The sequence below is a fragment of the Corvus kubaryi genome, unplaced genomic scaffold (genome assembly GCF_017639235.1).
Source record: "Corvus kubaryi isolate FWS band 111438036 unplaced genomic scaffold, C.kubaryi_AGA036_p1.0 37398, whole genome shotgun sequence".
Classification (NCBI taxonomy): Eukaryota; Metazoa; Chordata; class Aves; order Passeriformes; family Corvidae; genus Corvus; species Corvus kubaryi.
This window is the reverse complement of record NW_024581137.1, coordinates 16,494,247-16,622,342: the sequence shown is the minus strand read 5'-3', so window position 1 is coordinate 16,622,342 and position 128,096 is coordinate 16,494,247. Positions and strand designations below refer to the sequence as shown.

The 128,096-nt window shown below is 42.6% G+C and overlaps 2 protein-coding genes across 2 annotated transcripts in view; both read right to left on the bottom strand.

Moving 5' to 3' along the window:
• Positions 1–7,389: 7,389 nt before the first annotated feature.
• On the bottom strand, positions 7,390–67,530 carry ZNRF2 (zinc and ring finger 2). The gene is made up of 5 exons (XM_042043286.1): positions 66,657–67,530; positions 35,577–35,672; positions 15,169–15,274; positions 14,372–14,449; positions 7,390–13,244 (listed from the first exon to the last, which is right to left on the bottom strand). The coding sequence occupies exons 1-4, from the start codon at positions 67,126–67,128 to the stop codon at positions 14,392–14,394; spliced, it is 732 nt and encodes a 243-aa protein (XP_041899220.1). The 5' UTR covers positions 67,129–67,530; the 3' UTR covers positions 7,390–13,244; positions 14,372–14,391.
• Positions 67,531–127,380: 59,850 nt separating this feature from the next.
• The window catches only part of MTURN (maturin, neural progenitor differentiation regulator homolog), a 12,972-nt gene continuing 12,256 nt past the window's right edge, over positions 127,381–128,096 (bottom strand). Inside the window, exon 3 of the mRNA XM_042043331.1 lies at positions 127,381–128,018. Within this exon, the coding sequence (XP_041899265.1) occupies positions 127,908–128,018 (111 nt within the window). The 3' untranslated portion in view covers positions 127,381–127,907. The remainder of the gene's footprint in view (positions 128,019–128,096) is intronic.

Genomic DNA, 128,096 nt, shown 5'->3' with positions numbered 1-128,096 from the left:
CATTCTCCCATGTTAACCCCCCCCCCCCCCCCCCCCCCCCCCCCCAAAAAAAAAAACTTTGAGAAACAATTCTCCATTTGCTGACTAACCCACAAAACCTTGGTAGGCTGGAAGAAGAATCTCCAGTTAAAATGCCAAACCAGTAAACCCTCACTTTCCCATCTCCCAAATCTGCCCCGTGAAGCAAAGAAAATGCTTGCTTTGCAGGTCAGAACTTCTCCATTTCCTGTGTGGTAGCAGGCCTTTCCCAGCTTTCAATTCTGTCTATTCCCCTCAGCTCCCTAACACATTTTAAAGTACTCACAGGGCTTCTGACAAAACACATTTAAAAATACTCATAGGGCTTCTCACAAAACCTGAAGTTATAAAGAAAAAAAAGGGAAGAAAACCAACTTAGTTATTTTTCCATGGCTTTTCCTCCATGCCTGTGGTTTCAACACTGATTTTTCGCAGGGAGACAGATGAGGTTTTTCAACCATGACAGAGGGAACTCAGCTAACTTGAATGATTTCTGCACCTGAGCCATTTGTTTACTGAAGCAAAAGAGCACACAGTTACAGATGAGCTGGATTTCAATTGCCAAAACATCTGCCAAAGCAAAGCCTTTAAAGACTTCTCAGTGACTTTTACAAATCAGAGACTCATGCACCTTGTCAAAGTGTGTTTTGCCAGCCTGCTCTGATGGAAGGGAGAAGATACTGGTGTAAGGAAGGGCCTTCACCAGAGGTATCATGTGTCTGTGTTTGAGGAAGTGTGCTCCTACTTTGCCCTAATCATGGAATTATTTGCTCATTTACCAGGTAGAAAATGTGTTTAAAGCTACAGTTCCTGTCCTCATTTCACTAATTGACTAAATTAGCTCCCCCCAAGCTTTCCAGTGCAGTCAAATCTGCCCCTTTTTTGGGCTAGAGCAGCCTTTGGTGTTGTTTGTAGTGACAAGCTCAGCAAATCTTGTTCCATACCTGGCTTTTACAAGCTGGGCATCCAGGGGGTGTTTTCAGGGACAGCAGCATTTATGGGGCTGAAGCAGCTACATGCAGCCTCAGGGTAAGTGGTGGCAGCATCAAGCCCAGCTCCATGTAGGACAGGGTTTGGCACTGATGACAGTGCCAGAGACAGAGCCAGTCACAGCCACTCCTTTCAGAGGTGATTTTGGGCAGCAAACACTTGTTTGGACTGGGCTGACGGTCTGAGCACAGCTCATTCTGGGTTTGTCCAACCTGAGGGGTTTCATAGCATCCTGCTGCTCCCAGCTCACCCAGAGCAGGGGGTCTGCATCACAGAGCACATCACAGCTCTGGGAGTCATGCTGAGCTAACTGGTTGCTGCTCTGGGAGCAGCCAGACGTCCCTTGTTCATCAGCACAGCATTTCTGGCTGAAGCTCTTCGTAGTCTTAGCAGCCTGTTTGCAAGGGGCATTGGAGCAACGCTTCTGCAGCTTGCAGTGAGAGCCTTGTTTACTCAGAGACAACTGTAACTTTTTTAAGACTTGTTTGTAATTTGCTGAAGCCTTCTCTGTACACTGCGTCATGTTTTTCCACTCGTCCACTGTGATAATAAACAGCTTTTTAAAGAACAAGCTGCCTGCAAGTGCTTGGGCTCTGCTGAAGCCCTGTCAAGCAGACAGGAACTTTTTGGTTTTTTTGAGGCTGGATCAAGATGGGACAGTGACAGCCCAACTAATACTGTCTGCAGATAAGAGAGAGGAGCTGCCACAGCTGGAGAAGGCCTTTCACAGCTGCATCTGCCCGTGAGGGGCCCTTCCAGCAGTAGGTGCCAATCCAGTTAGGGGCAGCAAGGGAAAGCCCATTGGTGCCTCCAGGATGTGCTGCAGCCATGCTGTGCCCCTGTAGTCCTCCTGCCACACTGACTGCAGGAGCTCTTTGCATTTCCACCTGCTGTTGCTGGGGGCAGAGACTTGCTGGTTTGAGGTGTTACCACTTGTATTTGGCTGGTGCAAGCTGTGTGTGTTTACTGGTGCCAGATGACACTGCAGCCTCCAAGGGAGCCCTGCCACAATGCAGTGCAGTCCTGTCACACACTGCCAGGTCTTCAGGAAAGGGTGTTTGTCTGAGCCTGAAGTGGCTCACGTGGTGTCAGACATGTCTCCAGGTGCCAGACCCCAGTTTATGACTTACAGGGTGGTGCAAAGCCATGCAGCCTTTGCTCTTCAACCACAGCCAGCACAGGATCCCAATCCCACCATCCCATGCCAAGGGAGCAGTACTGATGCCAAAACACAGCAAGTGCCTGCTTTTCTGTAGCTTCATTCTGCTCCCTTACCTCAGTTCACAAAAACTCTGCTCAGTACCTCAGTTCACAAAAACAGGAGCCCACTGCAAAGCTGTACAAATGGCTGCAGTCAGGAGCAAAGGCATCAGAGCTGGGTGAACAGTAGTGAGGGATGGGTTTGCCATGAGGAAGGCGAGGTCACTGCAGAGTTTTCAGCTGATGGAACAAGTAATCTCGGCAGGAAAAAGCTGCAGCTGTACACAAAGGCCTTAACTGCTGCTTTAGTAGGTAGAAACAAAACAGCAGTATTGTGCTAGATGAAAATGGAGGCCAGGCTGGGCGCTGGCAGCTGCACTCAGGGATTCCAAATTTACTCACGGGAAGAGGTTTCTCCTTGCTTGCTGGGGGCTCTCAGTTGCTCCGTGGGATAGGTCAGCCTTCTGAAAGCACAGCATAGCAACAGTGGCAAGTCCTTCCTCATTTGCCGAAGTGGGGACAAAGGGTGAGAGGATGCAGGGAGTGCCACAGGTGCCAGGGGAGTCCTCTCTTTCATCCTGGGAAATTGTTCATCGAATCCCTTGTGAATCTCAACAGGGCCAAGGTCAGCCAGTGTTCATTCTTCACTCCCAGAGGCAGACGAGAGCTGACGGCTCGAGCTGCAGACGTTTGAAATAGCTGCCCTCAAGAGCACAGGGGGATGTGAAAGCAGGGATGATGTTTCAGAGAAAACAGCAGCTTCAGCTTCAGGAGCATCAAGGCATGAGAGGTCATGGCAGGTGGGTTAAGGAATAAAAACTGGTCTTACTCAGCCAGGGGCAAAAACTACAGTCATTGCTTTATACTGGGAAAGCAGGAAATGTCCTGTGCCCTTTGTAGGTGGAGAGTCCCTGGGTGATGCACTGGAAAACAGCAGGTTTTGGGCAGTGCTGATGCCACCTCACCCACTCAAGGTCAGCACCTGCAGGGCTCAAGCAACCCTTTAGGGTGGCAATACATACATTCCTGCCACACACAGGGCCTGCAGCTGCTGCTGGTACCAGGGCTGCTGGCAGGGGCACTCCCAGCAGTCCCAGGAGGCTGCACATTGCGCAGTGCCAGTCTAAGAAAGGTGCCGTGCTTGCCCATCCCAGCCGCCACACAGGCAGCTGGCTCAGGAGGTGGCCGCTGGTGACAGGGCTGGTGATGGGTCACTTCCATCACTGCAGTGAGCGGCTGTGCCCGAGAGCAACGCAGCCCTGGGTGCGGGAGCGTCTCCCTTGCTCCCGTGGGGCAGAGCCAGAGCTCCAGCTCCAGCTCCAGCAAACCCCTTGCAAACAACTACATTAGGCCCAGCCTCTCCCGTCTGGGGACTCCTCTTATGCTCTGCAGGCAGCAACTTAATTAGCTGCTAAAGTCTCGAAGGCCTGACCTGGGCGTCACAGACTGGAGCAAACGAAGCTGTCAAGCTTTCGTGCTCCCATTACCTGCCAGACACTTTAATCTCGAGTTTAGCAGATGTTATTCCTGGCCCGGGTGATTTGGGAAGAGGAAAGCCGCTCTGTGGAGAAGTCACCCGGGTCTGCAGGGGGAGGGAGGCGGTGAGGAGAGCCCAGCGCCAGGCGGGGTGGGACAGCCCCACGGTGCTCGTTCTCCTCGGTGGCAGAGCCCGGTGGGGCTTGGGGAGAGGCCTGGCAGCTTCCTCTTCCTTCTGTTTGAGGCCGGCTTAAAGAAACAACTAGGAGGGGAAGGGGGGGGAGGTTTTGTTAAAATGTAAACGCATGTTCAAACAAAGCAGTCTGTAAACAGGATGAAACGAAAGTAGGGCAGAAGCTCGACACAAAACATGACTCCAAAGATAACGGGCCAAATGCGGAGAGGCACCGAGCACCTGCAACTTGCAGCGGGCCCGGCTGAGGACGTGTCCCTGCGCCTGAGATCTGCCTCCTCTATGCTCCTGCTTTTACAAGCAGTGAGTCATCTTGCGTCAACTGAGGATGGGCTTTTTGCAATTATTTATTTATGTCAAACCCTCCTCCCTGCCACCATGCATCCCTGATCTCATCCTCCTCAGAAAACAGATGCTTTATTACACAAGAGCTGGAAAACTCCATCTCACTTGGCTTTTGCTGAGGCTCCTTGTTGCCTGTTGGCTGGCTGGCAAGGAGACAGCAGGAATGAGCTGCACAGCACCTCACAGGCAGTGTGCTCTGTGGCCTTGTTTGGCTTTTGGGACACCAGCACCTCTCTCCCTGCAGGAGCTGGGAGCCTCCTCTAACTGAACAAACACACCGGGGGATGTTTGCAGACACCAGCAGGCTCCAGCCTGCACCCCTCCAAGCACAGACATTGTTCAGGTGTTGTAGCCTCAGAAGGAGAATGAGACCTTACAGAACTGGGCACTCAGAAGCCAGGGGAGCAACTTCCCTGTTTAGCTCCTGCTGCTGCTGCAGGGGACTCTTCCCACCTTCCTGCTCTCTTTGCTGCAGGCTGTGTGTTGTGTTTCCCTCTTTCTGCTAGAAACAGCACAGCATGCAGAAGTGGACACGGAGCACTGGCTGTACCAAACTGGCGTGTGGTAGCGGGGCCAGGCACACATACATGTGTACAACATCACCATCTATTGCTCACAGCTCCCAGGAATACCTTGGGGCCAGCACAGCATCCCAGTTCATGCTGCAGGACAAGCAGCTTGGGGCAGAGGTGGCATGTCCCATGTCCCAGCCATAGAAAGGAGGGTAGGATGTGATACCAATAGATGCCACTGTTGGGGTTTTAGGAGTTCTCCGGGTTTTTTTTTTTTCTGTTAAAGGAATTTTCCCCATACATGTTGCCAGGGGGACAAACTACTGAGAGCTTAAGGAAAACAAAAGAGCTGGCTATGGGGATGGGGTGCATCTGGCTACTCTTTTGTTTCACCTGGGTGCGTGGACAGTCGGTCCCCAGCCTTTGGACGGAGAGAGAGGCTGTTTCATCGGCTGCTTTTCCTTCTGCCAGACAAACCCCGGGATCCCAAGCCCGCCTTCCCTGCCCTGCTGGGAGCCGGGCTGTGGCCGCCCTGCCCCGCTGCTGCTTCGAGCCTTCGCTGCGTTGTAGCCCTGCTCACCCTGCCTGCCCAGACCTCCGGGGAGTTCCCACCGCAGCTCCGCAGTTTGGATACATCTCGTCTGCCACCCGGGATTTGTGCTCGTCCCTGCCGTTCCAGCCTGCTGTTCCTGAGGGTCCAGCCGGACACCGGGATCGGCTGCCCAGGGGTTTGTGAAGCCTTTGTTCCATCCCTTCCCGGGATCCCAGGGCACCGGTGCCGCGTGCTCCCCGAGCTCGCTCCGGAGCGCCCCCTGCAGCCGCGGGGGAGCCATCGCACCTGCCCTGCTCACCGGGAGCCGCCAGCGCCCCTGCCGGCTGCGAGCGGAACTGCACCCGAGGGGAAAGGGCCCGACAGCCGAGAAGGCTGGCACTGGGTTTGTGATTGTTTGCTGTTACTGCCACAGTTATTGTTGTTTGTTTGACTGGTCATGCACATATAGATATATAATAGTAAAGAACTGTTATTCCTATTTTCCACATCTTTGCCTAAAGGCCCCTTGATTTCAAAGTTATAATAACTCGGAGGGAAGGGGGGTTGCATCTGCCATTCCAAGGGAGGCTTCTGCCTTCCTTAGCAGACACCTGTCTTTCAAACCAAGACAGCCACCAATTTAAATTTCACACATGAAATCCTGTACCTACTGAACTGGAATGAATTCCAGCAGATTTTTCTGATGCAGAGCCAAACTCGGCTCTAACTAGTTTGCTTCCATAACACAGCTCAAGACTGAGGAGGAAAACACAGAAATAACTAGCAGTGAAGGAAGTCAGGCTTTCCAGAAGGTGGCTGGGGAGAGCAGCTGGGGAAGTGGGGAGGGGTGGTGGAAAAAAAGTTACTCTAACAAAAGATAGGAACATGTTGCTGCGTAATTACATCCAACTGTTTCTGGGTGCAGACTTGAATAATTCATGCATTACGACTATCATCTCCCACAGAGAGAATTGTGATGGCCCAATTGTCACTGTGCTTTAGCAGCGGGTTCAGCTACCCCCAGGCACACCAAAAGGCTTATCTCAAAAGTGGAGCAAGCAAGGATGGACACCCAGCTGTGGGGGAACCTGTGCCATAAATCCGTGCATCACATTCCATCAGCAGGTACTACCAGCCTGCACAAGTCGCCCTGGCTGGGACCAGCACCCTGTTGAGTTGAGATGCAATACACCTACGCAAGGAGCATCTCCTGCCTGGAGAGTGAACTCCTTTCATTTTCCCCCACATCCTCCACATAACCTTGGTGAAATGCACTTGTTTTTACTCAGAGCACCCACAGCTCCACTCCCCAACTAGCGTAGGGGGAGAGGTGTAAAATCACACTTTCCCCACAGCAGACTTACCCCGTACACTATCCAAAACCACATGGCTCATCTGTACTCCTGTCCTCATCTCACTTTACATTTAGCACAAGGGCTGCAGCTGCCCAGCTGCCACCAGTCCAGGCAGGAATATTTGGAGTGGCAATGCAGCCAGCCAGGTGTCTCACACCCACAGCTACCTGCTGCAGGTGACCTGACTCGGAGAGCTGCAGCCATTCTCCCAGGAGAAAGTTTCCAGGTGGTTGGCATCACAGTAGGTGATGAGAAAGGACTGTTTGCCCGCTGCCATCTTTGCCCCATGTTCCTTTTCTTTTTTTCCTTCTGAAACCACCCATGAGTGTCCCTACCTCCTGACCTGGCAGCTCTAACTTCGGCTAACCTTGAAGGCCATCATGTCTGCTGAAGATCAACAGAGGCTGCACTAACCTCTAGCGACCCCTGCAAAACAACAGCTACATCAGTTCTCTTCTACTGAGACCTTCCCTGGCCAGATGGATACAAGCCTGTCACATCACTGCCTGTGGGACAGGTGAAGAGTGAGAGGGACTCAGAGGAGCCAGAGGGTGGCCCAGAGGGTCTGCATTCCCACCTGCAGGACTGCAGACAGGTGAGATGCCAAGCTGCTTTTCTGGCTGTGACTCTATACCATGCATTGCTTTTCCATCCTCTGCTCCAGCTCGGACTGCAGCACAGAGATACAGAAGCTCTGTCCCACAGCAATGCCTCTTTCACCAATACTTAAAAAAAAAAAAAAAAATCACCTGGAAGTGTGAGGAAAACTGTGCTTCAAAAGATTTATTACATATATTTGTACATATTTTACATGAATGGAATGTTAAACATACAACCTAAAAATCAATAAAAAAATATTTTCATTCGTGATTATGTACTGGCAAACCACTGAAAAGAGTACCTTAGAACAACTTAAGTCAACTTGCAATCATACTGCTCAATTACAAAAAAAGAAAAAACCAACAAAACAAAAAAAGGTGTTCCATTTACATTAGACATTGCAAATTACATTCCGATTTCTGCTCCGGGTTATGAAGGAAGGTATCTTGGCCATTACCACTGCACATACAGGTGGCATTTCAGAAGCTAGCATGGACTTCCCTCTAACTCACTGTGGGCAATGTTAGCTCTGTAGGAAGAGGCATATAAAAAAAGAGAGTACACATTCTGCTCTCTACCAGCAGGTATCTGCCAAAGAATAGGAAGAGGCAGAATGAGATTTGTAATCAAGGGATAAGGTTAACACTGGATCACCACTCATTCAGTGCCACACTGCAGCTCTTAAAATTTGTTACAAGTAGTTTTTAAGTAGTTCATTAAAGCATCCCCTCTACAGCTAGGCTACCTCCCTTCTTCCTTGAACATTATAGTGCTTTGGCAAAATCAGCTAAGGGAGAATTCTTCACTGTATGGTAATGAATATTCCAGCTTCATCTTAATATATACATGAGCACAGAATGAAGCTTTGATGTCTCTTCCTCCTAGAATTTCACACCTTGAGAGCTTGTGACCAGTCATGTTGAGAAGTGTTTACTATGAAATACAACAAATCAGCAATAAAAGGGACAGATTTGAAGGAAAACAAGAGGAACAGGATTCAGCAACAGATTATGTTCTTGCAACGTCAGGTTACTTACACTTGAAACTCTGCCAAAATCAAGCAAATCCTATTTATCGTTGCAAAATCTTTGCCAAAGCACACCCAAGGGCAAAAGTCTCTCAAACAAACACACAGATTAAAAGCTGCCAGAAAGATCAGTGAGTGGCCTGGCTGCCTTCTTCCTCTTGTACACTGGCAACTTATTAGATCCAAGACAGAATCAAGTCCAGCCTTTTTCAGATGCAGGATATTCCTACAGTGGTTTACCTCAGCAAGTCTTCAACAACTAATAATGCCCCACAGTGAGGTCATTTTACAGCTTATCCTATCATCAGCTCTGATGTACTAATTGAGACATGACTTTACGGAACACAAGTAGGCTGGGAAGCCAGCCTACAATTGTGGAGTAAGATAATCAAATGTAATTTGAGAATATGGACTGGGTTGGTTTTTTTAACCCCCAAGAGGCTAAAACATCTCCAACTTGAGTTTAGAAGCAGGTTAACTTGTGTAGAGAAACAGAAACATCACAAATTGTCCATTCAGGAAACAAATCCTGGACATAGTTCTGTCGTGAATTTCTCACTCAGAGTGTTTTGAATGACAAAAAGTTAAGTGGTAGGAGCTGCATAAAAAAACCCCACGTTTGGCTAGATTGTAGGAAACCCATAACTAGCCTTCTCTTCCAGTTACAACTTCTTACATCACTTTTGGTGATGCCCATGGAAAGTGTATCTATATGGGAATATGGCCTAACATATATCACATCTTCAGCTAGGAGGAGAAGAAATTGATACTAAAATGACTTTTAAGCTTGGAAGGGTGGAAAGTGAATCATCAAATATAGCACTCATCAAAAAAAGAGATAATCCTCCACTGGCAAAGGTGAGCTGGAAGATCCCATAGTAGTACTCCTGCACTCCCAGGCATGTGGTAGTCTCTCAGCAGGAAACTCCCAACTGCATAGCAGAAATTAGTAGGTACAACACAACAATACCAAATTTGCACACAAATACTCTCTTTCAATACGGGAAAGTGGCTAAAAGCCACAGAAACTCAAGAGAGATCCCTGCCTGTATCATACCCAACATGTTTTGCCATCATTTACAAAGAGAATAGTAACATTCAAGTGCCAAGTTCCTTGCTTTTGGTGGAGCACAGAAGAAATGGAGCAAGTTTCTAAAGCCCTCAATCAGAAAAGGCAGCACACTAAAAGCATTCTTAAGCACATCTCATGTATTAGATATATCCCTCCAGAAACACCAAAGATCCACATTTCTGAATAAAAATGATTTTTCCTATATTTGCTGAGATTTCAGTCTCCTGAGAGTCCATTTAACCAGCTCTCCAGCCTTCCAGCAAGGCTTAATTAAAAAGCCAGTGCTCCTAAAACTAAGAAGTAGGATAAATGTATAAATCTTGAGATTCAGTCATAAACCCACTTTACATCATAAGGGGGGAAGCAGGGAAAAAACCAAGGTCACAGGTATCCACCCACGTTTTTGTACATTGCCTACATGTCTTCCATTCCAAAATACCCCAATACACTTACCCTTGATTATGACAGCTAATTTGACTACAAATAAGACCTGTTTTCGGCTTTATCCCTCCCAAAAATAAAATACCAATAATTTGTGGTGTGCTTCATATTTTTGCTTTTACATCCCACTGAACTCTTTGTGGAATGTACACACTGAAAGAAAATGAGCTACCTCCTTGCAACGGGAAGCATTATTATAGATATACTGATTTATAAGAGCCAGGACAAAGGGTGCCCTGTGCTGACAGCAGTGTTGACTCTCTTGTTATTGTACAGGGTATGGTTGTATACAATCCAACTCACAGCCGCCTCCACTATGAACTTCAAAACACGAGTTGCTACTGAAGAGACATGGGTATGTTACAAGTTCAGAAAAATCACACATTTCAAGACAGTGCCAAATGTACTCTTCCCCTGCTGGCAAGCAGCATGTTTATGGCAGACCTGAGTATGGGAATTATTTCACACCCTTACATACTTAGGGAAGATATAGGCCAGATGACAGAAAATACTCTGAAACAGCACAGAACTGGCAATCTCAAGGTATTTACAGGCAAAGAAGCATATCGCACCAAAATTGAAGTTATTGCTTCTTGTGGACAAGTGTGGTGTTCCTTGTTCGAGACACGGGACTTGTTTGGTGTTTATTTTTCCCTTCTGAAGCACAATGAGTCGCCACCCCTGTGAGGACATTTTCAAAATGAAGGTGTTGTCTGTGACTAGAGCTGTGCCTACAGCATGGTCATTAACAGCTGATGGTGACAGAAAGCTTACCTAGGCGAGTTTCCACAGGTGTTCTCAAACCCAAGCATCACTCTCATGCTTCCAAGGGTCATTCCAGGCTTAGTCTATGTTACAGATTTTGATACAAAAAAACCTCCTGTAGTCTTTCAGAAGAGATTTATGGGTACCAAGAAGGTCAAACTGACCTTGTACCAGTTCCTCAAATAGTCCAAGGCATTGCTACTCTACTGTGCTGATGGAAGCAGCGATGGACTCTTGCCTGCAAAAGCATCACCAGTGTGATGGCTGGTGATCTGCTTTTCCAACACTGTTCCTAAATGTGGGGTAACAGTCCTAACTGCTGGGTCTTTAAATCAGCTACTTCCATCTGAATACAGAAAATTAAGGTTTGTGAGGAAACAGTAAGTGTACTAGAAGTATGAACTACCAAAACTGAGCTCAAGTCATAAACAGATTTATGTTTGCAGTATGTACCTGCTTAACCCCCAAGCCAAAGGCTATCTATGACCTCAGAGCACAGGACATCAAAACACTGACCTACCCCCTTTACATGACTACAGGTGAGTTTCTGTAGGCATGAAGCCAACAGTAACCATTAAATCAATGCAAATGGAAAAGTTTTACTTTCAGAAGATATCAGGAGTTTAAAACATTGGGAAAATGGGCCTGCAGGCAACACCACTATTTGAGTATTACAGGTGCTGTAATTCCTCATCCCCTCCCTCCCTCCCCCAAGATAATACAAGGCAACACAAATATTCTCATTGAAAAAGGACTCTGTACAGGGAATGACTGTACATCTAATGTGACTACAGAATCGAATGCGTGACAAAATGATTCTGCTCCCACTGAAAAAGAGAATTCAACAGGGCTCCAGAGTTACAGGTTCAGCTGAAACCAGTTGATGCAAGCCCAAAAGAGTAGAAACTGCACTGGCAATTACAACAATTATCTGGTTTGGACTCCTTTAGATTTGCAGCGTAACAAAGGCATTTTACAGAGCAACATTCAGGAGAAAATGTTATCCAGGGAAGAGCTGCTCTTCAAGCAAGATGGGAGAGTTTAGGAACATGAACTGCATTTGTTCTCCAGATAGCAGCAGTTGCTCCTGTTCTTTGCCCTTTTTGATATTAATCACAGCAGCAACAGAGACAAATGTGTCTTTAAAAAAAAAAAAAACAGAATTATTTATGTACAAGAAAATCATCTGAAGTGTTGTGCAACTTATTTTAACTATTGAAACTCACTAAGAATGCTGTTGCTAATAAATATTCATAAACTCTTCCCTGTGTTGTGAAATTCAGAAACTACTACGCTTAATTCTCAATATAAAAAGTATGCCTCTAAACCCTGATATCTGTTCCAGTTTACTGTCTTTTTATTCCCCCCTATCTTTTAAAAAAAAACCTATTTATTCTAACTGTGATACTTTGAGGGAACTAATATTTATCCACAGTTTTACTCGGTGTACCCACCCAGAGACATCCTGTGTTTTGTGGAGCTCTGGTTATACCAATATAATACAGTAAAATAATAATAAATTAAACAAATGTAGATGCATTAAAAAAAAAAAAAAAGGAAAGAAAAAACCCAAACAAAACAAAAACCCACACTGTCAAATGCTGGTCTCCACATGAAGACACCAAGGGTTTAGATGCAAAGTACTACAGATCCTGCCACCAAAAAAACATTTAAACAAGGAAACATGAACTTGCGCACGTTCAAAAAATTAAACACAAATCCCACCTTGATGTTATCTTGCCCATGCCTATAAAAAGCTCTCACTGTTCCTACATTTGCAGTTATTCATTTACACCTCAGGAGGCAGCCTGGAGATGAGAGTAGTACAATAAAATAATTACCTGAAACATCTTTAAAAAAATACCCGTTAAACAAATTACCTTAACTGGCAGCACTTAAAATTGGTAATTCTTTTCTTTTCTTTTTCCTATTTTAAAAAAAGTTGCATAGCTGTAAGATTTTGCTTTGCTGCATTTCTTTCTGTCGATTTTACTCACAAGCAGTAAAAGAGACATTTTAGTTACTTAAATAGCAATACAATGTGCAGATTTCAACTATCTCTATAGCTTGATCAATATAAATTAGTTACCTGTCTTGGTTTTACTCTTTGGACTGCATTGTGACAAAGGTTTAGTTACAAAACTTTGAAATACAGTATTCCTACGCAGAGCGGTTTATGTTTTCTGTTCTTGAAAAAAGTGAAGAACATAAAACAGGGTGTGAATTCAGTAAATTAAGGTCACACTGTTAGATTTTATTTAGTTTGCCATTTACTGTTCTTCAGCCAATGAGAAGGTGAAAACGCTCCCACTCAAATCTGGGGCCGTCCTCCTGCAAGGATCTCAGATAGCACGTATCGAACGTCTCCGCTTCCTCTGGAGGCAGTAGGAAACATGTCCAATAACTCGCTTCTTCACAGAACCAGAAGTTAGGCTGAAATTAGGAACTTTGGCCTTCGATACAAAATAGTGTCAGTAATGTCTGTGGGGAGTCGATTGTTACAGGATGTGCAGCATTTTCAAAATCCCTGTGTGTCCTTTGCATGAGTGTTTGGTATACCGAGCACTACTGGCAAGTAACGGTGTCTGCAATGCTTTCTCTATGTCACTGTCCATCTTTGCCTTTTTCAGCCACAAAGAACTCTAAGTCTCAAGCCAGGCACGCTGTGTTCAGCACGGGAACCTCACATCTCCTATGTTTTCTGATCAGTGGAAGCAGCTGTTGGAAAAGCAGAAGACAAAACACCATCATTTCAGCACAGAAACCACTCAAACAGCATGAGCACAACCACTGTGTTTTCCTTCCCCTTTTTCCTAAGCCCCCAGTCATCACCATCCCTGCTGTGAAAAAGGCAAATAGAATTTAACATGAGGCTGGACAGCCATGAGCATGTACAGAGACAGAGGTGCTCATGAACAGCATGCAGGCTTTCTGCCACAACCAGAGATTGGGGGCACTATAGGGCATGTGTTTGTTTATTCACTTTGGGTAACTCTGCCCCGAGGTTAAAACAATTATCCCCATAGCAGGATATCTTCCTTGAGGGTTTCGTTGCTACCCCTACAACACAGACACATGAAGCAATGTGAAACAAATGCACAAATAAATGCTAGTGATGAATACTTCAGATTTTTTTTTTTTAATTTCCCTCTGAACAACAAACCCAAACTCTTAGCTACCAGACAGAATTTCAGATATCTCTATTTCTCTAAAAAATATGATGATTGTTGATATGCTTTGCAATGCTTAGGGGCAGTAGTTTAATGTAAGATAAAGTTTCTGAGTTAGTCAACTAAAGAATAAAACTATCCTTTAGCTTTTAACACAGACTGCAGATCTGCAATCATTAACATACAACATAAGCTGGAAAAATGTGAACTTCTGTGAGATGGGATGGATAGAAACATGTCAATATTTTTTATTTATTTATATGCTTTAAACATTCTGGAATGCATTAACATGAAAGCAGTTTTGAAAATACCTAGCTTCAACTTTCTCATATGATTCCAAAAGCTTTCTGTCAGAAATACATGCCAGTACTCATGGAACAATCCAAAATTACACAATTGTATTATTTTAATTTTCTTTCATTTCTATGGAAAAATGCTCTTAAAAAGTTAGTGCTAAAGCTTTCTTGTCACTGACCTGCCACTTTCCAGTTTTAGTACTGGAAAGACCATGCCATGTAAGGATGTAGAAACCTTTTGCCTACATTGCAATATGTATCAATGCTTACTGATTAATATTGTAGTTCTGAGACACAGTAGCAAATTCACAAATAAAAAAATAGTATGGTTATTTCAGATAATCAAGATATTTATTGTTGTGACATATATAAACATTACCTAAAAATATGAATCTTGTCTTAATCTGATGGATGCTCAGGGCAAGATCTATTTACTTCAAACCATTCATCTATGCAGCTGTTGGATACAAGACAAAAAATGAAAACAATTGACATGAATATCAGTAGCATTTAGCAGTAGGATACGAATATAAATTAGTTTCTCAATTTCAACGACTAGTAGAATTTTATATTATACAAAGAAGTGTTTGCATACACACACATCACTGGAAAAATTAATAACCCTAAACCACAGTAATACTTAGGTATTAAACACTGTTGAAACCCCGAATTTCTTAAGTGTTAAAATTTTCTAAGGAAGCATTTTACAAATTACAGATTTTATACACAAGTTAATTCACTACTAACATTTTCATCTTGATTATATCATTCATTGACATTTTACTTTCTGTAAAGTACAGACACTTACGAAAACAAAATATGAAACAGGTTTAAAAAGCATTGCCCCCTCTCCCTGCCCAACTCTATTAGCATTTGAGAAAACTTGAGCCCACATGACCTAAGCTCCTCAGCCATAATGCACACTCCTTCCCCATCCAGGTGAATTTGCAAGAATGAGAAGATCGTAGCAGGGAAAATTAACTTCAAATACATTTGGGGGAGATGCAGAAAGATGTCATCTAAAAAATATCTTCCAAGTTGCTGCTGCTGTTTCTTCGTTGTTTGTTTTTAAATGCAAAAAGCAACTAAGTTTAAGCACTTCTTTAATCACCCCTTAAGAAGAGTTACCCCGTAAATGCAACCTGAAATTGTATATCCATCCTACGGAATACTTGCCCTTTATGATATATGCAGAGGCAAGGCAGCCGTGCTATAGTATCTCCTTGCTGCAGCTCTTCCAGGCATATTGCACACTCCCCAGCATCTTTACTCAGCACATCCTCTGAGGAAAGAGCACAAAGTGAAATGGTTAAAAATCAGACTACTACAAGCAAAAGGTTCTTTATTCAGAACATCAAGGGCAGCTACAGAAGAAGGTATTTTTTGTTCTGCAGAACGGTGAGGATCAGTGACACACCAGCTGACTTAAGATTCATGATGAACCCATGCTCAGTCTTCAATATGGAAATTAAGTTCAAGCCTGAATGTAACATTTCTCTGGACAAGGCACTGTAAGTAACAAGGTAAAGTTCTTCCTAACGTCTAAACACTAGGCCGGCATTTGCTTTTTCTACTCTCCTACTCATTTCTCTTCTATACATCTGGCTTCATTTGACCAGCACTGCTGGTACTCATATTTCACACCTTCAACCTCTTCTCACCATGCTAGCATGTTCTACATCCCATCCATGTTTTTCTCAGTGTAAAGTATGCAACTGTTTACTGTAGGAATGTGAGATTTCCATGAAGGAAAGATCATTGCTGTATGGCTCCAATGACTCCTGGAGACACTGGATTTTTTGCAGTATTACCAAGTCCCAGAACAAAGGAGGAAAAAGTAAGTTACTAGGAATGCAAAAGAATTGGCCTTCACTAAGAAGTTTCTGGGAAAACATATTATTTTTAATAAAAACCTTCTCTCTTGGACACTTCTCTTAGCCAGAATGTGGGATGCAGAATTCAGTCTTAGCATGAAGCAAAACAGAAGATCACATAAGTCCCTGTTTGCCAGATGCAGATTAGAAGTTCCAGTTAGACACAACCTCACAGAGACCACAGGGCACTCCCAACAAGAGACCATGTAGCAATCAAACTGGCAGATCAGAAAGGTGCACACTTGGCAAAGTGAAGCCCACGTGCTCAAGTTTCCATGGTTTCATGGGAAAAGCTTCCCTTTCTTTGCCAAAAGGCACCTGAAGTGATTGCTTATGGAGAGTACCTTTTGCAGCTCTACGCAAAACCAGCAGCTCTATGCTGTTCTCTCCAGTGGCTCCAATACTCAACCCACTGGCATTCCAAACACAGAGAATGACAGACAACTACAAAGCTACCATGGCAGCAAAAAAGTAAAAGGAAATCAGGTCTACATTGTTTCCACTGAATGACAGCCAGCTCTCTTGCAGGTGCCTGAGTTTCTAAAGCAGTGCTTATTTCAGTCTCCACTATATCCATTGGTTATACTAAAAATACTGTGTAATGCCACATGTGGAGCAGCTTCATGAAGATGTGAAAAATATCTAACATGAAGTGTACTCCTATAAAGAAAAATACTCAAAACAAAATAATAAACTACATCCACCACAACAAAGAAAATTTTAAAAATGTATTTTACACACGGTAACATTATTGGGGGGGGGGGGGTGTCATATTAAAAAACTCCTGTTGTTCTATCAGAAGCTGTAAGCTTCTCAGAACATTAGACAGACTAAAGAGACAAGGTAATTTAAAACAATACAAAAGATTCTAAGAATTCTTACCTGTCAACTTGCCCAGAAGAGAGTGCTAAGGATAAATACTTCCTTGAGGTTGGATTTGTTGTTTGGGTTTTTTTTAAATAAAAAGTGATTCTAATATCTGACACCAGGAGGCAAACACTCTCCAGACATTGTCCCGCTACAGAGATATCAATCTTTGCCTGACACTCTCAGACTTTACCCTCCTAGACCACCTCTCTGCACAACTTTACAAGAACTCCTGTGAGCAGTTGTCCTGGGTTGCAGTGTATTCTATTACCATCCCCATCAGCTGTTAAAATCAGGTGGGGCAGTGTTTCCTTGCCTCCTTCCCCCCAGACTATCTTGCTGTTAATTGCCCATCATTGTCCTGCCGCCTGACTCAGAGATAACTCCCTCCGGACTATCTTCTGTTAATGAGCCTAATCAACACTCTGCCTCATGACTCGTTACCCCATTGTGAGATGCTCCACCCAGAGGGAGGAACCAAGCATCCCATCGTGGATATAAGCTGAGGCTGAACACCAGAGACACCGGGCTTCCCACTGGATTTCCAGAGGACAGGAGCTACACAGCCACCACTGGACTTCCAGAGGAAGAGCAGACTGTTTCACTACAGGATCACTGCTTCAGAGGACTGCAGCCACCATTCTACCAGACTGCTACCACCACCCTGCCTAACAGGGTGTCAGGTTGTACCTTGACTCTGTCAGTTTGACAGTGTTTTCTTTTACCTTTTTTTCCTCCTTTTCTTTAATTTCCATTAAATTGTTATTCTGACTTGGTGCCTCCCACTGGTTTGTTTTCAAACTAGCACAGCAGTTTTCTTCTCACAGTTAGGCTGTAGGAAGTAGCACCATTAATAATTCGAGCATGTATCATACATACATATGGAGCATACTTAATAAAAGTAATTTTTTCCATGGTTTCCCTTTATCAGATCTGTAACTGCTACCCAAACCAAAATGGAACTAAGATATCTCTAGTGAATTAAATCCCAGTCTCACTCCCTCAAGCACTCTCAAGAGGGAAGCATTTAGTCAAGCTTTGATAAGAGAAATTAAAAAGCTGTCCGATAAAAATACAGTTTATAAAAGAAAGCATTCCTGTGAACGGCTTTCCCATCATTCTCTATTGTACATGTCTGGCTTATCCTGCACACCCCAGACTGCACAATGCTTGGGTCTGAACTCCCACTGAGCAATTTAACAAGGTTCTGCACCTTTTGGCTAATGTTAGGGCATGATGCCAATTTAAACATTTGTATCTCCCACCAGCCCTGGCATGTCTGACACTCCTTTTATTTCCCCTCCGGTATTCCTGTACTCTTCCTCTTGCCACTACTGGCCCTACTACACAAGTCCCCAGCAAACAGCTTGCTGCCTCCCTGGCTTCACCCCAGGTTTTCCAACTGGGATGAGCCACCAGGCACACAATGGGCTTTGCCTAGTCATGCCAGAGGGAGCTGGTGCGAATGACGGCTGGCACAGCCTGGACCTTAGAAACATGGTGCAGTTCTGCCACCCCTGCAGAAGAGGTTATGTTAACAGGTCTCAATGCTCCTCTTCCTCTGGAATACTGAGGAATCAGCATTCCCTACTTGTGTTAACCTCATGAATCTTACCTAAGGCTCTTAGATGTAAATACTGAAGGAATGAGTACAAAAAAAAACAACTGCTGTAAATGCCCATGTGTAATTTGCACATTAACATACTCCAAGCCCGTATAATTAAGCTCATAATTAATTACACATGTAGAGCGATGACAGAAAAACCAAATCTTCCACAGACTTATGACACCTTGGATCCAACTACCTTTTGACCATTTTAGGTGATTCAGATCATCAGACTCAGACAAAGAAAAAGGGGTCAATAATCCCGTTAGACCGGGATCCGGTCAGAATTTGTTCTGTACTTGTTTTATACAGCACTCAGCTACACCAACACTGGCTTGTATCAGATGGAAGTCAGTTTAAGGGCCATTTAACAATGACTTTTAAACATATCTGTTACAGAAAAATCTGTGTATCATTTTGCACAGAACCACTGCAGTCTGAAGAGGTTTTTTGTTTCCATCTTTTCCTGCAGCAGTGATTCAGCAGATACATTTTTTATAATTTTTCCCTTAAAAAATGCAAACAAGCAACAAAACACACAAACCAAAAGAAAGAGTAAAGCAGCTTAAAACTTCATCCATGTTATGATTAAGACATTTATGTCAGTCTATTACCTAAATGAAAGTGGGAAGAGGAAATAGACCACATTTTTCCATTTCACCCACATGTGGGTACATACACAAATACCACGCCCCCACATCCACGTGCACTGCACCAAACAGGACGTAAATACTCCTCCACCTTCCCAGCTACTTGAACAAATACTCACTAGCCAAAGATTGGTGTCAAAGATGAAATCTTGCAAAAGAGCATAGTATATCCCTCTTGAGTCTGCTCAAGTACTTTTTCCTCTTCTCCTCTATCCCTGGTTACTACTGTTTTAGCTTCTGGTTGTCAGTAATTTTTCCTCCTAAACTTCTGCTTTTATCTTTACTGGAAAATAAATTCTAATCCATTTCTGCATTTATAGCAAAATAGGTAGTAGAAGATTAAAAACAGGCACCCTCGCAATCTTGCACATACTTTACCATTTAAAAGCTTTTCCTAGAACTTTCAAAAATACATCCAATAATTATGAAAGCCACTAACTCAGCCATGATTAGGATTATAGGCAATATCCGTGATTAAAGTGCCTTTAAACTGAGGACTGCAAAAGCACATGCACTGCATACCTTCTGGATAAGGTAATTAAAATCTGTGCTGCTACTTTTTGGTTTTCCTTTTAAAACACAGGCAGATATAGCCCTAGGCTCAAGAAACCAGAAATCACGAATCATGGAGATGTCAATGTATTTTGGGAGATACCACTTTATAGCTGCAGTATTTTACTTTTCTCTGGGCGTTCACTGGAAACAGAGCACCAAGTTAGAAACACCTTGACCCAATTCAGTATGACAACTTTCCAAAATGTCTGTATTTTTTCTAAAATTTAAGACCTTAAATGTCTGTCGAAGCTGCCACCACAACTAGCTTACTAGTGAAGGACACCACAAAGGTCAACCCTTTTGGGAACACAATTGAAACTTAATTGAAACATACCTTTTGAACAGTATCGTATCAGCACTAAAATTGGTAAAAAGACAGCCATTAAAAAATATTAATTTAATTTTATTAAATAGTACATAATTATCATGTATCTGCTACACATCCATTTAATTTTGAAGCTGATGGCTAAAAACTGCCTTAGTAAAGTACTAGAGACTGTCTTTGCTTGTTTTCACATGGAGTATGTAGAGTTCTAGACATCTAGAAGCCAATACATTTGTTCACATGTATAGCATTAATTCATCCATATTGCAGAATTTATTCTATATTTTTACTGCTATCACCTTAGCTGACACCACAAGGAGTCAAGAAGGAGCTACATGTTTCCACCGGTATCTTACTATTCAGCAGCCAGCAAGCATGTGGGTATGCGATCACACACTTATTAAATGCTACTGACTTGATTTACTAAATCTTCGTGGCTTCTGTCACATCCGTTTTTCTCCCCCTCCATTTCTTTCTGGTTGTTTCTTACTATGCTTTCTTCCTCTTCACACTTATTTTCCCTAAAATGTGTTCTCTCTAGACCTGTATTTTCTACCCCTCCTCCCGCCCTCCATCATCTCATTTAGTTTTCTGTTGCAAAACAGGCACTAGAGGAAGGATGGAGAGAAATATTATTAACTACCTGATACAAATAATATGGACAGCCTTCTTATATGGGGTTAATATCCTTGGGAGAAGCAGACACTAGAATGGAAGGAAAACCATCATGCAGGATGTGCTTCTCTTATGCAGCTCAGCGATTATCTTTGCAAACTGGTATTGACTGCAAGCAAAACCTGTCTTTCCCAGTCCACCCTAAGCACTAGGAGAGCCAGCAGTTTCTTCGACCTTCCAGCTGTTTTTCAGTACTCTGGCTGCCACAAGAGGAATACCCTTGATTCTCTACAGATCATTCCTGGATGACCAGGTCAGCCATCTGCTGCTGCTCAAAAGTTGAGGCAGAAAGGCACTCTGAAGGAGAGCTGATTCTTTAGTGCTCAGAGCTCTCAACAGCAGGAGGAACATCATTCAGTTGTCACTGCAGATGCTTATTGTTCCACTCAGCTTGCACAGCTACAGGGTCAGTCAGCAGATTGAGAAAGGCACAGCTGAAGCCATTAGCTTAGCTCCCCTATGAAGATTGCACCTTCACAGCCAGAAGTGAAACTTCCACTGCCCTCAGCAGGGAACCTTCTGAAGAAGCAGTGGGTTCCTGATTAGAAACATTTCATGTTGCTCTAATATAAGCCACCTCCTCTGGATCAGATGTAAAAGGGAAGATATTTAACATCCAATGTTCTAACTTGTACCACAGCTAAGCAGTTTTCAGGACTCACAACACCATAACGTTGAGCAGGTGGGAATTCAGTATTTAGCTCCCCTGAATAACTTCAATCCAAATTCCCTTTTATGCTGCTGAAAAAAAACAATATCGCTGTGCTAATCAAACAAGCACAGGTTGCAACTTTTTGTGCATACAATAACCCCAAACACCACTGCACGACTCATGTGGTAACACCTAGAACTTAAGCAATCCAAAAATACCTTCCCAGCCACAATACACAAAAGCTAAACCTCTCTAAAGCAAGCTAACAAGCTACAACAAATGTGGCACTTCATCAAATACTGACAAAGTGCTTGATGAATTGCCGGGTTGGGGGATGTTGTGATGTTTGACATCTCACTCTTCACCCCTTCCAACACGGCAGCCCATTACAATTTCCTAGTCAAAGTCCAAGCATCATCCTTGTTTTCCCCTTCCCTCTCATGTTGCTCAGTGTTGGTCCAGGTCTGAGATAGCTACATACAAACAAATACCCATCATGAAAGACTTCCTGCACAAACATTCTACAGTCTTTGGTGCTCCCTCTTCTCAAAACACAAAAGTGAAGGGGAGGGAGCACACAAAACAAAGGGAAAGAAATATTTGCAGAATAAGGCCTAAGTGGCAACACTTGTATAGCAACACTAGGCTAAGATAGAAGAAATGTCATTGTTTCTTAGCTAACCCACATTTGAAGAACTGGATTTAAATTTTTGTAGGACGTTCTGAGCTTAGTAAATTCTGAGAAATAGCTAGATGCTTCCTGTTCAGACAGATAACAATCGGGCCTATAGTAGTGAAAAAATACTTCTGGTTAGATAAAGATAAAAACTGAAATAGTAGTGATAGAAATACATTTTAGGGAGCAGGTGTAAAAAAAGCCTGTGTTGTGTAGTCATAGTCTACCTAAACAGAATTGTGTCCAGGTAGCTAATTAATATAGAAGGCAGAAGCATTTGCACATTGAGGAAAAACAGCTCTTTTGTGGAGAGACTTAGCTTCAGCAACTACAAGGGAAACCTAGCTGGAGCTGTATGACACAGGGTGCCAATACAAGTTATGGTTCTGAAAAAAGGAATTAAATCCCAAGTATAAATAACACAGCTTTAATACAATGTCCAATTAAGGTATCTTGCTTGCAGACAAAGTCAAGTTTGCACCTCAGGGCTCCCACTGAAAAGCGAGGCTTTGTAAAAAAGGCCAAATAGAGAAATAAAGCTCCTCACTTCGAAGCATCAACATTCCTGTGCTATCGTGATCAGTGTACCAGCTTTCTCAGTCCATATTTATACTTCTGGCAGAAAGTGTTGGGGTGAAATAGGTATTTATACTAGATAAATTCTATCAGCCCAACTGGACATGAAATGTCTTGTCCTCCTATCTTGAAATTTATTGCCAGTGACTGCACCTTTCCACAGTAATTCAAGATTTGCTCTCAATACAATTATCTGATTGACTCTAAAACTTCTGCTTAAGTCTTTCCAATGTCTGTTTAATCAGTCTGCTTGCAGTTTAAGATGCCTTTGGACATTAAATCATCTCAAGGTAGCTAAATAACTTTCTTCTGTTGCACTGACTTCTAAAGGCAAGTTCTATTCACCCCATTTGTACCATGTCTTTAAATTGTCAAATTTTAGCCTAGGTATGGGCCAAAGAGCTGCACCTGTTCATAAATGAACCACAAATAAACAGTCTTGTCCTCCAGAACATGATGTAGACTTTTTGCCAGACTCACCCATCTTGTACTAAATCCCCGCTTCAAGTGAACTGACATATATTTGTTTTTTGAATGACCCAAGAGGTACCTTGAAGAGTCTTCCTTGGCATGCTGTGTTTTGTCCCAAGGCTTACCCTGCTCCTGTCAGAAACGCTGCTTCTGGGAGATAATACTTCTAACTATTGTCTTCTCAGGAATCGATTGGGTGAAAAAGTATTGAATGCAGCCGTAGAAAACTTGTGCCCCACTGTGAAATCCCACCATGAACGGTGTAGCCCAGCACATGCTGCCTGAAACAAAGCTGCTCATTGCAACACATGGAATAAGGAAGCTGCCTGCAGGCTGTTTTCTTGGTTTTTCATCAGTATTACATGAACTCTCAGGGTATCGGGTGTTAATCTTGAATGTCAGGAGTTAAAAGCAGCATGTAAAGGGGGCAAACCCACGAGAAACAAAATAGCAGCAAAACAAGATACCTTAGGAAACAGCATAAAGAAAGAATCACTTGGGGAATACATCCTCCTTGGCTCCCATCAGGTAAGAATGATTTACACTTCTCAAGGCTGAGTTTACCATCAAAAAGGTTCTTACACCACAAGTATGCTACAAAAGGAGGAGTGGTTGATTAAATGGCCAGAGGCAACCAGCACGTATTGCTGACAGAGTCTGCTGCATTTAGAGAGGATTGTTTCTTACAGGGAGCTGGAGATAGAGCTGGGATGAAGGAAACTTATAGAAACAGGCAAGAAAGAACAAAAGTGTGGGATCCATGCATGCAGATCTTCTATTGTTTTTCTTTGTTCAGGAGTAAAACAAAGCAAAATATTTAAGTGCTACTTATATGCACCCACCAATCCATATCAGCACTAAGAGACTGAAATGGTAGATGAAAAATCAATTTAGGCCTGTTAAAAACTTGGGTCTGCAATCCAGAAATCCAGTTCAAAGGTGGGTGAACCATAGTTTCTGCTTAAGCAACAGGCAGGGTCACCAAGAAGGGTACACTCAAGAAAAATGAGAGAGACCCGAATTCCAGCTTGTCTTGCATAGCAGATAACTTCTTTACCAAAGGTAAAGAAACAAAACCCAAAGCCAAACAAACAGCAACCAAAACCCACCAAAAAAACAACCACCCAACTAACTAATCAAAACAACAAAAAAATCCCAACCCCACCACAACCAGCCAGGCATATAACCCCAAGAACATTTATCTATAGAAGCTTCTTCTGGTAGTAAATCACCTGGGTATCTGAGTTAATGATTTCATGAAGAAAAACTACCACTGTGGTCAGGAGAAGGGTAAAGATTTCCTTCCAAATACAGTGCAGAGACAGGTCTCTTCAATAGCTTTACCATCATAAGGAAGACTTCACTCAGATGCTGTAAGTCTGTTAAAATGAGCAACTTTTCCAAATCAAGACTGGATGCTATCACCAACAATGTTCTTAAAAACTTGGCAGGTAAGGCAGAGCACAGATGTGGCAGAGGAAACAACAGAAGATGACTGTCTGATGAAGCTGAAAGAAAGATCTAAGTTGGATAAGATCTCAAAGGTGCAGGATGTTGATATGGCTGTTCAAAAAGATCCCCACAGAGTTTAGGAAATCCCTTTTGCTTTGTCAGCTTTTTAAAGTGACTGAATTTATTTTATCCCCAACCCAAAAGGAGACCAAAAACATTGCAGAGAAGAGTTTTCCAAATGGCAAATCTTCAACCGTTCACCATCACTGAAACTATGGCCAGAAGCCAGAGTTGCTTTGCAAAGATTTTCAAATAAGAAGTTTCGTTCTTCATGGTCTGCAATAAACTAGGAGTGTGATGGGGACACACTGGCCTAATGAAATCTGTGCAAACTCTCACCTGACAGAAGGCAGATAAAACAAGTGCATTAGAAAACTTCACAGAAGGGAAGGGTAGGGCAGGAAGTGTCCCCAAACAGAGTCAGAGAGACAGAATGAAGAGAAGCAGCACAGATGAAGTTGTCTATCCTATTAGTCTGGGCAATGTGGGTTACTTTAATGGTGACTCGTTTTGAAGTTGGATGAAGGATTTGATTCCATGTTTTGTTCACTTTGTCCTATTCCAGGCTTCCTACAGGTGCCCTGAGCACAATGAGTTTTGCCAAGTCTTTTTTCCAGTCTTTTAACATTGGCCAAGTAACTGACTCATTGCAAGCTTGCAGAGGAGTTTGGTTTGATCTGACGCAAAATGAGTGCATAGGGAGATGACATGAAAGATGAAACTCTGAGCCTAAGGTAAAACAGGAGGAGGGGAAAAAAAGCAGGTGTGTGTGACTAAGACACTATTCTTAGGGAAGATACGATGCATTACCAAGCAACACACAATGAAAACACTGGTGCCAAAACTCAGTGTGCATAAAGGCTGGCTTACTAACCCCAGTGCCAGGTGCTAGGCCTAGAGGTACTTTTCCCAGCAGGCTCCAGATCAGCCTTCTCCAGATTAACACAATGTCTGGTGTTAACGTGCATACATGGGACAAGGATATAAATCACTGCATAATTTTTACTTGTCTGTCTTTTCTGTTCACAGCAGACAGGCTGCTTTTTACAAGCTATTCCTCTTTTAAATGCAATTATCCTTGTGATATAGATGGAATGCAAAACATGTCTGAATGCAAAAGGTTCTGATAGCATCAGATATTGAGTCAGAGTTTCCAAAGTTATCTCCATTTTTCTACTCTACACTAACCCATTATCCAGTATTATAATTTATTGCAGCAAGCATAGAGATACAGTATTTCTGGTGCTAACAGGTACCTACAGGTTATTACTATCCCAGTGAGATACTGAGTATGTAGGTATTGAATTGCAAGAGGAGGAAAAAAAACCCAAACAAAAAACCAAACCACCAATAAACCCTCCTTTACATTTTAAAGCAACTAAGTGAAATAAAAAAGCACAATTTCAACAGTATTCAGCAATCATGATCATTCATGAACAGTAACACAAAAAGATTAACATGGATGGTATGTTTAAAAAACCAAAAGTCCCCAAAGACAGTTCTCCAGTATTTGTTCCAAGTTACATGCCCACAATCTGGCAGTATATTTCTACAGCCATATTAAAGTTTTATTTTTCTCTTCATTTTTTTCAATTTAGAGGCTACCAAAACTATTGAACACCACTATGACATCATTTCAGCTAATAAAGCCATAGATTAAAATAGACTTCCTTGGAACTAGGGAGAAAAAAAACCCCTAAGTGTTAACCAAACTATTCCTTCCTCCATCTCTTCGTTCCAAACCAATAAACATTATTTATGGGCTAAAAATTAACAGTGAATACTACATTCTTGCTTAGCTACACAGGGGCTATCAAATGTTTAACATTACACATGAATAGCATCTAATGAAACTACACACAAGGAAGGAGGGCATGAGGAACATAGTCAAAATGATGAAAATCGGATACAGCTTCAAATTACAGATAGCTGTTAGTGCTGGGTTAAAATGGAAGTTGAGGTTTTTATGAGGAAATTTTAACAAGGGTTCGTTAATATAGTTCAGCACTAAACACCAGTGAAGTTTCTCATGTTTCAGCTGTGTGTTAGAATTTGGGGTTATTTCTGAAGCTGAGCAAATCTGTAGCGACGTGAGACAAAGTTACACAAACTTCGGGGAGCAAGGAGGTTCTCCCAGGGAGGATACAATAGGCAAGTCTAGTATTTTGTACCTGTGTCAGTAGGTGTTTTACAGCTTGTTCTAGAATCACTGGATTTTGTTAAAAATACTAGAAACTGGTAATCTTTTCCCCTGTATAAGCAGTGATAATAATCTCCAGTTTAGAAGTGAGAGTACTCTATCACACTAGTAGTGTTCTCACCCAGCTTGTTTCTGAAGAGTTTGGCTTGTTTTATCACTGAAGTCCCCTACAAAAGCTGGACTGACTTCTTTTCTACATTGAATAGCTGAGTCTGCACCTTACAAGCACAAGACTATGTAAGTAATCACAGGGTAGCAGGTTTTAAAGCAAGATTTTAATCTTCAGAAAAAAATAAATTACAAATGACAATCCTTTCAAACTGAGCTGCCCTTGGGGCAGTTTCTGAGCCAGAAGGAGTGCCTCTTATTCCTTTATACTTCTTTAGGGGAAAAAAAAAAAAAAAAAAGAAAAAAAAAGAAGGAAAGTCCTGACCTGCAAATAATCTCTATTAGTTCCTGCAAAACAGTGCAGAATTTAGGGAAGGAAATACTATGAAAATCCTACATAGATCACTTGATCGCAGTGAGATGTAGTCTGGCATTTATTTTTTAAAACCCAATGAATTCCAGTAGTTTTATTTCAAAATCCAGCAAATGAAATCCATTTTCTATGAATAGAAAAGGGATATTTTCAAGGTTTTGTCTCCACAGGGCAACTAAGAAGAAAAAAAAAAAAAAAAAGAGCAGATTGCTGCTAGCAAATGAGTAAAATCTTAAGGGTTTAGAGGTATCAGCTTTAAAGACTGCAGAATTACCATACAAAGCTAGCAAAACTAGGAACGTTGTTTCCCCTGGAGCTAAGTTCCCAGCGGTCACAAGACTGCAGACGCGACGTTGCAGTTGCAGACGCGATTTATGACATCCTCTGAATGACCTCTCAGAGCTGAAGAGTGATTAAGTGCAAGGCATGGAAGGTAGCTCCTGTCTGCCCGCATCACGTGCTGCGGAGTCAGAGCCCAGCGAGCGGACAGAGCTGTCCCTGGGCTTTCTGCTGCAGGCGGCACTGCGCTGCCATTATGTAAGAGAGGCACAGTGACACACAGCGCAGGTATCGGGCCCCCTCCTCGCCTGAGCTGCGTCCCTCCTTGTGTCACCCGCAGATGCTCCTTGCAGCACTGGTTCACAGGTGTATGTGTCATTCTCCAGGAAAAAAATTGTCATTTGACTTCAGCAGCACTGTCAGTGCAACAGCAAGACAACAGCAGTATCTGAGGCTAAGGAGCAGCATATATGCGAAAGAAATAACTTGAGCTATTCAGCACATGAATGATCCCATTTTCTCTATTTCTTTCAGAAACAGGCTTGTTCTATAGCTGACAAAAGCTTTACTGTATTTATCCAGTGCTGCATATAAAATATTCCCACGGCACAGGTATGCATTTATATAAAGGCAATCCCAGTGTACTGAGAAAAAAAGTTGTCCTGTTCTCAAGAACTGAATTAAGTATGAGGTGACATTGCAGCTATTTTGGCTAGGAGTGATTTGCCGTGGCTTTGTCACAGCAAGCTCAGTCTAACAGATTTAGGCCTGGCTGAAGGGAAAGTGTGCAAAAAATACTTCTCCCCAAAGGCTTGTTAAAAGAGTAAGTCACATGCACAACAAATCAAAGTTTAAGATATTAATAGATGTGATCTCTGCATTGTGTCCTTCTCAGCAGGATCCAAGCATGTCGACTTTACTTCATTACAGAAGAAAGAAAATCCAGCATCATCTATTGAGCATTTCCGACCTGAACCATGAAAGTGAGCTGTCATAGCTTATCTACAAATCTATATCCCCCTTTCTCTTGCACGAAAAGTAAAATAATAAGCAATATTGATACCTCAACCACCACCACTACATCTCCAAGAATATATCTTGCTGAGATAAATGGGGCAGTCTGCAGTTCTGGGAATTGCTTCTCCAGACATTCCAAGTACTTCCCTGTCAGTTACACTATGTTCCCATTTGATGAGCTTTCTTCACAGCCACACCATTACAAACACACAGCTTAGTTTTCTGGCTCCATAGCAAAGGGCTGACAGTTTGTGGGTGTGGAGGAAAGATAAGAGACTGCAGCCTCTAAAAGTGCTGCAACGTCACACTGTAACAGACTGACCCAGTTCATCCAGGGACTGAGGCTGGAATGGGGTCACTGAAGCAGGTCCTACCTCCTCCCTTTAGGAGGCAGGCAGAGGCTGCACAAGTTGAACTAGACTGTGATTTTGTTTAGTGACATTCATCACCATTACTCTTTAAGATGAACAATCTCCCTTCCCAACAAACTTGAAGTGTAACAGGCTGCTTTTGCAGTGATGCTCTTCTGTGAGGTACCAAAAACTGTTGAAGGAGAGATTTGGGATGGCAGGAATACAGCTTTACTGAACAAACAGAGGAAGAAATTAAGTTTGCCACTGTTCCGCTCAGCAGTCTGGTTTGGACAAGTAGCTATTTTGGCCTAGACTGGTGAACATCAGTGAAAGTTCTTGTTCAAACATTATCAACAATTCTTAAAGGGAGAAAGTAAAAACCAGTCAATATATTTTAATCAAACATTACATCAAACACAATTTCTCTTCTTAATATGACAATTCCCTCCTGAAATTTGATAATGATTTGCAAGACAAGTTATGAAAAGTCTGAGCAGATATTATATTAATTCATAGAAGAACATCTGTGCAAACGTCTGAGATGAAAATTTTATTTACTATAATAATGTTCTACTGTCACCACGTTAAACAAAATCTCAAAGTCCAACAGCTCTTTATATTTTCAAGAACTACTGAAGAAAACAGTTTTATAGCATTAGGGAAACGGAATGAACCTCCTACTCTGGAGGATGTTCACGAATACAAAAGATCAAAAGAAAGAGTAAATACCACTATTTTAACTGCAAGCAGGGGATAACTGTCTTTTTACATGTTCTGTTAAACTACCTTTTAAAGTATGCTCTTCTGCCTCCCCAGCATCCCTGAGGACAGAGCACAGAACCACCTAGGGCAGAGTAAGAAGCTAGAAACTTTTAGCCAAGAATCTTGTTAAACTTTTAAAATGAAAGAATCAAGAAATTCTATGAAGAATTTTACACCTTGGATAAAGTGGAATGAAATAACTGATGTGCCTTAGCATTATTTTGTACTGCTCTGCTGAAAGTCTAGTCCTATTAAAGGATGAGGACAAGGAGGAAGGCTTAAGCTTTTCCAGGCAGACTGGCAAGATGCCCTTTTGCAAGGTCTTTCAGGGTATGATCTCAGGAACCCTGGCAGAGAAATTAACTTGAAATTAATAATTCTTTTCATTCCTTAAGTTTTGAGTGTATCAGTCAAAACAGTTGAGAGCACCAGCCCTGCTGGTGCACAGAAGTGACCAAGCAAACCAAGTCACTGCAGTGGGCAGAACTACCAGAATCATGCATTTTGGTGCTTCAAATATTAGGTTAATGTGCACGGTTTTTCTTTCCTTCTACTGAGCAATATGAACTCAAGTTCTGGCATAAGTATCTTGCCCCAAAGATGCTGAAACGGACAGCAATCAACAAAGGTTATAACTTGTGTTATTAAAAATTAGGTGAGCCCCATTCACAAAGAATGTTTCCAAAATATTTTTATTTAGTGCTTTAGGTGACTCATGCAAGTATTTAAGTCTCTACTCTGGATCAAAATGCATGTTATGGCTGTCATTTCGATGATGACAAGTCCTCTAGAAGGATTACTGCTTACACAGATTCCAACTCAAGATCCTGACACTTGCTCACATGCAAGTTGCAGCATGTGGCAGTCCCAGCAAGAAATGCTCTCCTCACAAGACAAAACTTAACCCAACCGCTCAAATCGATTTAGAACAAAGATCAGTGTGTTTAAGTCATTACAAAACCATTCTTTGCATCCTTGCTAATCTGAATCAATTGCACTGTCGTGGCCCAAGTCAATTTGAGATCGGCTCAGTTGGTCAGAGCATGGTGCGAAAACACCGAGGTCGTGGGTTCAATTTCTGTGTGGGTCGTGCACTTACAAGTTGGACTCAATGATCCTTGTGTGTTCCCTCCAACTCAGAATATCCTGTGATTCTCTGCATTTAGTTAGATGGCATCGGAACATTCCACTCTTCATGTCTGGTGGTAGACCAAACACCCGAGAAAACATTGCCAGGCAGGAAGAGCACATTGAGTTCCAATCCTGTTTTTCCTTCTGGTATACATACCTTAATTTTTAATATTCTGTCTGTAATAGTTTTCCACATGGTAATTCTCAATTTCAAAGAAATTGGATAAACTCTTAATATAAAATCATATCTATAATCCCTACTATCTGTGATGTCTGATCTCCTGCTGTTTTTTAATATGATAGGTCTAAAAAATTCACTTGCTGTAATTTAAAAAGAAAAACTACAAAGCCCTTACTTCAAGTGAGGAAAAAACCTTCAGCAGTTCATGCATGGGATGTCTCAACATGCTTCCTCTCTGAATTACACCAGTGAAAGCTTTTCTCCTTAAAATGAACCTGAGTAAATATGTTGGTCAAGAGTCAGACCCACTGCCATATGTGAATTAAATGCAGAGTGGTCTGAGCGAGAGCAGCACTGATGTCAAAGCAGCACCACCCCTGAGCAAGCAGCTTTGAGGAGATCAGCTTAGAAAGTTTCCAGTAGAACACCATTCCAACACAAAGTGCTGACTTGATGAAACCCAAAATATTCCACAGGAATGTGCTAATTCAGTCAAAACTTTTGAAAGAGGACAGGCTGGCTCGCCAAGCCAGCCAACCAGTCTAGTGAGATGACTGGCTCTCCCCAGCTCTCCAGGGTCACTGGCTTCCCCATCTGGCCAGGTGCCAGGCTGCTATCCCTGCCCTCTGAGGGGCCCTCTAATAATAATAAAAATAAGGGAGTCTTACGAAGTGTGCCGAGAAACAAACAAAGGATTTTAAAAATGAAAACCAGAATTATTTCAGAACCAACTGCAGGGTTTCATCAGAAGGAATTGGGTGCATTTGTTGTGAAGCATCTAAAGTCACAAATCTCTCCAGTGTCTCCTCAATTTTTTATAAAACATCTTCCAATGAAAAAAGCTGTATCAACATTGTAACAACACAAAATAAACAATAATTATATTCAAAACCCAAACTTCACCAGGCACTTCTAATCATCAGCAAGGAGTTTAAGGCAAGTTGCTTCCAAAGCACTGAGGAAATTCACATATAAATGCCCCTGCCTGACCAAAACACAGGGCTACAGTATAAGAAACACCTTTCACAGAGTAGTCCCTAAGTGGGCTCCCTGCTTGTCACCACTACAAATTTGAACAAGATGGTGCAAGGGGCCTCATTTAACACTGTGAAGAAGCTCAAAGGAACAGGTATAGCTACACAGTATTTCAGCAGTCTTTTTAAAACAATCCTGTCAACTAGCAAGTAACCCACTTTCTTCATAAAACTGGCTTTTGGCAACCTGTGCTTAACCAGTGTATGGGACCTACTCCGGCTGCTCAGCAACTCAGCAACTAACAGTATTTGCTAATTGCTAGGGAAGGTTTTTCAAGACAACATCACCAAACACCACAATGTTTTTTGCACAATACCATTCATTTAACCAGCATTTGTATAAAAATGCCTGTATATTGGTTCATGTGTGAACACCACAAGTAGTTTAAGAAATGTGGAACAAAGTTCCACAGAAAATAAGAAAGAGCTCTTTTTACATGCCAGATTGAGTCAGCAATGAGATCTCTGTTGCAGGCAAGTCACATGATTTTGAAAGAATAAGGCCAATAAAATGTACTGATATATTTACATGAAAATCAGCACAACTTCCAGCATAGAATTGAGACAATTTTTTGACCACTCTTTCAGAAAACACATGTAAATCAGACAGCTGTCCAAGTTTGCAGTTCACCGACCCTTTCAACTGCCAAATGCAATGCACAAAGGTAGCTCAGAAAGCAATTAGAGATTGGCTGGGAGGACTCATTAATTTATTTAAACTTCAAATCACAACTAAGCAGTCTTATAACATTTTTCTGGGGGAGACTCTATGCCTTAGACTCATATTTAAAAAGAAAGGTTTGTCTTCTCAGAATGACAAAATACATACAATTTGCTGCCTGGTGTTTCTTAGAAAGAACAACTAATACATTTACGGTATCATGAGGAAACATCTAGAACAGAACTAGACATAAGCACAGTTCAATCCAACTGCTCAATCTCTAAATATTTCTGCACCTGCAAAGTCTAAGGCTCCCTTCATCTACCTGCAACACAAACCTCAGAGACAAAAGAAGGTGAGGGGGGAAAAAAAGAGGAAAAAAGATATTTTTCCTTCTAGTGATAACAGGACTAGGAAATTATCAGTGACCAACACAAGCAAATGATGCCTGGTTGGCTCTATTCGAGTATATATGGCATAAGGCCAAGATAACAATGAGAAAGTAAAGCCTAAAGAGATGCCTTCCATTTTGGAAGAAGGTATCAAAAGTTGACGGCAGCATCTTTTCTTCTCTCAAACAAAACTTGAGATGCCCTCAGCCCATGGCCAAAAGGAAGGTTCATCACTGCTCTCATGATGACAAACAGCAAAATAGACAAGAAAAAAATGCATGCATATAGACAGTCATGTGCAGGTCTAGGCCTGAAATCATGGCAGCATTAAGTAACCAATCTGCTAGTTAATTTTCCTTCATTAGCTGCATTAAAGGGACCACAAGCATACCACAAAGTAACAACTTAGCACTGCATAACTAAGAAGCCCTATCCTCAATTTCTTTGTGCTGCAGTAATTTAAATAACCAGCTATAGGCTATAATTTAAGATTTAGTCTGTGACTCCAGGAGCTAACCAACTGGAGCCACAAGGATCAATGCACACTTCCATGAAGTGTTTATGAAAATGAGACCATACTTCTAAGTAAGTATCTCTCTCAAACCAGCCTACCTAATTTGATAAATTCCTTATTTCACACTTATATAACCATTTCCTAGAATCAGTTCCTGAGGCTCACTGTACAGCAGACACCTAAACTGAGAGATGGCATGCTCCTGTTAACTCATATTGCATTGCCCACAACCACTTTTGTCATGCTGCAGATCATCCATAGTGGCTTCAGCTGCCACTCACAGGTTTTACTTCTGCTCATTTGTTGACTTAAAATACTGTGCAAAGGTAACAAGATGGCCCAAAGGAGTTCCAACTAGCAGTGTAAGCTGAAACAGTGCAAGAAGGCAAAAGGAGTCTGAATACGGCACCACTGTGATTCAAACAAACATCATAAATAGTTCTGAGAGGTTACATTATGTAATTGCCATATCTTTGAACAAAAGTTAAGCCAGCTGAGTGCACTCATATGTACGTGTAGGAAGCAGCAGGGGCAAAGGATTTCAGCCAGTCAACTCATAATTTGTGCACACCCCATCAGATGGATTAGTGCCAGAGCTTGTTCTCTGCCAGTCTGCCTCCTCCTGCTCCACCCTAACTGATCCCAAGTGCATTTTGCTGCCTGCTTCTCTTCTTTCCAATGTCCAGCATCCCTCAGAACACAACTTATCTTGGAAAATGCTCAGATCTAAATTTATAAAGGAAAAACAAAGAGAAAAAAAGCCCTCTCTGTTAGATGAAGTCAATCTTCTCAAATATATGTGTGGTAACACCAGGAAGAAAAAAGAAATATTTACTTTTCCTAAGTACTGTGCTTTCAAATGGATTTCACGACTCTAAGCATACAATTTCAAATTATTTTTGCAATTAAGGGCCAGTAGTATTGGATAGCATTATGCTATCCGAAGAATAAGGTGGGTCCAAACATTCTCCAGACTTGTTCCAATAAAAAAGTCCAGCATAGAATACCATAACAGCAAGGTGCCTGGAGGGTCAAAGAGCCCATGACACTGCAGGTTATTTATGTAATAAATAACTTATGTTGGAAGGGAGCTCTGGTGGTCTTCTGGCCCGGCCCCTCACTCAAAGCACAACCAAGGTAGACTAAACTGCTCAAGGACGGAGGTTGCATAACCTCTTCAAGTGCCTTGACCACCCTCATTATGTGACATTTCTACTTTACACTGAACCAGATTTTCCCTGATGTAACTTGCAAGCACCAGCTTTCAGCTTCTTGCTGTTCACCTCCAAAAAAAGTTCAGCTCCCTCTCCTCTCTACAATTTCTTTCTAACTGCATTCTGTTCTGACATTGGATGACTGGTGGGCAATAATCTCATTGAAGATGCACTGTAAGATTTTCTGTCAAAGCAGGCACTAAAATTTCATTATGATTTTCTAATCCCTGGGTTTCTGTGTGCTTGCCATAGAACTGAGTGTCAGCCTAAGCCACAGTGATAGACAGGTTCAACCTCAGTGGCAAAAGTCCTGTTTGCCTTGCATTAAAGGTTGCCTAGAAGGAGAGCTTAGTAGTAGAGAGAAAAAACAGTGCTACTACAGGTGATTCATTTGATATTGGCCAGTTTAATTAAAACAACAAAAACATATAAACAGTCATTATGAAGTATCACATATGGAATCAACCGAAGAAGAAGTTCTTTAGTTCCTTCAAGAAAGGGTAATTTTCTTGAATAATGTGCAAATGCACAGCATGTCAAGTAACAGTTCTTAATAAAGCCCCCAGGAGACTCGATTGACCCACCTCACTACCTGATGTCATTAGATGAAAGGATGTGTAAGCTACACATATCTCAATTGGACAATAAACACAAACACATACTCACCAGTGGTCAAAAAATGGAATAAACATATTCAAACAAGAAAAATTTTATATTTGCACTACACAGGGCAAATTATAATGGCATGCAGTAAAAAAAGACCAAGTTCTTAGGAATTAATTTGAAAAAAATAAACTACAAGCAAAAAAAAATACATAATTTCTGAGTCCACCAAACTAGTTACCAGAATATCTTATTAAGTAAAGGATTATTATCACACTGATGTTTAAAATGATTAAATAATTATCAGCTTACTTCTTTCTTACCATTGTAGGTTATCCTTGGTTTTGTCAAACACATCACAAGATGTAAATCCATTTCATCAGAAGATACAAATTTTGAACATACAGGGCACTTGAATCCTACGGAAAATAAAAATATGTGTGAGCATACTCAACCATATAGTAAATATATATATATATATAAGCCAAAAAGCTATTCTGCACACATTAAAAGAAAGAAAAAAGAAATCCTGCAGGCTTTTCATTTTTGACCTGACATTTTTTTACATAATAGAATTCCCTTGATCTCAAAAGGTCTCAAAATGGATCATTTCTGGAAATCATTCTGCAAACACTGTCAGCACCTCTGGAACACAAACTTTCCCAACAACTTTGAGAACAGTTTAGGGCAGGAGCAAGAGGATCATATGACTCTACTAAAACAGAAATTACAAATGTGTAGAGGACATAGGAATGAAAATTTGAACTTGGGCAGGAACCCTGAATTAACATGTTCATTTTTACCAGGAATTGCACTGAAACTTTAACCAAGGATCTTGGTTTTACATCTCATCATACAAGTTGCAGCATCTTTTACCAGTCTGGGGCACTGGGAAAATATTAACTCAGGGGTGTTGCCTCACCTACTGAATCACTAATATTTCCTGTAGCACTGAATTTGACTGCTCTCATCCTAGCCAAGCATGACCTTGTTTAGCTTTTGAGGTCACCGCCTTAGGCAACAAGGGGTAAAGAATAATTAAGACAGTCTGGATTGTGATGCAACTGCATAACAGTCTATGACAAAAGTGCTTAATACCGTAATTTATGTCATTGCCAAAGACAGCAGTCTTCCAGTTAAAGGACAAGATCAGCTGGACAACTTTTACAGCCCACAGAAAAGCCTGATTGATTTTGATCTATTGAATAATTAACACACAAGTGAGAGACAAAAAAACCACCAACAGGGATCTCGATGCGTAGTCGCTGTTAAGGAGTACACCTACAGGCAGACTGTCCAATAGGACAACAGTCAGCAAAAATATCTAATCTACATCCACTCTCAGCACAAAGGCACAACTTCGTCTCTGGTGCTGTTGAAGAGTAATGATGCAGGCCTGTATAAAAGGTCACTGCACCTTCCACCAACATGCCCATCTGGGCCTGCTCCCACATGTTTTAGTTTGTTGCCTCTTGCTTTTGTACTTCTATCCTTGGGAGTCCACCAAAAACCGAGTCAGTCAAGGATGACAAGCAACTTGATGCTGTACTTTCAAGTAACTGATGCCTGAGAATTTTCATCTTTTCTGTTAATTATTATCCAGATGTAGATCAAGCAACTAACCTGAAGCATTAGCACTCAATACAACTACTGCACTTCCTTTATCAAAAAAATTATTTCTTATGGGCAGCTAATGGAAGCAAGTCAAAGAGGACAACTAGTAACAACCTTAAGGAACTTAGGGCAGCAGCTGAACACGTGCTGGAAACCACTTCCTGAGATAAAGTATTGTTCTGCTTCTTCCAATTTTAGTCATATCTATTTCTTCTTTGTATCAATCTTACACTCCAGTTTAAATATTGCTCTTCTCTCCCTAATTTTAATCCTCCTCCCCAACCCACATCTTTACAAACAACAGTTACAACCACAGATCAATAAGCACAGCACAGAGAAACATGTCTTTCGGAAAAAACTAGTTGAAAGGAATTATTTACTTGTTGAAAGCCTTATCAGTGACCTTTCAGCCACTGTGTCACCTCCTTCACCCAGGCTACATCTCAACATGACTAAAATCAAACTTAGTATCTCAGTCATCCAAACACCCAAACCTATCCATTACTGTTTTATAATGGGTTTCTTCAAAAACTGACCCAGGGTAAATTTTCTCTCAATCTCTATCACCCCAATGCTGCTGATTACTAGGTTGTGACTAGACTATAAGACCCATGCATTATTTTCATTTCTATGCTTCTATAAGGCGTAGTTGACAACACAGTTTCATGTGAAAAAGCCTCTAACTTCCTTATATGCTTCAGACCAAGTCCTGCTGTGACAGAAGGGAGGGTTTGCATTACAGCAAGTTAACATTTATGTTCATGGCTAGTTAAGCACTGGGACAGTCATTAACAAGTCCCCTCTGCTTTCTGGACAGAACTCTTCTAGCTTATTCCCTAGAGTCATGAGCACATGTAATTGGGAGTGACAGGGGGCAGGGACAGCCACCACCAACAGATCCTTAGAACCATTGTTAAAGTTAACAGTGTTAAGAAGGTACGTATCCCAGGAATTCTTGGAGGAAATGTTTTAATCCAAATAAAATATTACAGAGAGCTTGATACAATAATATTATTATAATACTAATAAACATAATAGGTAATAATAATAAATAATAATTATAATAACGCTAATTTAATAATAATACTGCTTTTACTTAAAAGCATGCTTGAAGATAGATGGCTGTGTCAAATCTTTCAGGTTATCCACCTACAGTATACAGATGAACGTGCTTTTACTACCATGCACCTGCCTTTAAACCTAGTAAATGATCTGTGTTCTAGCAATATAGTAAGAATTTTAACAATACATTTTGTTGTGGCTTGTACTGTGTCAGGGGGGATGTGAAGGTAATGGTTAAACAACCACAAACATCCTCCTGACACAGCAAGTCTGGGATACCTGACTTCTGTAGCTCTACTCAGTGTGCAGAACTGAAGAACCCAAAGAACAGAGGACTTAAATAAGCTTTAAGGAACAACTTAGCTGATGGAAGTAAAAGGTGTATTTGTGGAAAATATGTTTTTCCAGTGACCACGATCAGCTGCATGCCAGAGACTAGCATAATAGCAGAAAAAGAGCCTTGGGCTCATAACCCTTGCTGAAACATTCTTTAAATACAAGTGATATACAATTTCTCATTTCACAATGTTCCACTGCAATCCAGCTCCTGGATTTAGCCATCTTCCCCAAGAGATGCATAGTGTAAGTTTTGCATGAAGGAAATTACTATTTCCAACTCCGTTTAGTAACCCCAAAGAACAATTATTTTTACTACAGACATAATATTTACTTTATTCTAACTGTATTTGAAAAATATAAATAAGAGAACAATCTACACTGTCCACAGGCCAGTTGAAGGTCCTTAAAAAGCTGGTATTTTCCCACCTTTCCTCAAATGTGAAGGCAATAGTTTCATGACCCAGTTTACAATTAACCACTTGGTAAGAACAAAGACTCTATTGTACCCCTGCCCAGCAGGCTAACAACATTTATAGCCTATGTTTGTTTTTACCATCAGTCTCAAGGAACAATTCCAGTAACTTAAAGAAAGTTTCACATGACTTTTAACAATCAGCAACAGGTCAGAAATAACTTGCTCTCCACATGACTTGTTTTACGGAATTTTGTAGATAATGAATTCACAGACATTTAGACAAAAAAGTGGAAGCAGTTATCAGATGACGTAGCATCACATGAAGTGTGTTCCAAAAACCTATGAAACTTAACTACTTTCTCACTCTCTTTATAAGGAGAGCACAGCAGATAATATACAGGTCCAGGTAAAAATCCAGCTTTTAGGAAGTAGTTGATTTCACAGCATCCCTTATTTTTATCCAAGATGACAAACCATCACCTTTGTGTTAGCATTGTCACTGTTGGCACATAACTGCAAAGTTGACCTTCCTTTTCCCATAGTAGAGAACTCTGCCTGTGACACACTTTAAGTCAGCTGAAAAACCACCTCCCACCCCATTCCCTGCATACAGAAGTACAGCACTAAAGAACTGAGCACCAAAACTGAGCAAGCACACACCTCTAGCTGACTTTTACAGCTGCATCCTTAGGAGGGCAGGGTGCCAAATTCTTACAAGCTCCCACCATCTAGTTTCACAACCCTGACTGTAATACTGAAAGTAACACTTTACTTAAAATGAAACCAAAATCCTGGAAAAAAAGTACAATTACAAGAAATGGAGACAGAACAGAAAGTTGCAGTACAGCTACTAGAAAATCCCAAAGTGGCACAGAAAATCTGAAATAACTAAACCTGCTTAAGTATCAGGACTTATATCAGAGGTGAATTCTGTCTCTCATTCTCTCTTGAATGTATCACTTTCTTCAAGCTCCGCCATCTCTTGCAAGTGAACTTCCAGTTAGCCAAGAAATCCCACATCCATCTATCAAACCCATAATTTTCATTTCTGGCAGGCTTGGTAACTACCCACAGGGACAGGTTGATGGGTGGCCACTCATTCTATTGGTACCAGTTTCAACCTCTTAGTGATACCTTACTGCGTTTGCCTTGCTTTGCAAACATCAGACTGCTTAACTTGCACTTCAGTGCGCAGTGGAGCAAACATAAAACATCCAATGAATAACAATCCTGGATCTCTAAGACTTTTACAAAATCACGCTGGCACTTATACTGGAATATCTAGTTCATGGTGCAAAAAAAAAGAACTGCTAAGAGCTTCCAGACAACACAGTGCAGAGTGTCACAGAATTGCACATAAAGGAAACATGTTGAAGCCGTATTAGACTTGCACAGAAGAGTGAATGATCCTTTCACCCAATATTAAACAGTTGTAGCAAGAGGTAAGCACAAATGAAACCTGCACCAAGACAAAAAATTGAATTGGCCTGATCAGTAGAAAACATAAGTGGAACACTGAGAAAGCCAAACTAAAAGTAGAATGGGAGCAGCTGCTCTTTTAAAGTATGCAGCATATTACTATTTGAAGTCTTTGTATCCTGGTGTTTTCAAATGAGATGGGTAAGTCCACCTTGTTTTGCATTTAAAGAAATCATAAGAGAAATCCTTGCATCCACACACCTTTTCTAAGGTGTACTTGAGAATAAGAAGCCTGACAAGTGTTACTTACATATTCACACATGCTCTTCGGTACATAGAAAAAGAAATACAGACCATGTGGAAACACAGCATCCAGTAAATATGATGGTATAAGGATGGTATGCAAAATGAGTATCATACAAAGAAAGCCTGCATAATGTTGCTAAAAAGGAAACAATACCACACAAAAAAAGAGTTGATTACTTCTTATGTGTTCAGTAGACATGGAAAACAGTCAGTAACTCTGCTCAGTATAAAACACACGTAGACACTGGGAAGTGTGTGCCCTTTACCTTTTTCCCCTAGTCTTAAAAAAAACAGGTTACTCTAATCTTTCCTCACAGGCCCTGATGCCTAAACCTTTTATTGCTCTTGTTGTCCTCTGGCCTCCCTCCAGCCTTACCATGGTGCACTGCCAAGAACTGGGCAGAGCTCTCAGTCTAAGACTTCACAAGTCCTAAGCAGGAATTAATACTTACCTATCACATTGTTCCATTAAACTAGGTGTCAGCTATATATAGATCTATCTATACACAGCGATATCTCATTTATGTGTGTATATATAGGTAGGTACATTTTAAACAAACCAACAGGTGATTGGCTCATTCCTCTCATGTCTCACAACAACCCCTAAATCTTCAGCAAAACTGCTGCTAGCCAAGTTCCATTTTTAGTGTTGTATTTCTGCTCACATTTAGTAACTCTCATCTGTCTTTTTTTAATCAATTATGAGCACTCTTCTAACTTGTTAAAAACAACTATGAACCCAAATTTTGCCCTCCATAGTGCTTACAAGGTTAGCATTTTACTTAGTTTTTTCAAGTCTCCAGCCTCCAAAAAAAGAGTTGACTGAAAACAGACCCAAAGCAGACCACTGTGATACTTGATTTGAATTGCTTTCCTAGAGCAGCTGCAGGATTTTTTTCCCCAACTACTTCAGCATCCACCTACTTTTTCACCTAGACCACATTCTCTAGCTTGGCTAATAAGAATATATATCAAAAATATAAATATTTTGAAGTCATAGCATAATGCCTCTATTTCTTCCACTTCTTCCTTTTCTGTTCAACTGTGTAGAAGACTATGAAGTGAGATTTTAAGAAGGGTAGAATAACAAATGGAAATAATTCAGATTCTTGGTGAAGTAATAGTCCTGGTCAAGAAAAAACTCTGTTACTCCTTTCATCTATAAACTAATTTGTAAAACTTGAAGAAGGGGAAAAAAAAAAAGCTGTCCAGTAAAGACCACATGGTCTATCAGAATTATATGGCCACAGAATTCTCTCTTCTCTTCAGACAGATGAAATGGAAAAATAGAATGAGTCATTCTGCAAGCCCAAAACCATGAAGCTTTGTACATGAAAGCATACTGCTTTAATACAGCTAACATCTTACCTGGCAAGTTTACCCTAGCCATCAAACAGAATATGAAAATTATTTCACAATAAATTCAAGAACAAAGAACTAACATTTTTAAAAAGTACTTAAATTAGAAAGCAAAAAAAAAAAAAAAGAGCATTACCAGTTCCCAGGGAACCTTCTACAGGAAAATTACTAGGTGCTGTAGCTGGCAATACAAATGGCTACTCAGAGAAAGTTTGCCATTTTATGGACATAAGTTTTTTGTAAAGGAAGAAAATGTCGCAATGAAAAATCACATCTGGTTCTCTACCTTCCATCCTTCCTTATGTGTCAATTGTCTAAGCCAGGAGAACACAGCACCATCTGGAAAGACTTCTGGAGATGGAAAGAAATAAAGAAATACTCCCCTCACTTTGGGAGAGAATAGGAAATCAAACAGAAATAAGGAACACAATACAAACATTCTAAGCTCTGTCTTTACTAGAAAACGGAGCCACAATAAGAACAAACAAGCACTGACTGATTGCAGGTTCATCATCTAGTAGGGTTTTCTTCCTCACTTCTGTGCCATAACACTGAAGTAAATAAACCTGTGAATTTTTTGAGGGAAACAAGGAATTTTCTCTTGTATTTTCTGATTTAAATGTGCCACAGAACTCAGTGGGAAAGGGGGGATAAAGTGGGGGATAAAAAAAACCCTGAACTATTTTAGTTAAAGATTCCACAGAATAATTAGGAAAGATATGTTTGGATAATAATTCATAATTATCATATGATAATATCATAATTATCATATTATCCATAATTTGGATAATAATCTCCTAAGCAAAAGGTATGAAAGACAGAATCTTATTACATAACTTCTTCAGCTCCCTTCATCTTGGTAAGTGGGGAAGTTAGGTCTTCAGTAGCAATCACTGAAAAATAATGCAGTACAGAATGAAGAAGAGAAATTGAACAAGACATTTTCTGACTCGTAAACAAAGCCTTTATCAACTGCACAACTTCAGGTGTCTAATATCAATGTAAGTAACATGTGATGATGATTATAATTGACAGCTGCACAGGTTTAGAAAAATGAATGAACACAACCATTAAGAGAGAGAATAAAAAGCCCAATTTTAATATATCTTGCAAACCAGAAGATGAAATTACAGGCAGGAAAGACCTGTGGAAAGATTGATATTAACTTTTAATAGAAAAATAAGAACAGCTGTTATTAGAGGAACAGCCTTTTAAGAGCGACATTTCAGATCGATGCAAGCACCCAACAAAGGGAGAAGGAAAGACCTCTTTAGTTCCACCTGTTTTGTGGGTCAGTGTTACCCTCCCATCCCATCTTCCATAGGGATCTGTAGACAAGCTAAATGAGAGATTGCTCAAGCCTCCATCATCCAAAGTCTTAGAGTATCTGCACTTTCAAACTGACAAGCACATAAACAAGAACAGTTTTTTAAGTGACTTGTAAGCTATTAACTCACTCTTTAACTTACTCCTTCATACCTGCATGTCAGACACATCACACCCGTCCCATCACAGACAGATCCATACCACAAGTTTCTCAATGGATCTGAAGCAGCTGAAGACTGACAAGTCTGAATATAAACTTTGGTTGGAAGCAAGCCTCAGTTTTCATGTAAAAAATGCTCCACCCACACCCTAAACCCAGATGATTTTAGCTTTTGGCTTATGATGCTTGAGAAACATATTTTCAACCAAAAACTCCATTTAACAATGAGACTTTGCCCAGAAAAAATATCTTTCACTTCCACTGCATCTTTCCCAAGGGAGGGGCACAAGTGAGAGAACCCAAGGAAACACACTTCTCTTTTACACGTAGGTGTGATGACTCCCTTCCAAAATCTGACTCAAGGACAACAAAGGAAAGACACTTTCCTTCTCTCTCATGGCGCTCCATCATCAGATCTCTGGCAAGCAGAGACAAGAGTAAGGTGCTCCTCTAGCCACATTGGCAGGGTAGCATCAGGAGTATGGGAAGAAACTAACCCTATCACCATTCCAGAGGCTTCTGTACACAAGTGGTGCCACTTGCCACTCAGGTGAAACCTTGTGGAGCTGAGTTGTTGTCTGAATATGAAGTTCAGCCAGGGTGGGCACATTTGTGAGCCTAGCTGACTACTTTCCTCAGATAGCAAGTAGCCAGAATGTATAGTCAATTGTTCAGGGCACAAACATTTTATTTACACTCGGCAGGCAAGATCAACCTGTCTAACTAGCTCAGTTCTTGCATTATCAGATGATGACAAATAACTCACTGCAGGCCAGCTTGGAAGTCTGAAAACTTTTAAGCAAATGAAATGCCTGAAAACTCTTGCTTCAGAGATACCCCATATTCCAAATGTCTTTTTCTTCTTAACTCACCCACCACAATTCAAAAAGGAAGAATTGTCTCCCATTCCCAGTCTCTCCTGAACATAGACGTTTGTTTTTCTCTTTCTGCTTGAATTTTGCTACTCCCTCAATTTTCTCTTATTGCCTGGAGCAACATTTTCCTCAAACAGCTGAAAAAGGTCTTTCCACTCATCATTTCACAATACAAGTGGAGGAAGACAGACAGGACAACTGTGTTCTGTTGTCAGAAGAAGGCACTTCTTGAGTAACTGAGTAATTTGGCAAGACAACTACCAATTTTTAAGTGCAGGGAACCAGTTTGTCTACACTCCCCTGCCCTACTTCACACTGTCAATAAAGTCACTACTTTCAGGGTTAAAGAAAAAGTTTCCATTAGAAATCACATCATTGAAAAGAGAGTATAGGAAGAGCTGCTCCACGATAAGAAGAATCAAGTCCTGCTTTTTCAAAATGCACAGGTGTAAATATCTTGAAAACTTGACTGTACAGTGCAACAAATCTGATCAAAATTACATGAAGCACGATAATAAGAGAGGAGAGGGTGGCTATACCATGCTGAGAATATATTTAATGATAGCTAAAAGGGAAGAGGTATGATGTGAAAATGGCTGAATAATGGTTGACAAAGATGACTAAACTGAACACGTGAAACAGAGCATCTTGTTGGATGCAGAGAAGTCTTCTGAGCAAACTGACCAAAATGCATACGAGGTCTTACGAAAAAAAGAAATGGGAGAGACAAAGTAAACACTGCACTTGAAACGCAGCAGACAAGAACAAAGGAGCAAGCCCCAGGAGAAGGCAGCATCTTAGAAGACAGCACAGATAATGATGCTGCTGGAAAGCATGCAGAAGACAGTCTCTCGGAGAATCTGAGAACTATTACTCTACTACACAAACAAGGTGATAATGGAGGCCTGAGAAAGCACAGCATTTACAGACAATAAGTCTGTTGTCTACAAAGTTTTTACCAAAGTAAGTGAGGGTAAAAAAAAGAGGTCCTCACTAAGGCAAAACTTTGTAAAGTCTGATTTAGTTGAAATACTTACCAATAACCTACTTGTTCCTGCAGAAATAGAGGTAGCAGTGACAAAAAAAAAAGGGGAAAACCAATCAATGACAAAAAAGTCAGAGTACAAAAGAAAAAGATTACAACTGGGAAGAATATACATAAGTAAAATGTTAAATTATTATGTGAGGTGTTCCCAGGAGTTTATATATTAATTCTAAGCATAATAATGATTCATTTTTTGACAGCAACATTAACTTATATTCCAAAACTACTTATTACTACATTTATTACTCAGTGTAACAGGAAAATTTTACCTATTACAGTTTCAAGAAAGTCAAGAACAAAGGTTTCAACGCATACTTGTTTTCTTGTGCTTTTCATCTATTTTTTCAGCACACATAAAATAATTTTTATTACTTAAGCACAACAGCAGATTTTCCTGTATTATTATACTCTGTATTTTCCCCCTTTATCTTTCCAAAACAGCAGTCCTCTATAGATGACAGCATTTATCAATTCAGCAGAGAAATATCTAACCAATGTACTCATTTACTTTCCTTCACTTGAAACTGGTGAGAGTTGAGTAAGTAGGGCTGGGTGGTTGGTTATCTGGATTTGTTGTGGGGAGGTTGTTTTGGGGTTTTGGAGGCGGGTTTTTTGTTTTTTGCTTACTTGTCTTGGTTTTTTTCCAGAGTAGAAGTATGATTTATGAAAAAGAATTGAACTTATTAGAAAAGTCTAGGCTTAAAAATACCATTCATTGTCAGAACAATTTTGTTTAAGGATTAACTTTTTATTTAAAAGTACTGACATCTTTGCTTACCCTAAAGCAGCCTTTTGTTCTTAAATGGAAAATTCAGCTAAGAGAATTCACTCTACATTGACCCATCTATTCTTCCAACTTGGAGAATATTTACCTTAATGTATGGACTATTGGCCAAACTCGGGTGTTGGATCATAAGAAGCCAGACATTTAACATAATTAAAGAGAATATTACAAAATGGGGAGAGGTCCAAGGGTTGGTTACAAAACATGTTAATTTCAAAAGTGTACACTGGAATGAGACCATTCAATTCATCAGTATTAACATAACTTAAGTGTTTAACATGAATAACATACAAATTTTGGGAAAATGTGTTTTGAGAAAATGTGTTGCTGAAGTTTCAGTAACACATATCCATGTAATGTAACCACTAGTTTTGCAAAAGTTCCTATGTCTAAGACAGAACCTTTTAAGAACATTTGGGAATGTACCATTGTGAAGAAAGCATCCAAAATGCCAAATAAGAGGAACAGTAAAGAAGATGCATAATTGGTTCAGAAAAAGACAGAACTGAACTCAAAAAGATATAACCCCTCCCAACTATTGTCAGTAAAAAGTGAAGAAAAGCTATTGAGTTACATGCTTTAAACGTATCAATGAGAGATTTGTCTATATTTAGTCTTTCACCTCTATTAAGAGAGTACACAGCACCCATAACATATTCTGCAAAATCTTCCAGAACATCCATAAATCACAAACCAACCAAACTTTCAAATTATATGTTACACCACTGCTACCACAGCAACTAAGGCAGAAATGTAATTCTTGCTTTTTCACGGCTAAGATGTCACCATTTGAACAAACTGTTCTTATTTTCTGCATCACTCGTATTTTAAATATCTTTTGTAAGGAATGCTACTGAGCATTTCCTATTTTTTTTTTTTTTTCTCTATACAACAGCTGCATTGGTCTATCAGTCAAACTGTTGAGAAATTTGATTAGTTACCCATTTTAAACATCTGTGTGTAGAAGAGAAACATATTGTTTACATTAGCCAGATCATGCTAATAAGATGCACATATGCATGCCTACACACACACAGAGCATAGACGGTAAATAAGTTTTAACAGGGATCCACAGTTGGAAAAAAAATAGATCAAATAGTAGTTTGACTTTTCAGCAATTTGAAAAAATGACACAGTAACTCAAATGTTTTTACTTATCTAATTACACCCTTCATGTAGAGTGTTACATGCTTTCATTGCTTTACTCCTCCATAAGGCTATTGAAGGTTAAGAGAACCTACAACTATTTAAGAGGTATGGTTTTTCTCTTCATCGTTCAAAGACAATCATGACCTGTCCTTTGATAAACATAAGCAATACTCATAAAAAAAAAGGAGACACTGTCTTGAGCTTGAAAACTGAGATAGCATGCAACTGATGAATGAATGCTAATGAATTATACTTTAATAAGAAAGGTTGTTGGGGTTTGTGGTTTTTGTTTTGTTCTTTTTTACAAGTGATTAAGGAGCAATCATAGCTAGTATTCCTGTTTCAGGAATGTCCTTACTAGATCAGAACTACAGCATGCCAAGAGGTACAAATATGGTTTGTTCACATATATGTATTAGTCCCTCCTCCAAAGAGCTGACACTCCAAAATAGACAAGCATAAGCAATGGTTACAATGAGAGCAATGTCTCCATTATATACTTCAGAAAGGCAGTAAGAAACTAGTCCTAACTTACATGGAAAGTCAAACAAGTCTCCTAAGTCTCTGGCTGCCACCTTATATAAAAATGCCTATTTGCCCACAATGACATCGAGACAAGGGTCACATAAAAAGTAAATCAGTGACATAAATTTGCTCCACCTTTTTATGAAGCACTCCCTTCTTAACCATCACCTCACCTAATGAGTTAGCAAAGCTCTACCACAGGTCCCTAAATCCAGTGAGTGAGCAGTTTAAACATAAACAATAAAATGCTCAGTGAAAAAAAGTTTCATGTTTTGAAAGAATTAAAAAGCTCTTTAGAACAGTTCTTGATGGCAGCATAAAGAATGCCAGAGTTTGAGCCTGCACTCCTCCCAACCTATTTACATGTTCATCCCTTCACCTTCCTTCTCTGCTGTATTAGCCAATTTGGAGACTGACAAGATCAAAACAGCAGCTAGAGTGCAAAGACCAATAAGGTGCATCCAAATAAACCCTTCCATGACATAAAATACTCCAAACAAACAGTTAAAAAAACCCCATGCTGAAAAACTGTGGACTTACAGAACAGGAGACAAGCTAATGAAAGATGCACCCCAAATGTGTATTATATACATACTTTAGCAGCAAACAACTTACTTACAGAAAAAACCTTCCACAACACACATTAAATAACTCAACATTTGAGCTTTAATTTTCTTCAGAGAGGCACTCATAAATTATTTTTTAATGCCTCCCACACTTTAGACATCTAAAGCCCTGAGGTAGACTACTTAGGACGACTACTACTACTACCCCGATGTCAAAATAATTAGAGACACAGATTTACATCTGTTTCCCCATTGTAGCCTTTCATTCTAGGTTGAAAATCGTAGCTTTCTAAAATATTCTGTGAAGGAAACAATAGTTCTCAAAAGGCACTTTTACTTAAGCAAACCATTCCCCAAACAAGAAAGATTTCACACTGCTAAGTGTTCAGGCACTGAATTGTCACATTGTTAATTGTAACACTTAACATAATTTATAGGCATTTTTCTTTTTCAAATTAAATCTTCTCCTTCATCTAAGAGGAGCATTAATACCTCAAAAAGACTTCTGTTTCAGTAGACAGGAGATGTACTTTCAATGTCTTATGAAATAAAAATCCCCATGATAGTCTTGAAGTATAAATCTTTCACACTTAAACTGTTACCATTTTTCTAAAAGGCCTTCTTATTCTGGATTTTAGGAGAGGTAAAAGGAGCTGTTTCCCACATCAACACAAGATTAAATCCACTCCTTTTATTGTGGAAGAAGCCCTCAGAAGGCAAGTAAGTCCACTGCACACAGGTGAGTGTAAGAGCAACTGTGATAAATTTCCACAGTACAGCCACACACAAAATAGTGAGATTAAGCCAAATGAAAGTCATGAGCTCTGGTGAAAAGACAGACTTGTTCCAGTTCTTCCATAGCAAACTCTATCCATATTAAAGACTTCTGAGAAGTCATAGGCATGTAAAGGACAGCCTCTGCCTCCAGGCTTTGTGCGTTTATCAAGTAACTTTTTTAAAGCTTGCCTTTAACTACCATTTTTGGGAATGCTCAATAAAAGCTCCTAAGGGAAGCCTGGCATTCCCGCCAGTCATCACAAAAGCATACTCTTCTCTCTAGAGGAGGTCTTGCCATACCCGTTCTTTACAGCAGTTGTATCAGATCAGAGATCAGTAAATCAAGAGATGTGCCACTAAGAGAAACCTATTTTTATTAGTTTTTTCCCTTGAAATGAAGCAATACTCAGTACAATTTAGGGCTTTGAGCAGTGCAAATGCCGTTTAAACCACTAAACTTACATCTCTGCTTTCCAGAACTGTGTAGACATTGCACCATTTATTCTATTAATCCTGTAACCTACAACAGCAGTTTCTGGTCTGGAAGACATCTCTGCAGGGCAGTGGGCATGCTACAGAAACTAACATCTCTCTAATCCTTCAGGGAGTTCCTCCAGCTCCAGGTTGAAAAATGAGTGAATGCTGAACTTGTTCTGTGAACAGAAGACTTCAGCCTGAGACACTCTCTGTCAGGTACCTTGCACAGAGCATGTGGTAGGACAGACTGAAATTCTGCTCCTGGTGTAAAACTGGTGCTTAGCTAAAACTACATCAGAACTGTCCAGAAGCTGGCCTAAGAGGAAAAAATAGATGCTGCTGGAAGGGTTATGTCATATACGGGAGTATAATTCTTTTATACATGAGAACACACTTCTGGGTAGAAGTCAAAAACAAGAAAATTGTCCTTCTTCACTATCATGTAAGTAGGCAAATTTTTATTGACATCAGAGATACTCAAAACAACATTGCAAATTAAACTCTTAATTAAGGAAGGACATTCACAGCACTTAACATCTACACAATGACTTCTGGAAGAAAAATAAAAACTTAACTCATTCACCAGGTTTCTACCTGCAATAAAATTAATATGGGTTGCACTAAATCTTGAGAAGGACTGATCTTGTTACTCTATCACCTAGTTACTCTAGAGCCATACAGTGACAGCTTCAAGGGGAAACAGTTGATCTAGGCTCAGAACAACTAAATCAAATGTGTGTCAATTCACTGTGGTACTAACCTACAACATAGGTGGGATTATAACTCCTGCAGTACCTTATTGCTCCTCTTGGCCTGGATGTCACAAAGTTGAGGGCAGTGCCATCCACAAAATAAAACAGCAAGCCTTCTGGAAACACTTCCAAATAATAAAAGAATAATACAGTATTCTAATCTATTAGTGTTCTGGCAAGAACATGCATAGACAAACTGGAGTCTTTAAAATCAATTTAGACAAAAATTCTGATCTCAGATGTATTTATATGGACAGCTACAAAGCTGCCTTATTTTTCGTAGACAAATGGCTTGTACACAAGCAATTTACAAAAGATACAAGAACATCGTCTAAAGAACCTGTTATGACAATTTGTATTATCAATTCCTATTCCCTCAGGGACAGTTTTACAGAAAGAAACTGAAAATTAAGCAAGGCAAAAAAAAAACCTTATAGAATTACTAGCTTTTGTCTTGCACAGGCTAATTTGTTAAAGTAGGTTTTAAATTTATTCAATGTAAATGTACCTGGTGGGTTCCACCCCCAACCAAGCAAATACAAATAGCATTTCATTCACTGTCCAATCTCTATATGCTTCTGTAACTATTCAGGGAAAAAACTGTTCTTATATCAAACCTAAGAAATCAGAATAACAAGGAAATAACTTCTAAAATGTGACTTTGATAAAAACCCTTGACTTATAAATAAAATCATGTTATTTATCATTTCTCAAATGAAGCAGAATTAAGAGAAGGGAAAAAAAATAATATTGAAGGGTAGAATGCAGCCCTGGAAATCACCCAACAACTTGCCATAGTTCCCAGATATACGGCAGGGGTCCAACCTAAACAAAGCAAAGTTACCCATAACTTAGGGACAAGTGGTTTGGAAACACATCTTTTCCAGGACACTAAGAAAACTCTAATATTCATTTTGTTTAATGATGGATTTCCATTTTTCATTTAGAAAATACACTCCAACAATTGAAATAGCAAAACCAGGTTATTTTCTTTTCTTCCTGAAATTCACCTTATTTCTTCCAGTAGGGAGGGAGTGCACAAAATGCACATAGGTTCCTTTTTTATTTCTTTAGTAGCAAACTGAATAAAGCTACCAATGTTCTTATAGAACCTGATGTAATGATATAGTAGTATACCAAAAGGTCTTCATAATAAAAAGGAATTAATATTTACTTAAGATTCCCACCCCTAAGGCAAATCCTGCAAGACACAGCTAAAAAGATGACAGTAAGTAGGGGAAAAAAGCAAAAAGCACATACTACCTTAAATAAACTGCACTTAACAATATAAAAAAAACTATTCAAACCACATAGCTCTCTGCAGCAGAGTCATAAAAAGAAAGGAAAAAGGTCACTAAAGTATTTACAAAACTTGTTTTCACACAGGAATCAAAATATTACTGTGTTTTCCATCTTGGCTTTGAAAGCCATTAGGTGAAATTAATTATTCACATGTTTTGTTCTTTTTCCTCCAAACACAAGATAGATCTTGTCTTGTTACCGCAGCATTACTGGATGCAGAGCTATCCCTTTTCAAAAGTAAATATTTCAGAATACCACCTTGTAGATTTTATCCTCTTGTCAAGAAAAACTAATATTATTTCAAAAGGTTAATCTTTCAGTGAGCCTCCTACTGCTCAAGGCATCTTTCTAACACTAACTCAAAACATATCTGAAGTTTTTCCAGGCTTTTAAACATTTAAGGTCAAATACTTTAATCCTTTCTTTTTAAAACAGTGGTGTCACGGACTGTCAAACAGACGGTGTGAGAACAGCAAGGATCTGCATAATTTGCTTATTCTTTTCTACTTCCACTTACTATAAGGAACCAGGCAGGGAAGTCCAGTTGAAACCACAAGCCTAACAAAACTTTCAGCAGAAAATGAGAACTAGCTCCAGAAAGTCCTTAAACCACGTGAAAAACAAACAACAGAGATGAAACTAAGAACAAGGAAGCTGGTTTAGCAATGTTTTGGAAAGCTGTGACAAGAAACCTATTTTCTAAGATAAAAGTGAACAAGTAGATGGAGACTGTACTTCTGATAGATAGATAGATAGATAGATAGATATTTTTAAAAGAGGGGAAAAAAAGAACTGCGGGCCTATGAGTTAAATTTGGAAAGAAATACAAAGAAGAGCCTTCCAGGGAAGTGTACCTGGTCTGCCCTCAAGGCTGTAAAAGCTGCTTTCTGCACCACAGGGCACTGGGGCAAATGAGAGTCTATCACGAACTCTTGGTATTCTAAATAGGATTCAGTAGCCCAGCCAGACAGGTTTGGGCCCGAATGGCACCGAGAGTCCCTGTGATGTGCTGTGGTTCACCTGCGGGCTACAGAAGCCGGAGCCCCCATGCCGCGGGCGGCCGGAGCACCTGGAGGGGAGCGGCCGCCGGGACGAGGCTCTCCCTGAGCTGTCCAGGGCGCGGGTGCTGAACAGGTTCTGCCCGGGGAGGGACTCGCCTCGCTGGCTTCTCCTCTCATTGGCTTCCACAGAGCGGGGGTATTCATCCCAAACAATTTATCCTTGATTACCAGTCTTTTTATACTCCTGTTATCAAGTGCAGTTAGCCAAATACCACAAGAATGACACAAACATATTCATACACGAGGTCTGTCTTCTGCAGCCAGGCCAGGATCAAGCCCTTTAAGTTTTTACTCTCAGCCTTAGGCTGAGATTCGTGGCTTAAACGCACAAAGATAAAAATCTCAGTTTGTGTACGAGGATGATGAGGTATACGCAAGTGTAAGAAAAACCTTGAAATTCCCCTCTATTTACACAGCACTAGTGCCAATTTGTATAAACAGTCACAATGGTACTTTTGTCTGTGTTATGGAAACGTTTTTTTACAGCCCAAAGAGCTGCTTTTAGTTTTAAAGAATAATTGCTGCTGGCTTTCTTGTTTATACAAGAAGCAGCAGCTTCAAGTTTACTAGCTAACATAAACAGTAACACTAGATAACTCTATACACAAGCCTGTTTTCAGTGAATTCTCTTATCAATCTATCCTCCTCAATCTGGCTAGGCAGGCAGCCACTGACAGAAACAAACAACCTATGTTTTTAAATACAGTTACTTTATTGTTAAATGTTGTCTTCTTCATTACCACCCTGATCCCTTTTTGTCAGATACATGTAGCAAATTAGAGCTTTCTACAAGCCTAATTCAAAGTAAGCGTCTATAAAAACTGAGAGATACTAAGTGCAATAAATGTCCTTTCAGTTACATTTCAAGGCTGCATGCATCATTGAAACTGTAGCTAATAGCTAGCAAGAGTAAAGTACAATTAGAAAGGAAAAAAAGAGCCCTTCGTGATTGTAATGAAAAAAGAGCTGTTAAAAAAATGCGTTAGTTGCCAATTTCTGCATTCAAAATTTGAAATCAGTTGCAAAACAGTAAGAGTAATTTTCTTATTAGGAATTTTTCCAATGTAAAATTAGTTGTCAAAATCAAGTACCAGCGAAATTATATGGTTTTCCATTAAGAAATTAAGAAAGAATAAACGTCATCTGCTCAGAATGGTCTAAACCCAGCTGATCCCATATTCCAGTGCTGGCAGGAACCCCAAGGTCTCTTCACGTGCTATGAACATCAGAGACTTGTGCCCACACATCACTCATTAGAATTAAATCTGTCCTTACAAGTCCTTTTACATGAAGGTTTCGGAGAAAAGTCACTGTATGTATAATAACCTAAATATAATAATGAATTTTTTTAAATGATGAATTATTTTCCAAAACGCTCCGTGAGAAAAAAAAAAGTAATGTTTAAGTATTGCATACAACAACTGACTGAAATAGCTGACAAAGTATCTTTCCTCTCTACTTACCTCTCTGTGTGCAAGTACTGGTGGTGATACTTGTAGTCCTCAGCTAAGGGGTTCAATTGCCATAGTATTCTCTGACTTCCAGGGTTAGGAAAGCACCACTAAAATTTGCTTACAATTTATGAGTTTCTGTAGAGGGCTATAAATCTAACAGTTTAAGAGCATGAATACTGAGATGGCAGAAAGAGCTCCTTCCCTTTCAGCAGAGGAAGAAATCCTTGTCAGTTATAGACGACAATTCCTGACAAATGGGATTATGCCCTTCAAGGTAGATGTGTGAGCAAACAAAAAGTTCTGCACGAGCAAGACTCACTGACTGGAGTAAAGCTGTCCTCATAGTGTTTTAGCTGTACCAATTGCTAAAAAACATGGTACCTAGTGCATTTATCATCATTGCCTGAAGGAGCATGAGGCTTAGTATGTCAGAGAGAAATTACACTAGGGAAAATACAAGAAAAATAAGGTCCTGTGTCTTGAGGCTTTTCTTCCTTTCCTATTTCTATCTGAAATTTCACATGTCTGAAATCAAATTACAAGTGTGTAATTTTGTAAATTTACAAATCCTTAAGGTATAAACAGAAAACCAATAGGATTAGGATTTAATATGTTGACATTTAAGTTCCAGGCTATAGTGCCTTGTGCTAAAGGTACAGCCTATTTACATGGTTAGGTCTTTGAGGGAGCAAGTTTAATCCATTTTAACTCATATGTGCTTCAAAACACTGCTAACGAAGAGCAAAATTTACATCACAGTTTTCAAGTTTGGGGAAATGCAAGTTTAAAAAATTGGAATTCAAGAAAATACCTATAAATGGATACCCTAAAATAAATAATTTAATCAAAATGTCCTCTTCTCTTAGATACAGAACTGAATATCTATTTCAGTATGTTTTTCTTTGGTGTTATTCCTTCATTAATACTACAGGTATACAATTGCTAGATAAAACTAGAAAATTAAAGCTAAAATGCAAAGTATATATAATACCCTAAATTATGTCTTTCAAGAAAAGAAAATAAACAACTCCAAAACTCAAACACTGGTTTTCTTTTAAAATGTGAGTATTTTTAAGATCCAGCTAAATCAGTATTTCTGCATATTTATTTTTGTTTTCAATAGCACTACAGTTACTAATAAAGGTGTTGCAAGTAAGATGACTCATCCACACAGAAAACAGCAAAAGGGCAGAGAAAAGGAAGAAAGAAGGAGAGGCTCTCAATAAGTGACAAAGAGCTCTGGTGTCACAGGACCATAGCTTAAGAGATTAGAAAACAATTGTATCAGCATGGATATCCCTGCATCCCGATTCCCCCTAAGTAAGAATGTAACGAACACCACCATTCCATACAGACCTTTCCTGCTCTGTTGCTTACAAATTTAGCATCCTTGCCAGGTGATTTCTTTTGAGGTTAACATTTCCTCGGGTGCTTACATTTTTCACTTATTTTAATTGTGCATCTTTGTGAATAGTGTCGGGCCAGCAACATATTGAATACAAACATCTGTTTTTAAACATATTTCAAAGACTGCTTGCATGCTACAGCTAACAAAGTTTTAGGCTGCCGTGGGACACAGCTATTTAACAGCCCAGAGACAGTGCAAATCCATGATGGAACAATAAAGAAAAACAGGAGTCCCTAGAGGTGTATCTTATAACCAGGATTTTGCAGCACTTTGGAAAATACAGGGGGTATTGGCTAGCTGTAGTTTTGACTACTGGCTAAATAATTCTTTTAAAAACTTGTTAAATATTTGCCCTTTTAACTTGTTTGTTCAAGCATCAGAGAAAAATATTTCAAGGCCCTTTGCTGTGGTCCTTGCTTCTAGAATAATAAAAATTCATTTCTGCTATTTCTTTCAACTCCTGGCAAAAATTATACTCTGAATAGTCTTTATCAATGCTAAGTATGCCTTGCCTTATATTTGTTGCAACAGACATGGCAGCCTTTCTCCGTACTTGCTTATGTATGGCTAGCCAATCCCTAAAAGAGACTCAACACTGTCCAGGATTTAAAAATTAGAATGCTTCTGACAACCACTCCATGACCTCAGATTCCATGACCACATAAATCTGTGTGGACAGGAGCAATCTCAACACTGCTGTCAGTCCAAGCAGTCTTCAGAGAGCTTAATTCCAGCTCACTTTTCATAAATTAATGGATTTCCTCAATGTATTAAATGGTTTAATGTCAAGAAATTACATAATCCAAGTTTACAATGCTTTTAAACATTTCTTCTAAACAAAGCTTTAAAGCAAAATGTACAATCATTAATACATGGAAAAGGTTGGTTGCCTGCACACCTGTAGAGAGAAGTCCCATATACCAGCCCAGCCCACTAGGAGGAACTTTTGCCCTCCAGCTCCAAATGTGTTCATCGTTTCCTTTGACTTCATCAGCTGAACACAACTGTGCGCTTTACGACTGTAGAGGCCAAGTGGAGACACAAAGAGAATAACCTGGGCTGAACACGTCATCCATCCCCCCTCCTTGCACAATGTAAAACACATTATTTGCATTAGCTTTCTTATCCCTTTGTTTGCAGCAAAACTAGTCCAACGTTTCCAAGGAACACTTCCTCCACTCCCTAGTTTTATGCTGTCACTGGATCTCGATCTTATCAAGTGCATGAAAACGAGTTTATTTTGGTACACTGTTTATTATGCTAGCAATGGCATCTGTATTTCCTCCAAACCAGAAGCTATTTCAGTACTGTCTTTTATTTCAATAGTATTTTCAACATGTCATTTTTTCACATCCATGGTTATGAAGAAGCTCAGTATCATATGTCTTTGAAAACTTTATCACTTACAAAGCACACAAATTCACAGATATGGCACACTGGGATATAAACTAATCCAATAGCCAAGCTGTGGCAAACATGCATTACTCTTCAGTTAATTTTAATTGTATTTCAGTCCCTAAGAAGCGAGGCAATGCCTGTACACTTGTCATCTAGTATCTTAATATTAGATATCTAGTATGCAAATGTTAGGACAGCCAAATTAGATATTCAAAGGGTGTTTCTTGGATAGCATGCAGTCCTTTTACATATGTAAATTTCATGCTGTTTCCATTCATGTGCTGTTCTAGATCATTTCTCTTCAGCCAGCAGTGGCTTTATAGCACTATTGCATGAGTGGAGAAAGTATTTTATTTCTTTACACAGCACCTTAAAAATATAGCAGTAGTTTTACAATTACATTTTATTATTTTGGAATTGCAATTTGTTGATAGATTGCTAGAGCTTTAACAAAAAAATCAGGTTGTCTTTGCTGTGCTTTGTACTCAGGCAACCAGTCTACCTGTCATTCATTGAGTAATACTCCCAATATAAAAATAAAACAAATATCTATCCCAAGTGATCTGACTGTCTCTAACAACTACACCCACATGGCTAAGAGAGTGGAAACAAACCCTAAAACTCGAACACTCAAACCAGCTCTAATTTACAATTGAGGTTGAAAAAAATCACAGCATTGAAAAATCCGAAGGAAAGTTGCATAGCTAACCCTGTATTTGGGCACGTCACACCTGAACTCAGTCATACCACCTTTTAGAAAACTTCATCCCAATCAGCTGTGAAGATGAATGATTCATATCCAGTGCAAGACATTATAGGAGCCCTGAGCCACTCATAGACATGGAAACTATGTCTTCCAATATTCAGAACACAGGTGTGTGATTTTAAACTCATTCTTCCCAAAGGACAACAACACACACAAGAAAATGGACAGCAAATTCTCAAGTCTGGCATCTTATGCTACTTCAGTCATTCTTGCTGATGCAGCAAAGACAGTGAGAAGAAAGAGAACTGCCTCAGAGTGAAAGCAAAGCAGTTAAATGACCACAGAGAACCACATTTTACTATTTTCACTGTTCTTTATGTTTGATTGTCCACCACTATCTCTCTGACATTTGCTTAACTGATGATGCTCTGATCTATTTGGTAGAGCCACAGCATTTTCTCAAGAGAAGCAAGATTTTTTTCCCCAAACCGGAACTTCTATCCATATTCACATTGAAGAATAATAAAGGAGGAGTGATGTTCTTCATTCTTGTCCTGGGTTGCAGTGTATTCTATTACCATCCCCATCAGCTGTTGAAATCAGGTGGGGCAGTGTTTCCTTGCCTCCTCCCCCCAGACTATCTTTCTGTTAATTGCCCATCATTGTCCTGCCGCCTGACTCAGAGATAACTCCCTCCGGACTATCTTCTGTTAATGAGCCTAATCAACACTCTGCCTCATGACTCGTTACCCCATTGTGAGATGCTCCACCCAGAGGGAGGAACCAAGCATCCCATCGTGGATATAAGCTGAGGCTGAACACCAGAGACACTGGCTTCCCACTGGATTTCCAGAGGACAGGAGCTACACAGCCACCACTGGACTTCCTGAGGAAGAGCAAACTGTTTTACTACAGGATCACTGCTTCAGAGGACTGCAGCCACCATTCTACCAGACTGCTACCACCACCCTGCCTAACAGGGTGTCAGGTTGTACCTTGACTCTGTCAGTTTGACAGTGTTTTTCTTTTACCTTTTTTTCCCTTTTTTCTTTAATTTCCATTAAATTGTTTTTCTGACTTGGTGCCTCCCACTGGTTTGTTTTCAAACTAGTACAATTCTACAATAAGTAAAACTTCTGATAGCTGCAGGAAATCAGGATTCAAAGTAACATGATTTTCAGGGAACTATCTAAGATTCTTGACAGGATGACAATCTGCTTTTTAAGTTTTCTGAAAGACTATCACCAGATTGGTCCAGACTTCATTACAAAAAAATTAAGATTCTCAAAATACTGCTTATGTGCTCAGGCAATCTACAGAAAGCACCTCTGAGCAGCTTTTCTTTTGCTGCACATGGAAAACTTCACTTCTGTTAGTGTATGCTATGACAGTTTTTATTTTAGCAGGACAGAACAACTGCATTTAGGTTACACTCAGTACAATTCAGCAAGAACCCATCCTTCAATTTTGTGTCTTCAATACTCAAAGACAAATGCATCTGTATTTTAATAAGATATGGGATCCTCCCCCTTTTGCATTGAGTCCTGTAAGTGCCTTAACTATATTTCAACTCAAGAAATTTTATATACACCTATACTTCAGGGGAAAAAATATCCAGGAGAGTCATAACTAAGCTTCATTTTTTACCAGAGAATAGCCTTTATGGAATATGCTAGTACTGGCATTAAAAAGACTGTAACTTACTAGTATTGACAGTATTCCAGATGCTCAAGTAACCTCCCATATCCAAAAACTCCAACTTTTAAAACCATTATGAAAATGCAATATGGATCAATCTGACATAAGGATTAATTATGGGAGCCCAACTAGGAAGTGTTTTGGAATACCACTAGTTTTAAAAGCCATTTACTGTTAAAATGCTACTAAATAATTGCTTTATGTAAATGACACTTTGTATGGAAAGCCAGACTAATCGTAACAGCTTGTTTCTCCTTGCCATTATTCTTAGGTGAATTTATTATAAGTTACTAGAAGACACGCAAAGTGCATGCCAGATGAGAACTCTGTATTTATAGCACACTAAGTCAGTCAGCAAACAGAATCTTCTAAAAATATCCCCAATGGTATGCAGCACACCCACCCTTTGGAGACTGTGCACAGGCTGCGGTGGTCTGATTTTGAGACAGAGCAGACTAGCAAGAAAACACCCAGCTAGGTCAGTTCCTAAAGACAACTGAGAGTGATAGTCAAACCCCACACACCACTTGGTATTCTGTCTGGCAGGCAGTCAGACACCTTGAGCCCTAGGAGATTTTCCTGCGTGCTTCCTGATCTCTCCAGGTCAATACTATTCAATTTCCATGCAGAAAATAGAAGCATGTCCTGAGTGAAAGGGAGAACCAGCCTCATTCTTTCTATGGCTTACCCTCCCATTTTTGCAAGCACCAGGAATTTGAAGCCTACCAAACAACAGAGGTCAAAGACCTCTGGATGCACACTGAGATATCCTCAGGAAAGTCACAATGATAATTTACAAAGGAAAGCTGGTCTTGGGAACATAGGGACTTGTTTAGGGAATATCTATCCAGATAGTAGACAACAAAAACCACTCTCCTAGATGCTTAAGACATGCAGTTCTGGTTTTACTCAGGTAGTTGTGGTTTTATACAAATTGTTTTCTTTTGATTGGAAAGATGCATTTCTTTAAAGATGCTCCAAAATAGAAACTCAGAGCATTCAAAGATTTCTCACTTTCTTTTCACGGGTTGAACATCTGAAAGAACAACATGCTCCATTAACACAGTAAATGAACACAATCTGTAGAAATGACCATACACCTCTTCTGAAACTAATTAAGCCATTAATGGGCAGTAGACACGCTGCAGAAAAATCTTGAAAATAATATAAAATTGATTGCACACAAATAGCAAGGAAAACCTACCCAAAATTTTTCACAAAATTATTCAAAACTTAAAAGTTTTATGCAAGGCTAAGAGAGCAAATCAAGAACATCCGCATGATGAAGTTTTCCATGAGCAGCTAGCAAGAATAGGGGAGGAGAACTTACCCAAACAGATGCATAGGCAACGTGTTTTAAAGATAGTTTTGAATTTCTAGCAGTGACAAAAGGCTTTTTTTATGAGACAAAGAAATTACTTATGAGGTTGTTGGAGACTAGTCTGCAATTATATGACAGAACATGAGGAGAGACACACTGTCAGAATATCAGGGTTGCATAGGTATTCAAAAGACATCAAATAAGAGGAAGGCCTTTGTTCGAACTGGCACTGCAAAGGTTCAATCAGGTATTATCACTACCTTGATAGCCAAAAGAAATATTTATATATGCCATTACTATTAGGCTGTTTCCTTTTCTTCAGACGGTTAACTATTTACATTTCTCCCACAAATGCAGCGCTGCCATTTTTTATTACTTGGCTTTTCCTTTTGTTTACCAGGCAGGGAAAGGGAAACAAAAAATAAAAGAAGCCCTTCAAAAAAAAGAAGCCTTTCAAAGATCCTCTATCACTCACCTCAGTCTTTACTTCACTGCCCCAAGTTACTCATCACCACAGACACCAGTCTCTAGCTGAAGGAAATGAAAGATGACTCCCAGGGACTTCATGAGCACCGCCCAAAGTCTCAAACAGTCCTTCTTTTAGCTCACTTTGTCCAAACACTTAACATTTGAGACTAAAAGCACTCTCTTGACTGAGCTGGAGCAGGTGGCTGGTGGTGCTGGACTTTTGCTACTTTTTCTTGTCCCCTCCTCAGGAGGGTTTACACATTTGCTGCCAAACCAGGAACTGTATATTGCCCACTGAATGTATGCAGGAACAGAGAAGCCCAACTAAACACCGGAACAGCAAGACCCTGCAAACGGACTGGATTTCTCAAACCCATCAGTCAGAACAGACCTTCTGAGGCTCATTATCAATAGACTTATCCTTCGACTGCTCTCTTACCACAATGGATTTTTCAATTTTTCAATTTTGGTGAAGGGGATGCTAAAGTATTTACAAAATCCTCCATATCTTCAAGGACTGCAAAAGTGACTCTTCTCTCTCGCTTTGGAGTCAACTCACTGGTATAACTGAACACATTTATCCCTTGCCTCCACCAGCCCAGCTCTGTGTTTATGAAGCTACGTGTAAGCATACAGACGTGTCTCTCTCTCAGCTTTCTGACTGGTCTCCATTTTAACCTTCTTCTACAATCAGCAGACTTCAGTGAGCCTCTCATTTTTCCAAAGTGGATAAACATGGATATGATTGCCTTTCACTGGCACAACCAAGTGAACAGAAATAAATCAAAACACCCAAGCAGAGACACCTCCTTTGCTTTCACTGTTCTGCACCTTCTAGGACCTATGAACAGCAACAGCAAAACTATCTGTAAAAGCATATGGAATTGGGGTTTTTTGTGATTGCAACAGCAAATAGCAGTTTTATCAAACTCTAAAAAGGCAGAATTTTAATGGAAAAGGTATAGCTTTTAGTATTCTAAATCTTTCCACTCTTTCCTCATTCTGAATGGTTAGGAAGCAATTTAGAGAAATACATATTGTATCAAAGATTCAGTGGCCTTCCTCAAACATTAAAAAAAAAAATCCATCTGCCAGGAAGAGATGATATGTCAAGTGGTACCAGGGCATACAGGCTGAAAATACAATAATAAGTTTCACTGCTTCTAACATGATTTACACAGACAGGATATCCCAACAGTCCCACTGCAAGGAACACTTCCCAAAGTTTCGTGAGTTTCGTGATTTCTCAAAGCAATAATGCATGTGTCATACTGGAAGAGAAGGGCAAGGAAGTGATCAAAGGACAGTTATACTCCCCTCCAAAAAAGGTGCGAGAAAGATGAAGAGAACCTCAAAAATCTATCCAAATGTACCATATAACTAAACAGATCTGATGAGAAACAAAACAAGATGTGGTCTTCTAGGCAGTTTGAGAGACTTTTAAAAAACTCTTCGTAAAAATTCACATCATTCTTCTACAGTTATCTGCTTCCCACAAACCAACTAGGAATTCAGGTTATAACCTCAGGCTTTCATAAACTTTCTTTTATAGAATGAAGAATTCATTCATTACTTCTACCAGCTATTATTACAAACAGATGCTACTATAATATACCTGTAAGGTTCTACCCATACTGTGTTATGTACATTCAGTAGCTGGTGATAAATGCTGCATTGTAAAATACTTCATAAAAGAAGTCTGATCATTATTTGGCTTAAGAAGAATGTAACAAACTTCCTTCTCCTAATAAAGTTGAACAGATGCAACTTAATCTCCAAATCACTACTCCAAATCTTGACATAGGCATGAAGGCTGTTAACAGCTGTCTGATAACACTATATATTTAAAAATCTATTTTAAAAAAAACATATAAAATTGTATATGACCATATACAACACAAACTGAGATTTTGTATAATTCCTGTACAGTCTCTGCTCAATCATCTTGAATGAAGAACTGATGAGGAAATTTTAAAAACTCAGTATGTTTGAGTTTCTGCTATCTTCAGTTGAACTTTTATATATCATTCCTTAAGAGACTCTTAGTGACAAAACAAAACAAAAAACAGTTTAAAGGCATTATTGTTGTCTTGTAACAACATTCCCAAATTTGAACACCAGAAGGATACTTATACTAGTGTTTCTGCCAGTAATTCTCCCAGTTATGACCACCAAAAAAAAGGAACATAAACATGAAGAGGGCTCTGAGGAGCTGTCAACATTTTAAGCGATGGAAGTAACACATCGGCAGTTACCCAAAGCAAAGACCATTCCAAAAGCCCATTTTTATCTGAACCAATTGCATCACTGACAAAAACAAGCTATACTGTAACTACAGTGGTAGCTTTGCTGCAGTGCTGATAAATATGTAATGGCTAAAAACACAGTGGAAAAACTAACGTGAATCTGGTCCCATGGTCCTCAGGGCCAACTCTTCTACACATAACAGAAGGTAAGAACATTTACTTTGGGGCTGTAAGAGAGGGGAAGTCCCATTCACTGAGGAACAGAGCAGGGAAACTACTGGTCAAAATTCCTGATAAGTGTTATCACGTTAAAGGAAGCTGGAACTTGGCACTGTGTTGCAAGAAAGCTCTTGAATGTCATGCACAGGTTTGGCCTCTCTGCATCTGGGAGTGCCGTAAGATCTTATGGAATTTGGGTCTCACTCTACTTAATGCCCTAAGCCTACTTCAGGCATGCTCACAGCACAAAGTTAAACATGCATAGATTTTTTTTTTTTTTGGTGAGACCAAGGCCCTGATTATTGAATTGAACTCCCCCTGAGATGATACAAAGCTACATAGCAGTATTTACTTCACTGTATGTTGTTCATAGAAGTGCCTTAGCCTGAGGTCAGATAGGAACACAAGACCTTCACAGTCAGGAAAGGCTGTCAGTACTACAGTTCCTACTAAAGGAACATAGGCAATAACTGAACATACTTTAACATCATTTTTATATTCTCATTCAAATGGTGTATTAACAAGCTTAGTATAGATTTAAGCATGTTACATCAGAGGGTTAATATTTGTACATTACTTCAGCATGCAAAACAGCTCAGTAAAAGTGACAATAGAGTGTAATTCACTAATGGCAAATTAATTACAGTAATTTAACAAATGCAACGCCCACGTGTCACTGACTGACGAAGCCAAGCGGTATGCCTAAAAACATAAATAGCTGGAGATTCGGTTCAACTTACAGAAGTTATTCTTGTTCTTCTTTTTTATTTTAATTTTCACAGAATTGCTATGCTAATTCTCACAATTAATTTTGGCAGTTTTCAGGATAAAAAGAAACAATTCAGCTAATTAGCAAATTACAAAACAAGGGAGGGGACTTCAAACATGCTCAAGCTCCACAAGATAAATGCCAGACACCACACCTAGACAAGCTTGAGCTAGCTACCATCAGGACAAAAACAATGCTTCAAGTTATTTTTCAGAATACTGATGCCATTAATGTACAATCTCCAGTTGGGCTACTTTTTCCAAGCATGTAGTTATTACAAGGAATCAAGAAAACACAAAGCATGCAACTAGAGAAGGATGGCAACACTGAGTGGGATGTGGAGTAACATATCATTAATATCACAAAATATTTAAATTGAAAGAAAGAATAATGCTTGAAGTGAGGCCTCCTTCACAGGTGTTGCAGTATTACGATTAAGCAGTTATTCATCCCACTAAGATACACTGTTCTTATGTGGTCACAAGATAGTGGTGAATCCATTTGCTTCTTCATTAGAAATCTTACTCTATCTTGAAACTTGCCGGTTATACTCCTAACATAAGGCAAATCCTTATTTATTAGTGAGGAGATGAAGACTGTACCCCTCCTGGCACTTCTCCTGCACTGGTAAAAGCAACAAGCTTTGCATCACTCCAAGGACAAAATACAGTGTTGTACAGGAGTCAAAAAATTACTACATGCCATAGAAAAGTAGGATCAAATTCAGAGTTATTCTGAAGACACCTTCATGCACCTGAATACAACTTCCTAGGTCACTGATCCTCATCACTTCATTTACATTTAATCCACTCCCTCCTGGCACTAAGGCAAGTTGCAGTACAATGTTTAGCAAGGAGGGGGGAAAGAAAGTTTCACCTTCAAGCAACAGTTGGCTACACATCGTAATGATTCCCCTGTGCTTAGCACGAGCTGTACGATACTCCATGATAGCACATCCTTTCATCACTAAAAGAAATACATGCACCTTCTTCCCCTTCAAGCTACTTTTGATGGTGTAATGAGTATGCTTGCAACAAAGCACTCCTGTCGAGCAGCTTGGTACTATGAGAATAGTTATGTTTTCTTCCTTACAGGAAAACATTATTTTAGTATAATAGGGTTTGACAACTTTCTGTTAATGTTCAACCGCGGGGACGAGGCAGTTTTAGATATAGGAAGTAACAGCTATGCTGTCTTGAGGTCAACACGCCAGAGGCGACAGGCCATGTGACAGAAACCTCATGTACCCTGCGAGGGTCAGGCTGCAGACAGTTCTGCTTTGGTTAAAAACTGGGTGAATTACAGAAAGCAAGAAAGCCAACCTGCTACAAGTAGTAGTCACAAATGGATTAATAAGAATACAGAAACGTAGACACTTGACATTAGCCTCTTCTTTCCCCCCCCAAAAAAAAGCTTTGGGGTATTAAGTATGTGTGTGTATATAAATATATATGTATTTAAAATATCAAATGAAGAACACATCCATTAAAAAATAAAACTTGCACATTGTTCGACCTATACGAACAGCCCTTAGAATGAGCAATACTTAAAGGAGTCAGCAGCTTTGAAAGCAGCTGACAACTAACAAGATGATTTTTAACTTCAAGTTAAAAAAACACAGGCAGTAAAATGCTCGTCCTATACAGCCCAATTAATCTCGGTAGTGCAAGAGAGACAAAAAAACTACAACCTGCTCCACGTTTTATGTGCTTCTCAAAGGGCCTCAGCTTCCTGGTTATTTTAGAGTTTAGCCGAGTGTTCCTCCTGCCTCAAGAGCACATGTGCCCATCTTTAAGGCTACAGGGTACCGGTGCTGCAAGCCCGTATTCCAGCGGCACGGACAGCTATCCGGCTCTACTCTTAGAGGGGGCATTAACAAAGAAACTTACTTTAACTTCTGTTTTTCTGTACCGACTTTCTGAACAGAGAACCGAGAACTTAGAAAGAGGAACAAGCATCAGCCACACATTAATCAGTGCCTAAAGAGGGGTTTGGTCCGATTTTAGAATAAACGGCGGAGACACATGATCCAATTAAATTCTAATTATGTAAGTAGTAGGCAAGAGTATTTACACAGGCACTGATTACAGCTATTAGAGTCTAAAGTCGCCGGCCGGAGAGGCTCCGCTTCCTCCTCGCCGCTGGGCTCGTTTCATTTCTAACCTCCCCTTTACAGCTCTCCTTACAGACAATAGGAGACGCCGGCTCGAGAGCCCCGTCTCCAAACCCGGACGCCAGCCTGGAGGAGCCGCAGCTCTCCCCAAGTGATGATTCATTACCCGTCCCACCTCGGAGCCGGGAGCCGGGGAAAGACCCCCCCACACCCCATCCCACCGCCTGCAACCCCGGCCCCGCAGCGCCGGAGAGGCAGCGAAACCCTCCCGCCCCGCCAGTGCCCCTTACCTCCGAACAGGTGCGGCGAGAGGTGCGCGGGCAGCGAGCCGATCACTAGCCGGGGCCCGCCGGAGGAGCCGCCGCCGCCGCCGCCCCCCGCGGGCCGCTCCCGGCCGCCCTCCTCCGGGGTGCTGCTGACCGAGTCCTGCGAGCCGTAAGGGCCGCTGCTGTGGGGGATGTTGAAGGCGGACTGCGCTGCCCGGGCCCCGGAGGCCGTGGCCCCCCCCAAGGACCTGCTCCGGGGTGCCGACCCCGCGGCACTCCCCGCCGCCGCTCCTCCGGCCGCCGCGGCCGCCGCGCCGCCGGGAGCAGCGTGAGGCGCCGCCGCCAGGTGCGCGTAGCGCCCGCCGCCGCCTGCCGAGCGCCCGCCGGTCCCGTTAGCGCCGCCGCTGCTGCTGCTGCTCGAGGAAGGCAGATCCCCGCCCGAGTACGCCCGGGTGCGGCCATTGGCGGCGGTGGGGCTGCTCTGCTTCGCGCCCATGGTCCCGCCGCCGCCTGGCGCTGCCCGGTGCCCTTCGCCGCCGCCGCCTTTCCCGCGGCGCCCGGGGGTGGTGGCAGTCCGGCTCCGGCGGGGGCGATCCGAGGCGCGGGTCGCGCCGGGGAGGGGGGAGAGGGAGAGCCGGGGAAGGGGGACGGGTCGCTCTGTGGGTCGGTGTGGAGAGGGGAGAGCCGCCCGCCGGGATCCGGCTCAGCTGGCGGCCCCGGAGCGGCCGCTGCTGGCGGGTCTGGGGCGCCACCATGAGCTGCTCGGGACGGTGCTGGCTCCCGCCGCGCGGCCGCTCGGCCCCGCCGCCGCTGCTGCTGTGCCCGCCGCCGCCGCGACCGCCACCGCCATCCTCGTCCGCCGCCGCTGAGCCCTGTGCGGGGCACCGGCGGCAGCAGCGCCGCCAAGGCCGCTCGCTCGCCCGCGGCGCGCCGTGCCCGTGCTAAGGAGGCGGGAGGGGGCGGTCGCCCCGGCGCAGCCGCTCCTCTACCGTGTCGCCATGCTGGGGGCGGCACCAGCGGGCAGGATGGGGAGCGGTTACGGCGGGCGGGGACCGCCGCCTCGCCTGCCCTCCCCGCGCCCAGCGGGAGACCGGCCCCCGGCGGCGACGGTGCAACGGGCCGGGCCCGCCGGCTCGCCCCGCCTCCCGCGCCGCTCCTCCCGCAAGGTGCGGGGCAGCGCCAGGTGAGGCCAGCGTGTGCTCCGGCCGCGCTCGCCTCGGCAGGGAGGGAGAGTTCCCGCGACGGCTCCGCCGCCGGGACACACGCACGCACACACACGCGAGGGGAACTCGCTGTCCCCTCGCCCGCAGGGGCAGCAACGAAGAGCCAGACTGCCGGCGGCGGAAGGCGAGTGGCCGTGCTTGGGGACGGCCGGCGGCGGCCCCTGCGCCCGCGCTCCCTTCGAGCCCCGGCAGGTGAAGGAGAGGAGCGGCTGCAGCGGCAGGCGGCTCGGCGGGGCGGGCAGGGCCGGGGTGGCGGAGCGGCGGTGCCCTCCTGCCGCGCCGGCGCTCGGTTCTCCGCCACTGCGGCTCCAGCAAACGCCCGGATGCCCGACCTCGGCGCCTGGGGCGGCTCCCAGCTGCCCGCCTGGGCCCCGGCTCGGCGGGGCAGTGGGTGTAAGGGCCGCTTGCCCCCTCGGGAGCTCTCCCGTGTCGGCGACTTCTAACCCGGACGGTTTGTTGCGAGTCTCTCCTCTCCGAGTATGTGGACGTGTGGGGAAGCAGGACAAGGATTACAGTCTCTGACATCTTTGGTTCACAGGTGATACAGGAAAATCCTGTATACCTCAGTCTCTCACTCAAAGTCATGTTTTTTACACGAGGATTAACTAAGATGAAAATTTTATCCCAGTGAATAATACCCATGTGGATAGCAGGCTCAGTTTGCTCATGACAAAACATTTCAGAGACATAAAACTGTTTTGTTCCTTGTTTGATATTGAGTGTCACATACACTGAATTTATATAAACATCATTCCTACAGTCGGTCAACTGAGGAAAACTGCTCTTTTTAATGGATTATTGTCTGCTCTAAAACAGGGTGTGTTACCATGAAGCAGTGCTTCAGAACTCTCCATCATACTGGCTCAGTAGGGATTCCAGCTACATTCCTGTCTATGTCACAATGGCACAGTATCTGAGCTATTTTATAATTAATACAATGAAACTGATCCAAACCTTAATTAAAATACAAAGTATGATGGAGCATTGCATGTACACTTGTGGCATCTTTGATGCTACTCAGATGCGAAAGACCTCCTTTTGCCATCTCTGTTCCAACTGCATGTGATCACGTTCTGGCATCACTGCAGTGCACAGCTGGGTCTGCAAGAGGTACCATCGTTGAGGGTGGCACAGGAGGTTACTAGCCCTAACTTCATTCCAACACCACTTTTCTGGATAGCTGAGACACTCTGTGGGTGCTCTGAACCCCATTTAGAGAATGCTGGTATAAACTGTTTGCCCGCTTCAGCAAGAGGCAATGATTCCACAGCTGTCTCATGAAGAGTCCTTTGTGTGCTGCGTGTTGGGCAGACAGCTGGGGTCGATAATCTGCCGTCCCAAGCTATGTCATCCCCACTTGTGAATTATAAGCTGCAGTCTCTGCTAGTAGTGGTAGATACTCCAAAGTAGATCAATCATGAGCACTTTCTTGTTCAATTCCCTGCAGAAAGAAAATCTGTGTGTCTGGTCTGCCACTGGTTACTTTTTAAATCCTTGTCCAGCCTCAGCCAAATCTCTCAGAGACTTTAGCAGTATAGAAAATAAGTAGTTATGTTGAAGAAAGAGATTGTAATGTTCCCACAGAAAGGAAAGCTACCGTAGGAATTCCTATCCTGCTAGATTCCAGGAATCTGCTTGGGCAAAGGATGTTGCAAACATGACTCATAATTTCTGCTGCTCACAGAATGCCTGTGGCATGTTGAGCCCTATTGGAGCAGGGTTAGAGGGAGCATGCTCAGAGTTTTATGGAGTTTTTAAAATTTCCACTACTGAGTGCTAGTAGAGCTGTTCAGCTGCTGGAATAAACAGCATTTTGAAAATAGTACATTGCTGCACAGTATTACAGTACTTTCTGTATTCTTTTTACAGTGGATTTAAGAATTGAGTAGGTATTAAATACAGATCGTATTTGACTGTGAATAACATTTTATTCAGTTCAGGATTAAATTATAAAGCCTATGGTGGAAAAAAAACCCTATAAAAAAGGCATCCAGTTACTCAGTCTTACAGTCAGAAAATTATATTTAACAGCATAGGATATTTCACAGAAAAGAAATCACAACAACAGGACAGCCTGTGTTCCCCTCCCAGAGAGCATGACTTCTCCCAGTGCAATGTGATTTTCTTTCTTTCTTTTTTTTTTTTTCCTTTGGTAGGCTTCAGTTTTTGTTTTGCATCTAGGACATATTTGCAGTTTTCTCACTATCAAGTGTGAGTCTAAACAAGACACATCTCTCAAATAACATCTACATCTTCAGAAAAAAAAGTGCCACGCCTCTGAGCCAGCTTTCTCCCCTCAATTCTTCCTGGTTTCTCTGAAAAATAGTTGAATAGAAATTTTTCTACGTATGAAAATTCACTTTATATAAGCAACAGTACAGTTAGGTTTTCAAGCTAACATTTCTTCTAACAAATGTCTATTAGCTGTTTAGTCTTGTAGAGGCAAGTACCTGGCACTGTAACCCCCACCCATTTGTTCATTACTACACTCTAGAAGTAGTTTGCATAAAAACTTCATCAGTTACAAGAGAAAGTAACTAGTGATGAGAGGAAGCATTGCAGAGAGAAAATAGAATATCTTGCTGCTGACCATACTTCCACAGATTTCAAGGACTCAGTGGAAAAGCAGATAGTTATATAAAAATTAACTTCTATAGGCCTATATGGGTGAATGCTGCTTTTATTCCTGTAGAAACATATCTAGGGAATCGTATTCATACTTAAATAAGCACAACTTGTTCCTTGTCCAGGATAGTGGGAAAAAAACTGGTTTAGACAAGCAAATATACTCACTATTCTTTGTTATAAGCTGCATACCTCCACTTCAGTTCTGGTTACACCACCTGTCTATCAGCAAACGAAAATAATGAACTTGATTCTTGACCAGTTTCCTTGAATATACCGGGTGGCAGGTGTCTCCTAAGCATAAACAATTATGTGTAAATTCATAATTTTGCACATTTTGGAAAATGTGTGCTGATAAATGGAACAGGGGCCTGCATTTTGCTTGACAGTGAGCTATGCAGACAGGTCATTTCCCCTCTCCCCTCCTGCCCCCTTCTTTGATGGCTTTTAAAGGGACACTGAAACAAGGATTTAAGCAAAGTTTCATTTCTGAGAGAAGCATCTGACCCTGAACTAATAAAGCCAGCCAGTTTCATTCTGTTCAGAACTGATCAGACACACTTTTCTAAAGGAGAAAGATTTAAAAAGTAATGGCATACCCTCATAACATACAGCTTAATTTTATAATAACTAGTGTGGGCTTCTAAAAAGGTTTGGCCAGCCAGATTTTCTGAGCAGGTACCAAGCTAGAAGTGCACACTGTGATTGGAAGACGTCAGTGCAGTTTTTACATTACTGTGTATTTCATCTGTTTAAAAGAAATAGCTCTGCACACCACTTCAGCACAGATAACTGAAAATAGAGACTTCTGATGTGTTCAGTTGCTCAGAGGGAAAGCAAAACAGAACTGTTTTATCCCCCTGAAAGAAGATGTGCAAAATGCACAGTAGCTAGAGTAAGTCATCCAGCAGATGAGGCTGTTCTATGTTCATATCTGTATGCTGAGGGAAATAGGTCCCATATAATCCCTTTCAGTGTGATTACAAACAATACATAAACCTATTGTAGGAATCTCTTTAGATAGATTTTGGTGTCAGTGACTCTCCAGCTGGTGTCTGGTGTTTTTATAGATGCAGGAGACCCTATTATCCAGTGTCTTAGATTTTTATTTGCATTGAATAACTCTTTACATGTACTGACTTTAATCATATGAAGATTTAGTCATATGCTTACGCTGATGTATGAAAAACAATTCTGCAAAAGGTGATCAATCTTCATGGAATAAAAAAACCAAGCTGCTTGACAAATTCAAGGTTTGGTTTCTAAAATTATTCTGGGAATGTGTGCTGATGCTCACAAGGGTAAGGAAGTTCACCCTCTCTTTATAAAAATTCTCTTAAAGCCTTCTATCTTTTGTTTGAAGTTTATGCTTTTCTGAAGTTTCTATCACACTGCAAACAATATGCTGTATTTTGTTCTCTGGAGTTGCCCATAGAGAAAACTGATGTTCACAGAGATGATAACTTAATCTTAAAAATACACTGACATTTTGACCAGACTTATTGATTGACCACTTTGTACAGGAAGAAATACTTGGAAATAACATACTTGATGAAATGGTAATTTGTGCTGTGCACTTCATTACCACATGCTATAAAGTAGTTACTTTAAGAAATATACTTCAGTCTAAGATATTTCATAGGAAAGGGTATTCACACTAATAATTTCTATGCTGGCCTACATTCACAGTTGTATTACCATAGCTGCTGAGTACCTACATAGGTAACCAGAGGCAATACCAAATGCTATTCATATGAATTTACATTTTTGGTACATGATCAGGCCAGTACTGTTACTGGTTCTCCCATAAATTGTATTGGTTTTACTTGTTGGAGGGGTTTTTTTGTTATCCGTTTTGCATCAAGCACCTCTCTGTGTAGCACCTGATCTTTCATGCAGCTATATCCCCCCCCAATGCTATCTTTCTTGAGCTACTGTGCAGATCATTTTTATTACATGCTCAAGAAACAACAGAGGACAAATAGCTGCTTAGGCGATGCCCACTTCTTCACTGGAGGCATCTGCACCATTTCATTGATGAGGTGACATCAATGCATGTTTATCTGGGCAAGGCATGATACACACATCTGTGGGTATGCCAGTCCGGGGCATACGAGCTGGCGTATAAAGGTCCCATCCAGCTCATTTTTCTGTGTCTTCCAAGTGACTTTCTGTGACTTCCAAGAGGGGGTGGAGGACAAATTAACAGATGGGAAGCATGTTTACTTTATCTTGTTTTCAGATCTCGTGTGTCAGTACCCAGCAATGCCAGCTGAGTGTGGATTCGGAAGCTGGGGGAGGACTATTGATCACCGTAAGGTCCCTTTACTTAGGTTGGAGAAATAAAGGTAGTCTTTTGAGGTATATCTCTGAATTACACTGATTTGCTTTTCAATGCAGGGCGGGACCACAAAACCCTTCTGCACCTAGAGAGGCAGCTGTCTTTAAAGACAGCTTTATCGAGAGCAGTTCATGATAGTAATAAGGAAGGCACTTCAAGTCGTGACACAGTGAATGTTGCACAGGTGAATCAGTCTTCAGAAGCTGATTGCAGGCAAAGCTCTATAATAGGATATATCTTTCATTATTGATACTTATTCTATGAATGCCAGACATCTGTAGAAAGAGATAAGTAAATGGAAAACAGTATTACAGAAAAAATAACAGTGAAAAATGTAGGAATGAGAGCAAGTGGTAGAGCCATGTGACATTAGATTTGCCAAGTACAATTTGTATTCTATCAGGTTCTGTATTATCTGCCAAATATTACCTTCTCAGAATCCAGAAGAAAAAATGCCTTTGTCCTTATTTTTGCACAGTATTTGCTAATATTTTATATGAATTATTTTCATATAAAATAAATATATTAAAAAAATAACCCCCTACTTGCAGTCTGCTACTGATAAGCCTAATAATGAGAAACAAAACTGCACTAGGTAGTCACACACAGGAATGTTAAGCACAGCTGCTTGGGCAGCCATGTGTCACAGTGACTTTGTGCAGCAGGAGTCAGAGGGACAGTAACAACCACAAAGTATAATAAAAGCGAGGCATACTAATGTATATATCAGGATAATACTTTATTAGCTGATGCACAGTGAAAAATACAAAAGCATGTAGCTGGATTTTTCTGAAGGCCTAGATCACAGCTACAACGGTACCGTATCAGGAGGATGTCAGAGAGCTCCACGCTCTCTGCCAGAAACGTTTTCTGCCTCGGCTTCTGTGCATCACGCCTGGTGTAAACCAAGCACGAGGGTGGTGTAAAAGGCTCCATCTGTCATGTTGGCTCAGATCCACTTGACAGAAGCCAAAACCCATGAAAGTAAGAGATGAGAAATCAGAATTGTGAACCCACTTCCTTCTCTCTCGGCTTTGCCTTTTCCCCGGTTCTCCAGGAGCAAGAGGAGCTGTGTCTTGTTCTAGATTCTTGCTTGCAAAATGAAGGGAGTCAGGGTTCATGCATCTTCCTCAGCCTTCCCATAATAAAATAGGGACTGCTCACAATTTAGACTGGCGGACTTAAATTTCTTAAAGAAGCAAAATGTTTTCTGAAGCGCGGTAGAAACCAGTCATTTCACCACTTCAGAAAGCCAACGTACACTTCCTGGCTGGTTGCTCTGCCCCAAGCTGGTTTCAGTTCACTATTCAGAAAATGCCAGGCAAACAGTAAATCACGTGCAAGTTAGAACAGTCCTTGTAACTGCCTGGTGTAGCAAAACACTTCAAGATGATGCAGTATCTTTCTAGGCAGTAGGAATGCACAGACTCTGTCTTGTCAGTAGGTTCTTGTTGAGATGAGTACTCCTAGTTGCAGGATTAACCATCCCCATGGAGCACTTGTACAGTGCTGTCTTAGCAGGGTCACAAATTAGCGAGATAATTCAGAACATTTCTTTTTCTTTATTATTTTCTAAACAAAGCTTTTCCTCTGGACTCATGGTAACTCCTCTTTAAATCAGTCATGATATGATCACTAAATAGATAGGGTCCTTTTACAGCCATTTTATTCCCAATCAAGGACAGAAAGCACTTCTACACTTTCCATGTGGAGTTTAAACAGTAAACAAAAAACCTGTTTTGTAGGAAGCCTATCATGAGGCTAGAGAGGCTTGGATTCATTCTGGATAGCAATTCTTCTCTTGTTAAAGAAAACTTTCAGAGCAATCTGGTATTGCAAGTCCACACTGACATCTAGTGCTGAAAAAATTGCACTAGCCAGTGAGGAAACAAAGACGGAAAAAGGTGTTGGACTGGAATGAAAAATCTAAAAATATAGCAAAGGAACCCTCCTGCTTTATGAAAATGGCTGGTGGTTTGTGGGTGTGTCCTGTGGGCAAGAGGTGCTCTGTCTCCATGAACTTGGGTGCTGAGGGGGCATCCCTTGAAGAAATGCACAGGATACTGGGTCTGACAGCCAGAGAACATCTCAAGCCCTGGCGGCTGCTGAAAACAGCTCTTGAGGTCATGAGGAATCTTGAGTTGTGACTTACTTTAAGTTTGTTTTGTAGCCACTGCTGCTGTAGGACTTGGGCCAGATCAGCCTAACTAATAAAGAACTGCTGCCAATGGCCCAGTAATCTGGATGTTACAAAGAACTCACAAGATTGAAATGTTCTCACCTTCCAATCTGAGAAGAGAATTTCCTGGTACTTTGGAAAGATTCCCTCTCTAAGCTGTTTCTGGGGAAGAGGGGCTTTTTTTTTTCTTTCTTTTATTGCAGTGGCCTTTAATTCTTGGTGTTCTCTTACCTCCCATTTCAATACAAAACATTCTCATCATTTTTACACACACACAAAAATTTGCACTTTACAGTATTTGACTGTGCCTTTAAGGACAGGCAAAGATTGTAAAATAAATTATTTGTGATTTTTTAATTGTAATTTCTACCTTCTGTGGGGAGGTAAAAAGTAATAATAATACACAGAATAATGAATGTTTTTCAGTGTCTTAGCTGCCAGCACAGTTCCTTCCCTGTCACCAGGGAAATGGTGAGATTAAAACCATGTGCTCTGTGTGCTTCAGAAGTGAAATATGCATGTCAGTGTTGTATAAATCATCAAAAGAGACGAGCAAACGGACAGATCCAAAGCCACCAAGATCAATGGACTTTTTTTTCCCCCATTAAATCCCAGTAGCTTTGGATCACGTCCTGGCAGATGTCAGAGCTCTGCCAACCCCACTGAGAAACTGTAGTCCACATGCTGGTGTGCTGTTTGGCAAGCCACAGCTATGAGGTCAAGCAGCGGTTGGCAGATGTATCCTTCATGGAGAGAATCCTGGTGTTGATGAGCAGGATTTCACAGCGGGACCCAGCACGGAGGAGTTCTTGTCTCTCTGCATGGAGGCAAAGCAGGGCCTACCCTACCAGTGGCTGCTGTGTGTGAGGGCATCCTCTTCCTTCGGACACACACTGAGGCACAGCAGCAAGCTGCATCTCCTGCTATCTGGTACTGCCTGGGGAGCAGCTCTTTCCTCCTCCTCCTTCACAGCACAGCAAGCAACAACTGGCAGGATTTAGTCCTTACTGCCTTGTGTGTGTGAAAGCTCCAGAAAAGAAATGTGGCTTTTATCCTGTACCTAGTACCCTTCCTCCCCGTGTAATCAGAAAGCCCAGGTACTCAGACATAATTTCTTCTGCCAGTTTTTGCATTTTAAAATTTTTTTTCTGGGAAATAATCATACAGAAATAAGCATGTTGTCACATCTAGGCTGCATTTTTTTTGCCACCTTATCTTGTAATCAACAACGGTATGCAGATTTTGGAAATGTTTCAGACTTTTGTGTCTGGGCTGGACAGATTGGGATGTGCAGGGAGGATTGGCAGACCCAATTAGGCAATAAATAGCATAAGTAGCTGTCAAAAAATAAGGCTAAAGTAGGAGAAAGCATGTGGCATCTCTCACTAGATAAGCTAGAATGATTGGCATATCCAGTCAGAAACAGTCATTTTCTGATTTAATGGGGGCTTAAGACAAATTGTCTCGCAGCTGAGACCATGCAAATCAATCATTAAAATGTCAGGTTTGAGTCTGATGTCAGTTAAAATTCCATTAATATTGGTAGAATTGCGCCAACTTTATCCATCCAAATTTATAGGGTGCAAAATTTGACCCATAATTTTATTAGGAGCAAGAGCATGCAAAACTGTATCACATCTAGAATTTTCTTGAAATAAAAATTAATAGAATAGTAAAGCCAAGAATGTAGAATAGGCTAGAGTACAAAAGAAAAAGAAGGAAAAAGAAAAGGAACAGGTAAAGGAAAAGGAGAGGAAGGGGACAATGGAAAGAGGAAAGAAAAAGGGAAAGAGAACAAAAGACTGAAAGAAATGCCAAGAAAAGAATGCCAGAAATTTCCCTGAGGAAATTTAAAAACATGGGAAAAAATTCCAAATGTGTATTAATAACATTGAATTAAATCACTTCAACATTACTGTCATCCTATCACGTTCCTATCCATCCTTTCCTTTTCTGCTCCCAAGAAAACTCAAAGGACATGCAATCTGCTGGCAGCAATTTATTCGAGAAGGTGCCGCTATCATTTTAAAGGTGACATATTTGAGCAGGTAAAACGCATATTTGGTGCAGTGACTGAGCATCCAGTGCAAACATAGTCAGCTGACATTAGTTCCTAAGCCTCTAGGAACATTCAGAGTGTGTGGCAATCAATGTTTTTTCGGTGTGGTACTAGGCAATAACATTACATTCCCAACTAAGAGCACTGGCTTGCTTTGTGCAGAACATGATCTGTTTTAATTTCAAATATTTGTGGGGAGGCAGTGAATTAGGTTGAATGGTAATAATTTAGTATTTGGTGCTTAACATTAAATCCCCCACTTGATGCTTTGCCTTCTGCTTAGGAGTGGCGTTCAGTGAAGGGAACACTCCTGTTCATACAAACAGCGTGAGTTGGGGTTACACCCACAACCCAGGTCAGAGAGCCTCTATGGGGCCTCTTGGTGACTCAGGACTTCGACAAATCCCCAGTCTAGGGTGAAAGAATAACTTTTGTAAAGCAGTAGATAGGTTTTACAAACAGTTGCTGCCCACAAGACAGGAATGACAGAGTTTTGGCAGTGTGCAGACCCATGCAGCAGCAGATCAAGCTGGGGTGGCTGACACAAGTACCAACCTTGCCTGATCATGCTGCCCTTATCTTAGAGGCTGGCATCCTTGCCTGGAGCTGAAAGAAGGATTCAGACAGCTTGACGTGTTAGAGGAAAGCAAAAAATATGTCAGTCAGGAACAGTGGCAGTTCAGGAGCAGCTGTGTGACCCATCAACACCCTCCCCTGCACGGCTGGAAGGAGGGGTGGGACAGGCCTGCTTTAATCCATTGCCACATCCAAGTTAATATCCTGGTACTTCAGAATTTGGATATGAACGGCTTCTAATTCAAGCTGGCTGTCGTCAGCAACAAAGAAAAATGTAAATGCACAATGACAGTTATGCAGTGCGGTGTGTTAGACAGTGACAGTGGAGGAAAAGTATGCTTTAGAAAATTCACAAATACATAGTAAAAGCCCTAGAACTTTTTTTTTTTTTTGCAGGTCCTTCATTATATTTGGAGTAATTCTCCTTGCCTTTATCTGAAAATGGTTCTTTCCAGAATCCTTTCAGACCTCAGACTTCAATTAAAATTATATTTAATGATCTGATAGTTTGCTCTGTCTGACTATATGACAGTGCAGTTTTCAACAGCTGTAGCCCACCTGAACTGATGTGCCTCTACTAATAGTGTTCAAACAAACAGTGTTCAAACAGGGCTTTGATTCAGGTCCTTATTTGCAGTGGAGGCTGAAGGAGAAATGTTAATGCAGTTCCATTTTTATGAAGGGCATTTTGCAAAGGGAAGAGAAAAAGTCAAACTGAATAAGGATGCTAAAAATTATTAAAAATATGTTGTTAAATCAAAAATTATTTACATGAAGAATATCTTCCCAGTGGAAAAAAACTGGAAAGGCTGTATATTTTCCCAGAAGAAAAGGAACAAAAGGAACAAAAGGAAAGAGGGTACAATGCTTGAAGAGCAGCAGCATAGGTCGGAAGAAAACCTGTCCTTGTTTTTCAGCTATCTGGCTTAATTATTTGGACAACTTTAAGTCAGCCTAGTCTCTAGCTGGTTCAGTTCCTCCCTTTCTACTCCCTACCTCTTTATCATTTTGTCAGGATAAAACACATTACAAATTGCAAGAAGTTCAAACAGTAAGTAAAAGCATGTTAATAAGCACAGAAGGTCAATACATTTTGTACTAGATCCTTATGATAAGAAGAACTTTGGAAACACATAACTTTTAGAGAACTTGTGGTATCCAACTTGTGCAAATGCCAATCACAAAAAACCCATGTCACTAATGCTCTCAGGCTAAGCAGAGCCATGAAGCACAGAACATGCAATAAATATTTCTGCATGAATACCTTGTAAGTTCATATACAGCAGGATAAATCTGAAAAATTAGGGTTTTCTCAGGTAAGAAATTAAATCTTGTTAAAAAGTCTTGTACGCATCAAAACAGAAGTAATGAGACAAGAATTAGCTGGGAGTCCAGAGGCAAATGGGGTGGGGAGGTCTATATAGAACAGCTCCTTAATAAACAGTAGGTGAAAACTCATGAGAAAGGAGAAGTATGCCAGATGGAAACAGCTTTGCCTGTTGCCTGAGTAGTCTTTCACCCCATTTTAGAGAGGTAGGGTGAAACACTGTCAAGGCTGTTCTGTCCCACAGACCGGCAGTAAAGAATTTGGGGTGTCTCTTTGCTACTGTTTGCTAAATGAGCTGACTGCCAATTCAGACCACTGGTGGAAGTTTAATTATCATCCCTGTTGTTTTCATTATAAACTGCTGTTCCTTGGTGGTTTATCACTTCAGTTTTTAAGGCCTTTCTGTGTGTGGTTTGGTCACAGAGGCAGCAGAGCTAGATTGATTTACCAACAGATTTAACCAGAGTGGTACTGAAATTGTGGTTAAACTAGCCTGACATACCTCTTCACCTCTTTCTGTAATACACATGCTAAAAAACCTGCCCTTATATTTACCAGAATTAAACATAGCTGGAATTACATCAATAGTCTTTCCAGAAAAATCTCACTAAGACGCCTCTTTGAGAGGCATATGATTAATCTGGAATCTCTTAATGAGACTACAGCCTGGCTCACATCCAAGGTGCAGGTCAATTGATCAACATTTGCGAGAAATCCTGAATTATATTCCAAATTTTGGTTTTCATGGAACTCAGAAGATCTTTTCCCTATCCTCCTCTTCCAGATCATGGATATGCCAGTCTCCCAGTTCTATTGGTTAATAAAGATCTGAAATCATAGCTGTTTCCTGAGAGGCTTACATGTGTTTCACATACCAGCAAATATGCCTGGAAAGTGAGAACCTGAAAGGACATAAAGTGTTGCAGCGGGGATTACTGCAACACGCATATATCAAACCAGGAGTCTCATGGAAAGCGAAGTATATATGGACAGATTCGTGGTAGATGTTTCAGAGATGTTTATTTCTTCAGCCGCATGGCCGGGGCTCAGCTCAGGAACTCTCAGTCACGGGACCTGAGGGTCCTTTTCCACACCAGGGAACACAAACCAACCAATGGGAAATGAGACTGAGCAGGGGCAGGGAAACCCCGTGTCTCCCCCCCAGGGCCTATCTCCCAGGGCTCCATGGCAGGGGAGGAGACCCCAACATCTCACCCATTTTATTTTAATAAAAGGAGAATGAAAACAACTGGATAACAAGAACAGTTTCAAGACAAAACAAGCCACTCTCCTGAGTCTTTAAATGTCCAAACAGATTCTCTGGAACATCTTAGGGCTGACAGAAGGGAGACAGAACTCTCCAGGCATGCTTTGTGGGGAAACTGAGGCAGGAGAGGGTTTAATTTCTTCCCTCCCCCTTTTCATCCCCCCCCTCGGTACCAGAGAGGAATTGTAGGGAAATGGAATTGTATAGGGAAGCCATGGGGTGAAAAACGGATTAGGAATAAACTGGGGATAGGGTAAACTTAGGAAGGGGTTCACATTGGGTATAGGGTAAAAGGGGGAAGTAGGCTGTGGGTAGGGAAGTTGCTGGGATGGATACTGTTCATAATTTTGTGCATAACGGCTGCCTTTGACTGGAATACCCCCAGGCCCAGTAGCATTTGCTGCTTGTAAACCCTTCTTTCCTTGCACTATATCAAATTGTACAACTTACCCATCTCCTACACTTTGCAGGTAATTTTTAGGGTTATTCCTTTTAATAGCAGTTCTATGGATGAATAGATCTTCCCCTGTATCATCTCGTGTTATAAATCCATAGTTGTTTTTTACATTGTACCATTTCACAGTTCCTGCGACTTTCGTTGCTACAACTCCTCCTATCACGTGCTTGCGTGTTCGTCGTGGCTGCCTGTCCCGCGTGGTTGCCGCCTCGCCGACTCTGACGTCTTGGCTGGGCCCCCGCGTTGCGGCTGCTCCGCGCCCTCCGAGCGGCGCTGCTCTAGCACGTGTCTGGGTTCTGCGCGGCTCCGCATTGCCATCGCCACTGGCCCCGTGCCCTGTGAGTGGTTCCGCTCCACAAACTCCACGCTGCTTTGAGAGCGGCCCCGTTCCGGCTCGGCGCTGTGCTACGCGGCTTCTCGTGTCGCTGTGGAAGCCGCCGCTTCTCCCTCCACAGGGCTCTCCGAGCCGTGTGCTCAGAGCGGGCTGCCACGCCGATGCCCGGTTCCTGGCTGCTCGTGGCCCACGGCACCTGCGGCGCCTGCGGCATCGCTCCCTCACTCGCGGCCGCGTGGCCGGGGACCCTGAGACAGGGATGGGGTCCGCGATAAGGTGCGTGCTCCCGAGGGGGCCGGGCGCATCCAGCGCAGGCACCTCTGCTGGCACGGCTGCAGTCATGTGCCACAGGGATGGCGGCCACGCGGCCTCGGCCACGGGATAAGTATGATCTTCTGCTTTAGGGGTAATGGGACCATACAAATGCTCCTCAAGAGCTTCCCTGATTATAAGGTATGCACGGAAAGCTTCTCTTTGATCCCATACTTCATCCCATATCTCGTCCCAGAAACACCCCTCACAAGATACAGGAGGTTCGATATCAAAAAGTAAGTCTTGAGAAATATAGGAGAACCTTTTGAAAAACCAGATAAAGAAATGTTCTAGATCTCCCGGTTGCATTACTTTTTTGTTTTGTTGTTCAAGGATTCCTTTTACTTCTAGATACATTTTTTTCTGTGGCTCAGAGAGCCCCATTTCCCACGATTCTTCCATAGTCCAGAGAGAATATCCAAACCAAGATGAGAAGAGAGAGGTCTAGAGTGATTATGTTACTCACGAATCTTCCTCAGGGATCAGTATCTTGCCCGCATTCCTCCACCAGTTTGTTGCAGCGGGGATTACTGCAACAAGTATATTTCAAACCAGGAGTCCCATAGAAACGAAGTATATATGGACAGATTCGTGGTAGATGTTTCAGAGGTGTTTATTTCTCCAGCCGCATGGCTGGGGCTCTCCTCAGGAACCCTGCAGTCACGGGACCCGAGGGTCCTTGGCGTTATCAGCACCAGGGAACACAAACCAACCAATGGGAAATGAGACTGAGCAGGGGCAGGGAAACCCCGTGTCTCCCCCCCAGGGCCCATCTCCCAGGGCTCCATGGCAGGGGGAGGAGACCCCAACAATAAAGCAGATTTCTGTAGGCAGTATTGCCTTATGCTGGTTTTCAAAGAAACAGGGTGGATTTTAAGGGCTTTTTCCCCCTCCATAAATCAAAGAGGTTATAGAAAGGGCGATTCATTCCTCTTCTTCTCCACAGTAGACTGTGATTTTGAAGGCCTTCCAGAGTACTTGCCAAAAGAGTGTTTACTACCTACCTGTTCAGGACTTTAGAGGGCAAGAGTATATTATTTTGGAAGGTGTAATTGTATGGTTATAAATCCAGCATGCTGTGTGGCTATTGGTGTAGGTAGACATTTAAAAATGCTTCCAGAAAATGTTTTGATAGTGGCAAGAAAAGAGTTGGAATTGATGAACCATGTTTTCCCAGGCCAGATTGTTCAGGTTTAGCCCCTCAGGATGTGTCTTCACTCTAGGTCTAATTCAAGTGAGCAGCAGAACCAGCCAGAGCCTGTGCCTGTGCAGCCACACTGCAGGGCTGCATTCAAGTGCCATCACCCATCCCCTTCCTAGTGCCCCTTCCTGTGAGAGAGGAGGGCAGGAGAACAGAGGCAGAAGAACTGTACAAGCACTTTGGTTATCATTTGTGTTTGGTGCCAGAGCTGCTGTGGGTATATCCCACAGCTCTCAGCCTTAAACTAACCCAAGCTGTTCTGTCATTTGTTTCCAACGAATCTCAGGCCATAACTAGAAAACCCTCATTTTAAATGCTTTTCTTGCAAAATGGCCCTCCCCATGTTGCCACTGTGACTGTTGACAGCAGAGGGATTTAGGATTGCACTGCCTAGTGCAGTGCAAAGGAAACACTTGGATGAGCTGGTCTGTGTTTGTTGTTACATTTGGACATAGCACCCAGCTATGGTCCCAGGACTCTGAGTGAATCCTCAAGGATCACAGAATCACAGAATATGCTGAGTTGGAAGGGACCCACAAGGATCATCAAGTCCAACTCCTGTCACTGCACAGGACACCCCAACAATGCCACCATGTCCCTGAGAGTGTTGTCCAAATGCTCCTTGACCTCTGGCAGGCTTGGGGACATGATCACTGCCCTGAGGAGACTGTTCCAGTGTCCAACCACCCTCTGGAGTGGCTGGGCCCTCAGTACTGATAAGATATCCACAGAGAGACTGACACCATTTCTCCTGGCAATAATAACTTGTCAACATCTGGCTGCAATGGTCCTTTAGCTGTATCAGGGGTTTGACCCCAAAGGCACGCATAGCTCTTCCCAATCTGATCTGTTTCCTGCAAACCTATAAGGGCAGTTGGAGGTTCACAGGCTTTGCCTCAATATCTTCTTCCTCCTGAAAGCCCCTGTCCAGAAGTGCTGGATTTAAACGGTCCAGGCGTGGAGCTACCCAGTTTCTGGAATATGGACAGCTCTTTCATTAACCCCATTTGTTGCCTGATCTTTCTTTGCTGTCAGATCTGCTTTCACTTTTTATTTCCTCCCAAACATGACCCTGATATTTGCAACTTCAGAAGTGTAAGTTTAAGTAACTTCAGGAAATTCAGAGATTAGCAGTCTTGATGGAGAAGTGTTTAACTTCCAGCAGAGAGGGAATACATCCCAAACTGCCCAAGGAAATAAATTTCTTTCTTCCTTACAATTCCTTGTCTTGCACGTGCCACATCCCATCTCATGTTCATCCAGGAGCATGTTCTGACCAGTCAATCTTTCTTTTCTACGTGCTGTTACTATTCACATACCAATAAAGCTACAGAATTAATATATTCATATAAGATGGATTTTTCACAGTGTTTCTTACGTACTATTTTCACTAAGTACAAGGTCAGATTATATTTCACCAAAAGCACTTTAAAACCAGGTTTGGTTTTCTTGAGCAAACGAGTTACCCAGCATTTTTCACTCCTACCCAAAGCAAATCTTGATACCTGAGAGTCTTCTTGCTTGGCACAAACCTCCAAACCCCGTTTATGTTGGATGACTGGCCTTTGAGCCGCACGTACCCAGATGTCTCATACACAGATGCCTCATCTTTCAACATGTAGCCTGAACCAGGGCGACTGAGGGGAATCGTCTCCTCTCCTCATCTGTCTTCCTGTCACGGCTTGCTGCCCTGCTGATAGGTTACTACCCAGATACGTCCACCGTGCCCCAGGCAGTGCTATCTCAAGAGACATCTATGAACCATTTGCAGACCCAAAGCGAATCCATTTTAGCCTATATGGATATGCGTTATCCAGCCTACCCAGGGTGAATTTTAACTGGTGCATAAGCGGTATGTGATCATTGTTTTGTGTGCTATTTACGCATGTTTTATAAAGATACCGCCCTCTGCATAGCTGGGGTGTTCCTCCATTTGTATGGTAATGAACCAGTATTAAGGGGGCCTTTTCTGCTCCGCTCCTTGCCCGGCCCTGGTCTCTCTGATAGCTGAGCCAGGCCCCCAGCAGCAGAGCCGCTAATGAAGGTAGGGGACATGAGGACAAAGAGCCCCGCCACACCTATTCAGGGAGAAATCTGCATCTGAAAGTGCCTGCTGGAAATGGGCGCGATGCCAAACAGCAGGGAGAAGGGGGACGCTTTGGAATATAAAGGAGGGCATACTATTATCTTTTTCTGTCTTTAAGTCACTGGTTATTCGTTAAAAAAAAAAAAACCAAAAACAAACAAAAAAAACCCCAAACAAACAACAACAACAAAAAAACCAACCAAAAAAAAAAAAAACCCACCCAACAACAACAGACAAACAAGGGGAACGGTTTGATTTGGCAGCTGCGCGTTTTATATCCACATCCCAGCAAATGCAACACCTTCTCTCCCACCAACCTACCTGCTACTCTTCTGTTACTGCAAGCATTCCCCTCTTCCATGTCTCCACAACCATTCTCTGTCCCATTCTCTGTTCCATCTCTCCGGAAGAGAGAGACTTCTCTGTCCCTACCAACAGCTGATGAATGTGCTGGATCTACAGTTGCCCCAGGATGCAGCAGTCCAGGCTGTGCTATCTGAGCACACAGGAGACTTAAGCACTCATTTTCAGGGAACACTTTCTTCTGGGGAGTGTAGGTTATGCAGCTGAGCACGATGCCCACAGCTCAGGTCACAGCAGCCACCACTGCTCAGCAGCCTTTGCAATTCCAGTTGAATGGGTTTTGTTTTACTGTTTCTAAGCATGCTGCTTTTGCAGTTCTGCCTCCACCCGTTCCTACTCCCCTCCCGTGCGGAAGGTGCCACGGTCTTTCCCACTATAGTCCCTCTGCATGCCCTGCCGCCTCCAATAAAAGAAAGCTTCCTCCAAGAGACCGTGGCAGTCTTCAGGTCCTGATGTTTAATGGCATCCCCTGCTGAACACAGGTCAAAACACACAGCTCGCATCAGAAGAGAAAGCAGGAAGCAGATCATCAGCAGCAGAACGTTTATCAGTACTCACATTCACGGGGGAAAAACTGTAGCAGGAGCCTGGATGACAGGTAGGAATGACAGGTAGCCAGCAGCAGTGGATACCATAATGCTGGAGAAAAACCTGTGGTTTTTCTCCCCTACTTCCTTTTTGGTAGCTAGGCTGGTTAATAGGCAACAGCCCTCCCTCTGGGAAAAAAAAATAAACGGATTATATGTAGGCCTAGAGTGAAAGAGTTCAGCTGGGAAAGACCATCTTCCCCCAGCAACCCATAAATTATGCTGAGCTCTAAACCTGGTGTTCAGCATGGTGGGAGGAAACCTTCAGGCCCCTCAGTGCAAGTTTGATAACAGTGTGTGAATCACATGCCAGGGGACCTGGGCTGAGAATCTGCTATCTAAATCTCAGCTTCCTCAGTGCCAGAAGCACCCCAGCTGAGGCTCTTCCAGGATTCGTCTGCAAAGACTAAGAAAGAGAAGGAGCAGTGATTGACATGGTAATACAGCATCTCCCACGCAAAAACGCCCTCAACCCCCTCCAGCATTTTCATAACCAAGTACACACCTTGTTTTGCACTGTAAAGAGCATGAGAACGAAATGTGATAATGAGACGTAACGAGATGCATGTATGAGACAAGCTGTGGACAGGCAGTGAACATAAAAAGAGACATGTACATGTGCACATATGGGAGAAGTGGCAGATAGGCACTTTCTTATAATCTGGCAACAATAATCATGACAATAACTGAGTTCTGTCTCAATTTTCCATCCTCCATGCACTTTTGTGTCTCTCCAGAAAAGAAGCAAATGACCAAATTGCAAATGGTCATTTGCAATGAGCAAATGACCAAGAGCAAATGAGGCTTTCTGTTTAGATTCTTGTAACTAAGATCCTAGAGTCCAGTGAGCCTTGTCAAAAATGTCCACTAATATCTACTTGTATCATCAGGCAAGTTTATTTCATCTCTCTTCCTGCCCCTAGTATTCGGTATTTTTTTCTTTATTAAAAAGGAGAATGCTGCATGGAAAGCCTACAAGAATGCATTTTACAGAGAATATTGGAAAATATAAATTCAGAATTCCCTTTTCACAATCCATGGCACAGCCAGTGCTAGAAGCTGCTTACACTTTATCAGGAATCAGAAGCAATGCCAGACCTGCCTCTGTTTCTTACACTTGCAAAATTAATACCAGTAAGCTTCATCTCAGAACGGACTTTGAGAGATTGTCTGGCAGATATTTTCAAATGATAAATAATAGGGGGGAAACAATACTGTCTGGACAGAGTACCAGCTGAAAAGGGGTAATATTGGTTCAGGAAACTCTTTTCTAATTATTGACATACTGCAACTACTCAGCATGAGAGGCAAAAAAATGATATCATCTATCCATGTCCTCCTCTTTTTGAACTGTTCCCAGTACTAATTTCAGCAGAGGAGCATTCTGGACTGAAATCCTCTGGCTTTTCTGCTTAAAGGAACTCAAAGGCTGCACAAAATGTTGCAGGTTTTCTGACATTTTTGCAGTAATACTTTTGTCCTTCTGCCTTTTTGTGAGGCCAGGGATCCACAGCAACAGCCCTTTAGCTGAAAGCCTGTTGTAAACTGAACCAACAGTAGCAGATGTAGAAACAGATTTCCCTTGGGAAATAATGGCAAGTCAGTCTGACAGCTGTAGTGGAAAGTACTAGCAATGTTCATTGCCCTTGTAAATCTTGGGGATAAACACCCCTAACACGTCAATGACTGATGGTGGAGACTGAGTAGAGTGTAGGTGCTCTAGTACACAGCATGCATTCCTGCGCTCTCATTCTGCAAAAATGGCAATGAATGATCATTTCTATTGGGCAGGGTGTAATTGCCTGTGCTGTGTCACAGAGCTCGTGGGCAGGCAGTGCTGGCATGGGTGCAGATGCTTCTACGTGAACGTGTCATGGTGATCAGCGCTCATTGATTCTTTTACTCCCTTGTATTTGTTGCTGTCCAGGTGAATGCTTCCTCTTATTGAAGCAGAAATTGTTTATGCATAGCGCAGTGCCAAGAGCCGCGCAAACATTGAAATGTGGATATGATTCATTCCTGCTGATGGAAGCAAACCCATGGCATAAGAGAAGGAAATTATTCTGTTTCTTTCCACCATGGCATGCACGTCTCTATAACAGGCCTGAGGGATTTCTAGTCTGGCTTTGCTCCCTATTGGAAAGAACATTTACTTTGCTTCCCCTGCTGCAGCTTTGCAGGAGTTGGGCTGGCTGCACACCCTCTTCTGGGCTGAGACATGTACCTGTCTCATGACAATGAAGCCTCCCTCTAGGCAAATTTTTCCTCTCAGCCAACCTTCTTGATACCGTCTTTTTGCCCTTTTTGCATTAGAGGGCAAGGAAATTACTGATGGGACATCAACAACGAGGGGAATTTCACCTGCAAAACCAGCAACCCACTTTTCGTTGTTACTTTTTACTCATGCCTGGATCATCTTGCAGTGGTTTCTATGACAACAGAAAAATTATTTCTTAACATAAATCAAGTTTGTCAGACTTAAACTTGTGCATTGCACTTGCTGAAGGCTAGAAAAGCAATTCTGAGACCGAAAAGAGACAAACTGATCTGCTCTATGAAAATGGAACTACCAAGGATCTAAAATAGAAGATTCCTTGTTTTCCTAGGGAAATTTCCTCTGAGTATTGCATTGTTGTTGTTCTTTTATATTTGATAAAGAAAAGCATAGGAGTATTGAATATCAGAATTAATACACTTATATTTTAAATGCAGACACTTTGGGACAAATCAACTGTCTTTCTAAGGAAAGAAATGTGACTATTCAGGCTGCAAACAACATAGGAAAAAGAAGGAAGGAGAAGATTCATGGGAGCTCCTTTTCAGAAATTGTGAAGGGGTTTCTGAAAATCCCATTCTGTGCCTGTTTGATGCACAGGTAGTGATAATAGTTCTTGGTAACCTGGTCCCCAGAATGCAAAATCATAGGTTTACCTTTTACTTTCACATTGTTTCTCATCTTGTCCTCTGGCATCTTTTTCTTAGCCACTAAAAGTATAGTTCATGTTGGCAGATTGCAGCGACTGTGTTGCAGGCAGTTCATCCCTATGCCACGTGTTTCTGCTGCACAGCAATTAGCCTTTCAAAATGGTTTGAATTTTTTTACAGACTGAGTGATGAATGGTAGCACCCCATATCTGTTTAATCTAGAATGATCATAATCTTTAGTTACGGCAAAACCGTTCCAGAAGCTTAGTGCTGTTTGTAGTATTGTATAAACTGTTGGTTCTAGGCAGTGGGTTACTTTTGCTAATCTAAAACTGGTGGTTAACAGGCTGTTTCAGTCGAGCTGTTTCTGACCAAGGGGGTATCCTGTTCATCCTGTGGAAGAGAACAAACTCCATCCCTAGATATGGAGAATGTGCTACAGTAGGAGTATGGATGAGTATATTGCCTTCTGTCCACAGCACAGTTCCTGTTGGTCTCAAAGAGAGCTTCACAGAATGAGCGAAGGCAAAGCCTCACCTTTTGCTGCAGAAGGTAATGCGTTGTTTATTAGCCCTTCAGTCTTTTAGTATTTGATTCAGCGGAACTCAGTGGGAGTGATTTCTCTTTCCTTCCTTCCCATCTTCCTTTCTCTGTTTCTGCTCTACTTCTTTCTTGGCATCTCTTCTTTCTTCATCCTTCTCCTTCCAGCAATTCCAAGCCCAGCCTCAACTGCGTCTTGGCTTCATTTCTATTCCTCTCCATCTACTAAAATGTATTCATGTATTATGTATCAAATGTTGACATTTATAATGTTGTCAATAAGGTTTTGAGTCAAAGCCTGAATAGAAACAAGCAAATTATGCAGAGCATTTATATCTCATCAGTATAATTTCAGCCTATTTTTAGACTGAAGAAAGGAAACACTGCATTTTGGACCTACTAGGAAGATTTCCTGAACAACCATGATGGATAAGAGCAATTTTTGTACTTTAATGGAAGTTTAAATGCCAAAGAATATGGTGGTTCCATATGGTTAACTCATGAATCAAGGTGACCCAGTGTTTCAAGAATCCTGTATCAAAGTAAACATATGCCACTGCAGTGAAGTGAATGTGCAGGCCTTTTGGAACATCCACACACACACATATGCATGACTGGGAGTGGGGTTGTGTTCTTAAAGCTGTAATTCCACAGAAGTTTAGCATATGATCTAAAGCGGGGTTGCCCTCTGCCTTTCCTTACATGCTCTCTCCGTTCTTCTCTCATATTTGTGTGATCATACAGTGAGCCAGTTAAGGGGGAGAAACTAGCAACTCACTTCATGAGGGGTGCAGCGGGAAAAAGAAGCATTTCCTTCCAGTTTAGCTCTCCAACTCACTGCAGGATTAGGTATAGTTTTTACCAGGGTGAGGGAGAGGCAAAAAATCCAGTCAGCAGCATCGTGGGGCAGAGGGGCAGGTAGTCAAGAGGTAACAGCAACCTTGGCCAGCTTAGACTCTGACAGAACTGCAGATTCAAGTGGGGATTTTGAAAATCTCAGGTACGACTTTGCTGTACCCATAAAAGCATGAGAGGTCTGTCAAACTTGCTTCAGAAGTACTGTGGCATTAGGGATGCTTAAATTTACAGCCCTGTTTTCCATTTCTTGTCTTTGATATATTGATTGCTACTCTTCCTCCAAGATATTTGCTATGCATCACACTTTGATTTTAGGAGAGGTCTCAGACAGCTGTGGATATCTGGATAAGACAAATTTCCCCTGCTCTACAGATTTATTTGATTTATGTTTATGGGAGGCCCATATTCTGACTGTTTGGATATGAACTCCATATACACCAGAATAATTTGATTGCAAGTTCCATAGGTCTTCCAATTACGAGATGATACAATCAGATGGAGGCAAAATATGAAATAGGATCAGGCACAGCACCAGTCAATGCTTATTTTTCCCCAAATGTGATTTTTTTTTTTCTATTTCACTCAATAAAAGGTTCAGCACTTGGAAGAAATGGAACAAAATATGATAGAAATCCTTAGGCATGATTTCCTCTTGGTAAAAAACAACTGAAATGAGCTGAAATTCACCTTCTCCATTAACATTATAAAATAAAGTATGAACTAGGCAAGATAGACTAACATGTACATGGCTGAGTCTGGAAGGAACAGAGGTGAAAAGAGGTTAGAGATGAGAAGAGAAAAAACAATGGTTTTCTGAATGCTTCAGGTAGTCAAAGCCCTGCACAAATGCCCAGCTAGGTGAACTGTGTCCCCTTTACTCTTTGATCTTGGTCTGGAAATGATTCATGGCATTCACTGATCCACTACAACAGCTTGCCAGTCAGTTATTAAGGAATCATGGCTTCTCTTTTTTTGCATCCCATCCTTGCTTTTACTTCATTCAGTTAATCTCTCTGTGGTGTATCTGCAAGTGTGAAAGAAGCAGCACCAAAATGCAGAAGAGCTCTCTCTCTCTGTATGGCCCTTCTGCCACGCTGCCTTTGTGTTTAAATGTTTTCTCTTCTGTTTGGTTCTTGCTGCTCCCGATCTTTTAAAATATATCTCATTTTCTCTAATTATTTTACAAACACGGACTGAATCAAAGGACATACCCCAGGGCAGAAAAAGTTCTGCTTTATTTGCTGTTAGAGGTCACCTACCCTGAATATTATATTCACAATTTACTTTTAAATTGCTGTTTATCCACTCTAAGTAGTTCAACACATACATAATGTTCTAAATAACGACCTGGCCTTGAAACACTCTGAGGATCACCCAAGAATTGCTGAACGCTTCCCACTTCCATGAGAGCTGAAGGCTCAAAGTAGCCCCCTGTGCTGTGCCTTAACTCTTCTGTCAGAGCAGGACTGAGAGGCTTCACCCTGATGCATCTGCTTCCCATCTTTCCTGTTTGCTAAGCACCAGCTGACAGGTACCAACCAGACCAATTCATTTCTTCGGGTGTGTGTCAAAGAGAGAAGAGCTCAGCAGCACTTTTTCATGCCTAGAACAACCTCTTGTAGCTATCCAGTCAAAGGAAATTAAATGTGGGAATATTTGCATGAAAATTCCAAATCCCATCCCTCAGGAGGTGAGCACAAGCTTTTTTGGGAGAATATGTTTTGTATCAATCACAAGAGTTTAGTTTAAATGTCTCATTCTGGTGTATGTGACATCCACGACTTTTCATCAGCTACAGTCTGACCCTGCAGTGCCATCATAGGATGATTCCTTTCTGTCCTAAAATGGAGGCAAACCTTCTTTTCTCAGGAGGTGAATTCAGAAATGGAGCCAACCTATATGTGACTTACAGGAAGCAGTGTATTATTTAGTTTCCCTTTATTACTTATAGTCACCAGGACCCATTAAAGCTGTGAAGCTGCACAAATGTTTGCCAAACTGGAGCTGTATTCTTTTAACTCACAGTGCACCTGGCAACACAATCCAAAATCTCATAGTTGACACCTGAGGGCATTGTCAGGGGGGAAAAAACTAATGTTGTGAAGTGATTTCAAAAGGAATCAGAAGTGTTCAGTCACGAAGCTAATATTTGGCAAGGGAAAAGTGAATGTCTATAGAGAACACAAAATATGTTTTCAGTGGATAGTGAATGGAGAAGGATATAAGACAGCTGTGTCAGAACCAACAAATGAGAAAATAAACTCTACCACTCACTGGAATTTTACATGGCAATACATCGTCTAATGGGCTGGAATCTCAGCTAGGTAGGCTGGAATAACTCCATTAAAATCAATGAACTCAGCAAGTCCAGCTGGGGACATGGAGAAAGACGTGTTTTTAGCAAGCCTTTTTGTTTAAGCCACACTTTGGTGCTTTCGATGCTGTTTGTTTTCCCCTTGTAACACACTAAGGGCCAAACTCATTTTCCAAGGTTGTCCAGCGCCCAACCCTATCAGCATCACTTCTGCTCCTTTCAGAACCAGCACACGGAGAAGTGCAGCAGACTGGAACAAGATGCCTGTGCAGGACAATGGTGACAAATGGTAGCCAGACAGGAATAGACTGGAGCCTCAAAGCAGCCCTCTGAGCTGGCCTGCCCTGGCCGGGACTGGCAGGACAGCCCAGGACTGTCAGGGCCAGAGGTGCTCGGGCAGGCGGCGCTCCCAGGGAGATGTTACGGCTCATCTCCTCTGCAGCTGCTTCTGCTCCTCCATTGTTTCCAGAGGAGCCAGGAACAGGCAATTACAAACCTGAACACAAGCTGGCCAATCTGTTGCCCCATTGCACCCCTAGATCTGCCCTCTCTATGTCTAATGGAGTAATGAAGTCAGACACAGGGCGCTCTGCACTCAAAGCACGTGAGCAATTTTAAAGGAAAAGCAAAGCTTTGGACAACAAAGAACTTTGAAGTAGCTAAAAATTTTATTTTATGGCAAGCAAAACACATGCTTGTGATGAAATGACCTAGTCATATGCAACAGACAACTTGCAGAAAAACACCAGTGCTAAGCACAGAGCAGTTTGAAGGGAAACAGGTCTCCTGTCAGTTTTTGCAGGATTTGCTTATATTTTCCTTTGGTAGCATGGATGCAAGAGAGGAAAACCACCTGATTTGTTTTTCCCTCCAACTTATTTTCCCAGACCTCTGCAAGTCAGAACCCACCACAGACAAAATTCTGGAGCAAACATCAGCTACATCAGACCTCCAGGTAAATGGATACCGTGGCTCAGAAAGTTCTCTGTTCTCAAAATGAGTCACTCTTGTTATTCCCTCCCTCAGATTGCAAATGGCATTTACTGAGATTTTCTCTCTATCTTTTACCCATCATCAAATGCCCTTTAGGCTTGTGGGCAGCACCAAATAAATACGACCCTGTCATATTATGGGTTAAGAGGAAAAGCCTAGAAGCTAAGCAAGGGTTGATGTAAATACACTGTCAAGCAGCCCAGGTGTTCATCAACTAATGTCAGGCAAGCCTCCTGAGATGTTTATCAAGTTAAATGCTCAGTTCCTTTCCTTCTTTTCTCATTTTCTCCTGTTGCCTTTGGATTTGCTACCTATCCAGAATAGTTGTCTTGTAATAGTTGTCTTGGAGTACTTTGGAACCACATGCTAGCTCTTCTGGCCGACTTTTCCGGAACACTTCCATTCCTGAGCACTGCAGTTCAGGAGCAAAGCATTATGAATTGAAGCTTAATGAGTCCATTATTCAACTCCTCTCTAGATACAAGATGTCCTAATTTCTGAACAATGCGGACAGCTGCTGAGTTTTTTTGGCATAGTGAGGGCCTCACTCTGGTCCTCCTCACCATGATTATAACCATAAGAACACAAATATTAAGGACCTGTTAGTTTTCCAGCATTTTTCTGCAACACCCTCAGAAATCACCAGGAGTATCTATTTTCCAATGAAAAGTCACTTATTGCTGTCAGTAGGGAAGCCGTGAATTGTTTCTCTGACTTGGCAGTGAAAAAAGACCCAGGAATAACCTAGAAAGCAATTTTAGGTATTTTTTCTGTACTTTTTAGGGCAGTATAGATGTATGTCCTAAATGTCCTCTTCAGGTTAGCTATGCCCATTTGTGTTTGTCCCTCTACATGTGCATTTATCCTGTGGTACAGGCTGGAACTATAAATCTTAGTCAGAAAGGTAGTCTTCTGAATGAAAATCAGTCCTGAGACTAAGGAGGAAACAGTTGGCATCCTCCACTTATGGTCAATGGTCAATGATAGGTATCTACTGAAAGCCTTTCAGCCCACCAAACTTACACTCCTTTTTTAGGATGTGATAATTTCCCCCAGTGGTGGCCAGTCTCCACAGACTGTAGAAATAAGCTCTGTGTCAAGGTTTGTGTAGATGCTTGGTATCTGGAAGACTAAATTTGGGTAAAATGAATGTTCTCCTACATTATAAGATTTTGTTAGTACTTTGGACATGATCACCACAGATTGGACCCAGCTTGGCCACTGTAATCCCTCATTTGGTATTGCAACTTCTGTTTCTTGGGCACTGCCTTTCTCCACTGACTCTGTAAGGAGCCTGAGGTTGGCCATTTTGGATCACAGAAGTCAAAACTTGTCTTTCCTTTCTCTCCTTCAAATGACCAGGGCTGCCAAACCTTGTGTTGGAGATAGCATTTTAACCCCAGAATAGTTTCCATTTTTTATTTATGCATACATTTCTTTGCCTCTGCTCAAGCTGCCTGTATGTCAGATTTTGGCAATCAAGATGCAAAAAGAACTGTGTGGGACTGAGACTGAAAGAGGCCGCTGTGCCACAAGAGAAGTTATGAGTGTCCTGGGGACAAGTCAAGCTCCTTGGAGGTAACCGGGTTCACCAATTCTGCTGGAACATGGTAAGACAGGGATGGGTGTTACCAGCACTTGGAGCCAGATTTGTAATGTATATTTAGTTGTATGACACCCAGGCTTCCTTTGCCATTGAGAGGTACTCTATCCATGCCTATATTATTCGTGAGTTTGGTCTTTATGGCCTAATTTTCAGAGATAGCTGTCTCCTCCAGCCCCAGTGACTCAAATTTTACTTTGGGGGATTTATTTCCTGTGAATTCTTAAATATTTGCCCGATTGATTACATAAGGGGGAAATACTGCTGCTATATGTAAGAGCTGTGGGATTGGGCTCTTGAGGGTTAAGATTCTCCTGGCTATGATCATCTTCCCTGTTTGGTCAGCACCAACAAATTGAAGACAAGCAGAACATCAGCACACAGTACACAATTACATTTCTGACACGTTGCATCTTGCTGTGCTATCTCTTCTTAAATCAGAACCTGTTTTCACTCTTATAATTTAATAGAGCATGATATGAAGCCTTGAATAGAATGCATTTCTTTAAAATTTGACTAAAAATAGCTTTTCTTCCACAGTGAGCTCATGTCTTTTTGCTTTGTTTTATGATCACTTGACTTCCATTTCACACATACACATATTTTATGAAGTGGATTCATACAAATGAGATCTGTAAATTATTAATTTACTTTGTGATTCATTTTAATAGTTTCCCAATATGAGTTCTCAGAAAAAGCGTTGGCTGTTATGTAAATGGACATTTTGCAGACATAGCACCTTTTCTTTTACATAAACATAGTCAAGTATATACTTTTATGCTTTTCATTTGAGAAGCAGAAGAGTTAGTGGCTCCCGAGGAAGAGTTTAATTTACATACTTTTGTCACCTCTGGGTTTTGTTAATCTCTGTGACTGTAGGTTTGCAAAATAAATTGTATAAATTCGTTGACCAGACATAACATAAGGCCCTGCACTAAGTAAAAACTGGACTCTGTTCCTACTGAGTTAGATATCTGGAGTGAAGTTGTGGGAAAAGCTCTAATTTTAACTTTTTCAACCCTCTAAGACAACAGGGCTTCAAGGCCTAACTACATTATCTTCTGCTTCCCAAGGTTTTCTGTTAACTCTGGGAAATCAACATCTGCTGGGAACTCTCTGTATAATCCCTGGTCAGACAGTTGGCCCCTTCATGCTCCACTTATGTTTTAAATCCCTTTTCTGTGTACAGCGCAATTGGGTTTCTTGTCCCTGCATGGATTGTCCATTTTTATAACTACACTTTGCAGCACAAGACCTGGGCATTCTTGTAAGCAAATGAAAAAGTAAAAGCAGTGTTTTAAAGAGAGCTGTACCTCTGGTCCAGAGTTTCTCTGCCATATCTGTCACAAACCAAATTGCTTAAGGAGGGTGAGAAGGGAATTCACATTCCCAAAGTTCAATCAAAGAAAAAAGCCCTGCTCATGCTGCCTCATTAGCCTGGCATTGGTTTGTGGAGAGAGTGCCATCAGGGCCAATGTTTGTTCAGGGGAGCTGTGACTGATTACCAACAATGATGGGCCTGATTGGTCCGAAGGCCTGAAGAGACCTGCAAGGGGATTAACACTGGAGAACAGAAAATGGTCTTGGCACAAAGGACCTCATTAGAATAGATTTAGTTGTGTAAAGAAGACAAATTTGAAGGTGTCAGTTATGTTCCAAGGAAAACCCCTTTGTGACAGGACGCTTCATGAGCACAGGGGCTTTAACGTATTTACTCTGTTAAGGATATTCAGGACCAATGCACTAAATGTGGTGGTGAAAATGAATAAGGAGATTTGAAAAAAAGAAAAGAAAAAGGAGAAGTAGGAGCCAAGCTTAGGTTTCATGTATGTTAGAAGCTGTGCCTGTTGGCTCAAAAAGCTGTAACATTGGTTAAAGGGATTCTGAGCTTGTTTGCAGAAGGATGCAGTTTCAACAGACTTGCAGAAATCTGAAATATTAGAGTGACGTTAAGACCACACACCACCAGATCAGTATGACTTTTCAGAAAGCATTTGTTAGAATGTCCAGAAATCTGCTGAACAACAGGGTTCAAATATTTCCTCTCACTATTAGGCCATTATGACTGAAAAAAAAAAAAAAAGGAAGCAAATCAAATCATGGTGTTCGTGCAGTTTAGCAGGATAGCCAAAAGGACATCTGGCAAGTGGCAGAAGTTCAGCCGTGGACTCCTTTGTCTCTTAATCAAAGGGAAAACAATGGGAAGAGATGTCCCGTTGCACTGCTGCACAGTAGCTTGTTTTTGTACTTTGCCTTTGAAAGGAGACCTGATACTGATCTTCACAGTTAACCTGATTTCCAAAGAGACCTCCGCAGAGGGTATAAGCACTGAGCACTTAAAAAATCTGAACCCTGCAAGACAATTAAGATCATGCCTGATTTCATCACATGGTGACATAGCTGGTCTCTCAGCAGTATGTAAGTGCTAAAACAAGAGTCTCCACGAAGCCATCCCTCATCATGGACATAGACAGAGATACCTCAGGAGACAGGAACGTTCCAGTTGACTCCACAGCTTGAAGCTTCCTTAGTGCCAGCAGGAACTTCAGAAGGTAAAGTCCTGGGTACGTTGAAGTTGTGCTAAGAGTGTGGTTCTGCTTTAAAGGGAAACTCTGTGGAAACCTAACAGAAGAGCTGTGTTTCATAGAAACATCCCACCTAACATTGAGAAAATGGTATGGAGTATCATGACTGAACGCTAGAATTGCCAGTGCTACAACCTTAACTCTGTCCCTTGGTCCATCACAGTTCCAGTCTGGCAGGGCACACTTTAGGCAGGCTGAAAGGAAATTCTGAACAGTCTATAGCTTCCATTAATGTGTATCTTAACCTATTTCTCCCAGCATCTCTGAAGTCCCTCCCAAGCCAGTGGTCTTTTGTGTGTCCCATCCCATCATCATTCTCCCCTCCCTCCCAAATGCCTAAAGCAATGCTCTTTCTTAGCTGATACCTCTTTCCTGTGGAGTCTAACAGAGGGAAAATTCTGCTCCTGCTCTGTAAATCCCCCATATACTCTGAGAAAGACATTTATCAAATTTATTATCAGCTAAGCATTACCTGCTTCAGGTGATTCCTGAAGACTATAGGAGGTGACAGTTTAGAGAACAGCCATACCTCTACTCCCATACCTGGATTATATCTTTTTCCTGCTCCAACAGGCAGCAGGAATGTGAAACAAACGTTCTCCTTTCACTGTTGTTAAATTGTGGCCAAGAATGCTACAACTGTAAGTTCATCAGCTTAATCAATATTAACGGTAATCACAAGAAAATTTCTTTAGGTTAAATGGGAGATGTTTTCATTTCAGATGAAGACCTTCAACCAGCACTCAACCATGAAGTAGATGTCTGCTGGTTGTTCATCATTTTGTCATATTTTAACTCTCATTTATAACTGGGTTGTATTTTTTTGAAAAGAAAAAAATCCCAAACTATAAAGTTCCCCTGTTCTTGGTGGTGAATATTTTGCTGCACAGCTCATGACATCTGAATGTACATATAACTTACCTGAACAGAAGAATTCTTTCCAGTTCCTCATCAACCATTAATAATGTTGTTGTTAACCAATACCTGAGTTCTGTATCATAAACTGTGCTGATTTTTACTTCTTGCAGACTGCAGATCCCCATTACTTGGGGGGGGGAAAAAAAGGGGTTATGTAGGTGACTGTCTCCATTAATTAAGCTATTCAAATCCAATTAGGATTTTCTAGAGGGTACTTTATCTCATTACAGTTCTCTTAACTTAAACAATAAAACAAACAAGCAGAAGCTACAAACCCAATCTCGCTGTTCCCCATGTCACGATGAGTTAATGCCCTGCTGGCCAGAAAGTGAGCAGTGATGCTAACATGTCTAGTCAGGCCTGCTCTTGCCTTCATTTAAGGAGGGGAGCGACTCTGATGTTCATTAGAGACACTCATCACTGTCACAAGAGAATGGCAAGTCTTCACACCACAGCAGCAGTGGCCCACCATGGTCCTCATATTCCAGCAGCAAGAAGCTTTTGGATGAAACTTGCCTTTGTAGGCAATCACAAGCCTGGCTACTGCATTTAAAGGTGAGGCCAAAGTTCTGTTCTTGATTCAAAAGGCACTGCCTATATGGTGAGAGCGTAGCACGTGTGAGGATTTCCAGGACTAAGGCTCAGCATCGTTGTTTCTCACACAGGATTTCACCCAGTCATGTGGAAGTGAAATGCTACACACACCAAGTTGTTTTGCCATCTGGACACTGCTGGAAGCATTTTGCTTTTCATAAACAGACTGAGATCATCTTTCCTCATTAGCTAGGTCATTGAATGGCTAGCTATCTTGCCATATTACAACATGCACACTCCAATGCCTAATCATTTCAGACCAATAGCTTCCAAAAAACAAAAATAAGGACAGATCCATAAATTTAGATTTCTTTGCTGAAAGATGCCCCAAACTCATGTTCAATGCTACTTGGCAGTGTGAATGAGCACCAGGTCATTTACTCAGCAGTGACAATGATTGGCAGTTCTAAGAGAAATACCCAGATGCTCCTGTTCATTTCTTGCCACCTTGCAGGACACTGGCAGCTGACTGTAATCCAAGAGAGGATTCATAAACCAGAAGGAGGGGGTAATAAAGGCCAGATATGCTGGGGAACCCATGAGACCAGGGAACAGGCTGTTCTGTCAGTGACTCAGAAGCAACCTCCTCCCTTAGGAGTCATTATATGGTTTTTTTTGTTAGAGGGCAGGATTTGAATGAATGAGAGACTTGATGGATATACGTAGTAATATTTCTATTTGGGAATTTGCACAGTCAAGAAGAACAATCTAAATAATCTCTGAGTGCTCATAAAAATGTGTAGCCCCTGAACTAGAACAATGTAGGACTTGGCAAGCTGGATCTCTAAACCCTTTTGCCCATAGTAGGTGCAATTGCTGGCATACATGTGGAACTCAGTAGTTACCAGGGACGAAGCAAACTGAGAATTAGTTTCAACACTGAACGTCACCAACAAGCCTGAGAGAGAGAAAACAAATATGCCAAAGTAGTTTTAAATGAGAGGGTTTCAAAACACTTGTCATTGATATCAAAAAGGACAATGTGGCACACAACTCCTTTCCTCCTCTGGTCTCTGAGGCAAAGCCTTTTTGTCTGCAGTGTTGTTTCGTACCATATCAGATTCTGCAGTAGTGCAAAATTGCATGTGTTGACCCTCCTTTTGTCCTACCCTTCTTCCACAAGTGGTGAAATTACAAACTATATGGATAAACAGCAATTTAGAGATCAGCTCTCTGTAATCCTACTTTCCTTCAGTGCATGGATTCAGAAGGGACAGCATCACAGACCTTGTCACTTTATCAGCTGAGCTGGGCAGAAGCTGGGAATGCTGTGGAGGGCATAGCTGGAAGCAAACGAGGGGAAATAGGACAAACATCTGTAGGAATTCAATATCTATTTGCTCTGCTGCTGACAGTGCAATGTGTTTGTGTGAGACAACACTTGCAGCGAACTTTAACACCAGGGTCTGCTCTGTAATGCTGGTGAGCCCTACCAGCAGAATTTCCTTGTGACGACTGAATGGTGAAACAGGTTTTTTCTCAGAAGCTAGAGAAGTATTACAAGTATTATTAATGGATTAATGGATGTTGTTATACTGCCCATTTCCTAGAGGTGTTGTAGCTAATTTTAGCCAACATGCATCAACCCTTTGTGCAGTCACGTGAAAACACACCAATCTTGAAGGAATGTGCAGAGCTACAGGATGGGCACACGAATTTTAGATGCCTGAGACAGAGTCTCAGTGCCAATGACATGTCCGTGCAACACATACCCCGAGCCCAGCATTTGGGAAAGCTGACTTGGGCAACTCTACAGAGCCCAAAATAACCATCCAGGGAGGAGAGCAGAAATAACATGCATCAGACATGCAGTCATTCTGGCTGAGCCCTGAATCTTTCACCCCTTCCAAAGACAACTTTGTAGATGACTAAATCACAGGTTTGCTTCTGGAATGCAGCATTTACCGCTGATTTGAGGGGATAGTGCCACAACTGATAAACTTGACAACCCCTGTTTAACCTCAGGGAGATTGTGACCCCGGGGGAAAACCGTCTTTGTCGATACCTAGGATTAGGCTGAGCTCCTGGGTGATGCTACAGAGATTGCCTCCTAGGCATGTGATGGTGTCACAGTCACCAACAAACAGGAGTTTCTGGATGATCTCTTCAGTGACCCTTGCAGCTGGATCTCATCTGCTGTGGATGAACCAGTGGCCACTGTCACCATTTGTCACAGTCTGAGGAGGACAAGGCCAGATGACTGAAGACAGGGGGTTTGAAAAAGGGAACAACTACTTGGTTCTGTCTTAATTCTGAAAACCTGCTGCCTTGCTGACATTTTTATTCCTACACCATGTACTCCTGTGGCTGCTGGCATGGTTTTCACAGATGCTCAGACTAAAATTAACCACTACAGCCACCGGTCTGAACAATTGCATAATCTGGGCCACAGGGTTTAACCCACAACCTTGCCTCTGCTAAACTGATCCAGGTGGTCATTCCCGTAAGGTGGAAGCATAGCAGGAGAGACCTGAGTGAATGGTGACTTTCTTCTCTAGCTGGTGTACATCAATGCAAGAAAGCAATCAGCCACAAGATTTCTCACCAAGTCCTCAGGGTAACACATCATACAGGTGCTGAGCAGTCTGTGTCTGTTGTTCTTTGTCTAACTTCAGGTTTTGCATCAGTAGCCTCCCCATACAAGGTGGGAGTCATCTCATCTGACATCAGATGTCTCCATCTGAGCGGGTCTTTATCATCAGTGAAATAGGTACTTGTAGGCATGAGTCACCAGCCCTCTTTGAAATGTCTGCATTGGGGTGAGATGACTCATGCTCTTCCCATTTTCTACAAAGGAAGCTCAAACCTCAAGCTCAGATAACACCTCAAGATATTAAGACTAGCCGAGCACTACTCTTAATATCTTGGGGAGTGTCAGTGGCCCAGTCGAACTCCTGGCCTGTCCTTTCTAAATAAAGCAAAACATTTGCCCTGAGAATGATGTGTCTAATTCACGCCTACTTAAGTGGGCACTCTCAAACTGGAAACAGCCCAGTTTCAAGTCAAGTGTAAATATCATGGAAATACCTCCTGTCCCTGGCTTCTATATAGCCAGCTTCTATATTTTGCTGATGTTTTACAGTCACGTCTTCCTGTTATCTTTTAAATTATATTTCTCCAGCCACCTTCTACTCCCGATGAGCTACTGAGAGACCAAACAAAGCACACAAGGAGTGGACATAGCAAAGAGAGAAGCTAAGACATACAACTAATTCTGCTAGCTATATGAAATAAAGTGATTGTCCAAAGGATTTTTTTCGCTCTTGTCTCTTCTATTTTTTTAAAAAAAATAGTAGTTACTTATGACAGCAATAGAGATTTCTCCAACAGAGTGATCTTAGTGGGCAGTGTCCATTTAAATTAAATTTTTCTAATTAAATAGCTAACTTCATCAAGCAGCCAAAATCAATGCTTTGTATTAGACACGGACCCAAACTCATTAAGGCTTTATTATTCAAGCATGCACCTCCCTTCAGCTTTTATCTCCCCTCAAGGGTTTTCATAGTAAAGCAGGCTTTTTTTTTTTTAATTAGCCCTTCTGCCCTGGAGTCTTCTATTTGATTTTCCAGTATCCAGGGAAGTATTGTTTTTTTTAACTACTCAATCCTTGAATAGAAAATTTTGCCTCTTAGTTCTACGTCATCAGTGATAATAAAGCTTTGTGGAAGACATTTTGATAACGCAGAGACAGAAGTGCACAAAGGCAAAGCGACACTTCAAAGGAGCATTAGCTCTGATATTGGAATCTCATTTATCTAACTCACTCCTAAAGGACAAGTTAGCAATTCACGAGGGTGCAGTTCGCACGCACACATGAAGTGGCATGAAAGGCCTCTTGCTTCAGCAGAGCTGCCTGATCCCAGTGCCCTTGAGCATGTGGAGCTTTATGAATGCTGTTGTTGTATTTTTATTTTTCCTTGAATTTCTTTATTTTCATATGGAGAACCAACTGCTTGCTTAGCTGTTTGTCTATGTGTTGTGTGGGACCCAGAAATGGCTGTAAAAGGATAGTGATTATTGCACGAGGTGTAACCTGCAGATTTGCTGCTTTCCCCTGTATGTTGAGTAGTCTGTGACTGCTCGCCAGCCCACAACTACCCATGGTGCACGTCTCAGTGCCAAGGATGCTGTGCCTTTGCTGCTTCACTGTGGTGTATCTCATTGACAGGATAACCAATGCACACCTATCAGGGTGTAATTAGTCAGTGACTTGTATTCAGTGGGGATGAGTATATGTCTTATCCACTGGAAATATCACAGGCACCTATTCAGGAACTATAATTTTATTAATGAGGGCATTAGAGCATGTTGTCCAAGGGATTCCTCAAAGCTCAATCCAGATGCTGGACTGGATTGCTGTCAGTGACAGGTGAATCTGTATGGTGGGTACCACCCTGCAGGAGCACCAGTGAACCTGGAGTAGCTCACAGGGACTCATCTCAGCATGCCGTCTTCAAGACAGAAGGGCTCATCTGCTGTAGCAGCCAGGGCTCCCAGAAGATGAAAGCATCTAAAACTGCTGTCACCTCTTCCATTATTTCCATCCTCCGCACAATAACTCCCTGTGTGCCAGCCTTGAGTGCCAAGGCAGACATTGTATATCTGTGGCACAAAACAACCTGGTGCTGAGCTGGGTCAGACAGACACACCCCTGGTAAATTTCCATTCTGGCAGGTAGCTAATGCATCTGTCTCCTTCCCTTTACCAAAGGCTTATACTCACCTTACTTCTGCGCTCAGCTGACAACTGCCAAAGTCTCCACACCTTGCTGAAAAAATGGGATGTCAAAACTGAGACCAAGAAGTGAAAGCTTTCAGCAAGAGACAAGCTCAGGAGATAGTGTGACTGGGAACAAGGCATTTGGTGAAGTTTTACCTCAGTTATTTTCAAACTAACCATCATCACATGAAGAAAACTCAATGTGAACTGTCAGCAAATTGTTGTCCAAAGCACAAGACAGTTTCAGGCAGTAACTTCAAAAGGAAACTGTTCTATTCCTTTTAGTGAAAGAAATGTCTGCAAGTTGCCATTTAAATGTCTATGCAAATTAATTCATTCAGTGATCATTTTGCTCCTGCTAATGAGTTTATCTATATTCTTCCAAAATCCCCAAAGCCTGGGGAATTTAAGGTTGTGCACTGTTTTGGGGAAAACCACAACAGTAGCAGATGAAAAATGGAATATGTTGAAATAGTGTCAAATAACGGAAATTGGCCTGAAATGGCTGTCAGAAAAATTTTGCCTCACTTTCTTGGTACAATCAGCTCATTTTCAAAGTTAATTGTCAGAAGTGAGCCCCAGCCCAGCACAGAGGGCCCTGAGTTGTGCATTAATTTTCATACGTACTCTGTATGTTTTCATATTTAAATTGGGTTGCCACAGAATCCCTGATCCATCCTGCCAGGACTTTCCCAACAAAAGAATACTTAAGGCAGAGCTTAGCACCATCCTACTCCCCACCAGGGTTTGGAGATAGCGCTTTCTTCATTCTGCATCACTAGCATGGGAGATAATTTCCCCTACAGTTGTGCTTGTCTGCCTCGCATTCCTGCAGGGTCCACACATGAAGGGAGAGGGCTGGCAGCACAAGCAGGTGGCTGGCTTTGCAGTGCCCCATGTGTACTCATTTCTCTTTGTTCTTATATCCTTTTGTTCTGCATTTTTCTGTGGGTGTCAGGTTAGCAGTGGATGTTGCTATGTTGCCTCATCTGAACCTGTGTGATTTTGGTAAGCCAAGCCAAGCTAGCTCATGCTCTACTGGAAAGTATTGGACAGTATTGGACGGTAACTGAAAGTCTCCAGAGTGGAGTGTCCCTGGTGCTTGCTCCAGCCTGTGATGGGGATTCCCAAGCCCTCTGACCTGACACTTTACCTGCATGTGTAAGCACTTCTAACCCTGGTCAAATCCAGTCAAGGCTGCTTCTTGTCATAAATCACAGATCCGTGGTAACTTAAGAAGCTCACGGGGACACAGGTTTCATAAATGTGTGACCCAGGGATTTCATGTGCTCCATATTCAGAAGCTGGCTGGCTGGCAAGCTGAAGAATATGCTGCTTTTAAAATATGTTCCACGAAGAGCATTTTGAATACAGATAATTTGCTTGGAACATTGCTAGTGGACTGAAAGGGAAAATTCTCTTTTTAGCCAGACCATGATTACGACCATGCCAAACATACCAGCTATGCTAGGTATTAAAAACAAATACCTAGCTCTTAGGAACTCTTTAGATCGTTAGCATATCTAAAAGTGCCTCAGGAAATAGGACTGCCTCAGGCCTTTACTTTCCACCTAGACTATCCTTCTGCTCCAAGATAGAATCAATTAGATGTAAGCCAGTTTTTTGACAAGAGTTTTTCTAGTCTGCTCTTAGAAACCTTTAGCAACAGAGACTCAATAAACACTCAGGCAATCTCCCCCAGTGTCTCACAATGCCTAGAGTTAGGAAACTTAATTTTCTGGTCTAAGTCTCCCTTGCTGAAGTTTAAGTTCACTTTTCCTTGTCCTGCCTGTGGTGGAAAGACTATTCCCTGCACACCAGCAACAGCATATTTAAGGGCTGCAGTCCTCATTCTAAATCTGTTTTCCTTTCTGGTCTTACTGAGCGCTGCCCATGTGTACAGTCTTTTCCTATTGGTAGTGTTATTTAGACACTCCTACCCTCCCGGGTCATTGTTTTCCTTTGAATACTGAAATATATCAAGTGGTTTTGTTTTGATGTGCTGTTAGATGCCAAATAGAGGTCTCCAGCAGATCTGTGGTGCTCCCAGTGTCTTATGGATGACACTTACCTGAGTGACTCGAGTGTCTCCTGCATACTTTCACCACAGTGTGTTATCATCCATGCATGTTGAATTGGAAACTGTCACCCTTAGGTCTTTCTGCGGAGCTTCTGGTGGCCAGGAACACCAAGAGCTACAGAAGTAAAATGGCTCGAGCAGTTCCCTCCAGATCAGAGGCAGGGGTGGGAATAGGCAGCAGGAGGTTGGTTTTAGAGAACTGTGTGGAAAGCAGGGAAAGAATATGGGAATGCAAATGTCAGGGGTTCAGAGGGAAGCCCTCATCAGAGTTGCAGCCAGTTCCCAAACCACTCTCCTGCATTCCAGCCCATCCTGGAGTTCTCTCTCTTTGCTCCAGACAAAACAAAGTAGTTAATCTAGCACTCACAGCCTTAAAGAAGTCCACGAGGTGGTGAAGACCATACAATATCAAACTCAGATACACACCTGGAGTCCTCCATGAGTGTTTTTCTGCTGTGCCAGAGCACGGTTCAGAAGTGAAACCAGCCAGCAAAGCAAACACTCGGTGCTGCAGGGGAGTGCCAGTCTCACTCGCAGTCTCCACAGCACTGTGGCACGTCTCGGCTGAGCACAGCCCCTCCCTCTCTCACTGACACAGACCTGGGTCGGGGGATACAGCGCTGAATTCAGGGAGGTCACAGCACAGTGTGGTGACAGCACCAGTGCAGGGTCAGAGCACAGGAAGGATGACTGATGCACGCAAGGGTGGCAGGATGGGGAACGAGAAAACAGAACCTGGAAAGCTCTGAGCATATTGCTTTCTTGTTACCAATATTCATTTGCATTGAGAAGGCAGCTTTTTTTTCCAATCATCGCCAGCATTGAGCATATTTCCTGACTATTTGGAGTGGTCCAGTCAGGTAAGATGCTCTCATTGAAAGTTAGATTGCTTGGAAATGAGAAAGTCTGTGTTTGAAGAAAGCCACCTTATTGTTTTTCCTTGATGCCTTATTGTTTGTCAGGCACTGACAATGCTCGATCCCATGTGCACAGCATCCATGCCTGGAAGGAAGGCGCACTCTGGTGAACAGTCGCACAAGGCTGTCATCCTGGCTGCAGAGAAACAAAAGCTCCAGGAGGCACTGCTGTCAGGAGCAGAGGGGACATCGAGCCTCGCAGCTGTCACTCTCTGAGTGAAGCTCCCTATTCACTCACCTCCTGCCATCCATGCTCATCGGGACTCCAGATATTCCCCCCCTCCTTGTCACTCATGAGCCCCCAGGAATGCTAATGCCATACCCTCTCCCCTGCAGCATGAACAAGAAGCTCTGTTTTGAACTTGGTTTAGTAGGAAGCCTCACATCAATAATAGACAAGATTCAGGATTTGGTTGGGGTTTTGTTGTCTGTCTTGTTGTGGGTCTGCAGCAATGAGCCAGCTCCTGTGCCCCCAGCAAAATTATTTATGAATGTTCCACAGAGACCTGGTCCTGTCAAGAAGTAATTAAGCCAAATGCTCGCTGGCTGCACCGCTTGGCTATTGTGGCAGTCATCCTCACTGATCACTGGCAGAACAGGATACTGCCCTTATTAAAATAGACTACCTAATTGCCTCCTCTGGGAAGGAAAGGCCCTTTCCAAATCCTCATCTGCTTGGAAAACAGCGGATACAAAATCCCTGTTTGTATCTCTATAAAAATACATGTATAGGTGTTCATATGACTGTAGTTAATGCATACACACTAGCATGTGCACACAGGCATCAGAGAAAGGTGATAATGGCATCTTGAGTATCTCCTGCATTGTGTGAGGCAGTGGGCAGCTGATATGGTGGTAGATGGATCTCACCAGGCATCACAGAGACGACAGCCCAATACAGCTGCATAAGGAGACAGAGCCAAGTAGCTGGGTCCCTTCACACCAGGCCCTGATGGATAGTCCCTGCCTTGCTGCCCCCTTTGCTACAGCACAATGTCATAGACCTTCTCCCAGTTTGTGGTCTCACAGGCCAGGAGCAGGAGAGAGGCTTGTCACTCTGTATTTACAACATTTTGCAGTATTTGCACCCTAAAAAAAGCAGGAGCACAGCTTATCCCACGTCTTGGAGCACTGCTATCAGCACTTGGCCCACTGATTCGTATTTTTGCAGAGTGCTGAGACTGGTGAATGGTGCGGCCAACTCAAACCAACATCTCCTATCAGTCATATATCCCAGACACCAGATGTGGTGTGATCAGTGCCCTGATGGAAGATATGAGAAGGTAAGGATGGATGAGGAGGACACGCTGACCCAGTAACTTGTCTTCTGTTGTGCAGTAAGTGCTGACAACAGAAGTTTCAACACATGATGGAGATGTATGTTTTCTCATATGAACTGTGAATTTTGTTTCCCAGTCTGACAGGTCTCTCCAGTTCAGGACTCAATGCAACTCCCATTCTGATGGCTACATGCCACTTCTCCTCTACTACTAAAAAGAAAATAGGCTAAAGAAAAAAGTGGAGGAAGGTCACTATGACATTTCTGGTCTCCTCCCAGATATCTGTTCTTCCACAAAGATGCCTAGTTGAGTGAAATTTTGGGTATTCACATCCTGTGTTAAGTAACATATTCCAGCACTTGAGTACATTTTGGCGAAGAACTTAATTGAACCTGCCTTTTGCTAGTTTTATATAGTGGCCACTACCTCCTGTACTGGAGGAGAAAGTTAAAACCTTTTTCCTGTTCTCCATGTTCACATCACTCATGAGTTCACAGACCTCTAGAATCTCTTCTCTGCATTTTCTCTTTTACAAGAAAAAGAGCCCCAGAAACATTTATCAATGTTACGTTTTATCTGCCATTTTATTGCCCATTCCCCTTGCAACTCTTCGCATTTAGCTTTGATTTTACTACACCTATTAATTCTTTTTCCTACAGCTATAAACTTGAACTTTCACAGATGAAGAATGGGTGTACCGTGGAGCCATGGCTCACGTACACCACAAGCGAGAGTCCTTCTGCTGTGTTGGAAAGCCTCTTCAAAGCAGACAGCCTTGGATCTGATTTATGATGTCTCCAAGGAGAGCTTAATTTGTAACTCCTGAACAGAAATTCCTAAAGATTTCAGAAGCAGTTAGCCCCACTCTGCTGGCTGAGGCTCATGCCTTGTAACAGAGAGGACCCACTCCTGGTAGCTGATGCCTTTGGGAGAGGTGCAGGGCATTGATTGATGTAACTGGATATATGTTCTGCTCTGCTATAGTGCAGGAATAGAACTTTGTGAGGCATGAAGGGTCTTGTTTTAACCCAGTTTTCAGAGGAAAGAGGCAGCTTGCTGCTCTGCCACCAGTCTGTGATTTTTAAAAGCCTTAAAACACTGGTAGCGAAGGGCAGCTGCCCATGGGTTAGATACAAAAGGAACTTCTTTTGACCTGGAATGAATTCCTCTTTTCCTAGTTTCACAGCATGTGCCACCAGAGCAAAAGGATTTGTAAAAGCCTATAAATAAAATGTTTACCAAAAAAATGGGGCAGCTGCACTTCCACAAGCCTCTGCTTCTCTGCCATAGACACATCCCTTATGTGCCCAAGAGATGGGTGAGGTGAATGAGGTAAATGCTGAGCTGTGAATTCCTGAGCCACCCAGCCTGTTACTAATTACCATGATTAAATATTGACACAGTGACTGCACACAGGGCTCCCAGGCAGAGATCAGTACCCCTCAGTGGTGGCAGCAGAGAAATCCAGACAAAGAAATAGTTCCCCAAGCACTTAAACTGCAAGACCCCATCCTACAATTATCATTCCCCTGGGGACTGGCAGTATGTGTGAGAGCTTGCAGAGCTCTAGCAAGAGGCAGGTGGGGGTCAGGAGGTTTCTGACCCCAAATCATTGCCTTTGGGACTCCCTTTGCTGCAATCTCCAGCAGCTGGGTAGGGTGAGTGGGGTGAGGCAGCACAGTGGGATCTGCTTCCCTGCAGCAAACACAGGCTGTTACTCTGAAGAATAATAGGGCCCTGCTGCTCTGGCTGCCAACCCCAGGGCATCCTCAGGGAAGCTCCCAGTCCCACTTGGCTGCCTCCCTGTATGCCTGCCCAGGCTGGCAAGCCTGGTAATTGCATCCCCCTGCACACTCCCTCAAGCTTCTTATGCCCTGTCCTTTCATGGGTCCCAGTCAGAGATCAGGACAAAAGCTTGTGAATCTACACTTGAGATTGCTCCTATTCAGGAAAACATCTAATCATATGTCTTAAGAGTGTCTTGCACAGGGATGCACAAGCATACCCAAAATGGGAAGATTTTGCCCTAGAGAGACTTGCTGCCAGAACAGGGAAGACTCCAGAGGCTGTAGCTCTTTCTTCTCTCTCCTCCTCTTCCCCAACACTCCTGGTTAACATGCTGGGCTGTGTGCCAGGGGAGCAGATGTACTACAGCATGGTTTTTACTCCCATATCGTAGCCGTGTCCACCACTGATTTTGACCATGGTCATTTTTTAATACAGCAGCTGACTTGGTCACAAGTGAAAAATAAAATATGATCCCTTGCAATTGCAAACTGGCCAAAGCCATCTGAGCTCCTTCTCCTCTGGGAACAAGGAGCAGTATCTGTGAAGCTCCTCTGTATCCCGTGCATCTACTAGCCCAAACTCCATTCCTTTTTCATTAGATTTTCCCTCTTCATCTCTTCAAATCATACTAGGAAGTTGCAGAAGCCAGGATGAATTTGTGCCAGGTTAGTACTCTTAGAGCAGCAGAATATTAAATTTCTCAGCTTGACCCTGCTCCAGTGCTAAAGCTTTTTAGGAATGCTGCCTGTTGCTCATGTTAAGAACAACCACTTCAAAGTCTGAAACGCTAAAGAGCATCTGCTTTGTAGCAGAGTTTTCTCATCCTGATGCCAAGCAGAAAAGTCTCTTTTACTTCAAAAGTGATGATGGAAGTGGTAGCTTTTTGAGATTGTATTTGCAGGGAAACAACTAAGACACAGCTTGTATACTGATACAAAATGTTGCAAGGCACCAATTTCTCCGTTCCCCTGGTTTCACACTGCAGCTTCCAGCAGCTTTGCCACTGTAGGGTGAAGTGCTGCAGCTGCCACAGCTGCCGTGAGGCTGGATGGGACCACCCTGGCTCCAGCTTCCCTCCTTGCTCCCCCAGGAGCAGTGAGGATGGGGGAAAGAGGGAAGAAGTTATGCTGCAGCTTCTTTCCCCATGGAGTGTCAGAGGCTGCAAAGACAGATGGAGGCAAGGGGCCAGAGAGAGGACTAAGGTACTCGCTTGTGGTGGTTGCTTATCACCTCTCAACATATCTTCTGCCAAGGCCAGCTCATGTTCAGAGCCAATGGCAGCCCTGAAAGGCACTCACAGATCCTACTTATTTGGGAGGGGGAGAGGAAGAGGAGAAGACAGGTCACAATGCATTTATTATCCACCCCAGAGACAAACAAGCAGCTGTTAATTACCAGACTGTAGCACATACAGCTGTAGCATACATGACTTATACTGGAAACTGTTGTTTAAAGAGAATATCAAGGATGATATTCTTTTGGCTTCTGGTTTGCCTGTACTGAGCATGGTGCTTTGTACTTTAGTACAAGCACGGTACATTTCCAGTTAACCAGAGCTTAGCTGGGAAGAAGCCTGAGCCCTCCCCCCAGGTTTGTGCATGGGGCTGGGAGAGGGGTCCACTCCACCTCAGACCTTACCCCTGTCTTCAGGGATGATGCTGGAGCTGAGGGAGTCATTCTAACCCAGGTGTAGGTCCCACACATCTGGCCTGATCAAACTGGTTTTTAGCAACTGAGAGCTGCACAGTGGCCAGCAGCAGAAGTGCTTATCCAGTGGGAATGAAGGGGAGGGTGATGTGGGAGTTTGCAGGGAAGGAAACACACTTTGTCCTGATTTCTCCAGGTACTTTTGTGACCTTGAGAAAAGTGAAAGGAGCTTCAGTTCTGTTCTTCCACTTTTGATGATATTTTAATATTCATTAATTAAAACAGTTGTGCATTCAAGTACTTGAACACTCGCGGTTTAGGTGTATCTTCAACCAGCACTTGAGGATTGGGATGAACACCGTGGTCCATAGCCAAACAGCTGTGAAGCACATACACGAGAAGTGACACACCAAGATCTTAGGCAGCCATTTGACTTATGCTGCTTTCAGCTGTAGCTTCTTTTCTTGCTATTTCTCACCCCTTAAGAATCCCCACTTGTTACTCCATCAGCTCCTGGTGTGGGGCCAAAAGGTGAACCAGCCTGGGTTGGAAATAACTTCATCTATATAGAAGTTGTTTTTAACACAAATCAAGTCTTCAATCTCTTCATTTGTGTCCTGACAAATAGTCTCACTGACACAACTGAGAGAGCAGGGATGGAAAGGAATGAGTGGGCAAATGCAGAATGAAGTCCCACTTGAGCTAGACCTCCTCCAGAAGTGTGCATGCCACCCAGGTGCTATCTCCTGCTCATGTTGCTGCTGCTGTGCACACAGGGGCTGCCTATTGCTCACACTCTTCAGAATCTATGTGGGCAGCACAGTAGTAAATGCACTCTAAATATGCATATCAGCAACTGCTTTACGTCTACTGAAGAGCTGAATGTGTAACAGAGAAGGCAGTAGTTCAAGTGGTAGTCCCAATTCTTGCTGCTGTTGGTTCCTCAGTGACTCTTCCCTAGTTCCCATTTTTTCTAGCTCTACTTCCACTTCACACATTAAAACACAAAACAAAGAATTTCTATCCTTGTTTATGCAAATCTGTAGCCAGAATTTTAGTTATTGAAAAAATAGCATGGGCTTAAGTACAGTTGGTCTGAATTTTCTGTTGAAATTAATCAGATTTTACTCCCTTCTTGAGAGCAACTAAATACTTGGTGGTAACTTACACCTCTACAAATCGAGTACCTATTGTCCACCTGAATTTTATTCAGCCTTCTTTCAAATCGCCTTGTCTCCTGCTTTCCAGAAGAGAAAACTTCAAACGCTTAAGTTCAGCCTGTAAAAGTTGTTCATGGGTTGGCACAGGGTGTGTGAGCTGAGACAAATGTTGTCCCAGGCTATCTGTCACTTCAAAAGCCATCAGTCCAATAAATCAGAAGCTGATTTTACATTAAGGCATCCATGGCACATTGGGTTCTATAAATACATCACAGTGGAGACTTCTATAGGTTGTCAAGGGGCAGGTTTGTATTTATGGCACCCAATGAATAAAAAGAGGGAAAATTAATTTCCTGTTTTGAAATGGGTCTCAATTTTATCATAGGGAAAACTACATCACAAAGCTCACTGCAATTTAATGTACACAGCTTTCCTATTTAGCCATTAAGCAGATTATTCTCTGCTGGATGGATGTGTCATTCCTTTTAATGTTAATGATAGTCCCACATATGCCATGACAGAATAACTGTCTAACTATGTGAACCATTTAATCCCTAAAGGAAAATGGAGTAAATCCTTCAAGCAATGTGGGATCTGCCAGACAAGTGATGTGAGCCTGTGAAGGGTAGAGAGAGCTTCTAGCAGGGCTGAAATGTAGGGATGTTGCTTTGCCAGTTTTGGCAGCAAAGCCAACTGAAGATGTTCCCATCCATCCTGTCCCCGACCCTGTCCCCTTGGGTTGTCATCCCCTGCTCCCTGAGTTGAAGCAACCATAAAAATGAGCTGCTAACAGGACTGAGGTTTAAATCACCCCTTCAGAAGAAACCAGAAACCCATTTGCCCTTGTTGGTCTTTAACCCAGCTCATTTCACAGTTCTGCACATAGTTGTACCAGAGGCACTGGGAGCAGCAAACAGTGGCCAGAGTCCAGGAAGGAGCAATCAGGGAAGGGCTGGGGAGAAAACTTCCTATGCTGGCATAGGGAGGGAGCAGGCAAGCTGAAGGATGTGGAGTTATGCCAGAGTGCCTGCCTTGGCACACTGTGCATGGCTGTGCCACTTCTGCACAGTAACACTGGCTCACGGAGCTGTGGCTCGCCCAGCTGATGACTCCAGTGGGGCTTGGTCAGCACATGGCTTCTCACCCATGCCTTTTCCCAGGGTTTGAGGTGGACTGTCCAGTTCTCCTGGATCACAGCCAGGTTATTCAAGGTACATCCCTGCTGTCCACCCTCTGAGGCACCTCTAGAAGTCATGGACACATGCCAGGGCAGCATGACAGGGGACTCCATGATCCAGAAAATCCTGAAGATGAATGGAAAAGACAACACCAAAATATCCTTTGGAGTTCTCTATGCAGCCATAAAGCAATTGTTTAGATGGACAAAAAGAGCAGGAGCTGGATGAAAATCAGCTCTGAGATCCACTGATTAGGCTGAAGAGGAAACTGGGATTTTACTCTTTTATGAGGCTCCTGTTACCACTGAGCTATGTCAGTAAAATCAGCTTTAACTGTGTCTTTTCACACAGATTTCACAACTTAACAAGTTTATCAATAAACAAACCCATTGGCATTACTTAATATCTTGAGTGCTAACTTGCCAGGAGGTCAGAGCCACTGCAGAGGAGCTAAGCTGGTCCTGCCCAGTCTATTCCCATAGGATGAAAATCCAGTGGGTATCCCCAGTAACAGCCCACCTGCAGACCTGGGGTACTTCCATTCCTTGCACTTTGTCACAAAACAGGTATTTATTTAAGAAATAAAGAAGGTTCTTGCATTTGGAGTTGAGAATCTTAGAGGTCTTTTCCAACTTTAGTGATTCTATAATTCTATGATTCTGTGATTTTTGAGGTAACCCTCATGGCATTAATGCAAGATTATGTCATATGAAGGAATGCAGTCAGTCATGGCAAAGGAGGGGGATTAAACCAGACTTTTGCTGCTTCAAACATAGAGTAGGTCATCAGATCAAGTTGTTTCCTTTCCCCATAGGGTTTTCTTCCATGGGTGAGTCAGTTCGGATTCACACAGAGTCTCTCATATTGTACAAACAGGATACGAAAGAGAAAATAGCCAGGAGGACTCACACTGCAGATCTGGCAGGTCAGCTTCTGCAAGCCCTGTTTGCATCCCACCTTCTCTTGCCTGTCCAAGACTGATGGGGACTTTGTAAAGTCCTGATGTGTTGCTGTGGTCAAGACAGCTCCACATCCAAGGCTGCTGCTCACTGGTTGCTGGCAGTGGCTCCTGCCTGTGCGTTTGACCTGCTCTTCTGTCTGGCTGTGGTTTGGTAAGCCACATCCCTGCTCCGATGACACTCCCTGCATTGGATACCACTTGCTGTAGCAGTATCAGCAACAGCAAACAGGAGAGGGGAAGAGAACAGAGGACCTTTCAAAGGATACTTCATGAAGAAATGCCCATCTTAGCTAGGAGAGCTGTGCTGTTCATCAAGGAGGCTGTAGACTGTGACCTGTTTTGGGGGTGACAGTGGAAGTGTCAGTAGAGACGTAACTGAGCATGGTTGTCCATTCAGAAGCAAGTGTCCACCATCTCCATTGCCAGGATAGTTAATATGAACATTGGTCATTTCATCAGTCTTTTCCTTCTTGGAAGCTCTACTCCTCTGCTATCATGGCTAATGAATAATTTTTATGGGATATTGGGAATGCAGATTGAGACTATTTAAGTACCACTGCCAGAAAAGAGTGCGCGCATTCTGAGAAATGACGGGTAGGTGACAGGCACTGACTGGAAGGTTTACTCTGCCAAACAACAGCTGCAAAGGCAAAGGAGAGCAGGGGTTTCAGGGACCTGCAAGACCACATGAGCTGCCCATCAGACGTGCTGGCTTCAGTGGCAGTAGTCAGAAGCATGCTATTCACATCTTGTGTGTAATTTGCTTGCGTGTCTAAATGCCTGATACACAACAGTAAGCTTCAGGCCACAGCAGATGAGTGAATGGCTAAACTTGGTCACTTTGCTTTGATTGTAGTAACTCTTAGCATCATCATCCCATTAAGGAACCTGTAGGCCTGGGCAGGTCCCTTCTCCATGGGTAAGCCTTGCCATACAGTGTACAAACAGCCCTGTCGCAGGGCCAGTGGGAGGAAGGAGACTTTATTAGGAAGGAAAACATGATTTTTATTGTTCTGAAAGAACAGTTGGTGGTGAAAGTTCTAACGTGTGCTAACATGTACAAGTTTGTACAAACGGACGTGGTGACAAGCTGTGCCAAGGGTGCAGAGGACTTTAGCCTCAGAGCAGCAGCAGTGCCTCCCTCACGGAGCAGCAAACAGTCCTGTCCGTTCAGTGTGCTGGCTGGCTGGGTGTGGAGCACTGCGGCAGCAGGATGGTGCTTACTCCTAAGGTTTTGGGGTCCTGCCAATACTCTTTTTGCAAGGTTGAAGAAGCTGAGTGACAGGGGAGGGGGCCAGAGGTTTACTGCAGCTCCTGGAGCAGGACCAGGTGCAGAGCATGTCAATGGAGACTGGTGAGGGGGAAGAAGAGGGCAGCAGCTGCCATTCTTTGGTTGGGTTCCACACTGATGACTTTTCTTCTCTCCAGAAACACTCCCGTTTTGAAATGTTATCTCCACTACTTACATGTTTTTGAAGACTGTTTAGTGGTGGAGCTGGCAGTGCTAGGTAAAAGGCTGGACTCAATGATTAAGTAGAGGCCTTTTCCAACCTTAATGATTCTGTGACTCTAACCCAGAGATTGCAAGTCTATCCCCAGTTTCCCTCTTGAGCTCTTTTATGTGCTGATGGACGAAAGCATGCTCCTGAGGCCTTTGCTGATCTGCTGCAGCACTGCAATCTGTCTTTTAGCAGGGATCCTGCATGGGGCCAGTTACCTCCTTAATTGCTCATCTCTGCCTGGGAGGGTTCAGGGAATGCTGATGAACCCTGGTTAGCGATCATGTTAGTGGTTCTGCAGGTAGTGCCCTCCCTTTTTTTGGATGACACAACAAAAAAACTGTACATTGACAAAACCTAAAGGAATTTAGCAAGAGCCTTGCTCTGGTGATTCCCAGAAAGGTGTCTTCTACTGTCCTGCAGAGCTGGAAAAGTACACACCCATGCACCGGTCCTGATGCACAGCTGGAAAGGTCTCAGCAAACATTTCATTATCCCACTTTATATCTGCAGCTCACGGCTTGTTGCATCCATAAAACTGTCATGCCCTCAGGCTCAGATATTTTGCAATGGCAAGAAAGTGTCCATGGGTCTGTGGTTTGTAATTTAGGTTTTGCATAAGTAATTTTATTGCTACACTGACTTCAGAAGGCTGAAAAAAGAGCTGAATTCACCAAGGTTAAGGCATTCATTTTCCACAGCACCTGGAGGCACATGGAGGAGGAGAGATGTGACCAGCACCTGGCTGACCACCCTAGGCACGGCAGCCAAGAGGGGTCATTGACAGCTGGGTGGCACCTCAGCAGCCTTTGTCATGGGATGAGGTGAGCTGGGCACAAACTCACACGCTCGGCTCCCAGAGCTGCCACTCCCCATCACTGCTACATGACTCACAGGCAACTCAAACCTCCCCTGATAAGGGGTTTGCAGAAACAAAAAGAAACACAGTAATCAGGGAGTAACGGGATAATAAAAAAGAAAAACCTTCAAGAAGAGCTAAAATAAAAATTTTCAGACTTTTATTAACCAAAACAGACAGTGTGAAGGCATAAAATCTGGCACTGATTTTCTGTGTGAATCACTGCATTTCTAGCACTATGCATCCTCCTGAACGAAGACTGCAAGTCTCTGCTCTTTGCTGGACCTGAGCATATGATCCTTGAGGATGCTGAGCAAAATGGAAAGCTGTGCTTGGAGGGTTTCCAGCTAAACAATAGGGAAAAGGGCAGCCATAGACCTGAGTATGCTGACCAGGAGGAAAGCTGGGGAGAAAGAGGCGTATTTTGCCAACTGCACTCCCAGCCTGCAGCTGTAGCTGGGGAGAGGGTGAGCAGTGTGTAGGGCAAATGCAAATTCACGTCCACTCAAGGTAATTCATTTTCTCATTACTGAGATATGTGATGCCCATGTTGGCAGTGTCCTGCAGGCACTGGTGTCAGGTCTCCCCCCTGACAGGGCTGCTTGCTGCAAGGCAAGGACATGGAATGCATGGACAATGTCTCTGGTGACTGGACATGGAATGACTGACTGTGACCTGCTTGTCAGCCCCAAGTAATTTGAATGTGGCAGAGCTTGGCTCCCTTACACTGCCATTCCAACCCCAGAAGCTGAAAAAGTCCGGGGAAAACTCAGCTCCACCTCTAGTCCTGGGCTGAGGTGGCAGGTAAAGTGAGTGCCTGCATGAAATAGGCTGGGATTGCAAGGATCTGGGCAAGCAGAGGTAACATCTGATCAGCAGCTGCAGAGTGTCTGAGGCCAGCATGGCACAGTGGACACAGGTGAACACTGAGAGCAGACCAGTGTGACCAGAAGCCACACCACTGCAGCACTGGAGCGCAGAAGCACACACACAAAGCATGGCTGGGACATTGGTCCTGATGCAGCACAGTCCAGCCACGATCCCAGAAGGAATGGGTACCACCGGAGCCAAGAGGTGTAGGCACCAGCAGCCACTGACTGCCCTGTGCAGCTTTGACAATGCTGGCACTCATCTTCCGGCTGCTTCTCCCCCTTGCCTCAGGTTCTCAACCTGCCTGTCTGCAAAGGAAAAGCCTGTCTTCAAAGCAGGACTTCTTGCCCCATGAGCTGATTCTTTTCTTCCCCAGCCTGATCCCTTCTCCACCAACAGCCAAAATTGCCAGACAGAAAAAGCAGGGTCTCACAGGCCAGCAGCAAACTTGCTTTTATCATCCCTGCAAAGCTACCATCAGCTAGAGCTGTTCCAAAACCTAGGCTCTGCTGACCTCTAGGGGACTGCTACAAACCCAAAAGCATAAAGGCTTCAAAGCTCATGGCGCGATACAGCCCTTCACAAGCTCTTCAGGAGCGCTGTGGTGGGGATAACACAGCTGACACAACCCACTCCTGGTCCCTTTAGCACTACGAGGGGCTGTAAATAAAACCCTGGCTACAACGCTGCCTCTTCCATCTCACCTTTATGGCAGCAATATCTCAAGAAATGTGTACAAGCAAGGTTAGGTTGTTCAGGAGATATTACCTGCTATCACACTGCCTCCTATAATTGCTGCTTTTCAGCGTGGAGAAGTATGCTGGGAGTTTGGGAGTTTGAGAGCTTGTGGCTTTCCATATCAGTTTGTCTAATAAAAGGTATAAAAGCCTTGCCTTGGTGTCACAAGTACAGCACTACTCGGCGAAAAGCATGGACGCATATACCTATACCTTTATTGGAAATAAATGTACTTTTTTTACAGCATTTCATCACTCAGTAAACAAGTGGCAGAAGCAAGAACCTTGTCACGGAGTAGAAGGAACATGAAGAAAACATAAAATCTGATGTGCTCCTTAAAACAGCACATGGTGTTGCCAGGGGGGTAACAGCATTTGCCATCTGGCTGATTGAGGACAGCTGTGGTTGGGGACAGAGCATTAGGCAGGAGCCAACACAGGCAGCATATACTGAGTAGCTCTAATGGACCTGTTCTCCTTGATACAAAGCCAAGGCCTATCACATCCCTGGAATAACCCAATTTCTTGATCTGGGGAAGGTGTGACCTAACGTTGGAGAGCTGGAGTGTGGACAGACTTGAACTGGGAAAAAACTGTGCAGATGGCAGTGGCCCCAGCTGCAGCCACCACTTTGTGGAAGAAGCTCACGCAGCAGACCTGGGAGGGCAGCAGGCTCCAAGCAGCTGAAGAGGTGCTTGGGAACAGCACTGCTTCTGCAAGGGCAGCTGTATCTGTAGCCAGAGCCTAACTGTCCCAGTGGCTTCCACCATATGCAAAGGTCTCTCAAGAGGCTGTGGGGCTTGTGTTGTTGGGATTGTGCTCCAACACGAGGGAATCAGTCCTGGCAGGCACTCCACCAGCCACAGGAATGACTTTATAGGCAGCACTTGGGGTTCTGGGCATACCAGAGGGCATGCAACTGGTGTGCTCCTACTCAGTGCTCATGGCCAGGGAAGTGCCAAAAAGACAAGGCAAATGCTGAGTTAAAGCACTTCCTCTTCCATGGGCTGAAAGATATCAACCCACAGAGGCTCATGACAAAGGTAACGATTGCCTTGGCTCTTTCAATTAAATCAGGGCGAGAAGATGTCAAAGCGGCAATTAAGAGCGAAGTGTTTAAAGAAAAGAGACAAATGATTTGAACAGAATCACCATTTTCATTTCAGCATTGTTACATATCTCTTAATTAGAACAGATGTCTCCCTAATCTGTGCAAAGCAGAAAAGGACCTGAGAGGTCTGAAGTACTGGCTCACACACAAATATTATCACCAATTCCCAGCTTCTGACAGCAAATCCACTGTCTCAGACTGTGCCAAACCAAACCACCTGACGATTCTGGATCCAGCAGGCTGGCTTTGCAGTGCCCAAGCTCAGATGACATCATTTTCTCCTCCTTACACCTGCAAACACTGTGTTATTCCACCATGCACCAGCAGTGCCCATGAACATCAAGCCTGTGCCACATGCATTGTAGCTGTGTTTTAGCCCCTCAGATTCAAAACTGAGTTGATTTTGCTCACAGAGAAAAGACACCATCACTCATCAGAGTTTGGTAAGCTCTTTAATGGCAAGCTCATGGTGTAATGACACTGCTGGATTTGACACCTTGGTGGTGGACGAGGAAGGAGGATCAGAAGGAAGGCAATGCTCCACTGAAGGCTTATACCTTTGGAAGTGCTGAACAAAAGGGCAACTTCTTTTGGTGACTCCTTTCACAGCTTTGTAGTCCCAAAGACAGAGAGATCTTCCAACCAGAAAAATGGTGTAAACCCCACCAAAGACTTGGCGTGGCATGGCACAACATGATTTCTGCTTGATGTGTTGAGGGCTGACTAGTCCCTGCATTAGTAAAGGAAAACTTGACCAAAAAATTGCATTGATTGAAATCCAGAGCTGACATTTCTACCACCACCACCCCTAAAGATGAAAGCTTCCTTTACATGCAGTGTTACCACAGATCTTTGCCTACATGAGCAACAGCATGTTGGTACAGAAAGGGAATTTCAAAGTTCAATGCATTTTACATGAAACCAGTGAGCTTCACGACAGTCAGCAATAACTAGTTCAAAGAAGTTTGGGGTTTTTTTCTTGTAGACAAATGAAGGTCCTTTTTGTTAATCTGTGGGGGGCTTTTTTATGTCCAAGCTCGTACTGACAGTGCAGTGCTACGCAGCTCTATATAAACTGGGGTTTGCAATAATGCAGTTATGCCTTTAGGGACTGTCTTTCTTTAAAAAAATGAAAAAATTAGCAATGAGAAAAAAGTCAAACACAGATCATGTAAAAGACAATTTGGCTCACTGAACAAGTAAATGTGGCTAAGTGAAGAGGTTTCCTCTGTACACCTGCTACAGACATCAGACACCAACAGTGCAACTAAGTCTCAGAAATCCAATAAAAACCCAAAGTGACAAGGTCTTCCCTCTAAGGACCAAATTTAAGGACTCTTAATTATCTTAACTTAAATTAAGTATAATTAACTTAAATATCTGCATTGGAAGTGATGTAATATAATCCCCGAGCCTTCAGCTCCATGGTTACCCTGCAAGGACGACCTCAAGTCCAGCCTGTAGCAGGGTCTAGGAGCTGCTGCCCTGAGTCACTTCTGCCTGGCTCTCACACAAAGCTTTCCCATCTGCAGCTGGCTGCAGAGAAAGGCTGCTGGGGAGGAGGGGAGGTCCTGCCAGAATAAAATGCATAAAACAAAGCATTTGCCTCTGCTCAGCAATTTACAGAAAGGGGCATCCAGTTAATGCCCCTAAAGGAATCCTTCCCAATTTCCCATGTCCTCTAGCCAGACCAAAACCAGCCAGCACTGAGAAAGAGATCTCCCAGTGACCAGGCAACCACACAAGTCTCATTTTCTGGATGCCCAACCTGGAAAGCCTCAATGGGTTATGATTTTCAGAGAGTGGATTATTTGGTGAGACATCACTGCCTGTGAAAAGATACTGGGTTTGGCACCTAAAATGACTGCTGCCTTCTGCATAATGCCTGGTTGGCACGGACCACTCATGGGTCCTCAAGGGATAACACATCTCCCACATCACCTCATCCCCCCGTACAGAAAGGACAGTGCGACTCACACTGTGCTGAGCTGCAGCTCCACTGATGTGCCTGGCTGCAAGCTGTGGGAGATAAGAGGTGTCTCTCTCCTCCTTCCTATGCTTCCCTTCTTCTGGAAGTGAGAACTTCTGAGACAAACAGAATGGTAAGGATGGACAGGGAAGGATGGACATAGGGTAAGGTTGGACACGCAGTAAGGATGGATGAAGTTGTAACCTTGCCTCCTGCCACTGCTAAAGCTAACACTGAGTAAAACAGCCATAGGCATCAGCCCTGGATCCCAGAGAAAGATCAGGAAACATGCTGAAAGAGGCTGGGAATATGTACTGAATGGCAGCTTTCTAAAACAATGTCCACAATGTTATTGCAATCACTTTTACTGTCACAGTCCCATGTCCCACCTTGCAGAGGGGGAAAGGGCAGGACCTACTAAAGCAATGCTGCAGCAGAAACTCCTCCTCACTGCCCCAGTCACCATCTCACAGAGAACACCTTACGTGGGACACAGTGACAAGATGCAGCAGCTGGCATGCACGTCACTGATGCAGGAAAACTAACTCTGGCTATTCCCAGCAAAAGTGGCATTCTTACAAGCATGAGACTTTGAAAGGCACAGCACTATGCACAGAGGGAAACTGCCTGGAAAACAGCCTGGAGCAGGGCAGGAGGTGGAGCTGAAGTCTGGTAGGCGTTCAGGTAATCGTGCTCAGGGGTGAGCTATTCCCCCAGTTCTTGCAAGATAACGGTCCGACAATTTTTTCTCTCATGAGCAAGTCCTTTTAAGAGATGTTACCATGCACCTAAAAAAGAAGCTTCCTGCACCCTGACTGCTGCTCCTACCTACTCACACAATATCATAATGCTGGAGAAGAGGAATTGGCTTTTCAGTTTGCCTTCTCCATCCCTTCCTCCTTCAACCATCTCAATGCATTAATCAGGCAGGACACTAACAGGAAAACACAACTGAGCTCAAGGCCTCAGTAGTGTCCAGAGGAGCTTTTTTATAAACTGCATGGGTTCAATATGCAGATACTTGGCAGGATGGCTTTGGCTGTCTCAGAAATCTCAGCATCTCTCTCTCTGAAGGGGCTTTGCTCACTCTTGCCCCTGCAGCTGTGACATTTCTAAAATTTGCCTCTTCCTCTGGCATCCCATGTATTTCTCATTGTCCAAGCAGCACTCTGCTGATGACATTCATGCAACTCATATTCAGAAGCACCAGCTCTGCAAGAGGCTCTGCTCTGCTGTATTTGTATTTAGTTAGAGCATGAAATGCCTATGAGAAAGGCTGAGGGAAAAGGAAGACCCTTCCCTGTCCTTTCATTACTGGTTTGCTCTGAGGAAAGGAATGATCATGTGTACCTGTTCACCCACAAACCTAAAGCACTATATACACAGCTGGACAAATAATACTAACAGTCTCTTTTACAAAAGGCTTAAGGTAGGACTTTCAAAGGAGTTACCCTGCTCCTACTAAATCTTCTGGAGGCTTGGATGCATAACTGGAGTCCTGCCTTGAATTTTCAGTGACTGAGACCCACCTAAAGCTCAGGGCAAGGCAATGGCAGACCTACAAACCCACATCTCACTGAGCACCCAGGTTTGCAAGCATTTATGCATGTGTTGGCAAATCTTGTGTCTCAGTCTGGCAGCCTAGCCACTGGGTCATGCTACCCCTGATTAATTACTGAACGGCTACTGACTGCAATATGTGGTAGGAGGGAGGGAAAAATAAAATACAAATGAAATATAAAAACATTTCATAGTACAACCAAACCAGTTCCACATCTCTTGCATCATTTGGCAAGTATGGAAAAGTAACACAGTAATACAGAAATGTTTTTGGTCAAAGTAAGGAATCAATATTTTTTGATAAAATACATTCTATATTAATGCTCATTCACATTTATTACATGTAAATTCAATTTTCTATGTATAAAATTCCAGTTTATTCTCAGTGCTGCCTGGTCATGCTTCAGTTCAGCAGCAGGGCTCAACACATTCGGCTCCTAGCAAAGTGGGAGGAAATGAGAGCGTTCAGCTTTCTGCAGGACCAAGCCTCACACATTCCCTGGTCCTGCAGGTCCTGTCTAAACAAAATCTCGCTGGCTTCAGTGCGAGTTTTGCAGGGGAGAGCGCTGCAGAAGGGCCCCCCAGCTGTCCAGCACATGCAGTCTGTGGGGAAGTCACTCAAATGGCATACGGCATTCCAAAGAAAAAGTGAGTTAGTGAATACAGAAAATAACAATAATATATCTACATCATTTACAGCATTGTTTGCTTGCAACTGTATTAATGCTCAACCACTCATTAACAATTCAATCAACACGCAGGGAAAGGTAGCAGAGTGCAATACATATTACAACCTCCTGTATGGAATTACAAGCACTGGATCTTACAGTCTTTCCTCATTTCATGAAATCCTGCCTATCCCGCTGCCACCAGAGCCCAGTTCCCACTGAGCCTTGTGCAGTCAATTCCTCACAGCATTTAGGCCGGTCCGCAGCTCCGCCACGGGCCCCTGACACCGTGCACGGTGCTTTTAGCAGCAGGTCCTCAGCTGCCACCCACGGCCACCCTGCACCCTCCCCTCCGTTGTGGCAGCACTCATCTCTGCAGCCACATGCTGAGCCAGCTGGTGGGACTGATCCAGCTGGAAGCCTGCCTGCCTGCCTGCAAAAGGCAGAGGGCTGTGTCCCAGTCAGGCCGGGCCCGCAGCCCAGCTCATGGGGCAGCCACGCCTGGGGCTGTGCAGGTGTGTGTGGGGTGCCTGCACCTGCACATTGGTGCCAGCCACCTGCCCCTCAAACAAATGGGTGCAAGTGCCCAGCAAACCTGAACAGCAGGACTTTGCCTCCAGCTTGCACTACTGTGAATTGCTCACTTGCATGACATCAGAGCAGAGAAAAGTCAGCCCCAGAAAATCTACTTGTGTGAGCCACAACCCAAGGACTGGATGCTATGAAGAGAAAGGTTCTCCCAAAGGAAGGCTCTCTTTAAGGTTATAGCATCTGTCCTAGCTGGAGAGGAAAGAAAAATTTAGGGACTTAAAGCAGGGATGGAAACCACTGGTCTTACACTTTATTTCAGTAAGCCAAAAGCCTATTGCTGCTGTACAGTGTTATACAGTGAACTGCCACAGTTCTCACGTTACTAGTCCATAGAAAAGGTGCTGCAACTACCATGTTTATGCCTGCATGCTGAAAGAATGTACAAAGTTGCATTAAGCTCTGTTTTTCTTCCACTTTTTTTTTTATATTCTTAAACTCTGACTTTTACAGTGTTGCAGACACTTCCGTGCACACTCAGGTAACACACATTGTCCCAGTTATGGAAGATCTTTGCCTCTGACAGAAAAAATCATGTGCTATGCATCGCTCAAACCACCATCATAAATGTAAACCATCAAGAAAACGTGCTCTCTTTAGTAACCCTGGAAAAAGAGTCTTTAAAAAATCTACTGAAAAGGAGACATCATTAACAACAGGGTTTTCGAAATGATGCGAGTTGTTTATAGGAGTTGTCCAAGCATTTTCTCTGCGCTCACTCTTTCTTTATAAAGCTAATTCTGTATAAAAGGGCTTTTGAAGCGTGTGACCTTTGTTTCACAATTTTTAAAAAATTGGAAAAAAAGGAGTAAATTTAGAAACATTTTTCTTGATTGTGGAAAACAGCTGTATTACAACAGAATTACCTTTGCTTCTTATATTTTCTGTACAAAAGGCAAGTAAATAAAGACACCCTGCATCTTCACAGTCTGGCACTCATCCAAGTTACTTGGAGCTATGTAAAACAGGTATAAAATACAAGGGGTCTTCTTTTCCTTTATACCAAGACCCTCACCAAACCCATCGGGGAGCAAGTCCCCTGATAAGTAAAACCTCACTAGATTTTCTATCAGGTGAAGCAGTATTTTAGCTCCCCTCCAATAAGGTGTAAATTCCCAGACTAGCTCAAAGGCCCAGGAAAAGGAAGAGGTCCAGCATAACTTTAAGAGCCAGGTGCTGGTTGATACCCTTATGGCTTCAGTGTTAAGTTGCATTCAAGTTGCACTCAAGGAAGATCCCGGAAACTACAGGCCTGTCAGTCTCACTTCAGTGCCCAGTAAAATCATGGAAAATATTATTCTGGAAGGACCTGGAGGACAGTGCAGTCACTGGTCACAGCCAGCACGGCTTCATGAGGGGAAAGTCCTGCTTGTCGAACCTGATATCCTTTTATGACAAGGTAATCCACCCAGCTGATCAAGGGAAGCAAGTTGATGTAATATGTTTGGATTTCAGTAAAACTTGTGATACTGTATCAAAAGTATCCTTCTGACCAAAATGTCCAGCACACAGCTGGATTAACACATCGTGGGATGGGTGAACAGAACTGGTTCACAGGCTGGGCAGAAAGGGTTACAGTGAATGGGGTGACATCAGACTGGTGACCTGTCACCAGTGGGGTTCCACAGGGCTCCATCCTTGGCCCTGTGCTCTTTAACATCTCATTAAGAAACAGGATGCAGGACTTGAAGGAATACTAAGTTTGCTGACGACAGTAAATTGGGAGGAGCTGTCAACTCTCTCTCGGGCAGACAGGCCCTGCAGAGCGACCATGACAAATTAAGAGAGATGGGCAATCACCAACTGTATGAAGTTTAACAGAGGCAAGTGCTGGGTTCTGCACCTGGACAGGGCAACCCTGGCTGTGTGTATACACCAGGGAAAGAGAGGCTGGAGAGAAGCACTGTGGAAAGGGACCTGGCGGTCTTGGTCAAGGGAAAGTTGAATGTAAGTCAGCAGTGCCCTGGCAGCCAGGAGGGCCAACTGTGTCCTGGGGGGCATCAGGCACAGCATCGCCAGCCAGGGAAGGGAGGGGATTGTCCTGCTCTGCTCTGCACTGGGGCAGCCTCACCTCGAGTGCTGGGGGCAGTTTTGGGAGCCACAATGTAAAGAAGACATTAAGCTATTAGAGTGTCCAGGGGAGGGCAACAAGGATGGTGAAGGGTCTGGAAGAGAAGCCTGGTGAGGAGTGGCTGAGGTCACTTGGTCTGTTCAGCCTGGAGAAGGGGAGACTGAGGGGAGACCTCACTGTGGTGTTCAGCATCCTCAGGAGGGGAAGAGGAGGGGCAGCTACAGATCTCTTCACTCTCATTACCAGTGACAGGACCCGAGAGAATGGCCTGAAGCTGAGTCAGGGGAGGTTTAGATTGGATATCAGGAAAAGGTTCTTCACCCAGAGGGTTGTTGGGCATTGGAACAGGCTCCCCAGGGAAGTGGTCACAGCACAAGCCTGACAGAGTTCAAGAAGCATTTGGACAACACTCTCAGGCACATGGTGTGATTCTTGGGGTGTCCTGCGCAGGGCCAGGAGTTGGACTCGAGGATCCTGATGGGTGCCTTCCAACTCATCATATTCTATGATTCTAGTGCACAGTGCCATGAGGTTTGAGTAATAATTTGGCAGTGTATCAAAACCAGCAAAGCTTTAAGTCAGTTATCATGCAGAAGTGGGATAGGCAACGGCTATTTTTTACTTGATTTGTAAGAAAGCAGCACTTGCCTTTAGATCACATGGTGTCAGAGTACCAGATTGGTTATTATGTGTGCTGCTGGTGCCAGTTACTCCCAGTTATTAATTCAGCACTTGTAAACCTAGGTGTCAGTGAAAAAACATCTGTATGTCTGACACCCCCTCGATTTCCTACTTCCCATTATTTTTGTTAAGCCTTCATTATGCACTTCTGCAGCACCAACCACTACTAAACTACTGTTTTTCAGGAAAAGTCTCTCCACATTTGGTACTTTGTCAAAAACCTATCGCTAAAAAGAAAAGCGCAGGTGGTGTTTGCTCTCTGCGCTGGTTTCCTCGGAAAGGTCACTGGCGAGGACTCGGCGCTCTCCCCACACGCCTCCTACATTCTCAGTACTCTACATTCATGGCAGCAAACACTACTCTCGAACACAAATCGAAGAGACAAGTCAGTGACAAAACTACTTCTAGACTGATAACGGCAGAATGCTACCAAGACAACTCCATAGAAAACCCACTGAAGCAGGAGCAAAATTCAGGTCACTTCTTAGCAAAGCTCATCATGGATTATTATTATTTTTTTTTTTTTTAAACCATTTTTTGTAAAACTTTTATCTTGGCAGCCAGATATCCCCTTGTGATGTGCTAATTCAAACAGGCTAACGTGGGACCACCTGACCCCACCTGGTACCAAAGGCTTCCGAATATTTTTATAGCTTCTCAGAAAATCACTGCTGACTGACACCCATCTGTTGGTGATCGGCTTCTGGTTCCTCTTCTTCCACATCTGCGTTATATTCTTCAAATGCATCATCATCAACATCTGGAAGCCCAAGTAGCTACAAAGAAGAGAAAATACTGTGTAACAGTGAATTACCCACTCGTGCAGCTTTGCTGCAAATCTTCACACAAATCCT

Excerpts from the sequence above, each read along its gene's own strand:
- ZNRF2 (XM_042043286.1), bottom strand. The coding sequence starts at position 67,128 with ATGGGCGCGAAGCAGAGCAGCCCCACCGCCGCCAATGGCCGCACCCGG. Across the intron at positions 15,275-35,576 it reads ACCAAGGATAACCTACAATG|AGGATGTGCTGAGTAAAGAT; the intron begins GTAAGAAAGAAG and ends CTCTTTCCTCAG. Across the intron at positions 14,450-15,168 it reads CTCTGCATATATCATAAAGG|CTGCATAGATGAATGGTTTG; the intron begins GCAAGTATTCCG and ends TGTATCCAACAG.